This window comes from Jaculus jaculus, chromosome 9, assembly GCF_020740685.1.
Source record: "Jaculus jaculus isolate mJacJac1 chromosome 9, mJacJac1.mat.Y.cur, whole genome shotgun sequence".
Lineage (NCBI taxonomy): Eukaryota > Metazoa > Chordata > Mammalia > Rodentia > Dipodidae > Jaculus > Jaculus jaculus.
The window spans coordinates 7,553,885-7,681,928 of NC_059110.1; the positions used below are offsets into that span (position 1 = coordinate 7,553,885).

General features: G+C 46.0%; 5 protein-coding genes, 2 long non-coding RNA genes, 2 other non-coding genes and 1 pseudogene across 14 annotated transcripts; 6 read left to right on the plus strand and 4 right to left on the minus strand.

Moving 5' to 3' along the window:
- Positions 1-8,753: 8,753 nt before the first annotated feature.
- Pnldc1 (PARN like ribonuclease domain containing exonuclease 1) lies at positions 8,754-30,841 on the minus strand. Of its 2 annotated transcripts, none has more exons than XM_045159090.1 (19): positions 30,745-30,841; positions 30,322-30,376; positions 29,906-29,979; positions 26,782-26,821; positions 26,101-26,224; positions 25,594-25,682; positions 23,847-23,917; positions 20,926-21,002; positions 20,581-20,724; positions 18,486-18,555; positions 16,948-17,033; positions 15,571-15,626; positions 13,011-13,075; positions 12,548-12,601; positions 12,333-12,375; positions 10,958-11,054; positions 10,205-10,380; positions 10,015-10,113; positions 8,754-9,170 (listed from the first exon to the last, which is right to left on the minus strand). In XM_045159090.1, exons 1-19 carry the CDS (start codon positions 30,818-30,820, stop codon positions 9,107-9,109), a joined length of 1,560 nt encoding a protein of 519 aa, XP_045015025.1. In that variant the 5' UTR covers positions 30,821-30,841; the 3' UTR covers positions 8,754-9,106. The 2 variants fall into 2 exon arrangements, with proteins under 2 accessions (XP_045015025.1, XP_045015024.1); XM_045159089.1 differs by having other exon boundaries at positions 23,817-23,917.
- Positions 30,842-34,168: 3,327 nt separating this feature from the next.
- On the minus strand, positions 34,169-38,844 carry Mrpl18 (mitochondrial ribosomal protein L18). Its single transcript, XM_045158995.1, has 4 exons — positions 38,647-38,844; positions 37,889-38,075; positions 35,008-35,239; positions 34,169-34,523 (listed from the first exon to the last, which is right to left on the minus strand). The coding sequence occupies exons 1-4, from the start codon at positions 38,696-38,698 to the stop codon at positions 34,452-34,454; spliced, it is 543 nt and encodes a 180-aa protein (XP_045014930.1). The 5' UTR covers positions 38,699-38,844; the 3' UTR covers positions 34,169-34,451.
- Positions 38,845-39,501: 657 nt separating this feature from the next.
- Tcp1 (t-complex 1) lies at positions 39,502-51,481 on the plus strand. The gene is made up of 12 exons (XM_045158612.1): positions 39,502-39,689; positions 41,765-41,850; positions 42,148-42,276; positions 44,843-44,940; positions 45,284-45,394; positions 46,128-46,309; positions 46,562-46,688; positions 49,203-49,378; positions 49,533-49,656; positions 49,957-50,149; positions 50,237-50,400; positions 51,180-51,481. Exons 1-12 carry the CDS (start codon positions 39,626-39,628, stop codon positions 51,394-51,396), a joined length of 1,671 nt encoding a protein of 556 aa, XP_045014547.1. The 5' UTR covers positions 39,502-39,625; the 3' UTR covers positions 51,397-51,481.
- LOC123463865 lies at positions 45,056-45,195 on the plus strand. The gene has a single exon (XR_006639236.1). It is a non-coding gene; the product is annotated as a small nucleolar RNA SNORA29 (small nucleolar RNA).
- On the plus strand, positions 49,707-49,832 carry LOC123463857. The gene has a single exon (XR_006639228.1). It is a non-coding gene; the product is annotated as a small nucleolar RNA SNORA20 (small nucleolar RNA).
- Acat2 (acetyl-CoA acetyltransferase 2) lies at positions 51,390-66,161 on the minus strand. The gene is made up of 9 exons (XM_004651274.2): positions 66,028-66,161; positions 65,351-65,485; positions 61,261-61,442; positions 59,700-59,817; positions 55,870-56,013; positions 54,706-54,828; positions 53,055-53,209; positions 52,255-52,365; positions 51,390-51,753 (listed from the first exon to the last, which is right to left on the minus strand). The coding sequence occupies exons 1-9, from the start codon at positions 66,080-66,082 to the stop codon at positions 51,583-51,585; spliced, it is 1,194 nt and encodes a 397-aa protein (XP_004651331.2). The 5' UTR covers positions 66,083-66,161; the 3' UTR covers positions 51,390-51,582.
- Positions 65,906-78,210, plus strand: LOC123463416. 3 transcript variants are annotated; one of them, XR_006638922.1, is made up of 4 exons: positions 65,906-66,136; positions 70,836-70,999; positions 71,934-72,029; positions 77,597-78,210. It is a non-coding gene; the product is annotated as an uncharacterized LOC123463416 (long non-coding RNA). The 3 variants fall into 3 exon arrangements; XR_006638923.1 differs by lacking the exon at positions 65,906-66,136 and adding an exon at positions 66,232-66,309; XR_006638921.1 differs by lacking the exons at positions 70,836-70,999; positions 71,934-72,029.
- LOC101595003 (WT1 associated protein) lies at positions 74,262-109,186 on the minus strand. 3 transcript variants are annotated; one of them, XM_045158614.1, is made up of 8 exons: positions 109,080-109,186; positions 100,732-100,769; positions 99,084-99,139; positions 94,703-94,761; positions 93,439-93,566; positions 86,279-86,457; positions 77,655-77,809; positions 74,262-75,501 (listed from the first exon to the last, which is right to left on the minus strand). In XM_045158614.1, the coding sequence occupies exons 2-8, from the start codon at positions 100,759-100,761 to the stop codon at positions 74,918-74,920; spliced, it is 1,191 nt and encodes a 396-aa protein (XP_045014549.1). In that variant the 5' UTR covers positions 100,762-100,769; positions 109,080-109,186; the 3' UTR covers positions 74,262-74,917. The 3 variants fall into 3 exon arrangements, with proteins under 3 accessions (XP_045014549.1, XP_045014548.1, XP_045014550.1); XM_045158613.1 differs by lacking the exon at positions 109,080-109,186 and adding an exon at positions 108,842-108,926; XM_045158615.1 differs by lacking the exons at positions 74,262-75,501; positions 77,655-77,809; positions 109,080-109,186 and adding an exon at positions 108,842-108,926 and having other exon boundaries at positions 85,257-86,457.
- Positions 80,827-80,926, plus strand: LOC123463796 (annotated as a pseudogene).
- Positions 109,187-109,462: 276 nt separating the features above from the next.
- Positions 109,463-111,319, plus strand: LOC123463475. The gene is made up of 2 exons (XR_006638957.1): positions 109,463-109,948; positions 110,721-111,319. It is a non-coding gene; the product is annotated as an uncharacterized LOC123463475 (long non-coding RNA).
- Positions 111,320-128,044: the final 16,725 nt, after the last annotated feature.

Consider the following 128,044-nt stretch of genomic DNA (forward strand, 5'->3'; position numbering starts at 1 on the left):
ATCACAAATGGCTTAGCGGTTAAGCGCTTGCCTGTGAAGCCTGAGGACCCCGGTTCGAGGCTCGATTCCCCAGGACCCACGTTAGCCAGATGCACAAGGGGGCACATGCATCTGGAGTTCGTTTGCAGTGGCTGGAGGCCCTGGCGCGCCCATTCTCTCTCTGCCTCTCTCTCTCTCTCTCTCTCTGTCACTCTCAAATAAAATAAATAAATAAATGAACAAAAAAAATTAACAAAAAAGAAAAATCTATCACAAATAAACTTGTTAAACTTTATGAATTAATAATATTTTTCAGGATTAGGGTTTGTGTGTGTGTGTGTGTGTGTGTGTATGTGTGTGTGGTGGGTGATTGTGTAGTGTACACACATGTATGTGCACTTGTTGGCATGTAGGCATACATGCAGAGGCCAGAGCAAAGCACTGGTTGTCCTCTATCGCTCTTCCATGTTGTTTTCTTGAAGACAGTTTCTCACTGGACCCGGAGCTGCCATTTTTACCCATGGAGCACCTCCCAAGCCCTCAAGGACTGGTTTTCATTGGTAGTAATCAATCCAGGGCTCTGCTCTGCTCGCAGATAATGATCCAGAAGTGATGGCTAATGCCTTACTCTCTGGAAGTCTCTCGTAATCACCAGTCTCATATAGTAACTATAGAGGGTGAAGGCCATTTAACTCTTCTGTTCCATTTTCAATTTTATTTTTTTCAAAGTAGAGTCTTACTCTAGCCCAGGCTGACCTGGAATTCACTATGGAGTCTCAGGATGGCCTTGAACTCACTGTGATCCTCCTGCCTCTGCCTCCCGAGTGCTGGGATTACAGACCTGTGCCACAACACCTGGCCTTAATATTTTTATTTATTTATTTGCGAGCAGAGAGAGAGAAAGAGAGTCCAGAGTAAATAGGTAGGCCAGAGCCTTCTGCCGCTGCAAAGGAACTCTATGCATGCACCCATTTGTGCATCTGGCCTTACGTGGGTACTGGGGAATTGAACCAGGGTTGTCATGTTTTGCAGTCAAGTGCCTGAATTGCTGAGCCATCTCTCCAGCACCTTTATTTATTTATTTATTGGGGTAGGGTCTCACTCTAGCCCAGGCTGACCTGGAATTCTCAATGTAGTCTCAGGGTGGCCTTGAACTCACAGTGATCCTCTTACCTCTGCCTCCCGAGTGCTGGGATTAAAGGTGTGTGCCACCACGCCCTTCTCTCTCTCTCTCTCTCTCTCTCTCTCTCTCTCTCTCTCTCTCTCCCCCTCTCTCCCTCTCCCTCTCTCTCTCTCGACTTAATTAATGTCATAGGGATCGGATTGAAGATCACAAAAGGGAAAATGTTTTCAATGAGCCTTGCTTCAGGTGTTTGAGAATCTAGTCCATTAAAGCACCTGTTGTAACTACCTTCATGTTGCTGGCACAAAGAACCCAACCAAAGGCAGCTAATGGAGAGTGTTCATTTTGGCTTTAGGGACCTGAGGGGAAGCTCCATGATAGCAGGGGAAAGATGACGTGAGCAGAGGCTGGATTTCACCCTTGGCTGTCCTCCATGGCATGGTTCCTCTTCATCCTGTCCCCTGCCCTTGGTCTAGATGAGCTGCTATGGAAAGGGGGCGCCTGCCCAGACAGATGCACAGAGATCACTTGGGAGGTGAGAGGTGAGGACTAGATCCAGGTGGGCTTCTGAAGACAGGAAGAAGCCTCCAAAACCAGCTGTTCCACTGTGCGTCCACACTGTCCACTGTGGGCTCCTCCTGAGCCCCATCTGGATATGTTCAATAAAATTGACTAGAAGGAAGAGGTCAGTTTGGTAGAGAGAAATATTGAGATGGATTTATTTCGGGGGGGGGTGACAGGAATTTATTAGAGAAGGGTTAGTACCCCAAAAATGAGCATGGCAGGGTCACCAAGCCTGAGAGAGGCTTCTGCTTCCAGTGTTTTGGGGGAGAAGGGGATGTTTTACTCCACGTGACTCAGATCCCATACTAGGAGCCACGGAGGCACTGGTTAGAACTTAAGGCCATAACCCAAGACCAACGAGGGTTTCCCTGGTCACAGGGGTAGCGGTTGGGGTGAGCAGAAAAGCATTATTCTTTTAACTTTTTATTGGCAACCTCCATACATACAGACAATACCATAATCCCCTCCACCATCCTCTCTTTCCGCCCTTCCCATACACCTCCTCCACTGAATTCCTTCTTTACAAGTAGTCCTTTTTGAAGAATTGCTGCGAGTTCAAGTCCAGCCTGGGACTACAGAGCGAGTGCCAGGTCAGCCTAGGCTAGAATGAGACCCTGCCTCGGAGAAAAAGAAAACAATGCAGCCAGGCGGGTGAGGTGGCACACGCCTTTAATCCCAGCACTCAGGAGGCAGACGTAGGAGGATCGCTGTGAGTTCGAGGCCACCCTGAGACTACATAGTGAATTCCAGGTCAGCCTGGGTTAGAGTGAGACCCTACCTCAAAAAACCAAAAGAAGCCGGGCGTGGCGGCGCACACCTTGACTCCCAGCACTCGGGAGGCAGAGGTAGGAGGATCGCTGAGAGTTTGAGGCCACCCTGAGACTACATAGTGAATTCCAGGTCAGCCTGAGCCAGAGACCCTACCTCGAAAAACCAAAAAAAAAAAAAAAAAAAAAAAAAAAAAAAAAAAAACCCAAAAGAAAACAACACAATCAATTCAATAATAGTGAAAAGAAAACAATGAATGTCCAAGATGGACTAGCCCTCCTGTGCTTTGGTGCCATGCTGAGAGAGTAACTTACAATTCAAGGTGGTCTCAGCTCGGCTCGGCTCCTCTGCTTGGTCTGCCCGCGCCTCTCCTCACTAGGGCACAGGGTACACCAGAGTTCCACTCCCCCTCACCCAGCCTGGCTGGGGTGGGAGGTGGGGAGAGGGTAACGCCGTTTCTTGGTTTGGGAGGCTTTTCTCTGTTTATCTCTGCTTTATAGTTTGGGGTAACTTCTCGCTCTGATGACTTGCATGGTTTTCCTCTGGTTTCTGAATCTGCCATGTATGGTTTCTTCCCAAGTTTCCCTACACAAGCTCCCAGGTTTTACCTCCCACATGTCTGCAGCTTCTCTTTATAAGCCTCCGTTTTTCTTAAGTCCACGTGGTTGTAGCTTTACTCCAGCTTTTTCCCAAAAATACTCAATTTCTCTTAAATGAACCTTACAAACTGTGCAGTGTTTCCACATGAAAGCCTTTTACCTAAACCCCACAATCTGTGAGTTCTCCCTTAAATTTACCACACAATTTGTGATTTTACCCTCAATAAACTTAATAATTCATAATTTTAAAAAACAGAATGGGGCTGGAGAGATGGCTTAGCGGTTAAGGCATTGCCTACAAAGCCTAAGGACCCCAGTTTGATTTCCCAGGACCCACATAACCCAGATGCACATGTGTCTGGAGTTTGCAGTGGCTGGAGGCTCTGTTGTGCCCATTCTCTCTCTTTTTTTGTCTCTCAAATAAATAAATAAATAAAAATTTTAAAAATAGACTGGAGAGTAGTTGGAAAGAAGGGATTGGGGGGGACAAGGGAGGGAGGCAAAAGAGGGCTGCGGGAGGCGTTATGATCATGATATAATGCGTATATGTATGGAGCTTGTCAATAACAAAAAATTTAAATGCTGTCTGAATTGCTGACAAGTCATTTGAAAAAAAAAAAAGAGAGACTTGAAATGAATCTTGGCTTGGGATTAGGACAGAATTTCCAACAATTTCTGAAACGGCCCTAAACATACTTCTGCCATTTCGCACTGTGTGTTTATGCAAAGCAGCGCTCTCAGCACTGATGATAAAATCAAAATACCAATCAACTTGGAAAAACACTGAAGCTGCATTCTGCAGCCTCTAGTATTCAGCCAAGATTTAATACTTTCTGCAAAAATAAGCACATCCATTTCATTAGTATGCAAATTTGCTTTTGTCTTTAATAAATGTTAAAATTATATGTCTACCAAAGAATTGTTTTAAAATAAATTTCTGAGGTGGCTCAGTGGTCAAAGGCATTCCTTGTGAATCCCAATAGCCCAGGTTCAATTTCCCAGGACCCACATAAAGGCAAATGGACCAATTGGCGCATACGCCTGGAGTTCATTGGTAGTGGCAGGTCAATAAGAGACTGTCTCAAAAAAAAAAAGTGTATAGTGCACTTGAGAAACACTCCGCATGCATGTGTACCCCCCCAAAACATGCACACACGCAAAAATATTTTAATATTTTATTTATTTGAGAGAGAAACAGGCAGAGAGAGAGTAGGTGCTCTCTGGCCTCTAGCCACTGCAAACGAACTCCAGATGCATGTGCCACCTTGTGCATCTGGCTTACATGGGTACTGGGTCCTTAGGTTTCACAGGGAAACACCTTAACCTCTAAGCCATCTCTCCAGCCCTGTTTATTTAGTTTTTACTTGAGAGAGATAAGGAAGCTGACAGAGAGAAAGAGATGGAGGTAGAGGGGAAGAGGGAAAGGGAGAGAGAGAGGGAGAATGGGTGTACCAGGGCCTCCTGCCACTTTCTGGTGCCAAGAGTGGAGGACAGACAGCTCCTCCCTGTCCAGTGACCACATCCTGGGACTGGGGCATACTCTGTTGGTGTCCTGGCCAGGAGGTGGTTTTATTTGCTGTTGCTATTTGGTTGCTTGGTTTGGTTTGCCGAAGTAGCATCTCACTCTAGCCCAGGCTGACCTGGAATTCACTATGTAGTCTCAAGCTGGCCTCAAATTCATGGCAATTCTCCTACCTCAGCCTCCCAAGTGCTGAGATTAAAGGTGTACATCTCCATGACCAGCTTTTTTTTTTTTTCTTTTTTTAAAGCAGGGTCTCACTCTATACTGGCTTGGGACTCTCTCTATAACCCTGGCTGGCCTTGAACTCATGGTGACCCTCCTACCTCAGCCTCCCAAGGGTGAGGATTAAGGATGTATGCCACCATGCCTGGTTCATGAGTTTTATTGACTCATTAAAAAGTCAATATGGTGGTTTAATGTAAAATGTCCCTCACAGCATGTGTCTGGGTATTTAATCCCCAGCTGGTGACGCTGTACGGGAAGGTTATGGAACCTTTAGGAAGTAGAGCTTGCTGGAGGAAGTGGGTCACCACGGGTGGGCCTTGAAGTGTGACGACCCAGTCCTGCTTGCTGTCTGCGTCCTACGGGCTGCTGTGAAGGTGTATTGCTGTCTGCTCCTGCCATGATGGAAACTCCCCCTGGAAACTGTAATCCAGAGTAAACCTTTCTTTTCCTTCAGCCCTTCGTGGTCAGGCATTTTGTCCCGCAGTGTGAAAGTAACAAATACAGTCCCTAGAGGCCCTGCAGGCGTCAGGAGGACTGGTGTGAGACAGAGTGCGGAGTTAAAGGTGTTAGATGGTTTTATTGGTCATGGGAGGGAGGGGGGCTGAGGAAGTGTCATTTTGAGCAAAGATCTGGCATAAACGGACAAGTCATGTGACTTTGAATCTAGCGATTTAGAAATCATGTTGCAGCTGCAGCGGCCCCAGCCAGTCTCAGAAGGGACGACACGAGCGCCTGTGACGAAGACGCCGCCCATGGCTGCCACGGGGTGGGGCGTGTCAGGTGCAGGTTCAGTCAGAAGGGTCGCTGAAATAAAAGCGGGCACGCTGCTCCCCTTCAGACAGTGACTGATGGCCGGGCATCCCTCAAGGGTCTACGGGCACTGAAGGCTTGGTCTGCCAGGTGGTGCCATTGCGTGGTGGATCTTTTGGGAGCTGAGTTCTAGGGGGAAGGATGCCTGGGTCTAAGGTCAAGGTGTGATTAAAGGCGGTTGTGAGATCCCAGTAGCAATCGCTCTCTGCTGTGGCTCAAGATACAACTGTTGGGAGCTGGGCGTGGTGGCGCATGCCTTGAATCCCAGCACTCCGGAGGCAGAGGTAGGAGGAGCCCCATGAGTTCGAGGCCACCCTGAAGCTACATAGTGAATTCCAGGTTAGCCTGGGCTAGAGTGAGACCTTACCTTGAAAAAAAAAATACAACTGGTGGGAAAAAAATAATAAAAAAGAAAAATACAACTGTTGGACTGGACAGGCAGATGGCTTAATGGTTAAGACACTTGCCTATGAAGCCTAAGGACCCTTTTAAGCCAGACGCACAAGGTGGAGCATGTGTCTGGAGTTCATTTGCAGTGGTTGGAGGCCCCAATGCACCCATTCTCTATCTGCCTCTTCTCTCAAATAAATTAATTAATTAAACCAGTGGTGCTTGTCTGATCTTGGACTTTGGACATCCAAAACTGTGGGCTAAATAACCTTTTGTTGTTGTTTTTGGTGTTTCAAGGTAGGGTCTCACTCTAGCTCAGGCTGACCTGAAATTCACTATGTAGTTTCAGGCTGGCCTTGAACTCAAGTGATCCTCTCGAGAGCAGGAATTAAAAGTGTGTGCCACCAACCCAGCACCGCCCCCCCTCTTTTTTATATTTTTGAAGGTAGGGTCTCGCTCTAGCCCAGGCTGACCTGGAATTCACTATGGAGTCTCAGGCTGGCCTCAAACTCATAGTGATCCTCTTCCTCTGCTTCCCGAGTGCTGGGATTAAAGGTGTGAGCCACCATGCCTGGCCCCCCTTTTAGTAAGCTGACAACCTTGGATATTCTGTAGCTAACTAGTTTGTCCATTTCGTTCCTCTTAGGTTTACCAAAAGGAAGTCAACTGGTCAGAGAAAGTCATTAAGCACAGCAATCTGTCTTTGTCAAACCAAGAACTGGAATACAATTTGCTGAAATGTTAAACAAATAAATGACGTAGATTTGTCAGTTGATTGGCAGGAAACGAAGAGAAAAATTGTCCTCAGTTTCCATGTTTATAAAAGTTAACTGTAAGAGCACAGAAACTGTGGCCCTTCGATCCATCAAGCCAGAGATGTTAATTGTCCCAGGGGAGAAGGAGGCCCTTGGCATCCCAGCTGACTTAGGCTTTTGGAAAGACAGAACAGAGGTACTGTCCAAGAGCCACAGGACCTCCACTCACGGGGGCTGGCTCCTGGCAGGCTTTTTTTGGTTTAGTTTTTTCACAGTTCTGAAAACTTGGCAGGGCCTATCCATGGCAGAGCTTCCTACATTCTGCAGCATTTACAAGTTACAAAGTGATGAGGAGGGAAAAAAAAAATGCACATTGATAAAGGAGCGACTTTCCATCCAAACAGTGATAAGGGCTCAAGCAGCCAGGCTGGTGGGAAGCCAGGGCTGGCAGGCCAGAGGCCCTGGATGGAAGGAGAGCTATGGGACAGGAGCCTCGGATGGGTTGCGGGCCGCCGGGGGTGCCCTGCAGAGGTGGGAGAGCAGTGCCGGGCCACAGCAAACCCCCACACCTACCACTCGCCGGGCAGCCGCGGGGGACGGGCTGACGCTGAGGCTGGCCGAGCGCGCTACCCCTGCCCAGGCGGCTGTCAGGAAAACAGGAGCCACCCGTGGCCGATTTGGTTCTAGAGATGGGGGCACAAAAGGCCAAATGAAATGCAAGGAGCCCCTCGAGCCCGGTAACAAAACGGCCTTCAGCCCCTCAGAGGAGCACTGGGGGTTACTGGGGTCAGGAGGTTCTGCGGGCACTGCCTCAGACCAAAGGTCAGGAGAAAGGGGGTGACAGCAGCCATTCCTCCATTCCTCCTGTGCCCTCCTCCACAGGACTCCAGTGACCAAACACGGCTGACACCGGTGGGCCCCAAGCCCCAGCCAGGACCTGGGACGAGCAAAGGGTGCCAGCACACACCAGTGAGGACCGGGTGAGATGCAGCCGGTCTTAGCAGAGGCCAGTGTGGAAGCAGGGAGGGAACACAAGCCAGCCTCTCATGCCAGAGAGCCAAGGCTGCTTCCAGGGAGAAGGGAAAAATAGATGGAGGAGACTCAGAGATTGGGAACCTCAAGCCTCTGAGTCAAGTTGGAGCGTGCTCCACTCCACAGCCAGAGGAAAGGGGGCTCAACAGGTCTTTTCAACTCTAGGGAAATGTCAAGTACATTTCTTCACATTTGAAACTGTAGTTTTATTTTATTTTTTTAATTTTACTTATTTGCAAGCAGAGAAAGAGAGAGAGAGAGAGAGAGAGAGAGATACAAGAAAAGGAAGAAAGAAAGGGTGCACTAGGACCTCTAGCCACTGCGGACAAACTCCAGATGCATCCATGCACCACACTTTGTGCATCCAGCTCTATGTGGGCACTGGGGAATCGAACCTGGGTAGTTAGGCTTTGCAGGAAGGCTGAACCTGTGGTTTTAAATGCACTGTGGTAACAGTGGTGTGTCCAGTCTCAGTGCAACCACATGACAGCAGAGTCATCCCTGCTGTGATCCTCTAACTCTGCAATTTCACACTCCGCCCATGAAACTGAGCAGCAAGGGCAGAGTCGGGGAGCCCTCCCGCCACCCCCACATGGACATCACTCCCCAGAAAGGTTGTCTAGCCCATTGCTCCATTCTGTGTCAGCACCTTCCCCTGAGAGCTCTGGGAGCCGGGACCCTGGAGGTGCGGCTGGTCCTTGCACCCAGTGCTGGCCGGATGCTCACTCAGCACCCGCTGAAGGGAAGTACGGAAATGGAGCACGTGTGAGCCCTACCCACAGGAGCCAACTCTGCCAGGGCCTGGTCCACATACCCCCTTCACTCACACCCCACCAAAGCTCTGCAAGTGAGGCGACACTGGCTCAAGTCCCAGAGGCCGGGACTTGGCTTGCTCATGTATAGTTGGGACTTGGCTTGCTCATGTATAGTTGGGACTTGGCTTGATCATGTATAGGCAGGAACACTTTGGCCACAGAGAAAGATCCTATATGCAAGGATTTCTTTATCATCAGTAGTATTTACAGAATTTCACATTCAAAGCAGAACAAGCTGAGAGTGGTGGTGCGCACGCCTTTAATCCCAGCACTCGGGAGGCAGAGGTAGGCGGATTGCTGTGAGTTCGAAGCCACCCTGAGACTACATAGTGAATTCCAGGTCAGCCTGAGCTACAGTATGAGACTCTACCTTGAAAAACCAAAACAAAACACAAAACAAGCCAACAAAGAGAAAGAACAAAGTCTCTGGTGAGGACCACGCAGGTTTGTCTGCAAACAGGACAGGATTTACACAGCAAGCTGGGAGGGCTGTCCCAGAATGGGGGCTGAGGAGCTCGCGGCGCTCAGGAGCAGGGTCCTCCCAGGAGAAAGGCGAGCGTGGCCCAGGTGGTGACTATGCTGCAGACTCTGCAAGACAAGGACCCAGGTCAGAGGCCTGCACGAGGCAGGGTCTTCGCGGGGACCCGGCAGGCTGGAGGGCAGCAGGCACAGGCTTGCCCCTCCTGCTCTTCCCAGCTTGTTCACCTGCCTGTTCCTCTCGATCGTTCTCCAGGTGCCAATGCTGCATTCTGCCTCTCAGAGTCAATACTGGCTCTGGGACAAAGACAACCCACCTTCACGAGAGGTTTACATCAGAGGTTGGCAGAAGAGGCGGTTGTTCCTCCAGCGTGCTGAGCATGGGAGACGCACCCTAACCAATGTGCCAGAGCCCTCACAGAGCTCCAGGAATTGCCAGTCCAGTTTTCTTTCTTTCCTTTTCTTTTTCTTTTTTTGGTTTTTCAAGGTAGGGTCTCACTCTAGCCCAGGCCAACCTGAACTCATTCTGTTGGCCCAGGCTGGCCTTGAACTCATGATGTTCCTCCTACCTCTGCCTCTCAAGTGCTAGAATGAAAGGCGTGTGCCATCCCGCACCGCTCTCTCACTTTTTTTTATATATTTTATTTTATTTTTTATTAGCATTTACCATGACTATAAAAAAATCTGCTCTCTCACTTTTGACAAGCATCTGTCACAGAGATGGCACAGACCTCACTTGCTTACCATGTCCCTTGGTTACCCCCCACTGGCACTTGAGCTCCAGGATCTACCTCCGGGCCCAGCGCCTCAGCGGGACGCACTGAAAACCCTGCGGTCCTCCACGTCCTCCACGCCCGCCAGGTTCCTGACCACCCGTGGCAGCGAGTGGGCAGTCGCTGGACCAGACCAAAGGGGGGACACGCAGGCAGATGACCCCCCGGCCCAGGTTACTCACTGCAGCAGGCAGGTGACGTTGGGGGAGTGTCTCCAGTACCGGTACAGGGACACCTGCAGCGTGGGGTGGCTCCGGTACTCCTTCAGCACATTGCGGACACTGCCAAAGAAGCGCGCCCAGGTCAGCGGGCTCGGAGCCGGGGAAGACAGGGAGCCGAGGTGGGGGGGGGGCTCCGAGCCGAGGTACCTACTCCTTAAACTTGTTGGTCAGGAGCAGGAACTGGTTCCCGGTGAACCGCCTGACGTCAAACTTGCAGAGATTCTGGAACTCACGGTAGACTTGCTGCTCACTGATCCCAGGCCACTTCTTGACAGTGAGGATGAGGATGGGGGGCCGGATGCTGGGGTAATCCGGGCCAGAAAAATTCTGGGAAACATGAGTGACAAGAGAAACGTTCCACAGTTCTTACTGACACCTCGAAAGTGCTACAGTGGTCTAGAAAAGGCTCTGTTTCGGGCTGGAGGCGTGGAGGATAGAAGGAAGGAAAGACTCTCTATTACATATTTAAATGAGGAAGAGGAACATGATTGGTGCACCAGGGTCTCTAGCCATTGCAATCGAACTCCAGACACATGCGCCGCCCTGTGCACATGTGTGACCTTGTGTGTCTCACTCACATGGGTTTTGGGGAGTTGAGCCTGGGTCCTTAGGCTTCGCAGGCAAGTGCCCAAACTGTGAAACCATCTCTCCAGCCCTCCATATAGGTTTTGACAGAAAAATGCAAGAAAGAAAGAAATGCCTCAGAACCTCTTGCTCATCTTGAGGGACACCATACCTGAGCCTTCACCACAGCCTCAGCAGGCACCCCAGGCCTCAGCGAACACCCTGGGCTTCAGCAGGCACCCCAGGAGTCAGCAGGCACCCCAGGCCTCAGCGAACACCACACATGGGCTTCCCACCACAGACCTGAGTGAGCTGAGCAAACAGAACCAAACCTACTCACAATTTTGGGGACCCCGGCTCGGATGAGATTCACTTGGTTCACGTAAGGCGTCAGCATGTCCAGGTACTGAGGGAAGGAGGGCTCGGGCATGGGGTCGCTGTGCACGGACAGAGCAAACCACAAGCAGTCAGGCCCGTGCGGACTGATGCGCTTGCTCTCGGGCACTGTCTAACGACACTGCCTCGGGCCCTTCGCCCTGCCCCCCTCACAGGTCTTGGGTTCGCGTCTGGAGGCTTCCCTCACATACACAGAGAGCACAGATGTCCCGAGGGCCACCGCTGGTGGCGGTTCGGTGAAGATCCCTCTGCTGAGTGGCACTGGTGACAGGCGCTGAGCGTGAGTAAGAGACCTTTGCTGGGCGAAGCTCGCCCTGATCCCCTGATGTTGCAACGCCCTTCACTCCAGATGGACTTCCCTTGCCACACAGCCTTTTGCCACCACCAGCCACCAGCCCCAAGTGCTGACCCTGGAGGCAGCAGCCTGGGCCCAGGGAGCCAGGCAGGACTGAATAACCAAGGACTTCTCTAAGCCGAGGCGGGCAAGGGTGGACAGCATGGGCCCAGGCCCCCAGGTACGCTCCTGTACGCAGCCCCTTCCCTGCCAGTGCACAGCATGTGTGTCCGTGGAGGTTAAAGGTGTCAATGGAGGAGAGCAGCTGTCACACTCCTGTGCTTACGCTTTACATCAGTGCCACGCAACACTTGTGCTTACCGTATCTACTGCCAAAATGATAAACATAGGCAGTTCTCAAATTAAGATTATAGTCCAAACACCTGGTTCTATTCAGTCCTGAAGAACGGGTTGCAACTGTGAGCGGCTCCCTCTGGGGCCAGCTAAACCCCAAGGAATAAACGCGGCCCCAGGACAGTGTGGCAGAGCCACGTCAAAGGTGTACTTGGTGCCCAAGCCAATGCAGGCAACGGCAGGGATGCTGCCACCAGGGTAACTGCTTTTGCGATTCCGATCTGAGGTTCCATGTACCTCTGCTCGTGTGTCTTAATGCAAACCCCCGTCCTGCCCCCAGCCTATGTGAACCCCAATGTGTTCTTCAGCAGCCGGAGCACCTTATCCTTCTCCCTCACTGTTATTCCATGGCCCCAAGAACACATGAACCAAACAAAGCCCACACACCGAGCCAGGAAGCCCTCTAGCAGGGATGAGGACCCTGTCACATATGAATGCTCCCAGGGCCAAGGTGGGCGGGGCAGGACCAGGGCAGGAGATGGGCAACAGGGTAGGAAAAGGCTCCTGGCCGACTACTTGTGCGCAGCACTGTACTGGGTAAGGGACAAGTTATCCGCAAGGGGCCCTGCACATGTCCTTTCTGGTGGCCCCGGGACCCTGGGGGTGCTGGCTGAGAGGGAAGGATACTTACCCGTGCACCCTCTGCAGGAGCAAGTGCGCCACTTTCAAAAGAACTGGAAGGAAAAGCTGGAGATGTAACCCACATCGAGGCTTTCTGGAAGACGGCAAACTCAGGTTCTCTATGTGCCGCCAACACAAAACAAACAAGAACCCAGGGGGACAGGGGAGGGGGGGATGTCGACACCCACAAAGGTGCGTGACCTTCCAGCCGACAGCAGCTGTTACCTGACCCGCAGAGGAAGGCGTCGTATGCTGCTTCGTGGGGACACTTAGTCTTCGCTGCGGTGGTTTTCCGTAAGTGGGAGAGAGATCAGGCGGTCAGAGAAACACCACCTGGGAAAAGCCGTCTCCCTTCCCACCCTCGCTCGCCGCCCAGGCCGGCCCTTCTCCCCGCTCCAGACACGCTCCACCTTGCTCGGCCTCGCAGAGATGGCCCGGAGCCCAGAGCGTCCGGACGGACTACATGCCACCCAGACAGAAACCAGCTCCCTGGGCCCTGGCCATGAGTAGGCACGGCCTAGTTGCAGGACAGAGCTGTGTGCCGCACAGCGAGGAAGGCTGTGTGGGGGGGAACTTCACCTGAACCCCCTGGCCGGCTACCTGGGCAACCAGGGTGGAAGAAAACCCTCAGCTCGGGCCCCGGGTGCTCTGCCAACTGTGCCAGGAGCCAGGGCTCCTGGGAACGTACCGTATTTTTCACACTGGCTTGCGTGAACAATCACCGGTCCGGAATCCTTGGTGGGATTCAAGTCACTATTAGGCAAGAACAACAGAAGAGCGGCTGGGGAGATAGCTGGCTCGGCATGTAAGTAACAGCGCTTGCGGCGCAAGCATGAGGGCTTGACAGGGCCTGATTCACTCTGAGCTCAGTTCCCCAGGACCCAGGCCAACAGCCGGGCGTGACCAGGCACGCCCGCGGAGGCAGAGTTGCTGGGGCGCGCTGGTCAGCCGCACTGAACACGGCGGCTCCAGGTTCGGTGACAGACTCCGAATCAAGGAAGTCAAGTGGAAGACTTTACAGATAGAGGACAGATGCTCTCCTCTAGCCTCTGCATGCATAAACACAGGGTACATGCGCATGTGCGCACGTACACACACACACACACACACACCAAATACACATGCAAAGGAACAGAATACAGACCAGCTGGCTGAATACTTCTTTGTTCTCCCACAAGCTCCTTAAGTCATAAAAAGATGTACTTAAGCCGAGCGTGGCGGTGATCGTCCTTAACCTCAATGTTTGGGAGGTAGGATTGCTGTCAGTTTGAGGCCAGCCTGGGACTACAGAGTGAGTTCCAGGTTGGCCTAAGCTAGAGTGAGACCCTACTTCAAAAAAAGTGGAGTGAGCCGGGCGTGGTGGCGCACACCTTTAATCTCAGCACTTGGGAGGCAGAGGTAGGAGGATTGCCATGAGTTCAAGGCCACCCTGAGACTACATAGTGAATTCCAGGTCAGCCTGGGCTACAGTGAGACCCTACCTCAAAAAAAAAAACAACAAAAATAAAGTGGGATGGCTGGAGAGATGGCTTAGTGGTTAAGAAGCCTAATTACCCAGATTCATTTCCCCAAGACCCACATAAGCCAGATGTACAAGGTGGCACATGCATCTGGAGTTCATCTGCAGTGGCTGGAGACCTTGGAGTGCCCATTTTCTCTGTCTTTCCCTCTCTCCCCAATAAATAAATAAATAAATATGTCTCTTTTTTTTAAAGCCAGGCACAGTGGTACATGCCTTTAATGCCAGGGCTCAGGAGGCAGAGGTGGGCAGATCACCATGAGTTCAAGGCCATCCTGAGAGCACACATTGAATTCCAGGTCAGCCTGGACTAGAGTGAGACCTTATCTTAAAAAGCCAAAAATCAAAGAAACAAAAAAAGATATGCTCAGCATACATTTTTAAAGACACAGATAGGAGGTGGAGAGATGGCTTAGCAATTAAGGTGCTTGCCTGCCAAGCCTAACAATCTGAGTTCAATTCCCCAGTATCCATGAAAAGCCAGATGCACAAGTAAATATTTAAAAAATTAAATGAAGCCCAGATACCCTGTGCCAGAGGGTGTGCATGGCAGGTGCGGAAAATCTGTTCTTTTTCAGAAGGTAGCAAGACTGGAGGAGGTAAACCACCCCTCGCACTTTGGCCAAGCCCTAGCTGAATCCACAGGGGGATGGATGACGCACAAGAGCGCTGCTTCCATGCGGAACCTCATAGTCAGCACCAGGGTGAAGGAGACAGACCCTGAGGAGACTCAACACCTACCAAGCAGAGATCCAGAGGCTCCTGAGAGCTCATCACTGAAGCAGACTTAAAACTCACCCACCATGGCTCAGGGAACTTTGTGGAAGAGGGGGTGGAAAGACTGTAAGAGCCACAGATTGAGACCTCATGCCCCAAGGCATTCCCTCCCCCCAGAAGTAACTGACTGCTGCTCCCACAACACATAACCTACAACCCTATGGGGAATACCTGTAACCCCACTGAGGAGCAGCTCCAATGGAATGGGGGCAGGGACAAGGGAAAAGAGGATACCAACACATGATGTATCTATATGAAATATCTTGTCAGTAATAACAATCATAAAAAAATAGCATAGATAAATAAATAGGGGCTGGAGAGATGGCTCAGTGGTTAGGAACTCTTCCCACACAAGCATGAGGGCCTAACAAGGCCTGAGACCACCTGAGTTTGAGTCCTTAGCACCCACATAAACAGTTGGGTGTGGCTCTGCACTCCTATCGCCCCAGTCCTGTGAGGAGTGGAGACCGCAGTAAACAAGAAAGTTCTGGAATCAGTAAGAGACAATCATCTCAAGGAAACAAGCCGATGGGTGACACAGGAAGGGTGAATGACGTCCTATGGCCTCTGGGCAGCACACATGCCCACGCCACACACATACTCCACCCGTGTACCAAGTGAATAATGAATGAGTAAGAAGGGGCCTGTGACGCTGGGGGCGGGAGGAGCCATGGCACAGGTGACAGTGGCTGCAGGAGCCTGCGGGAGGGCAGGCCGCAGGCCGAAAGATCGGTCTCTGGCCTCGGATTTTCTCCGGGAAATGGGGCCAAGACAGCCGTCCCGTCTGAACCGGGGCCATGAGGCACAGGGGACCGGGGAGCGTCGTCAGGGCCAAGAAGTGGTGCCATGGGGAGTGAAAGGACCCCTGTGAGGTGCCAGGGACCCACAGTGGCCTCGGCAGCTGAGGCCACAGCCCGTGCCTCCCGAAGTAGCTCTGGAAACCCTTCCTTACCCGCTCAGCACGTCGTACACGTCCGAGAGGTTGGTGACCCGCGGGAAATGCAGCTCCTGCGAGGACAGAGCGGAGCTGGGCTGGGCGCGCCACCCGCAGGCCCACCTTTCCAAAGGGCCAGGCCAGGGCCTGGGAAACGCTGGCCTCGGTACCCCCGCCTTCTACTGCAACGCTCTAACTGACCGTATGCCCTCGCTCTGGTGTCGGGGACACCAGGATCCTGGGGATTCCCAGGAGAGCAGCACAATAACCTTGGCTAGTAACAAATGCCAACCACACAACTAGGACCCACGTAAGCCAGGTGAACAAGGTGGCACACGCGTCCGGAGTTCCTTTGCAATGGCTGGATGCCCTGGTGTGCCCATTCTCTCTCTCCTTCTCTCTCTCACTCTGCTTCTTCCCCTTGCTCTCAAATAAATAATAAAATGTTTTTAAAAATTAAATAAATAAAAGTATTTTAAGAAATTCAAACCAAAAACAGGGCTGTGGAGATGGCTCAGTGGTTAAAGGCACTTGCTTTCTCAGGTTCGATTTCCTGGTACCCACGTAAAGCCAGGTGTGCAAAGTGGAAGAGTCTGGAACTTACCTGCAATGGAAAGTGATTCTGGCACTTTCTCTTTTTCCCTCATTCTCTCTTTCCCCAAATAAACAAATAAAAGTTTTTTTTTTAAATAATAAAACTGCTGGGTGTAATGGTGCATGCCTTTAATCCCAGCACTGAGGAGGCAGAGGTAGGAGGATTGCTATGAGTTCAAGGTCACCCTGAGACTACATAGTAAATTCCAGATCAGCCTGGGTTAGAATGAGACCCTACCTTGAAAAAACAAAACAAAATAATAATAGTAATAATAAAACTGCCAGGCATGGTGGCTCATGCCTTTAATCCCAGCACTCAGGAGGCTGAAGCAGGAGGACTGCCGTGAGTTTGAGGCTAGCCTGGAATTACAGAATGAATTCCAGGTCAGCCTGGCCTAGAGACCCTACTTCAAGAAACAAAACAGGAGCTGGGCATGGTGGCACACGCTTTTAATCCTAGCACTCGGGAGGCAGAGGTAGAAGGATCACCGTGAATTCAAGGTCACCCTGAGACTACATAGAGAATTCCAGGTCAGTGTGGACTAGAGACCCTACCTTGAGAAACAAAACAAAACAAAACAAAACAAAAAAACCCACAAAACAATGCAAGACAAAAACCTCACAACATAAGTTGTTCTGTTGTTCAACAGAAAGCATACCAATTACATATAAATAAATAAAACCCTGAGAACTTGGAACAAGGGAGGAGGAGAAAATTACATATAAGCTAAAATCACAAAACTATGTCTGTCATGGGTAGGAATGCAGCAGTCCTCACCCCAAGTCATTCCAATCCATTACCTTCCAGATGTCCTTGGTCACGTTCTTGGTATCAATGAGGATGGGAAACAGGTTGTGAATATTCTCCTTAAACTCTTCGTAGCTTTCTGAGGGGAAGATGCAGACGTGAAGAGTGACGTTGCGAGTGGGTGAGTACGGGGCAAACCTCGCTCTCAGTTAGCTTGCCTCCAGCACTGATGGGGATTGGACAGCATTCTTTTCTTTTTTTAAAGATATTTTACTTATTTATTTCAGTGGAGGAGACAGATAGAGAATGGGCATGCCAAGGTCTTCAGCCACTGCAAACAAACTCTAGACACATGTGCCACCTGTCCATCTGTCTTATGTGGGTCCTGGGGAATTGAATCTAGACACATGTGCCACCTGTCCATCTGTCTTATGTGGGTCCTGGGGAATTGAACCTGGGTCCTTTGGCTTTGTAGGCAACCACCTTAACTGCTACCTCTCCAGCCCTGAACATCTTTCTTAATCCTCCTCAAGAAGGATTTTGAATCTCAAACCATGTCATCATTTATTGTGGCTTTTTTTGTTTTGTAGGTTGGGTGTCACTCTAGCCCAGGCTGACCTGTAATTCACTATGTAGTTTTAGGGTGGCCTTGATCTCACGGCGATCCCCCGACCTCTGCCTCCTGAGTGCTGAGATTAAAGGCATACGCCACCACACCCAGCTCATTGTGGCTCTATTAGTGTGCGGGCCGGAGCTCTGATCACCAGAACCCACGTGGAGCTAGGTATGGTAGAGTGCATCTGTAATGTCAGTGTTCCCAGGGAGCTGGGAGGTGGATCAGGATAATGCCTGGAAGTTCACAGGCAGCTAGCCTGGTGTACACAGTGGTAAACAAGAACAGCCCCTGTTTTAAACAAGGTGGAGGGTGAGGGGCAACACCTGAGGTTGTTCCACTGACCCCCACATGCACCACAGCATACGTGTGTACACACAGTCATGCACATACACACACACACACACACAGAGATTTAAGAAAAAGAATAGAAATGACATTTATTGGGCTTTTATGATAGAAAACAATGCTTTGGCTAAATGGAGGGGAAAAGCCAAACATGGCCTGGAGAGATAGCTTAGCAGTTAAGACCCTTGCCTGTGAAGCCTTAAGGACCCAGGTTCGATTCCCCAGTACTCACGTAAGCCACTTGCACAAGGTGGAGTTCACTTGCAGTGGCTGGATGCCCTAGTGCGCCCATTCTCTCTCCCTCTCTCTCTATCTGCCTCTTCCTCCCTCCCTCTCTCCCTCTCTTTCAAACAAATAAATAAATGTTTTCCAAAAAGCCAAACATAAAATCAAATATACAGTGTACTCAGATATGTAAAAATTCAGAACAAAGGGGAAAAGCCACAACGTTAGGTGACACTTCTGATTGGCCAGAGCACCGGGTGGCTTCAGTACTAGAAGGAGGTACTGAGTCACCTTGTTCCCTCTACCCAGGAGAATGGCACCGAGATGCCTGAGGCTGGGGCTCTGCCCGAACCTGAGGACGCTGGGGAGCGACGGAGCAGATGGCCCAGACAGGCGCGTGCGTACCTGGGAGGGGTCTGAAGAACTTGTCGTGGAGATGCAGCAGGTCCACCATCATGTTGTGGCCCACCAGCGGCTACTTGGAGCACATCAACCAGCGAGAGGAAGGACATTTTAGAAATAAGGACAGACCATGCACTAAGAGCTACCTCTTTCTTTTTATTTTTGTATTTATTTTGTATTTATTTATTTGAGAGACAGAAAGAGGTAGACGGAGAGATGCAGAATGAGCACACCAGGGTCTCTAGCCACTGCAAACAAACTCCAGATGCACGCATCACCTTGGGCATCTGGTTTATATAGGTACTGGGGAATCAAACATGGGTCCTTGGGCTTCACAGGTAAAGACCTTAACCACTAAGCCATCTCTCTAGCCCTAAGAACCATTTCTTACAGAGGATGCAGCTTAGATCCTGCTGTAATTCTGGTCCCCTGAGAATCCATCCTTACTCCCGTTCTGCCCCCATGGAAGGTAGTAGGATTGCTGGGAGAGGAAGGACAGAGGGAGGAAGGTGAGGAGGAGGGAAGTGACCAGTAGAGACTTAAGGCAGGGCCCTCCCTGGGAATCAAAACTGCCGAACAGGGGCTGGAGAGATGGCTTAGCGGTTAAGCGCTCGCCTGTGAAGCCTAAGGACCCTGGTTTGAGGCTCGGTTTCCCAGGTCCCACATTAGCCAGATGCACAAGGGGGCGCACGCGTCTGGAGTTTGTTTGCAGAGGCTGGAAGCCCTGGCGCGCCCATTCTCTCTCTCTCCCTCTATCTGTCTTTCTCTCTGTCTCTGTCGCTCTCAAATAAAATAAATAAAATATTAAAAAAAAAAAAACTGCCCAACAGTTTCTCTAAGCAGTTTTAGGTAACTATCTTCAAATTCCCATGTTAATGTATTTCACATGCATAGCCGTTCCTCAAATTAGCACGTCATGGGCTGGAGAGATGGCTTAGTGGTTAAGCGCTTGCCTGAGAAGCCTAAGGACCCCGGTTTGAGACTCAATTCCCCAGGACCCACGTTAGCCAGATGCACAAGGGGGCGCATGCATCTGGAGTTCATTTACAGAGGCTGGAAGCTCTGGCGCGCCCATTCTCTCCCTCTCTCTCTCTCTCTCTCTCTCTCTCTCTCTCTCTCTCTCTCTCTCTGTCTCCTTCTTTCTGTTGCTCTCAAATAAATAAACAGGGCTGGAGAGATGGCTTAGCGGTTAAGCGCTTGCCTGTGAAGCCTAAGGACCCTGGTTCGAGGCTCGGTTCCCCAGGTCCCACGTTAGCCAGATGCACAAGGGGGCGCACGCGTCTGGAGTTCGTTTGCAGAGGCTGGAAGCCCTGGCGCACCCATTCTCTCTCTCTCTCCCTCTATCTGTCTTTCTCTCTGTGTCTGTCTCTCTCAAATAAATAAATAAATAAATAAATAAATAAATAAATAAAATTAAAAAAAAACATCAAATAAATAAACAAAAAAGAATTTAAAGAAAAAAAAAGAAATTAGCACGTCATGATTTGGTAAAAAAGTAAAGCTGGATTGAGGAATACAGTTATCAAAGAGAACAATCACTTTTTGTAAAAAAAAAAAAAAATATATATATATATATATATATATATATATATATATATATTTTTAAAAACCGCTTCTCAGCATTTTGGCTGAAGTAAAATACTTCCAAATCCTTTTTTTTTTTTTGGTTTTTCGAGGTAGGGTTTCACTCTAGCTCAGGCTGACCCGGAATTCTCTATATAGTCTCAGGATGACCTTGAACTCACGGTGATCTTCCTACCTCTGCCTCCCAAGTGCTGGGATTAAAGGCATGCCCCACCATGCCTGGCTCCAAATTCTTTTTTTTTTTTTTTTACAAGTGACAAAAAGATAACTATGTTTTAAAAAGACCCTGCACAGCTGGGCACAGTGGCTCACCCCTTTAACCCCAGCTCTGGGAAGGTTGAGGTATTCAGGCCAGCAGGGGCTACAGAGCAAGTTCCAGGTCAGGATGGGTTACAGTGAGACCTGACAAATTTTTTTTTTTAAAGAAAGGAGAAGAAAAGAAAGAGGATCCTTTAACTACCCATGGCCAGAAACAGAATACTATTCAAGGCCAAGAAAACAGACACACTCCTACCTTCTGAGCTTTCACCAGCATCTGGAAAAAGATGGAAAAGCCCCTGGCGGACAGAAGGAGCTGCTCCTTCCAGCGGCTGACTTGGTCGCAGGAGGCGTGCTCCAGGTACCAGCGGTGCTGCCGGCTCACCTTCCTCACCACCACCTGGAGCCACAGACACAAGGGGCCCGCTGGGCATGACGCCCGCAGCCATCAAGGTTCCTCTCAAAGGGGAGGAGGGAAAGGGGAAGAACGAACAAACAAGCGAGTATGTCAGAGACGCCTTCCAAAGAGGTGATGCGGCAGATGAGAGGCGATGCCAGGAACTGGCGTACGTGCCGTGCCAATCCCTGGGTGAGAACTCACCCCCTCATCATGCAGCGTGGTCCAGATGTTGGAGAGGGCCTGCCTCAGCACCAGCTGGATCTCAAAGGCCCGGAAGCCTGCAGCAAGGGAGCACAAGGGACACAGAGAACGCGGAACAGCATTGCACCTTCCCCACAAGAGAAGCAGAGAGAAGAAATGGTGGAAAGGCTGCTCCCCGGGGCGTCTAAGCCTCTGTGTTGGAGGACAGCATTCTCAAAAGGGCTGTTTGCTTGTTCCGCTGGTTTTTCGAGGGAGGGTCTCACTCTAGTCCAGTCTGACCTGGAATTCATTATGTAGTCTCAGGGTGCCTTGAACTCATGGTGGTGATCCTCCTACCTCTGCCTTCCAAGTGCTGGGATTTAAGGCTTGTGCCACTGTGCCTGGCTCTCAAAAGGTTTTGACCTCAGGGATGCTCTTAAATTTAGGACACTAAAGAATGTTTCTGTGGACTGGGATTTTAGCTCAGTGGAAGAGTGCTTGCCTAGCATCTGCAAGGCACTAGGTTCAATCCTAAGTACCATAAAACAAAACAAAAAAAGAATGTTTCTATGGCTTACAGTCACTAATACTGACTCCATGAGAGACAAACACTCTTTAAGTTTTAAAAAGAAATTCAAGCTGGGCATGGGGGCACACACCTTTAATCCCAGCAAACTAACCACATGAAGATGAAAAAGAGATGGCCTTTTTAGTACTGTATAACAGCCCACATGTGGTAATTTCTTAAAAATGTGGAGCCTGAAACCATCATTAGAGAATTTTCTAGTACGTCATGTTAGAGCCTACTATCCTTGAGTGGGTTCTTCAGCCATGCTTTTGTAAATACATGCATTGGTTTTTGGAAAAGACTGGTCTTCAGAATGATGCAGATCTTCAGCTGTCCACACATTTCACTACAAGATACCAACAAAAGCATGCATACATACGACCACTGACCTCATCAGAAAGGTCTCCATGTTAAGCTTTTAGAGTCAGATAAAAGTTGTTCAAAACTCCTGAGTTTGGGGGTGGGATCTTTTTTTTTTTTTTTTTTTAAGGTAGGGTCTTGCTCTAGCCCAGGCTGATCTGGAAGTCACTATGCAGTCTCTGTCTGGCCTCGAACTCACAGCAATCTTCCTACCTCTGCCTCCTGAGTGCTGAGGTTAAAGGCATGCACCACCATACCCAGCCAAAACTGTTTTTTTGTTTTGTTTTGTTTTCAGATTTTTGAGGTAGGGTCTCACTCTAGCCCAGGCTGACCTGGAATTCACTATGTAGTCTCAGGATGGCCCCAAACTTATGGCGATTCTCCTATTTCTGCCTCCCAAGTGCTGGGATCAATGGTGTGCACCACCATGCCTGGCCAATCAGTTCTTTTAGGGCTGCAGAAATGGCTTAGTGGCTAAGGCATTTGTCTGCAAAGCCTAAGGTCCCAGGTTCGACTCTTCAGATCCCATGTGAAGCAGATGCACAAGGTGACACAAATTCACAAGGCTGCACATGCGCACAAGATGGCGCATGCATCTGGAGTAATTGCAATGGCTGGAGGCCCTGGAGTGCCAATTCTCTCTGGCATTAAAAAAAAAAAAAAAAAAAAAGCAAGTAAGTAGCTGGGGCTGGAGATGTAGCTCAGTGTTCGAGCACTTACCCAGAATGCACAAGGCCCTGGGATGGATCTCCAAACGCTACACACACACACACACACACACACACACACACACACACACACACACAGAAGCGACTGACCTGACTCTCACAGAAGCCAGCTCGGCACGGCCACCCTGTCGTGGTGTGCAGCAGCGGTGGTATCAGTGCATTGGCTTTTTAATGTTTATACTGACATGTGAATTTAAATAAAAGATGAGCAAAGACTGAAACAAGATAAAATCAAGACTATTAACTTCTGCCAGGAGTGGCGGTGCATGCCTTTAATCCTAGCACTCAGGAGGCAGAGGCAGGAGGATCCGTGACAGTTAGGCCAGCCTGGGACTGCAGAGTGAGTTCCAGGTCAGCCTGGACTAGAGTGAGACCCCACGTTGAAATAAAGAAGAATATTACTTCCTCCCCAAAGAGGTTCTTAAGTAAAACCAGCTTGTTTTAAAGTGAGATTAGGGCTGGAGAGATGATTTCGCGGTTAAGCGCTTGCCTGTGAAGCCTAAGGACCCCGGTTTGAGGCTTGATTCCCCAGGACCCACGTTAGCCAGATGCACAAGGGGGTGCATGCATCTAGAGTTCGTTTGCAGTGGCTGGAGGTCCTGGCGCGCCCATTCTCTCTCTCTGTCACTCTCAAATAATAAACAAAAAAAAATTTTAATTAAAAAAAAATGAAGTGAGATTAAATGGCAGAGAAGAACGCGTGGCTATCAGCTTAAACAGATCCTCCCACCAGGTGAGGTGTGGGTGGGTTTTCACCCCACTGTCATACCACCAGGGCAAAGGTCGCATGGACATTAACAAGTCATGGCTGAAGGACTCTCTGAAGCCGGCTTTGACCTCACGGACTCCATGCAAAGGTCTCAGAGACCCCGAGGCTCTACAGAGCAGGCTCTGAGAGCTGCCATGCGGGAGCGCGCACCGTGAGCCTGTGCTGCATTGTGGGGGACTAACGAAAGTCACTAAAACCAGGCATTCACGTAGGATGCAAGGGATGGCGTGTGAATGAACAAAGGATGCTCACATCCTTGGCCTTGACATTCAGTGGAGGTTGAAAAGCCTTTGACCTCTGAGTTCAGGCCAGGGCTTTACCTGAGGACCTAGACACCCACTGAGCAGTTGTAAAGAATTTGGCACAAAGACCTGCAGTGAAGAGAACATGTCCCCCCGGCCTCCGGTGCATTACCATGACCTGTGCCCACGCTCCCAGGTGTGTGTGCTGAGGTGGGGTGGGGGCAGGGGTGTGGCCACCTGCCTACCAGCAATGCCAGGCAGAGTCATCTGATCACCTTCCTTGGCCGGGTCCAGCCACCGTGTCACTTTATCAATCACTACTTTGATTTGATCTTTATCCAGAGAGCTGAAAATGGCACAGAAAAGTAGAAATGTTGATCAAAACCATGCCACAGTCCTGACAGACAAAATTTGAGGACTTAATTAAGGGTCAGTTTCTCTTTTGGTGGTCTTTTTTGTGTAACGTGTGGGTTATGTATGCATGCGGGTGTGCAGATGGGTTCACATGTGTGTGCAGGTGTGCAGAGGCCAGAGGTCAACGTTGGGTGTCTTCCTCGGTTGTTATCTACCTTATTTTCTGAACCAGGGTCTCACACTGCGTTCAGAGCTCCCCATATGGCTTCAGCTTTACTGGGATTTGACATACCCGGCGTTTACATGGGTGCTGGGGTTAGAACTTGGGTCTTCACGTTTGCACAGCAAGTGCTTCACTCACACTCACACTCACTAAGCCACCTCCCCTGCACTCTGCTTTTTTTTTTTTTTTTTTTTTTTTTTTTGAGGTAGGGTCTCACTCTAGCCCGGGCTGACCTGGATTTTACTATACAGTCTCAGGGTAGCCTCGAACTGATGGTGATCCTACTGCCTCTGCCTCCTGAGTGCTGGGATTAAAGGTGTGCACTACCACGCCCGGCTCACTCTGCTTTTTTGTTGGTTTGTTTGTTTCTCTTTAGATACAGGCTTTTGCTATGTAGCTCAGGCTGGCCCAGATCTCATGATCATCCTACTTCAGCCTCCTAAGTGTTGGGGCTACTGGTGCATGCTTTTCTCATTTTGCACCCTAAAATAACGTTCACATGGGACCTGAAAGGACAAGACAGAAAAGGCCTTTCTCCTCTCAGGAGAGTAAGGGCGGCCAAAGACATCCTACAGGTATGTATAGTCTGGTGCTAAAACACTTGTGGAAAAAAAAATTAAAATTAAATTAAATTAAATTTTAAAAGGCTGGAGAGGTTGCTCAGTGGTGAAGGCACTTGCCTGCAAAGCCAGAGGACCCAGGTTCAACTCCCCAGGATCCACGTAAGCCAAATGCACAGGGTGGTGCATGTGTGTGGAGCTCACTTGCAGTGCCTGAAAGCCCTGGGGTGCCTGTTCTCTGTCTCTACCTGCCTTTTACATTCTCTCTCTCTCTCTCTCTCTCTGTCAAGTAAATTAAATTAAAAATAACTAAATAAGGGCTGGAGAGATGGCTTAGCAGTTAAGCGCTTGCCTGTGAAGCCTAAGGACTCGGGTTCGAGGCTCAGTTCCCCAGATCCCACGTTAGCCAGATGCACAAGGGGGCGCACGCCTCTGGAGTTCATTTGCAGAGGCTGGAAGCCCTGGCGCGCCCATTCCCTCTCTCTCCCTCTATCTGTCTTTCTCTCTGGGTCTGTCGCTCTCAAATAAATAAATAAAAATTTTTTAAAAAAATTTAAAAAAAATAACTAAATGAATAACCCTTGTGGAGGGCTGGGGAAATGGCTCATCAGTTAAAGGTGATTGCTTGCAAAGCCTGCAAGCCTGGGTTCAGTTCCCTAGGACACACATAAAGCCGGATGCACAATGTGACACGGGACCTGAAGTTCATTCACAGTGGCAGAAGAGGCCGTGGTGTGCTCATTCTGTCTGTCTGTCTCTCTCTCATGCAAATAAATGGCACTTAAAGAAAGCCAACACTCGTGGAACCAGCCCTCGCCCCTCGTCCAGAGGAGACGGAGAAGGCGGCGACTATGCAGCAAAGACATGTGGGAAAACAGACACTACCTGCGGATTCTCCAGTTCCCTCTCAGGATATCGTGCTTAATTTTCTTCTCCTGCTCTTCATTCATATATGGAATTCCATTTTTGAGAAACTAAAGCCAGGAACAGAACCAGGAGACAAGGAAGAGGTGTCCTGTGAGTCAGGCAGCAGAGAGAAGGGAGACCCTTCGGCCTCAAGTGGACAGGTGACGGTGGAAGGGAAATGGCCACTGAGAGGAGACTTGAGGGGGCTGGAGAGATGGGTCAGCAATTAAAGTGCTTGCCTATGAAGCCTAAGGACCCAGGTTCCATTCACCAGTACCCATGTAAGCCAGATGCCTAAAGTAGCATACGCATCTGGAGTTGGTTTGCAGTGGCCAGAGGCCCTGGCACACCCATTTATCCTCTCTCACTCTCTCTGCCTCTTTCACTCTCTCAAATGAATAAATAAATAAATAAATAAATATTTTTACAGAAGGAATAGACTTTTGACTTTATAACACATTCCCAACCCCTCCTCCAGCGTCATACCTTGTTATAGTCAAAGCCATACTGATTCAAAAACTGAACACTAGAGGCCTGGAAAGAGAATTCTGAATCCAAAATCCCAAACGTCGTAGGGAAGAGGAAGAAGTTAAATGAATGGGCTACATATCTATTTAAAAAAAAAAAAAAAAAGAGAGAAAGTTACAGATAGAAAAACCCCCAAACCTCTCCAAAACAGGCAAACAAAACCGAACCACTCTGGCTCATCCAGACCCAGAACAGACTCCTTGTTTCACTCAGTAAGTGGGTGTGAATGTCTGTCATGTGTCGGGTGCTCCGTCCGGGGCCAACGGGAAAGGAAGGTGCTGGTGCCCCCGGCAGATGGGAGCAGGGCGTGCGGCAGAGACAGACGCTCAGCGAGCCCACCTCCACTCTTACAACCCGCAGACGGAGCCCCCCACCTGTGAGCTAGCAGGCCCCGTAACTCCCCCGTCGTAACACGCTGGATTCACTATTTGCAGGACGGTGCATCAGTGGACACAAGGGCTGGGGTGCTTTTGTTACAGGGCGGGGGTGGCAAGAAAGGCCCCCACAGAAAAGATGCTGCTTTCAGGGAGACAGATCTGCAGAATGGTTCAGATGTCTGAAGGTGAATCTGAAGCAAGGAAGTCGAGGACACGGAGTGACAAGAGCTGTGTGTTGTGCACAAGCTCTCTGCATACGTACTTGTTCGACTCTCCTTCAATACTGGAAAACACAGACAGCCCTAGAAGAACGATGGTGGGGGAACTGAGTGCGTCGGAGGTCAACCAAAGACCAGACGTCCCCAGCCACGCTTCGCGCCCACCCGTACTGGAGAACAAGGTTACACCCTGACTGAAAAGCAAACTTGAAGCCTGAGAACTGTCAGGTTATCATCTGCACTGGAATTATTACAAAGTAACGGCAGCCAGTCTTTCAAACACATAAATATTAAATCAACATTTTCATAGTTTTAAAACGAACCAACCATTGGAGCTAAGGAGATGGCTCAGTGGTTAAAGGCACTGCTTGCAAAGCCTGTTGGCCTGGGTTCAACTTCCTAGTACCCATGAAAAGCCAGATGCGTAAAGTGGTGCATGCGTCTGAACTTGGTTTGCAGTGGCAAGAAGTCCTGGCATGTCCATAATCTCTTTTTCTCTCAAATAAATTTTTTAAAAAAAATTTAAAACCCTAACCAGCCAAGAGCTCAGCGTGGTCATACATGACTATAATCCCAGCACATGGGAGACAGGATAACAGAGGAGAAGACATGAAGCCTGGGCTACATGACAGCTTGTCTCAGCCATTAAGGCTCTTAGCTACAAAGCCTAAGGACCCAGGTTCAATTCCTCAGCACCCATATAAGCCAGATGCACAAAGTGGCACATGTGTCTGGAGTTTGTTTGCAGTGGCTGGAGGCTCTGGTAAGCCCATTTTCTCTTTTCTCTCCCTCCCTCTCTCTCTCAAATAAATGAAATATTTTTTTAAAAAACCAGCCAGAGAAGACATCAAAAATCATAAAGACTTGTAAATTTAAGGTAGGTGTGGTAGCACATGCCTATAATTCCAATGCTTAAGGGGCTGAGACAGGAGTTCCATGAGTTTGAGACCAGCCTGGGCTATGGAGCCAGATCCTGTCTCAGAAAAACACACACAGCTGGGTGAATGGCTAATGCCATTAATCCCAGCACTGGGGAGGTTGAGGCCAAAGGGTCACTATCACTATGAGTTTGAGGCTAGCCTGGGTTACAGAGTAAGTTCCAGGTCAGCCGGGGCTAGGAGACCCTTCCTTGAAAAACCAAAAAACAAACAAAACAAAAAAAGTTAGTCAGAGCCAGGCTTGGTGATGCACGCCTTTAATCCCAGCACTTGGGAGGCAGAGGTAGGAAGATCACCGTGAGTTCAAGGTCACCCTGAGACTATACAGAGAATTCCAGGTCAGCATGAGTTGAAGTGAGACCCTACCTCGAAAAAAAAAAAAAAAAAAAAGCTAGTCAGGATAACAAGTTGCACATTTTTTTCTATCACCAGATTGAAAAAACTTGCAAGTGTTTTGTGAGGGAAACAGACACATTCACTGTTGTTGACGTAAATCACAGAAAACTTTGTGGATGGTTTGTGGGAGATGAATACTTATGCTACATACATCAATACTTCTATATAATGTTTTATTGGCATACAAAGGATTAGGTTTCATTATGGTGTTTTCAAGCAAATTTTTATTCCCTCATTTTCAAGCAGAGGGAGACACACAGAGAGTGGGGGTAACAGGGCCTCTTGCAGCTGGAAACCACTCCAAATGCATGGGCCACTTTGTTCATGTGGCTCTATGTGGGTGCTGGGTAACTGAACCCAGATCATTAGGCTTTGCAGACAAACACCTTAACTATTGAGCCATCTTTCTAGTCCCCAAATATTTTGTTTCCCTTCCTCCCTTGTGCTCCCCCAACTTGGTCTCCTTTCTGCTTTGATATGTTTCCTTTTGTCCTGCCCTCCTTCTCATCACTCTTGTTCCCCTCTCAGAATCTCCCATCTCAACTGATAGCCCACACTTAGACTCACATCACCATATTAACATAGAAAAGTTAATATCCACATGGGAGAGAACATGTGATTTTTGTCCTTCTGGCCTTGAGTATTCTTTACTTAATATAAATTTTTTCCAGGGCTGGAGAAATGGCTTGGCAGTTAAGGCATTTGCCTGCAAAGCCAAAGGACCTTGGTTCGATTCCCCAGGACCCATGTAAGACAGATGCACAAGGTGGTGCATGTGTCTGGAGTTCATCTGTAGTGGCTGGAGGCTCTGGTGCACCCATATTCTCTCTCTCTCTGACTCTTTCTCTCTCAAATAAATAAATAAATAATTTTTAAAAAATTAATTTTTTTCAATTCCATCCATTTTTTTTTGCAAAACTCATAACTTAAATTTTTCTTTACAACTGAGTAAAACGCCACTATGATCCACACCAAACTTTAAGGCATACACTCTAACTCTGCAATTCCACTGCAGAAGTATCCCCAATGCACAAAAGTGCAGCAACATATAAACATAGTGCAAAGTTACATTTTTGCAAACTGATCGAATTGTAAACAAATGCTGCCAAAGCGCCTTACACTCAGCCAGCAACTGTCTTTGGGGCTGGGGAGATGACTCAGGGGTTAATACTTTGTAATACCATACAACTGTGAAGACAAGTAGCTATGTATGTACTGACACAGAAAAAGAGCCAGCCCCCATCAAATGAAAATAAAAAATCAAAATAAAACACCAAATGCAAAATATTTACAGAATTTTGTTCTTATAGATTTTGAAAAAATGACACATACAAGTCGGGTGTGGTGTGCACGCCTTTAATCCCAGCACTTGGAAGGCAGAGGTAGGAGGATTGCCCTGAGTTTGAGGCCACCCTGAGACTACATAGTGAATTCCAGGTCAGCCTGGGCTGGAGCAAGACCTTACTTCAAAAAACAAAAACAAGCTGGGTGTGGTGGCGCACACCTTTAATCCCAGCACTTGGGAGGCAGAGGTAGGAGGATCTCCATGAGTTCGAGGTTGCCCTGAGACTACATAGTGAATTCCAAGTCAGCCTGAGCTAGAGTGAGACCTTAACTCGAAAAAACAAAACAAAACAAAAAAAAGGACACATACAAAACATGGGCGGCGCTTTGTTCATAAGTTTCCAGTGTCAATCCCATAATTACAGCAAGGCCCAAAACATAACAAAGTACAGAATGACCTCCAATGTCTTTGAACAGACACAAGCCACTTTTGCCAATGGGAAGATATAAAATACCTCCTTGAAGGTTTCATTACAAACAGCAGACTCACCGATCTGACAGATGGTAAATTGCTGGACACTCTGACGGGTCTTCAGATACCACTCCGAGGGCAAATCAAACAGACTGTGAAGAAACGGGCATCTCACTCCAGAAGCAAGATGATGAGCTCCCTGCACCAGGCTTCCAGGGCCAGTACCAGGTGCCCTTGTTATAACGCTGAGAAACTGCTACCAGAATTCGGTGGACAAAAGCCAGGTCGTCCTCCCCCTCCCCCCCCCAAAGTGGAAGCAATCCACAAAACACGTTACCTCCACCTCACTCCCAAAGCCTGCAGGTATCTGCTGGGAGACAGTGCAGGTCTGTTCATACGCTTAAGGGGACACAGGTGTCATGCGGATTGTGCAAGCAAGAATCTTTTAACCCTTGAGCCATCTCCCCAGCCCCCAAAGACGGCTTCCGTTTTACCTGATCTGCTGTTGAGACAGGTTCGAACGAAGCCCTGTGAATTCTATGTCCAGTCCTGCAGAGGAGCAAAAGAGACAGGAGTCCCCAAGCGGGGCGCTTTACACCGCTGCAGGGGAACCTGTTGTTTTCCGGGAAGCCAGGTCGCAGAGGGGTCCCCCCACCCCCTCTCCGACTGCAGCCGGCCTCAGGCAGTGGGGAGTGGACGAGAAGGGCAAGGGGCGGGGGGGGGGGGGTCTCTCGGCTTGACGGCTGAAGGCACCCCGTCCCGGCTGGAGAGGGCATCTTTGTGCCCTGCCCTGGGGCCCTGTGTGAGCTCCTGCAGCTTGGAGACCCATCCAGCCCTGACCCACACGCACCACGCGCTCCCAGGCTCTCGCTGGCAAGGGCACCCCGCAGTGGTGCCCGCAGTTCTGGGGCCCTTACCCACAAACTCCGCTCCCAGGACAAGCTCCTGTAGGTGTGGGAGGCTCTTCTCAAACTCATCCGCGTCCACGTCCATGGCCGGTAGGCCGAGGGCGCGCCGGACGCAGCCACGTGCTGCACATGCGCTCGGCCGCTCCGCACGACCTTAAAGGGCTCGTGCGCTCGAAACCCCACCCGCCCCGAGCCCTGGCCGGTAGGAGCTGGGCCACAGGCAGGGCTGCCCGCAGCCTTGGTCTTAGCAACTTGCTAGGAGGGTTTGAAGTCAGCTTCCAGTTAGAGTGAAGCGACCCAAAGGGATTATCTAGTGTGTCTCTACAGCGCCATGTATTTTTTAAAAATTCTTTTTGTTTATTTTTATTTATTTATTTGAGAGCAGAGAGAGAGAGAGAGACAGAGAGAGAGAGAGAATGGGCAAACGAACTCTAGATGCGTGCTCCCCCCTGGTGCATCTGGCTAACGTGGGTCCTGGGGAATCGAGCCTCAAAACTGGGGTCCTTAGGCTTCACAGGCAAGCGCTTAGCCACTAAGCCATCTCTCTAGCCCGGCTTACTTTATTATTATTAGCCCACGACCTTTCTTTTGACTATTTATTTATTTATTTATTTATTTTTACTTTTACTTATTTATTTATTTTTGCTTTTTTGAGCTAGGTCTCACACTAGCTCAGGCTGACCTGGAATTCACTATGTAGTCTCAGGGTGGCCTCGAACTCATGGCGATCCTCCTATGTTGCCTCCAAAACGCTGGGATTAAAGGCGTGCGCCACCACACCAGGCTGCATTTTTCTATTGTAGACTTTTTTTTTTTTTTTCAAGGTAGGGTGTCACTCTAGCCCAGGCTGACCTGGAATTCACTACAGTCTCAGGGTGGCCTCGAACTCACGGCGATCCTCCTACCTCTGCCTCCCGAGTGCTGGGATTAAAGCCATGCGTCACCACACCCAGCTTGTTTTTGTCACCACGCTTGGGTATTGTAGACTTCTAAGTGATCGTAGAAGTCTGATTTTTTTTTGATGTTGTTTTGAGGTATGGTCTTACTTTAGCCCAGGCTGACCTGGAACTCACTCTGTAGCTCCAAGCTAGCCTCGAACACATTACAATCCTACTTCTGAGGCTTCCGGAGTGCTGGGATTAAAAGTGTGCGCCACCATGCCCAGCTAGAAGTTTGATTTATTTTCATTTATTTATTTGAAAGAGAGAAAGAGGCAAAGAGAAAGACCTGGAATGGGCATGCCAGGACTTCCAGCCACTGCAATTTCCAGAGGCATGTGCCACCTTGTGCATCTGGTTTATGTAGGTCCTGGGGAATCAAACCTAGGTTCTTTGGCTTTGCAGGCCAGCGTCTCAACCACTAAGCTGTCTCTCCAGCCCTAGAAGGGGTTTTCTGTTTGCTTGTTTGTTTGTTGTTTTAACATTTTTATTTGCAAGCAGTGGGGGAGGGGAGAAGTGCACAACAGGGCCTCTTGCCACTGCAAATGAAGCCCAGATGTATGTACCACTTTGTGTATCTGATTTCTATGGGCACTGGGGAATCAAAGCTGGGCCAGTAGAGTTTGAAATCAAATGCCTTAAACTGCTGAGCCATCTCTCCAGCCTGTCTGGTCTTCAGAGTGATATGCACCAGTCATTTAAGGTGAGACAAGAAAAATTGTACAATTTTTTCTCCATTTGTATCCATTTGTATGTTTATTGATCAAAGGGAAACTACTAAGCTATTGGATGTTGAAAGCCTGGTACATACAGATTGATCATTTTTCTAAACTAACACAAGGCCAGGAGTGGTGGCATACTCACTCCTTTAATCCCAGCACTTGGGAGGCAGAGGTAGGAGGATCACCGTGAGTTCAAGGCCACCCTGAGACTACATTGTAAATTCCAGGTCAGCCTGGGCTAGAGTGAAACCCTACCTCGAAAAACCAAAATAAACTAACACTGAATATTCAGAGTAATGTGTTTCATTTCAAAATAAATGTATACTTGAGGTACTTATTAAAATATTTTTAGCCAGGTGTGGTGGTGCATGTCTTGAATCCTATCTCTTAGAAGGCTGAGGTAGGACGATTGCTGAGTTTGAGACCAGCCTGAGCTACAAAAGACCAAAAACTAAAAATAAACTTTGGAAGACAATGTTGTAAGTCACCCTAAGTGCTTACAGGTTTTTCTTCCTAACTCTTATCAAGTAGGCAGAAGCAATGAATCCTTTATCAGCTTTCAGAGAATGGCCACAGCTCCCATCTTTGCCAAGCTCCAATTCAGAGTAACTTCTGCTACTCTTGAGCTTTATCCTGCCAGACTAGGCAAAGAGCACTCACTGCCCAACTTTCTGCCAGCATTTGCAATTCCTCGAGCTTTCCTCTTTAAAATTTGCTTCTAGGAGCTGGAGAGATGGCTCAGAGATTAAAGTGCTAGTCTGTGAAGCCTAATAGTTGGAGTTTGAATCCCCAGGACCTATGAATGCCAGATGCACAAGGTGGCACATGCTCTGGAGTTCATTTGCAGTGGCTGGAGGCCCTGGTGTGCCCATTCTATCTGCCTCTTTCTCATAGAATATATATATGTACATATATACATACATACATATATATACACATACATACATATACACACATACATACATACACATACATACATATACACACATACATACATACATACACACACACACACACACATATGGCTGGAGGGATGGCTTAGCAGTTAAGGCGTTTGTCTGCAAATCTAAAGGACCCAGGTTCAAATCCCCAGGACCCATGTAAGCCAGATGCCCAAGGGGGCACACACATCTGGAGTTTATATGTGTGAATATATGTGTGTGCGTTAATTTATAGGGCTGGAAAGATTGCTCAGTGGTTAAAGCACTTACTTGCAAAGCCCAAGAATCCGGGTTCAGTTCTCTAGTACCCATGTAAAGCCAGATGCACAAGGTGGTGCATGTGTCTGGAGTGTTAATAGTCCCTGGTGCACCCATTGTATCTCTCTGCCTCTTGCTCTCTCAAATAAATATATATATATTTTAAAACGCTTCTAAACTGGGCATGGTGGCACACACCTTTAATCCTAGCACTTGGGAGGCAAAGGTAGGAGGATGGCCATGAGTTTGAGGCTACCCTGGGACTACATTGTGAGTTCCAGGTTGGCCTGGGCTAGAGGAAGACCCTACCTTGAAACCCCCTCCCCATAAAAAAAAAAAAAAAAAACACCTTCTAACCACTAGGAATTCAGGGCCCAATAAACTTATCTTATGTACTAAGTTTAAACTGATACTGACATCTACTTAAGTCAATGGCAGGCACACACCAGAGCAGTGATTGATTCTCATTCTCTGAGCTGACTGGCCTTAAGCCAGCCAAGGAGAGGGCTTTACATACACTTCACATCCACTCTTGCCCCCAAGACCTCTCTGGCAACAAATTTCACAGAAAATAAAGAGTTCATAATATGTCTTTATTTTATAACTTATAAACCGCCTGTGAGTGGTGACTGCTTTCCTTGGGTATTTTCCAATGGGAAATGGGAAGAACTTCATCCTTGATTAAAATAACAAAACCACACACTAGAGGTGGAAGAGGATGACTTGACAACAATCTTCCACTGGAGGTTACTGCTACAAGATTTCCAATCTGGTTGCTAGCAGGTGCGTTCAGTTGAAGGCTGTAGTAGCTATTAGTTTTATACGTTTCCACGCACACTTCCACAGCAATACTTGATTCATTCGTAGATTCTCCGAGGCTCCCGCAGCACCACACCGCCTTCTGTCATGGCACGTTCTAGGCGCTTCAGCTGGTTTTGAAGATCAGAAAAGATAAGTCAGCTCTCATGAAAGCTCAAAATAAAAGAATTCACTTTGCAGGAGACAAAGAACTGACTCACTCTCGCTGACCCCAGACAGTTTGTTCTGAGCGTGACTCTAACGATGACATGAACAACGAAGAGGGAATGGAAGCTAGGGGTCAATGTATGCACAGGAAGTGCTGGCACCATGGGCTCTGTGGTATTAGAGACGACACCCAGACCCTCCCAGCGTACTAGACAAGCTCTCCACCACTGAGTTACAGTACCACACCTTTCTTCTTTCCCTCTTTCCTGGTTTTCGTTTGTCCAAATTTTGCTAAGATACTCAGGCCAGCCTTGAACTCACTCATAGCCTATATGAGTTTTGAACTTGAAATCCTCCCGCCTCTGCCTTCTGAGCAGCTGGACTTAACAGGCCTATGCCACCAGGCTCAACTTACAATACGTTTTAAGTATATGAAAACAAAAGTACCGAGTCTGAGGCTGCCTCCCACGGGGTTGGTTGGTAGACCATGAAATTGATTCCTGCTTTCAAGCACCGCTCTGCCAGCACCCGTCCTATGCTCTCGCAGGCCACCTTGTCTCTGGTACTGTATAGCTGCTTTTTAATCGCCCACTCACGAGTGGATGCCGAAACGACAGTCTGGCCACTTCGATGCTCAACAATTGCTTCTACATGATGCTGAGTCCTTAGAACACGCAACCTAAATGGGACGAGAAGAGAAATTGTAAAACAATTTTACCTACCCAAAAGTGAAGTCCCATCAGTGAATAAATGTCCATATATTTACCATTTACCAAGAATTCAATGTTTAAGCTAGGGAGATGGCTCAGTTACAAGGCTCTTACCTACTCCCGTCTTGGGATTCAATTCCCTGGTATTCACGTAAAAGCCAGATGCAAAAAAGTGACACATACATGTGGCAGCAAGAGACCCTAGCACACCATATACATAAGCACAAGCAAATAATTGAGAACGTTTAAAAAGAAATATCCTGGGCTGGAGAGATTGTTCAGTGGTTAAAGAAGCTTTCTTGCAAAACCTGATGGCCTCGGTTCAATTCCTCATTACCCATGAAAGGACTGACACACAAAGTAGTGTGTGTGTCTGGAATTCGTTGCATTGGCATGAGGCCCTGGCACACCCATTCTCTCTGCCTCTTTCTCAAATAAATAAAAATATTTTAAAAGTAAAATAAATATTCTAGGGCTGGAGAGATGATGTAGCAACTAAAGGTGCTTATTTACAAAGCTTGATAGTCCTGGCTCAATCCCCGAGTGCCCACGTAAAACCAGATGCAGGGGCTGTGTGTGGCGGCGCACGTCTTTAACCCCAGGACTCGGGAGGCAGATGTAGGACTGCTGTGAATTTGAGGCCACACTGAGACTACCTAGTGAATTCCAGGTCAGCCTGGGCTAGAAAGCAAGACCCGCCGGGCGTGGTGGCGCACGCCTTTAATCCCAGCACTTGGGAGGCAGAGGTGGGAGGATTGTGAGTTCGAGGCCACCCTGAGACTCCATAGTGAATTCCAGGTCAGCCTGAGCTACAGTGAGACCCTACCTCAAAAAAAAAAAAAAAAGAAAGCAAGACCCTACCACGAAAAACCAAACCAACCCAAAACAAAATAAAACAAAACAAAAAAACCTAGACGCAAAGTGGCGCATGCGCTGGAGACCATTAGTGGCTATAGAAGCCCTGGTGCACCTATTCTCTCTCTCTCTTCTTGCAAGTATGTTTAAAAAAGAAATATTCCACTATAACACATCTTCGCAAGGAAATAAGCAGCAAATATCTACTTCAGTACAGTAGTCATAATTTAGTGTGCTGCTTGTAATGTTATAAAAAATGTTTAAGTTGTAGCATTTATTATTTTATTGTCTTCCTAAATTTCAACTCCTATTCTATAAAATACAGAACTGTGCCTGCCTCATAATGCAGTTTAAAGATTAAATGAGAAAACACATGCACGTAGGACAACTAACATAGTTTCTGGCACATTGGAAGCTTTCTCTTCTTCTTTTTTCCCCCCTTTGGTTTTTTGAGGTAGGGTCTCACTAGCCCAGGATGACTTGGAATTCACTGTGTAGTCTCAGGGTGACCTCAAACTCAAGGCGATCCTCCTAACTCTGCCTCCCAGCTTCACTTCTTTTTAATTTTATTTATTTATTTGAGAGAAAGAGGCAGAAAGAGAGAGAATACAGGTGCATCAGGGCCTCCAGCTACCTCAAGCGAACTCCAGACGCATGCGCCCCCTTGTGCATCTGGCTTATGTGGGTCCTGTAGAATCGAACCGGGTTCCTTTGGATTTGCAGGCCAACACGTTCAACACTAAGCCATCTCTTAGGCCCTCTTCTTCTTAATAACTATTTATTTATTTAAAATAAAGAGAGGAGCGATTGGGTGCACCAGAGTCTTCTGCCATTGTAAATAAGCTCAATTCAGTATGCACTTTAATTTGCAAAGCTAATGACCCATCTCCTGCTCATTTCCCATTTATTTATTTATTTATTTTTTGAGGTTGGGTCTCACTCTAGCCCAGGCTGACCTGGAGTTCACGATGTAGTTTGAAGCTGGCTTCAAACTCAGTGATACTCCTACCTTTGCCTCCCAAGTGCTGGGATTAAATGTGTATGTGTCACCATGCCCAGCTCCTATTTTCTTTTTTAAAAAAAATACTTTATAGCCAGGTGTGGTGGCGCATGCCTTTAATCCCAGCACTCAGGAGCCAGAGGTAGGAGGATTGCTGAGTTCAAGGCACCCCTGAGAATACAGGGTGAACTGAATTCCAGGTCAGCCTGGGCTAGAGTGAGACCATACCTGGAAAAACCAAAACCAAAAAAAAAAAAAATCTTTCTTGCTGGGCATGGTGGCGCATACCTTTAATCCCAGCACTCGGGAGGCACAGGTAGGAGAATCGCCATGAGTTTGAGGCTACCCTGAGACTACATAGTGAATTCTAGGTCAGCCTGAGCTAGACTGAGACTCTACCTCAAAAAAAAAAAAAAAAATTTAGTTAGGACTGAAGAGATGACTTAAGTCATTAAGGTGCTTGCCTGTGAAGCCTAAAGACCCAGGTTTGATTCTCCAGGTCCCAACTTAAGCGGGATACACACGATGCGCATGCCCCTGGAGTTCATTTGAAGTGGCTAGAGGCCCTGGCATACCCATTCTCTCTCTCTTCCTCTCTCTGTCGCTAATAAATAGAACAACTATAAGTTGTTTGTTTTAGCCCCGTGCGTGCCTCCCTAAGAGTGATCCTGGGCATATCCAGTACTGTCAGTCAATGAACCCTTAAGGATGTGTAAGGAGGTGCTGTGCATGACGTCGGTCGGCCACAAGCCGACTTCATTACCTGTGCCAGAACTCACGGGAGGGCCACACTGTCCCCCAGCCCCGTTCTTTCCGCGCTACAGCTAAGAGCTCCAGATTGCGGGGGTTCCGGTTGGTGAACTCTGGGGCGACAGCTTCATTTCCTGGAGCCTCCACGTGGGGCTTCACTGCTGGCTTGGAGCTGGTTGAGAGGGCTGCCAACCCACACTCTAGGAAATGGAAATAACCACAGGCATGGCTCTTTAATGGGCAGAAGAGGGGCAAGCTGGAACTAACCCCCCCACCACCCAAAAGATCAAGAGAGAAACATGTCCCTTGGCCACAAGTTACCATCACAGACGGTTAACTTCCTACTGGCTTTCCACCGCAGTTAGCGAGTTTACTTTTTTTTGTTTGTTTGTTATGTTTTGAGGTAGGTGATCCAGCCCAGGCTGACCTGGAACTCACTATGTAGTCTCAGGGTGACCTCAAACTCAGTGAACCTCCTACCTCTGCCTCCTGAGTGCTGGGATTAAAGGTGTGCACCACCACACCTGGTCTTTTTCTGTTTGTGTGAAGGTAGGGTCTCACTCTAGCCCAGGCTGACCTGGAATTCACTATGGAGTCTCAGGGTGGCCTCGAACTCGCGGCGATCCTCTGACTCCCGAATGCTGCGATTCAAGGCGTGAGTTTACTAGTTCATGGGGTAGGTCAAACAAAAAACCGAGCTTGCAAGCTCTGCCCCACGGTGCAGCCCTGGGGAGCAGGCTGAGAAGGGGGTGGGGGGGCGAGATCGATTACCCAGGCTCCTGCAAGCCGGAAAGCATTTCCAGAACGGCGCCCGCAGCGCCATCGCTGACCGGGCGTCGGACGAAGCCTCCGAGTGGCCCGGCCTCCGTTTCCTCACGGTCGTCTCCGCCACTAACCCGCTACCGCCCCATTAGTATTAGCTCGGTGGAAACTACAGGTTCCAGAAGGTCACGGACAACGCGCCGAAACCCCCGGAACTAATAAGCTCGCCGCTGGAGAGGCGAGAGCGCGCCTGTGTGCTCCGCCAATCACCGCGTACGTTGCGACGCACGGAGCCGACCAATCAGCTCACAGCAAAGCCCGGCTGGGGCGGGGTCACGCGAGGCATCGACGGTTGCGGGGCAAGCATGGCTGCGGGTCTTTGTGTGTGTTGGGGGGGGGTGAACACATGGTTTTCGGCACTGGAAGGAAAGGCTTTGATAAAGGAAGATGAGCGGTTTCCTGCGCAAAGCGTGGTCTGTGTTTCGAGGAGTGTTTCCGGTGTGGTCCAGGGTCGCATTCCTGCGCGGGCCCTCCTCTGATAAGACCCAGCCCACTTGCACCGACTCTCCCACACTTCTACTCCAATCTACCCGCGACGGGTCAACTTCTATCTAGAAGGTGCGAGAAGATCCGAACGCGCATGCGCAGTGACACATTCCTTGCTATCGGCGACCCCTCCCCCCAGAAAAAAAAAAATCACACTTTTCGCGCCCTTCTAATCCTGGCTCTCATTGGACAAAAGTACTGGGCCCGCCCACCTCGGATTTCCCCGCTTCCGGCGAGTTGGTGTTTCCCTTCCGTTCTCTCGCCCTCTAATTCCCGCCGTGCCTTGCGCTGGGGCGGGGCCGGGGAGGCGGGGTGTGTTACCCAGCAGCCCCCGCGGCGTCGCTCGGGCCTGCCCACGCCGTCGCGGCCGCCGTTCAGCCTTGGAGCGGAGATCCCTAGCGGCTGTTTGCGCTGTGAGCGGAGTCAGACGCGATCCCGGAAGATGGAGGGGCCTTTGTCGGTGTTCGGGGACCGCAGCACTGGGGAGGCGATCCGCTCCCAGAACGGTAAGGGCCGGCGAGGCCTGGCTGGGCGCGGCGGGGACGAGTGCTCGCGCACGCGGCGCAGGGGCGGGCGTCACCAGGCCGGGCGGTCAGGGCCGCGTAGGACACGGCCCACCCCACGGACCCGCGCCCGCCTCGTCCCGCGCTCTTTTGCCCCGCTCCGGGCTTGGAGCGTCCATCTGTCCTCCCGTCCTAGGACCTTTAACCGGAAGACAGCCGCTGCGCCCGCAGAGCTCACGTCACCTGCGTTGTCGTCGTTCCCCCCTTCTCTCCGTTAGCTACTCGCCGGGCCTCACGGTGCAGCTAAGAGCGGGTTAACTGAGCGCTTCAGTGAGATGTCAGGGGCCACTAGACGTTTATACGAATTCACACATCACTCGCTGTAATTGAGCTTGTTTTAAGAGTGTGTTGACTTTGAACTCTTGGTTGCCTGTCTCGCTAACCTTTTTGGAAGATGACTAATTTTTTTTTAGTCTTGAATTTAAAGCCAACACCTTTATTGGGCTTCCAACCCTTTCTTGTTTTATTTTACAGAGAGAGAGAGATGGCTTAGTGGCTAAAGCGCTTGCTAACTTTTACATGTACATACATACATACACATGTGTATGTATATGTTTTATTTGAGAAAGAGGCAAAGAGAGAGAGATGGGGAGGGTGGGAGAGAATGGGCGCGCCAAGGCCTCCAGCCACTGCAAACGACCCAGTGTATTAAATGACCCAGATGCATGCGCCCCCTTGTGCATGTGGGTTACAGGTATCTTGGAGAATCGAACCATGATTTGCCTGTTTTGTAGGTAGACGCCTAAACCGCTAAGCCAACACTGTAGCCCAAGTTTTTTTTTCTTTTTTAATTAATTTATTTTTTTAATTTTCTTATTAACTTCCATGATTATAAAAAATACCCCATGGTGGTATCCTCCCTCCCCCCACTTACCCCTTTGAGACTCCACTCTCCCTCATATCCCCTCACTCTCGCAATCAGTCTCTCTTTTACTTTTGATGTTATGATCTTTTCCTCCTCTTAGTGTCTTGCGTAGGTAGTGTCAGGCACTATGAGGTCATGGATATCCAGGCCATTTTACGTCTGGAGGGAGCATATTGTAAGGAGTCCTACCCTTCCTTTGGCTCTTACATTCTTTCCGCCACCTCTTCCGCATTAGACCCTGAGCCTTGGAAGGTGTGATTGAGATGTTACACAGTACTCCACATCTTTCCAGCACTATGATACCTTCTGAGTCATCCCAAGGTCACTGCCATCTGAAAAGAGAAAAATCTCTACCCAAAGTGAGAGTAGCATTAATATTAGAGTATAAATATTAAGAGAAGTGCTTACTGGGCAGTTTGATAAGCATAGTCTATACATTTTTCCAGACATCACAAATGTTACACCCCTAGTAGCCCAACTTTTTTAAGGGCAGACACACGAAGTGGCTCACGTGTCTAGAGTTCATCTGCAGTAGCTGGAAGCCCTGGCACGCCCATTCTCTATCTCTGCTTCCAAATAAAATTTTAAAAATTATTTTAAAAATCTTTTAGGGTTTGAAAGAAAAAGCTGATGTGTTCCTTAAAAACATTTGTTCCTGTGCAAAGTGGCAGAGCATGAAGTTATGACTGTTGACTACTTTTTTTGGGGGGGGGGGAATAAGGTCTTTACAATACTGACATCCCTTTATTAAGTGTATCCAAGCATGTGCCTTTAACTTCTGAGACATCTCCCCAGCCTATTCTGTATATTCAAAAAGAGACTTAGCTTTTCTCATTAGACCTTTATTGGGTAAATTTAAACATACTAATGACAGGGCTGGGAAAGGTTAAAGGGGATTATTTGCATAACCTACAGGCCTGAGTCATGATTCCTAAGCTACCTGGGTAAGCTGGAAGCCAAAAGTGGCACAGGTGCTTGGCATAAGTTTGCAGTGGCAAGAGGCCGTGGTGCACACACGCACACACAAACATGTGCAAGTAAATAAAATTTTATGATATAGTTGTAGATTTGGTAAATTCAGAGGTGGTTGGGTGTCTCTTTGAGCAGTGGTTTCCAAATTTTCTTTTATTTTTTTCCCATTGATCATCTATAGTTATGGCTGCAGCTTCTATTGCCAATATTGTCAAAAGTTCCCTTGGACCAGTTGGCTTGGATAAAATGCTGGTGGATGATATTGGTGTAAGTACATCTGTTGTGGGTTGCCTTAAAATTTTGACTAAAATGTTTTGATCTGTTAAGTCTGTTTTTATTTGGATGCTAGTATTGGACAGTGTATTAAAACAATATCAGCTGGGCATGATGTCACATGCCTTTAATCCTAGCACTTGGGAGGCAGAGGTAGGAGGGCCACCAGGAGTTCGAGGCCACCCTGAGGCTACATAGTGAGTTCCAGGTCAGCCTGAGCTAGAGCGAGACCCTACCTCAAAAAACAAAACAAAAAAAAAAATCATCCACTTTTCCCTTCAAATTTCTTAGGATGTGACGATCACTAATGATGGTGCGACCATCCTGAAGTTACTGGAGGTTGAACATCCTGCAGCTAAAGTTCTTTGTGAGCTGGCTGACCTGCAAGACAAGGAAGTTGGAGACGGAACTACCTCGGTGGTAGGTAGTTCACTGTGAGAGGGACTTTGTTCTAGCAGCTAAAAATCTTTGCTTGTATAATTATCTAAAGGAGCATATGTTACCAGGTTTTGGACTTATGTTATAAAGGTTTTTTGTTTCGTTTTGGTTTTTTTGAGGTAGGGTTTCACTCTAGCCCAGGCTGAAATTCTTGGCGATTCTCCTACGTCTGCCTCCCAAGTGCTGGGATTAGAGAAAGGCGTGCACAACGACCACCACCACCCCTGGCTTTAGAAGGTTTACTTATGTGCTGGGCATTGGTGGCGCACGCCTTTAATCCCAGCAGTCGGGAGGCAGAGGTAGGAGGATCGCTGTGAATTCAAGGCCACCTTGAGAGCCCATAGTGAATTTCAGGTCAGCTGGCTAGAGTGAGTCTGTAGCAGACAGTTTGAGGTTTACTGAGATGAACTTCCAGACCAGACACAATTAGGGAGGAAGGGATATTTATTGAAGCTTATAGATCCAGGGGAAGTTCCATAATGGCGGAAGAAGCTGGCCTGCCTTCACAGGCCCAAGCAGAGAGAGAGAAGTACTAGCCAAAAAGCCACACAACACAGCACACTTCAGGAACTCCAGCTAGGCACACTTTGCATATCTTTAGATTGAAATCTGAAACCCACCACCACACCTAAGGTTCCACCCAGTGACACTGCCTCCAGCCAGGTGGCTGCAGAATGCAAACTACAAACAAACAACTGAATATATTGGGGGCCATCTATTCTATTCAAACTACCACAGAGACCCTACCTCAAAAAACAAAACAACAAAAAGGCTTACTTGTATATTTAATGGTGACTGGGATCAAGAGAAGGTAATTCAGCCTATGTGACACAGATCTAGTCTGTTAACATGGTTAGTGACAAGCTTTATACAGCACAGTAGAAGATTACTGTGTGGTAAGGAAGAGGTTAATTTTTTTGAAATAATTAATTTGTTTATTTGAAAAGGGGAAGAGGCAGATAGAGAATGGGCACAGCAGGGCCTCCTGACACTGCAAATGAACTACAGACCCATGTGCCACCTTGTGTGTCTAGCTTATGTGGGTACTGGGGAAGTGAACCTGGATCCATAGGCTTCACAGGCAGTGCCTTCACCACTGAGCCATCTATCCAGCCCAAAGATGTTAATTCTATCAACAAAACTGTGGGTGAAATGTATTTATAGACTAACAATGAAAGAATAAAATCTACCTTTTTTAATGTTTAAGAAAATTGTGCTGGAGGGATGGCTTAGCGGTTAAGGCGTTTGCTTGCAAAGCCAAAGGACCTAGGTTCGATTCCCCAGGACCCACATTAGCCAGATGCACAAGGGGGCGCACGCTTTTGGAGTTCGTCTGCAGTGGCTGGAGGCCGTGACACGCCCATTTTCATTCTCTCTCAAATAAATAAATTTTTTTTTTTTTTAAGTTTAGGAAAATTGTTGGTGACACCTGAAGTTATTTTGTTGGTTGGTTTGTAGTTTGGTTTTTCGAGGTAGGGTCTCTAGCCCAGGCTGACCTGGAATTCACTATGTAGTTTCAAGGTGGCCTCAGACTCATTGCAATCCTCTTACCTCTCTGCCTCACAAGTGCTGAGATTAAAGGCGTATGCTGCTACATGAGCTAAGATTTTAACATTTAATGGAAATACTAAAACAGTACAAAATCATTTCAGTAGGAATGTAGCTTCTGTTGAGCACCTCATCTCTTAAAGACAATGGATATCTTTTATTGTACTGTTGAACTGATTTCTTAGCCATAACATTTTTCTGTCTTCTGTCAGTTTGAGCCATTTGCATACAGAATATTTTGGAGTGTACTTTTATCTTAATATTTTAATTTTTTTTGAGGCAGGGTCTCATGTTTCCCATGATGCCCTTGAACTTGTGATCTCCTGTCTCCACCTTTCAGGTGCTACCATAACTGGGTTTATGTGGTGATGGAATTGAACTCCTGGTTTAGTGCATGCTAGACAGGTACTCTACTAAGGGAGCCACATCTCTAGCTCCATTTTATCATTTTTCTTTTTTAAAGATTGTTTATTTTTATTTGAGAGAGCAGAGAAAGAGTTAGACAGAGAATGGGTGCACCAGGGCCTCTGGCCACTGCAAGTGAACTCCATATGCATGCGCCACCTTGTGCATCTGGTTTACATGGGTACTGGGGAATCAAGCTACGAACTGGGATCCTTAGGCTCCACAAGCAAGTGCTTAATCACTAAGCCATCTCTCTGACTCATTTAATCTATTTTCAAGGAGAGAATGAATGGGTATGCCAGGGCTTCTAGCCACTGCAAAGGAGCTCCAGATGCATGTACTACTTTGTGCATCTGGCTTTATGTGGGTACTGGGGAATCAAACCTGGGTGGTTAGGCATTACAGCCAAGCTCCTTACCAGCTGAGCCATCTCTCCACCTGAGTTTTACCATATTTTCAGCAAACTTAATTTTCTTAGTATGACCATTCTGCTTAATAATAGTTGATCATTTTAGTATTTCTTTTATGTCATCACTGTACATACTGAGTACATGAAGTACACACAGATTTAAAGCAATGAATCTTTTGTCAACAGGTTATTATTGCAGCAGAACTTCTAAAAAATGCAGATGAATTAGTGAAACAGAAAATTCATCCCACGTCAGTTATTAGTGGCTATCGACTTGCTTGCAAGTAAGCTTGTTTGTATTCTTAGAAAATATTACTGTTATGATTACTGAATTGTATTTAAAGATTGTTTTATTTAGCATTCAGTTTAGGCTTGAAATTCTAAGGTGAGTGTCATGTTTGTCCCATTTGACTACCACATTTTCTCCTGATAGTAGATTTTAGTGGCTATGCTTGTGGGATAGACTAAAGTTGCCATGATCTGAAGGGGGAGGGCTTTTCAGTGTCTTCCTTCTATATGAAATGGCTGAACACAAAATTGCATATGACATTTGACAATATTAAATGTGGTAAAGCCAAAGTTTTGAGTATTAGCTTTATATATTTTTTTTCCTCCCACTTTAAACAGGGAAGCAGTGCGCTATATCAGTGAAAATCTAATTATTAACACAGATGAACTTGGAAGAGATTGCCTGATTAATGCTGCTAAGACATCCATGTCTTCCAAAATTATTGGAGTGTATCCTTGAATGTTCCAACAAAGTCTCCTAACTCCAGGCTCTTAAAAATAAGACAAGCTTTTATGGACTGTCAGGTCTGTGCAGTAAGATTTAAAATATCAATTTTATAGTTTCTCAGCCTTTTGGGTAATATCAAGTGTAGTACAATGCCAATTTGGTGTAAGTTGATAATCTTGCTAGAGAAAAATGACTGAAATTGCTGGTACTTTTTCCTGCATTATTTTTAGGATTAAAAGGTAACCTTATAAAAGTGGCTTAGCTGGGTGTGGTGGCACATGCCTTTAATCCCAGTACTCAGGATGCAGAGGTAGGATCACCATGAGCTCGAAGCCACCGTGAGACTACATAGTGAATTACAGGTCACCCTGAGTTAGAGTGAGACCCTACCTTGGGAAAACAACAACAAAAGTGGCTTAGGTGTGTGGTGGATGCATTTAATGCCAACACTGGTCAGTGGGTTAGGGAGCAAAGGTAGGAGGATCGCTGTTGAGTTTGTGGCCAGCCTGGAACTACAGAGTGAATTCCAGGTCAGCCTGGACTAGAATGAGACCCTACCTCAAAAATAAATAAATAAATAAAATAAAATAAAATAAAATAAAATAAAATAAAATAAAATTGTGGCTTGAATTGCAGATAGATAGTGCTGTATAATCATGTTCTTCTCTTGGGATTGTCCTTTCCAACATGTGTGCCCTTTGCTTATTCAGTCTGTTATTCTTAACATTGGTTCAGAAATGGTGATTTCTTCTCCAACATGGTAGTGGATGCTGTACTTGCTGTTAAATACACAGACACAAGAGGCCAGCCTCGATATCCAGTCAACTCGGTTAATGTTCTGAAAGCCCATGGGAGAAGTCAGATGGAAAGCATGCTGATCAATGGCTATGCACTCAACTGTGTGGTGGGATCTCAGGGTGAGATTCAGGATCCAGTTACATGGAATTGCTACAGTTCGGACTAGCTTTTCGTAGTTTATATACTATATATCTTGTAATTTAAGCATATATAAAGTGTTGGGATGGATATGAATTAAGTTTTGGACACTTAGTGCCATTAAACTTCTAGGGCTTAATATATTTTATTCCACTTTTGTGGTTTTAAGGGTAGATGTTATGTTGTGAACTCTAGCATTGTTATATTTTATACAATACCATGTTTGCTTACAGGTATGCCCAAGAGAATAGTTAATGCAAAAATTGCTTGTCTTGACTTCAGTCTGCAGAAAACAAAGATGAAGCTTGGTGTACAGGTTATTATTACAGATCCTGAGAAATTGGACCAAATTAGACAGAGGTATGTTGAGTGTTTTTTATTTGAGAGAGAATTGGTGCATTGGGTCCTGTAGCCACTCCAAACAAACTCCAGATGCATGTGTCACCTTGTGTATCTGGCTTTATATGGGTACTTGGGAAATTGAACCTGGATCCTTAGGGCTTTTCAGGCAAGCACCCTAGCTGCTCAGCCATTTCTCCAGCCCTTTAAAAAAATACTTTTATTTGTTCAATTAATTTATTTATTTGAGAGGGGGAGACAAGATTTTTGACCTTTGAAAGATGTTTGTAAGTCACCCTTGTTTTTGACAAGGTGACAGTTAACTAAAGAGACGTCTCATTGGGTAACAGAACAAGTGACCCAGAGCCATTTAGTAGATAGCACTATATGGTGTTGATAGGTTTGGGGTTTTAACTGAATGTTTTGGAGGATTGTAAAGTTTTTTTAAATCCTAATCAAACTTTTATGTAAACTTGCAGTAATTTAGAAAGGCATTTGGGGTGATGTTTGAAACATTCCAAGACTTCTGTACTAAATACTGTGAAATACTCAGTCTACTATAGTTCTTCTAACTGTGCTATAGAACATTGGAGGGTTAGCTCCCATCTCACTGATCCATGTTCCGTTAACTGTCCTCCGCCCCTTCCCAGACCCTGACAACTGTCCTCTACTTACTCATATTCTTCTCACGCTTAGTTGCTTTGAGCAGTTAAATGTACAAGGAATCATTTCTTCCCCCAGAATTGAGAATGCTCTTACCTTGTTACATGGACACATACCTTTTCACCAAAGGCAGCCTCCCATTCCAGTGTCTGTTTTCTTTTTAGAGCCTTGCTTCATTGGTTGTTTATCAACTGTGTATTGAGCTATTGTGACTATATTGGTTCCACTGGTAACTATCCTGCTGTTAAGTGGCTCTTTGTCATTCTACATCTCAATAGCTGCCTGTTATATGACTTGGATGAGCTGGGTGTGGTGGCTCACACCTTTAATCCCAGCACTTGGGAGGCAGAGGTAGGAGGAATGCCATGAGTTCGAGGCCACCCTGAGACTCCATAGTGAATTCCAGGTCAGCCTGGACTAGAGTGAGACCCTACCTCGAAAAAAAAAAAAGAATGACTTGGATGGATGGTCTTAAGTGTTTTAATAGTGCTGATTATCTCCTTGCTAGCCCCATGCTTGAGAGAAGAATTCTTGTTAAAGTCTTGGTACAAGATTCAGAAGGCATTTTCAGCCTTGCTTTAAGCAAGCCTTTGGCTGCTGTGTCTTTAAATGCTTGGGGGGGGGGAGGCTTTGCATGCTGAGTTGTCTGTTCCTCTGATGAGCCACAGATTTCACTATCTCCAGATAGGTCTATGCTAATAATGACCAACTCTCAGAGGTCACGTGCATACATATGTTGAATTGAGCATTGCTTGGGGGATCTCAGTTAATATGTTTTCAACTAAAATGGAGATATTTTCAGCTAAGGTGTCCAAGTCTGCACTTGGCCATTTTAGTGACTGGGACCACTGTACACATAAAAGGGATACTAGGAAATAATCCTAGCTTTTTTTTTCTTCACCTAATTCCCACCTAGTTTGTTACCAAGACCACTTAATTTGTACCTCCAAATGAAAATGGATTTATTTCATTTCTCTTGCCAACCCTTTTGCAGAGGTGCCCAAACAAGTCAGACTCTCAGAGCAGCCTTTTAATTTGTCCTCCCAATGTAAATTATATTCTCAGCTAGGTATGGTGGCACAAATCCCAGCACTTAGAAAGCTGAGGTAAGAGAATCACAAGTTCAGGAACAGCTGTGAACTCCTGGGCTATCTCAAACTGAAAACTTTTCATTTTCCTGGCCTTACACAATTTCTGCTATGTGTCTTTCCAACTGTATTGTAAGGTTGGGAGGAGGAGACAGAGTTCATTTCTTGGGCTTTGTAACTCTGGCCCTGTCGTATCTGATACGTATTGTTCAGTTGACAGCAGTCAGTTGGAGGAGTACATTCTGAAATAATGACTGGTCAGCCAGGCTTGGAGGTGCGCACTTGTCCTAGCTGCTTGGGTGTCTGAAACGGGAGTTCATGACTAGCATGGGCATCATTGTGTCAGACAAAAGCAGTAGGTACACTGAGTACACAGGCCAGCATGCAGCTGTTTGTTTGCAGGACCTCTTCAACCCTCTCACCCTTCTTTATCCCTCTTCATGGACTAGTGTAGGCCTCATGCTTGTCATCACAAGGGCTTTTTCTTAATTGCAATTAAACTTTATTTTTTTGAAGTAGGGTCTCACTCTAGGCGAGGCTGACCTGGAATTCACTGGGTAATCTCAGGGTGGCCTTGAACTCACAGGGATCCTCCTACCTCTGCCTCCCGAGTGCTGGAACTAAAGGTGTGTACCACCACTCCCTGCTTAATTGCAACTCTTAATTAGGAATGCAAACTGAAGACCTGAATGTTTTTAGGGCCTTGAACTTAGTGGAGATTATATAGTCATTCTATCAAAAACACTCTAGGAAATTTTGAGTTACTAAAATACTTTCTTTGTAGAGAATCAGATATCACCAAGGAGCGAATTCAGAAGATCCTGGCAACTGGTGCCAACGTAATTCTTACCACTGGTGGGATTGACGATATGTGTCTGAAGTATTTTGTGGAGGCTGGTGCTATGGCAGTTAGAAGAGTCTTGAAGAAGGACCTTAAGCGCATTGCCAAGGCTTCTGGAGGTATGTCTCACAGACGACTCCATGCCGGTGTGGGACTGTGTCACATCTCTTCTCGTACTGCGTTTTGACACTGAGCAGCTTCCAAAACACCTTTACTTTAAGTGTTGTAACAAATATATGGAGACCACATAACTGGAAAAGTTCTCTCTTACAGCAACTATACTGTCAACCCTGGCCAACTTGGAAGGTGAGGAAACTTTTGAAGTTACAATGTTGGGACAAGCAGAAGAGGTGGTACAGGAGAGAATCTGTGATGATGAACTGATCTTAATCAAAAAGTAAGCTCCTCTCTAGGTTATAAACTTGCGTGGATGGTGTTGTTGCACTTCTTCCCATTTATTTGCTGCTGTAGTCTCTCAGTGATATGAGCAGTTATACGCATGGGATAAAACAATATTGGGCCACTGCAGGTTGAGGTGAAGCATTTCATCTCCTCTGCCTGGTCTAGACATTGTTCTTCGTGCAGTGTGCATAATCATCTTGTGTAGGCAGAACTGAATCAAGGGTGTTTGTGACAGATGAACATACAGCTTCCTTTTATAGAAATCTCAAACCTTTTCACCTTTTGTTTTTAATAGTACAAAGGCCCGTACATCGGCATCAATTATCTTACGTGGGGCAAACGACTTCATGTGTGATGAGATGGAGCGCTCTTTACACGACGCTCTTTGTGTGGTGAAGAGAGTTCTGGAGTCAAAATCTGTGGTCCCAGGTGGGGGTGCTGTAGAAGCAGCCCTTTCCATATACCTGGAAAACTACGCGACCAGCATGGTAAGAGGAGCTTGCTTTCGAGTGGACGGGAGGTGAGCTTGGCTTGTGTTCGTGTTCCTTGTCTGAGACCTTGCTGTTTCTCCCCAGGGGTCTCGAGAGCAGCTTGCTATTGCAGAGTTTGCAAGGTCTCTTCTTGTTATTCCTAACACGCTGGCAGTGAATGCTGCCCAAGATGCCACGGACCTTGTTGCTAAATTACGAGCTTTTCATAATGAGGCTCAAGTTAACCCAGAACGTAAAAATCTGAAATGGTGAGTAGTGTCCTTGTGATTTTCATTGTCAGCTATCACATATAGATCTTGGGTTGTTTTAAATTTATGTAATTTTTTATCCTTCCTGTACCTTTGGAAAGCACTATTTGAAAAGATAGATTTCTCAGATTTACATTACAAAGCAGTCATTGTTATTTGCTTATAACTTATCTAGAGCATACTGGCTGATGTTTACACCGGGAGTGTCAACTCTGGATTTGCTCTGTGCTGATGTTTTTACAGGAAGCTTTCATTTCCAAATAGCCACCTCAGCTTAATTAATGGGCCACATACTCTGAATGACATCTCATTAGGCAGTTTGGTCCTTGTTGAGGACATAACACAGTATATTCACATAGATCAAAGCAACTATGATGTCACTAGGCAGTATCTGGCCACTATCCTCTATGCACAGCTCCTTGACCATCATGTGGCATACACATCATTATATACTAGCTTGCCTATTATGGTAAACTGGTTGAACACAGCTCTAGTTTTAAAGGGACTTGGAAGGCCTTAACTTGTCTAAGGACCTAAGAGATCATTTAATCGTTTTTTTTTTTTTTTTTTTAAATTGAGAGGGCAGGCAGGTTAAGGGAGGGAATATGGGTGTGCCAGACCAGCTACTGCAAACAACTCCAGACACATGTGCATCCTTGTGTATCTGGCTTACAGGGTCCCGGGGAAACAAACATGGGTCCTTTCCAGGCAGGTGCCTTAACCACTAAGCCATCTCTTCAGCCCTAATCTGTGTGTGTGTATTTTTTTTTAAATTACAGGATTGGTCTTGATTTGGTCAATGGGAAGCCACGGGACAACAAGCAAGCTGGGGTGTTTGAACCCACCATAGTCAAAGTGAAGAGTTTGAAATTTGCAACAGAAGCTGCCATTACCATTCTTCGGATTGATGATCTTATAAAGTTACACCCAGAAAGTAAAGACGATAAACATGGAAGTTATGAAAATGCTGTTCACTCTGGAGCCCTTGATGACTGATTTCCCTTTTTATTTATGACAGTATTAGATTCGGTGTCTTACTCCTTGAATGTAACACATTAAAGTACAGCAAGTTCTCAACCTGGGTTCTTGTGAAGTAGAAAATGATTTCTATCCTCACTGTTGGTCCCTGTTTCATAATTTTTACTAATTTCAAAAGAAAAACATGATTACTGTTAGGCCTTTTTATACCCTTTGAACACACATTGCTATTCCCATCCCACCCCCAACACACAGGGCTGCCACTCCACGTGTTCCGCCTATTCTTTCCAGTGTGTGTAACAGGGTAACAAGAATTCGACAGCCAGAAGCTCCAAGAGGGTGGCCCAAGGCGATAGCTCCTCCTTGAATGTTGAGCTGAGGGAGAACAAAAGGTTCTTTTAAGTCTGGACATCAAATCTCAATTTGCTTTAATAGTGTTACACTATCAAACAGTTGCTCTTTTTTTTTTTTTAGCTAAACAATATAAGGTGGCCTCAGTTTTCATTATTAATGCTTAGGAATAATTTTTTTTTTTACATCTATTGCCATGTTCAGTTTTTCTAAAATATTCAGAAGTAAAATGCTTTTTGGCTGTGGAAAGAAAACAGGTGAACTGAACATCTCAGTTGACTTATTTACAACCTTAAATTTACACTGAAAAGTTCATTAGGTGGGCTGGAGAGATGGCCCAGTGGTTAAGTGCTTGCTTGCAAAGCCCAATTCCCTACTACCCAGGTACAGTGAGATGAGCAAAGTGGCCTATGTCTGAAGTTCACTGGCAGTAGCAAGAAGCCCAGAGGCACCCATACTCACTTTCTCTCCCTCTCAAATTATACGTATATATGTAGCTCATTAGCAAATGATCAGTGTATATACCTTTTCTGGATTTAATCCAAGTTCTTTAGCTATTGCTCCAGAGAGGGCTGCAAAAGCTTCATTGATTTCAAATGCATCAACACTGTCCAGGGACCAACCTGCTTTTGCAACCTAAAGGAAAGTTGAATAGAGGTTTCAGTGGGAAGGCTGACGTTAAACCACTCATTGCTGACAAACATGCAAGCTGTTAAGGGGACACTTGAGACACTGCCATGCTGAAGCTAGGTTTGCCCAGAGCTCAGGAGGCTAAGGCAGGAGGACTGCGTTCCAGTTGTTCCTGGATGGGCCTCTGATAAACACTCCCTAGTGACACCCTGATGGTTAAAGAGCAAGGTGCTACCTGAGTATCGGAGCAGGGCAGTCTCAAAAATGAGAAGGCTCAGCAGTTAAAGGTGCTTGCTTGCAAAGCTTGCTGGCCTGAATTCAATTCTCCAGAGCTCATGTAAAGTCTGACATGCAAAGGCATGTGGTTCTGGATTCATTTATAGAGGCTCTGGTACACCCATCTTTAAAAAAATGGTGCTTGATTTCAAAAATAAAAGTACCCCTTAAGGTAGAAATTCCAAACTTAGCATTGGTATGTTATGTACAGGTAATGTAACAAATAGGGAAAACAACTAAACTTACTGAATGCTAAGAGGAAGACCAAATTATATTTTTACAAAAGGCGAAAAGAGCTGAGGCTGGCAGTCCAGAGTGGAAAGGGAAGAGCTCCTGCAGACTGTGGTCTCTGCCAGCAAAGCAGAAGCTGGAGCAGCCCAGGCCTTTAATCCTAGCAACTTAGGCCAAGTTAGACTCACAGCTTGCTTTATGGCTGGAATTGGTCCTATTCCCATAATGGAAGGCTCCACACCAGCTTGTGCCCAGGAAACTATTTGTGCTAAAGGCTTAAGCGCACGGCTGTGAGCTTCTGCCATCTTCATGAGGACCACCGCCGCAGCACCGTCATTCAATCCTGTAAGACAAGTCTCACTGGAAGAAAGCACTAGCCTGGCAAAGCAGTTTGCCAGGATTCAGCAGAATACAGAGTGTACGTATAAATAGTTAAAATTTTAGGATATGGTGAAATTTATCAGATTATAACCAGAGAAAATGGGAAGGTCTCTCTACAGCAGTGGGAAGGGGAGACAGGAAATGGAAATTTTTCTGGTGGTGGTAAAATATTAAGGCAGTCAGGCATGGTGATGCACGCCTTGAATCCCTGCACTTGGGAGACCAGCTGAGGTAGGAGGATCACTGAATTCAAGGCCTGCCTGAGACTAGTGAATTCCAGGTCAGCCTGGGCCACAGTGAGACCCTACCTAACTGCTCCCCCCCAACAACAAAAAAAAAATGATAAAAGTAGATCAACTTGGAATTCTAAATTTTACCTTTTCATTTGTATGTCTACTTAAGGTGTCAAAAAACCAAATTGATTATTTTAAGTATAGATTAATAACCAAATATAGAGGAACCGTAAGATTATAGTTCCCGTTAAAGTGGGTTTTAAGAATTTTGCAAAGAGGGCTGGAGAGATGGCCTAGCGGTGAAGCGCTTGCCTGTGAAGCCTAAGGACCCTGGTTCGAGGCTTGATTCCCCAGGACCCATGTTAGCCAGATGCACAAGGGGGCGCACACATCTGGAGTTCGTTTGCAGTGGCTGGAGGCCCTGCTGTACCCATTCTCTCTCCCTCTCTCTCTCTCTCTGTCACTCTCAAATAAATAACAAAAATAATTTAAATAAAAATAAAAAATTTTGCAAAGAAAATAAAAAGAGCCAGGCATGGTGGCATATGCCTTTAACCCCAGCACTTGAGAGGCAGAGGAAGAAGGATCACCATGAGTTTCTGAGGCCAGCCTAAGACTACATAGTGAATTCTAGGTCAGCCTGGGCTAGAGTGACACCCTACCTCAAAAAAATAAAAAGAACAAAAGAAGCAAAATGTAAAAAATTTTGTGTAGAACAAGATGTCCTTTGGGTAGACCTTACAGAAAGTGGTATCCCTGAGGGTTAATAGCCTTCCCTGAAAACTAAAGGGAACTAAAGAGTTAATAACTATCCTTAAAGCTCGCAGGCAATGAAGAAGCAAGAGAGGCATTCGGCCTCTAATTTTGGCAACCTTCCCTGATTGCTGTCCTCCCCTTAGCCTATATGGCCTTGAAGGACCAGAGACGATCTGAGTGTCCTCCCTTTAGACATTCCTGGCTGAAGAAGCCTATTCTGAACAAGGACGCTAACAGCTACAATTTTCTTATCAACTGCATCTGGTTCAGCCTGTTTTTCTTAGGATCCTCCTCATGAGCTTGCACCCCAGCCTGGCCCAGTGCTTCAGCCTCCATCCTGTGGGAAGGCTGCTGACCCTCGCTGTTTCTCTAAATAAACAGTCTGTCTGTAGAAATCCAAGTCCGGTGTTCTCTTTTACTTTTCTCTTACTTTCCTTACAATCCCCCAAATGCTCTTTAGAAATCAAACCTGATGCGTTAGCTGAGGTGACTGTTCCTGTCCCATCTGTAAGAAAGTAAGGCTTCAGCTTGGCCATGGACTCGAGGTTACACCCATGGCGAGGAAACTCATCGGTCTTAACTTCAGTAATACCTTAAAGAGTAAAGCCAGTTACCTGAGATTAGTACAGAGATGGCTGTGAGCATGCTGCCACAGAGACTGCAGAGCTGGGGAGATGACTGTCCTCTGAGCATGGACAGGCCATGATGGCATGGATATACTTGCAACTCATAACAAATTATTCATTTCAACAGAAGGCAAAGTACAAGAATTACTATATGCTAAAATGCGAAACACTATGACTGTTTTCCAACTCCACAGCCCCATAGGGAATTTATGAACAGAAAGTAGTATGGTTTGGGTGACAGCACTTGGCTGCATACAAATGGGTGGATCTGGAGGTCTTAAAGCCAATCTTAGAGGGGCTGGGCAGGAAATGTCCTTATCAATAGGAGAACTGATTGCAGACTCTGTTTTAGATCCTGGCCACTCAGAAAGACCCACCCACTAGAAATGTGCGTGTGAGATACACACAAGGAAGTACAGAACAGAACTGATACTCTGGCTCAGACTGCTGCATGGGACAGCTGTCCCCAGCAACCACGAATCAATGTGCATATGGCAGCTGAGGACATGTTACCATGTCCTGCAATTACAGCATTCCTCAGTTGGGTGTGGTGGTTCATGTCTTTAACCCCAGCACACAAGAGGTAGAGATGGGGGGACCACCTATGAGTTTGAGGCTAACCTGGCCTACATAATGAGTTTCATACTACCTTGCAACCCTATTTATTTCAAATATGAAACAAAAGCTGGGCCTGGTGGTGCATGCCTTTAATCCTAAAATTGGGAGGGTGAGATAGGAGTATCACCAGCTACAAAGTACATTTCCTGGTTAGCCTGGAATAGAGTGAGACCCTGACTCAAACAACAAAAACCCACACAAAACAAAAGACCCACAGAAACCCTATACACATAACCAAAAGAATACTCTCTCTCCTTTCCATGCCCAGATATATTCCAGATATATCTTTCAATTTGAACAACCTAAAATTTACATTCCTACGTATTCTTCTTTTGGATGTTATCCTTACAAATAGGGTGATGTTAAGTGACCATGATTTTCGTACTTACCTTTTCTAGAAGACACCTGAACTGGCACGATCTCTTTGTCAAAATGGCCAGCTTTCTGTGCACACTCTGTTCTGCTCTGTGACAGAAGTGCAATCTTGTCCTGCTCCTCTCTGCTCACTTGCCATTTTTTGGCTACATTTTCAGCTGGGGGAAACAAAAGCAAAAGTCAAGATTGTCATGAACGGGATATGGTAGCTCAAGCTATGCACGCTTAAACCAGAGCTCCCCTCACTCTCTCACAGGCAGGCAGGAGGCAGTGCTCTGCAGGCTGGTCCTGCTGGCTCTGGCAGTGGACCTCAACACTGCAGCGACTCTAGGGGGCATTTTCTTTCTTTCCCTTTCTATGTTGTAAACTTTCAGAAATACGTATCCATATTTACCATTTATGCTTTTATCCCAATTTTATTTTAATTTTACTTATTTATTTGACAGAGAAAAACAGAAAGAGAGAATGGGCATGCCAGGGCCTCCAACCACTACAAATGTACTCCAGACATGTGTGCCCCCTTGTGCATCTGGCTAACATGGGTCCTGGGGAATGGAACCTGGGTCCCCTGGCTTTGCAGGCAAATGCCTTAACTACTAAGCCATCCCTCTAGTCCTTTTTTTTTTTTTTTTTTTTTTTAATTTGAGAGGGAAAGAGGCAGGCAAAGAGAGAAGCAAAGACAGAAGGAGATAGAATGGGCATGCCATGGCGTCCAGCCATTGCAAATGAACTCCAGATGTGTGTGCCACCTGGTGTATCTGGCTTATGAGGGTTCTGGGGAATTCAACCAAAGAAATCCTTTGGCTTTGCAGACAAGCACCTTAACCGCTAAGCCATCTCACCAGCCCCTGCCCTGGGCTTTCTCACAGCATCTTCATATAGTTTTGTCCTTGTGTATATGCTTTTGATGTCAATATCCAGTTTTTTCTTTAATTTTAAGCTTTTAAAATATTTTTATTTATTTATTTGCAAGCAGAGAGAAAGAGAGAGAGGGGGTAGTACATGGGTGAATAGGCATGCCACAGCCTCCAGCCACTGCAAACGAACTACAGATTCATGTGCCACTTTGTGCATCTGGCTTTACACTGGTACTGGGGAATCAAACTCAGGTCGTTAAGTTTTGCAGGCAAGCACCTTAACCGCTGAGCCGTCTCCCCAGTCCCCACATTTTAAGCTTTCTATTGACAAACTCCACACATGCACAATGTACACTCTGACCGTAATCTCCTCCCACCACTCTTTGCCCCATCTCCTGTATTCTCCCTCCACAGTGGGCACTGTGTGGGAACTCTGAGGATGGAATAAGCACAGTGGGCACTGTGTGGGAACTCTGAGGATGAATAAGCACAGTGGGCACTGTGTGGGAACTCTGAGGATGAATAAGCACAGTGGGCACTGTGTGGGAACTCTGAGGATGAATAAGCACAGTGGGCACTGTGTGGGAACTCTGAGGATGAATAAGCACAGTGGGCACTGTGTGGGAACTCTGAGGATGAATAAGCACAGTGGGCACTGTGTGGGAACTCTGAGGATGAATAAGCACAGTGGGCATTGTGTGGGAACTCTGAGGATGGAATAAGCACAGTGGGCATTGTGTGGGAACTCTGAGGATGAATAAGCACAGTGGGCACTGTGTGGGAACTCTGAGGATGAATAAGCACAGTGGGCACTGTGTGGGAACTCTGAGGATGAATAAGCACAGTGGGCATTGTGTGGGAACTCTGAGGATGAATAAGCACAGTGGGCACTGTGTGGGAACTCTGAGGATGAATAAGCACAGTGGGCACTGTGTGGGAACTCTGAGGATGAATAAGCACAGTGGGCATTGTGTGGGAACTCTGAGGATGAATAAGCACAGTGGGCACTGTGTGGGAACTCTGAGGATGAATAAGCACAGTGGGCATTGTGTGGGAACTCTGAGGATGGAATAAGCACAGTGGGCATTGTGTGGGAACTCTGAGGATGAATAAGCACAGTGGGCACTGTGTGGGAACTCTGAGGATGAATAAGCACAGTGGGCACTGTGTGGGAACTCTGAGGATGAATAAGCACAGTGGGCACTGTGTGGGAACTCTGAGGATGAATAAGCACAGTGGGCATTGTGTGGGAACTCTGAGGATGAATAAGCACAGTGGGCACTGTGTGGGAACTCTGAGGATGAATAAGCACAGTGGGCATTGTGTGGGAACTCTGAGGATGAATAAGCACAGTGGGCATTGTGTGGGAACTCTGAGGATGAATAAGCACAGTGGGCATTGTGTGGGAACTCTGAGGATGAATAAGCACAGTGGGCACTGTGTGGGAACTCTGAGGATGGAATAAGCACAGTGGGCACTGTGTGGGAACTCTGAGGATGAATAAGCACAGTGGGCACTGTGTGGGAACTCTGAGGATGGAATAAGCACAGTGGGCACTGTGTGGGAACTCTGAGGATGAATAAGCACAGTGGGCACTGTGTGGGAACTCTGAGGATGAATAAGCACAGTGGGCACTGTGTGGGAACTCTGAGGATGGAATAAGCACAGTGGGCACTGTGTGGGAACTCTGAGGATGGATAAGCACAGTGGGCACTGTGTGGGAACTCTGAGGATGGAATAAGCACAGTGGGCACTGTGTGGGAACTCTGAGGATGGAATAAGCACAGTGGGCACTGTGTGGGAACTCTGAGGATGGATAAGCACAGTGGGCACTGTGTGGGAACTCTGAGGATGAATAAGCACAGTGGGCACTGTGTGGGAACTCTGAGGATGAATAAGCACAGTGGGCACTGTGTGGGAACTCTGAGGATGAATAAGCACAGTGGGCACTGTGTGGGAACTCTGAGGATGAATAAGCACAGTGGGCACTGTGTGGGAACTCTGAGGATGAATAAGCACAGTGGGCACTGTGTGGGAACTCTGAGGATGAATAAGCACAGTGGGCACTGTGTGGGAACTCTGAGGATGAATAAGCACAGTGGGCACTGTGTGGGAACTCTGAGGATGAATAAGCACAGTGGGCACTGTGTGGGAACTCTGAGGATGGAATAAGTGAGCCTCATACATTTAGAAGACATGACCTGCCTCCTAGCAAGGTCCACTGTCTAAAGTCCTATTCTAATCTTTGGCATCCACAACTGTGACCAGCTTTCTGACGTCAGGCCCAAAGCAAACACAAGCCACCCTGAGACTCTCCACAAAGTGCCTGGATGTCATACATTCCTCAGGACCTTCTGGGTGCTACTCCATGCCTCACTGTCCTAACCAACGCAGACGGCATGCAGTATGGCTACCAGACCCAGAGAGGTACAATGACACGTTTTTATTCTTACTTTTGTGACAGACACAGAGAGAAAGACAGATAGAGGGAGAGAGAGAGAATGGGCGCGCCAGGGCTTCCAGCCTCTGCAAACGAACTCCAGACGCGTGCGCCCCCTTGTGCATCTGGCTAACGTGGGACCTGGGGAACCGAGCCTCGAACCGGGGTCCTTAGGCTTCACAGGCAAGCGCTTAACCGCTAAGCCATCTCTCCAGCCCATGACCTTGTACTTTGATCCTCTTACTTCCACCTGCCGATCGATACCTTCTTAGTACTAGGACCACAGGAATATGCCACCCTGTCTTGTTTATGTTGTCCAGGGGTTTGTATATGACAAACACATTCTGCCAAATGAGCTACCCTAGCCATCAAATGCTTCGTTGCTTTGAAAGATTTCTGTTTGTTTTTTCAAGGTAGTGTTTCACTCTAGTCCAGGCTGACCTAGAATTCTCTATGTAGTCTCAGGCTGTAGTCCCACTATGCCCACTCATTACATACTGTATTCAACCTTTTAAAATTAGTGTGTTTTTGGCTACATTTGCCTTACCCGTAATACCCATATGATAGTCGTGAAATGCATCTGTAAGCCCATCGCAGAGGATGCTGTCAGCGAGGGACAGCTCGCCCATCCTCACTCCTGTTCTCAGGTGAGCCACGTGAGGAGCCTGGAAACAAGAAAGAAGAGCGCGTTTAGGCTTGGTCAGAACCAGTCCTCTTCTCGTGAGCCCACTCAGAACTGTGACTCCAGTCCTGCCCCATCTTTACTAGTCTCTTCGCTGCCATTCTTGCTATGCAAGGGCCTGAAGGTCCCTGTGGATTAACAGACAACTCTACCTGGCCTACTCTCTGGAACCTATTCCTCTTCTACCTGCCTGTCTCCCTCAACCCCATCCACTCTGTGTCTTATTTCCATTTAGAATCTCATTTATAATGGGCAGGAGAGATGGCTTGATGGTTAAAGGAGCTGCTTGTACACCCTGACAGCCCAGGTTCAATTCCCCAGTCCCCAGGTAAAGCCAGACGCACAAAGTGGTGCATGCTTACAGAGACCATGTGCAGTGGCAGAAGGCACTGGTGTGGCCTTACTTTCATTCTCTCAAATATATGAATAAATAAAAACAAGAATCTCATTTATTCACACACAGAGGATGTTTAAGGGCTTAAGCCCTACTAGCAATGTGCTGCCTATCTTGATGACAGACATAGAATCTGCATAGAAAAGAGGCTGCCTAATGAACCGAGAGAATCCTGAGTAGAAAGTACTTTTTTTTGTTTTTCTTTTTCGAGGTAGGGTCTTGTTCTAGCTCAAGCTGACCTGGAATTCACTATGTAGTCTCAGAGTGGCCTCGAACTCACTGTGATCCTCCTACCTTGGCCTCCCAAGTGCTGGGATTAAAGGCTGCACCACCACAACCAGCTCTTTCTCACTCCTCTCTCTCTCTTGTTTTTGGTTTTTCGAGGTAGGCTCTCACTCTGGCCCAGGCTGACCTGGAATTAACTATGTAGTCTCAGGGTGGCCTCGAACTCATGGCAATCCTCCTACCTCTGCCTCCCAAGTGCTGGGATTAAAGGCATGCACCATGATGCCCAGCCTGGCTCTCTTTTTGCTCTAAGATGGGGCTTGCTATGTTGCCTGGTTTGGCCTTACACTTCTCAGCTCAAGTGGTTCTCTTGCCTCAGGATCAAGACCTGGGACAGGAAGTCTGATTCCTGGGGTCTTGTACAAGGGCCATGGAAAGGAAGGTAAGGGGCCGCATTTGACTTTGACTGAAATTTTAAAGAAAGGTCCTAAGCTATTTTGGGTGTACTGCAATACTGCCTTAAAAAAAAATAATGATTGCAGCCAACAAATACTATTTTGGATTGAATCCAGAAGATATGGCATGATTCGGTAACAAAAGTTTAAAAAAATATACTATCTTCCACCTGCCACAGTTGATTGGGAAATCTGGCTTTTCTTCAAAGAGGAGTTCCCGTCCACTGGAGAACAAAGAACACTCAGTAAGAGGCAAAGCTGAATCCACTTTTCATTTTCGACTCAGCATAACATGAACCCACACTGAGGGAGGAGGAGTCTGGGGAGCGGCCGCTCGAGAGCACTTACTTACCTTGCTCATGTTTTCCATGCCTCCTGCGACGACGACACGGGAGTCGCCTACCGCGATGGCCTGAGCCCCAAGGCACACAGCCTTCAGTCCCGACCCACAGATCATTTGGCAGCTCCATGCTGGAACAGAGTAGGGGATCCCTGCACCCACACTGGCTTGTCGAGTAGGATTTTGCCCACAGCCTAGAACAAGGAACATGGAGAGCCCGAGGCAATCAAGGAGAGGAGTGAAACACCAGAGTGCAAGTGCATGGCCAACAGCCAGCTGGGCCACCTGCCACTTCTGAATGCCCACGGGTCAGCTAAGTTCCCACTGCAGCACAAAGGCCTGTGTACATGCCCTACCTGTCACAGGCTAGCCCTTGGAGACACATCTGTCTGTCTATACTGCTTTGTGCTCATCTCCAGGTAGTTCAGATGGAAGACTTCATCTCCATCCTCCACAAAGAACTTCGTAATGCCTCAAGACAGAACCTTCAGGTATTTGTCTCTGGATAGGGCTTCTCTAGACAGTGTGAAAGAAACTTAAGACCAAGAAGAACATCCAACTAGTTGCACCTCATATGATGACAAGGCATAATTTATATACTATCAGTTTTTCAAACTAGACGCATTTACCTCCAGGATCGTGGCTTGAGTCATCTGGAAAGAAAGTTGTTTAAAAATGGAAATCTCTTGGGGGAGGAAAGGTAATTATCATGATTTACTGTCTGTTATTATGGAATTTGTCAGAAAAACCCCTTTTTAAAAAATTTTTTGTTCATTTATTTATTTGAGAGCTATAGACACAGAGAGAAAGAGGCAGGTAGAGAGAGAAAGAGAGAAAATAGGCACTACAGGGCCTCCAGCCACTGCAAACAAACTCCAGATATGTGTGCCCCCTTGTGCATCTGGTTAACGTGGGTCCTGGGGAATCAAGCCTCAAACTGGGGTCCTTAGGCTTCACAGGCAAGCACTTAACGACTAAGCCATCTCTCCAGCCCCCAAATTTTTTCTTTCTTTTCTTTTCTTTTAAAGAGGAAACCCTCTGATAGCTTATTGTTCTTCATACCACAAGTAAGGGTTTATTTAACAGGTTATGTACAAAATCAGGCTGAGGGTGGTAGCTCATACCTACAATCTCAGCACTCAAAAGGTTGAGGCAGGAGGATCACTTCAGTATGAGGCCAGCCTGGGCTATACTGTGAGACCCTGTCTCAAAAAATAAAAAAATGGTGGCTAGAGAGATGGCTTAGTGGTTAAGGCACTTGCCTATGAAGCCTAAGGACACAGGTTCAATTCTCCAGTACCCACATAAGCCAGACGCACAAGGGGCATATGTGTCTGTAGTTCATTTGTAGTGGCTAAAGGACCTGGCATGCCCTTTATCTGCCTCTCTCTCTCAAATAGGTAAATGAATAAATAGGGGTGGAGATGGCTCAGTGGTTAAGGCAATTGCCTGAAAAACCGAAGCACTCGTGTTTGAATCTCCAGGTCCCATGTAAGACAGATGCACAAGGAGACACAAGCACACGGAGTTGCACATACCCACAAGGTGGCACACAGGTCTGGAGTTCGATTACAGTGGCTGGAGGCCCTGGTGTATCAATTCTCTCTCTCTCTCTTGCTAATGCTCTCTCCCATGTAAAAAAAAAAGCAAAGGCCAGTCTGTTGGGCTTGCCTCAAAAAGAAAAAATAACTAACTGGGCGTAGTGGCACACACCTTTTATCCAAGCACTCAGGAGATAGAGGTAGGAGAATCGTTGAGGGTTCAAGGCCAGCCTGAGACTAGACAGTGAATTCCAGGTTGGTCTGGGCTAGAGTGAGACCCTACCTTGAAAAATCAAAATAAATAAATAAATAATAATAAAAAAAATGGGGCTGGAGAGATGGGTCAGTAATTAAGGCACTTGTCTCCAGAGCCAGGGACTAACAACCTGGGTTTGATGCCCCAGTATCCATGTAAAGCCAGATGCACAAAATAGTGCATGCATCTGGAGTTTGTTTGCAGTGGCTAGAGAACCTGGCACATCCATTCTTTCTCTTTCTCTTTCTCCTTGTAAATAAAAATAAAAAAGAGCCGGGCATGGTGGCGCACGCCTTTAATCCCAGCACTTGGGAGGCAGAGGTAGGAGGATCGCTGTTGAGTTCGAGGTCACCCTGAGACTACCTAGTGAATTCCAGGTCAGCCTGGGCTAGGGTGAGACCCTACCTCAAAAACCAAAATAAATAAATAAATAAATAAATAAATAAATAAAAATAAAAAAGAAATAGGCTGGAGAGATAGCTTAGCAGTTAAGGCACTTGCCTGTGAAGCCTAAGGACCCAGGTTTGACCCCCAGAACCCACGTAAGCCAGACAAACAAGGTGACACATGCACAGGAGGTCATGCATACATACAAGGTGGTGCACACTCCTGGAGTTTGACTGCTGTGGTTAGAGGCCTTGGTGTATCAATTCTGTCTCTCTCATTAAAAAAAAAAAAAAAAAGAAAATTTAAAGCTGGGCGTGGTGGCACATGCCTTTAACACCAGCACTTGGAAGGCAGAGGCAGGAAGATCACCATGAGTTCAAGGGCAACTTTGAGACTACATAGTGAATTCCAGGTCAGCCTGGTCTAGAGAATGAAACTGTACCTTGAAAGCCAACAAAAAGAAAAAGGAAAAGAAAAGCCACAAATAACTTAATTAAAAAATTTTTTTTAAATAAAACTAGCTCGGAATTTACAAATGCCTTTCTGTAATTCTACAAAGGTAGGAGGATCACTGTGGGTTTGAGGTCAGCTTGAAACTACATAGTGAATTCAAGGACTAGAGTAAGACTCTACCTCAAAAAAATAAAAAAAATAAGTTGTTTTTGCTCAGGACTAATTATCTCTACAATGTATTTGAATGTATGCTGAGTGACCATGAAAGGAGCACTTGTATTTGGAGGACAGGGAAGTTGATGAGGGAACCCATGGCCTCATTATGCTAACAGTACACTCTTATCACTGAACTATGCAGCCAGGTCCCAAGGTAGTTATTAGTAATTATTTAATAATTAATGGTCAGTGACAACTGGACTATAAACCCAGCAGGGATCAAAGGTGGAGGTATTTTCTGGCCTCTCCTAGGTTTTTTTTTTTTTTTTTCTTTCAAGGTAGGATCTCATCCTAGCTCAGGCTGACCTGGAATTCAGTACATATTCTCTGGGAGGCCTCGAACTCACAGGGATCCTACCTCTGCCTCCGGAGTGCTGGGATTAAAGGCATACACCACCACACCAGGCCTGGCCTCTCCTATGTTCCTTCAGGGAGTGATAAGACCCTCACCGGAGAAGGCCAGCGTATTTTCATAGCTCCAGTGTGAGCCCTAAGAGGGGAAGGTCCCTGCCTGGCCTGTTGGAGCCATCATCCCAACACAGCACATAGGAGTAATATTAAAATTTTTTAAATTTATCTATTTGCAAGCAGAGAGAGAAAGAAGAGAGGAGAGAGGCAGACAGAAAAGGCACGTCAGGGACTCTAGCCAGTGCAACAAAATCCAGATGCATGTCCTGCTTTGCGCATCTGGCTTTATGTGGGCACAGGGGAACAAACTGAACTCCAGTAGTCAGGCTTTGCAGGCAAGCCCTTTAACCATTAAGCCATCTGTCCAGCCACATGGGAGTGATTCAATACATTTTTTAATATTTTATTTTCATTTATTTATTAGACAGAGAAGGGGGGATGGAGGGAGGGACAGAATGGGTGTGCCAGGGCCTCCAGCCACTGCAAACTCCAGACGCAGGCGACACCTTGAGAAGCTGGCGTAAGTGGGTTGTGGGGAGTTGAAGCTGGGCCCTTGGGCTTCTCAGGCAAGCATCTTAACCGCTAAGCCATCTCTCCAGCCCTCAATACATGTTTGTTTGTTTTTCAATGTGCGACATTTTAGGGCTATAGGGAGACCTCAGCTTTCAGCAGGGTGGGTCTGTGGTCTAGGATGCAAGGGCGGAGCCAAGCATAAGGGTAATAAGGAGAGAGAATTCTGCAAATAAATGCCTGGTAGTGGTGGTGTGTGTGCACACGCGTGAGAGGGAAAGGGGATGTTTCTAATGAACCTGATCTTTCCCGAGGTCAACTGTGGAGTTACCTGCGGCCAAAACATGTCCAAAAATAACCTCGGACACCTCTTCTGGAGCCACCTTGGCCCTATTCAGGACTTCTTTGATGACCGTTGAGCCCAGCTCATGGACAGGCACAGTAGACAAGGCACCATTGAAGGAGCCTAGAACAAAGCGGAGGGAGGGGACGCGTGAACCATGAGGACACCGCAGAGCCCATCACTCGCAGCGGGCCCTGAGCAGTTTGGAGAGAGCCGGTGGGAGCGGCTCTCCGACGGGCCAGGGGCTTTGGAAACCGGCCGGGCCCGAAGAGGATGGAGACTTTCACCAGCCGTCGTGGGACCAGCTCGAGCCCGAGCTCACACCACTAGCGCCCAGCCCGTGACCACACGCTGACAGATGGTGCCTAGGGAGCGGGCCAATCAGAGATCTCGCGAGAGAGCCCCTTCCTCACGGCAGCCAATAGGTGAGCGCGGGTCCGCGGTGGCTCTACAGCGGGGAGCCAATGGGAGGGCGAGGGGCGGAGCGAGCCCACAAGCGGAGAAGGGGCGTGGCCGGCGGGCCGAGAGGCTCGAGGCGCGGGGCTGCGGGGGTCCCCGGCCTCCGCCGCGCGGCCCGGGTCCCCAGGTCTGAGCTGCGTCCCCACGGGGACAGCTTGCCGAGGGAGAGGAGGCCGGACCCCGCGCCGGCATCGCGTGACACTCACCTATGGCGGTCCGCGCCGCCGAGACGATGACCACGGGGTCCGAGGTTGCGTTCATCCTGCCGCCACCGCGTCCCGCTCCGCTCTCAGCTCGGCGCAGCCAGCCACTGAGGTAAAACTTCCCGCAGGCCGCGCCGGCCGGGGGTGGAGCCTGCTGACGCCCCGCCCCCGGCGCTCGGCGCGCCCTGCGCAGGCGCGGGGATGGGTCTCTTGTGCTATGGAGGCGGGGTTCGTGTTCCCTTCTCTACGTGGGTGCCGGGTCCGGAGGAAGGCTTGTTCCTGGAGGTGAGGCGGGGAGTCCGAGTGAGGACGGGACCCTGGCCCTTGAACGCATGCAGCACACCCCTCAGGTCCTTTTTTTTTTTTGGTTTTTCGAGGTAGGGTTTCACTCTAGCTAAGGCTGATGTGGAAGTCACTATGTAGTCTCAGGTTGGCCTCGAACTCACGGCGATCTTCCTACCTGTGTCTCCCGAGTGCTGGGATTAAAGGCGTGTCCCAGTACCCGACTAGGTCTTTTATTTTTATTTTTACTTATTTATTTGAGCGAGAAGGGAAGGCAGATACATAGAGAACCAGCGCACCAGGGCCTTTAGCCACTGCAAATAAAGTTCAGATTCACATGCCACCTTGTGCATCCGGCTTACGTGGGTCCTGGGGAATCGAACCTGGGTGTTTTGGCTTTGCACAGGCAAGCACCTTAACTGCTGAGCCATCTCTCCAGGCCCCCCGTCCCCGTTGTGTGTGTGTGTGCCTACCCCTTAGGTCTTGTGTCTGGTCCCCTAGCCTTGTAGTACACCTTCTCGTGTTTGGGGGTTTCTTTTTTTTCTGGACTTGGAAATTTTCAAAGCAATAAAGAGTGGAAATGACCAAAAAAAAAAAAAAAAAGTATCTGGTTTAGCCCTGGACTTGGAGTTCTGCCGGCGACTACCTGGAAATCCTGGCCTAGACTGATGTATCTTTTTGTTTGGTGGGGGAGGAGGCGTCATTTTTGCCTGGCCATCAGTAATCATTAACTCATATTAGGTAATACAGAGTTCTGGTCTGAACAGACCTCCGGAGAGATTAGCTTCACACCGGAGGCTTCTCTGCAGTGCCAGTGGTCTCTTGTACTAAATGATGTCCCTTTGACAGTTTGGAAAAGGAAAGGCAAGTGGCATGAGTTAATGGGGATCACTTCTGTTTCAAACTGTTATGCCCTATTAGCTCACCTTCTAAGGACATTTGCATCAGTTTTTTGTCTAGCTTAGACAGACGGTTTGGGCGTTTAAGCTAGGCTGCCAGGCTTTGCAGGCAAACACCTGTAACCTTGGAGCCATCTTCTCTGTCCCAGTTACTCTTGCAGCGTCAGTGCTTGTCCTGAAACATGCTCCCCAGGCCAGCGGCAGGGCTCCCAGTGTCCTGAAGGGACACCGTCCTCTTTGGCTTGGGCAGCTTGCTGGCCTGCAGAGAATCCCACTGAGGAAAGAAGCAGCGATCTTGTGACAGAAGGAAAGGCTTTCTAGGCAAGCATTGCAGTTGCTCGAGAACACTGGATGGTGAAGAATGCTCCCGAAATTCAAAGCAAACTGAATAAAGTCATTATGTGAACACAAGGAGCTGTCCACAATCCCATTCTCCTCTTAACCTCCCCCCACTCTGTAGTCCCCTTTGTGTGCTTGCTGTCACTGCCCTGTGTCCGACTTCACGCCTGCTCCCTGGGTAACACCATCAGTCCATGACTTCAGTTACCAACCATACGCTGACAATTCTGAAATCCTTCTGTCTAACCTACTTGCCTCCTGAGCAGAATGGACTTCTCCATTTAAACCTCCTATAAATCCATCAGATTTAATACATTTAACCCCAACTCATGAAATCCACCTTTGCTTCTCTGTTTAAAATCTCACTGTCTTCTGGTTGCCAGACTACAAATCCCTTGAACTTAGTACTTAAGACTGCACTTCCTGCGGAAAGCCTCGGCTCCAGTATCTTATCTTTTCACTTGCTATACTCTTAGTGCCATGTCTCCCGACACACTGTACAAGCTTTTCTTCGTCCCCTTCTTAAAACACCTTGCTATTTTTTTTTTTTCTCAAGATAGGGTCTTCTCCTAGTCCAGGCGGACATAGAACTCACTGTGTAGTCTCAGACTGACCTCAAACTCATGGTGACCCTACTTCTGCCTCCCAAGTGCTAGGATTAATTAAGTGTACACAATACCACACCCGACCAGCTTTCCTTTAAAATTTTTTCTTTATATTTTATTTTTATTTATTTGCGAGAGAGAGAGAGAGAAGCAGGTAGAGAATGGGTGCACCAGGGCCTCCAGCCACTGCAAATGAACTCCAAATGCTTGTGTCCCCTTGTGCATCTGCCTTACGTGGGTACTGGGGAATCGAACCAGGATCCTTAGGCTTAGCAAGCAAGCATATTAACCACTAAACCATCCATCTCTCTAGCACCCCCATTTTTTTCTTTTTTGTTTTTTTGAGGTAGGTTCTCACTCTCTAACCCAGGCTGACCTGGAAATCACTATGTAGTCTCAGGCTCGCCTTGTACTCACTTCAATCCTCCAAGTTCTGGGATTAAAGGTATATGCCACAATGCCCAGCTTTGTTTTGTTTTTCTGAGGTAGGGTTTCGCTCTAGTCCAGGCTGATCTGGAGTTCACTGTGTAGTCTCAGGGTGTTCTTGAACTCATGGTGATTCTCCTGCCTCTGCCTCCTGAGTGCGGGCATCATAGGTGTGTGCTACTATGCCTGGCAAAAAAAAATTATTTGAGAGACAGCGAGAGGAAGGGTGAGCCAGTGCCTCCTCAAGCTGCAAGCAAACTATGCACCACTTTGTGCATCTGGCTTTATGTGGGTACTGGGGGCTTATACCTGGGCTACCAGGCTTTGCAAGCAAGTGCCTTTAACCATTGAGTCATCTCTCCAGTCCTAAACAGCTTTTTTACTTTTTTTTTTTTTTAACTTTACTTTTCTTGTTAGGGTCTTGCTTTAGCACAGGCTGACTTGGAATTCACTGTGTTGTCTCAGGCTGGCCTCAAACTCACTGCGATCCTCCTACCTCTGCCTCCTGAGTTCTGCGATTAAAGGCGTCCACTACCACACCTGGCTAGCTTTCTTTGTAACATGAATAAATACTAATACATTCATTATGTCCTATGCATAAGAATGAATGGAGATGAGCCAGGTAGAGTAGTGCATGCCTATAAATCTCAGCACTTGGGAAATTGAGGCAGGAGGATCAAGAGGTCAAGGCCAGCCTCAGGTACAAAGTAAGTTTGAGGCCAGCCTAGGCTATATGAATCCTGTATCAAGACAGGCAGTACTGGAGAGATGGCTTAGCAGTTAAGGCACTTGCCTGCAAAGCCAAAGGACCCAGGTTCGATTTCCCAGGACCCACTTAAGCCAGATGGCACAAGGTGGCACATGTGTATGGAGTTTACAGTGACTAAAAGCTCTGGTGTGCCCATATTCTTTCTCTCTCTGCCTCTTACTCAAATAAAAAGGGAATATTAATATATTCTTGTGGATAAGAAATATATTAACTGGTCTCTTGCATGGTGGTTCTACCTGGAACCAGCTTAGCAGGGAGTCTTGAGAAGGTAAGGCTTGGCAACAGCAGTCAGGGAATCTTCATTAGAACGACCGGTAAATAGCTCTACCCAGAACTTATTATATAAGGGCCAGATGAGAACTAAGAATGATGCCTGGAGGGGAGGGGAGGAGAGGGGGGACTAGTTTCTTAGAGGATACCTAGATTTAGAATTCTGTGCTACGCAGCGCAGTGGTAGGTAGTCATCAGAATGAAGGCTTAAGATGGGCCACCACTGAGCGGTGTGTGGTCAGTTTATCCCCGAAGGGCCTTGCAAGCCATTCTTCGGTCATGTTATAAGCAGATGCAGAGTCCAGGCCAGGTCTTAGCTACCATGCAGCCAATTACTTCCTTGACCTCTGTGAAGGGCAGTGACTCTCCAGTGAGTCAGCAGTGTACTGCTCACCGCCAGAGGGCATCACAAATGCCCCGTAATGTCGGTGGTAATACCATCCATGAGTATTCATTTTAACCACAGGGTGCAGGGCACAGTGGAGTATGTCTGTACTCCCATCACGCAGGAGGCTGAGGCAGGAGGGTGGTGAGTTTGAAGCCAGCCTAGGCTACATGGTGAGACCTTGCCTCAGCCACATGACAACAACCCAAACCAGAAAACAACCTGGAGTTCACTGTGTAGTCTCAGGGCAATCCTTCCTCCTCAGTGCTGGGGTTAAAGGCATGCGCTACCTTATTGAGGTAGGGTCTTGCTTGCCCAGGCCAACCAGAACTGAGTATGTGGTCTCAGGGTGGCCTCGAACTCACAACCCTCCTACCTCTGCCTTCTGAGTGCTGGGATTAAAGGTGTGTGTCACCACGTCTGGCTTTGGCATTCATTTAAAAAAATATATGTTTTTAGCCGGGAGTAGTGGTGCAGTAGTAGCAGAGGTAGGAGGATCACCGAGTTCAAGGCCACCCTGAGATTACATAGTGAACTGCAGGCCAGCCTGGGCTAGAGTGAGACCCTACCTCAAAAAACATAACAAAAACAAATTATGCACACACACACACAATGTTTTTTAAGTTTACTTGCAAGCAGAGTGTGTGTATGGCTCTGCCAGGGTCTCTTATTACTTCCAACTCCAGACTCACCATTCCACCCTGTGCATCTGGTTTTAATTGGGCACTGGGGTTATCTTCCAATCACTGAGCCATCTCCCTTCACCCCTTGCTTAAGACAGTATTTGGTATGTAACTCATGCTGGCCTCAAACTCATTCCTGTTTCACATCCACAGGAGTACTAGGACTAGAGACGACATGCTCATCTGAGCATTCCCTGAAACTTCTGTGAGGATTTGGCAAACTGTCCATCCTCCAATGCTAGACTTTTTTTCTGCTAGAGGCATGAACATGAAAGCCAAGCACTCTACCACTGAGCTCCACTCAGATCACTTGCAAGGTCTGTATTTAACAAGGCTTGTTACCTTAGCTGCACCTTTAGCTCCATACTTAAAGCCTTTATAATTCGCATTGCCATGTCATGTGATTGCTGCCAGGTATTTAGCCAGTAACCAGAGACAGCTGTCATCCCAGCTCAGGTACTTTTCTTGTTCCAGAGGGTGTAGGCAGGCTAACAATAAGAGGCTGGGCTCTCAGACTCATGTTCAGCTTCCAGCTCTTCTCAGGAGGATGTTAGCAAGGGAACTGCAGTGATAGTGCCTTCAAGGACAGCTCTCACTTGTACCAACCCTCTGAAGCCATTGTCTCTTCTTTCAGCAGCAGGAACCAAACAACAATACAAAGTTGTGTTTGAGAAGTAATTTGACAAAGGGAGGTAGTCTGTCACCACAACTACATCGTCACTTTGGGATTATAGTGGTGGCTGACATTTCCCAGGCAGGCAGTGCACCTGACCCTGATTTGGGGCACAATGTTTGTGTCCCCATACTCTGCATTCATGTGTTGAGCCCTAATCCACAATAAGACATGAGGTCTTTAGAGTTAATCAGGTCATGGATAGGGTAAGAAAAACAATAGATGCTCTCTCTCTCCACCCTGTGAGGATACAACAGGAAAGCAGCCTCTGCAAGGCAAAAGTGACCCCACTAGGGCCAGTTTAGCCAACAAGTCAGAATGATCTGTATCTTCCAACTTCTAGAGAACTGTGAGCAATGACTGTCCATCTCTGACTACAGTATTTTGGTACAGCAGCCCAAACTAATGCAGTATTATTACAGACATTTTACATGTACATGCATTGATTTAATGCTCTTTACGGGGGTAAAGGAGACTGAGTCAGAGGTTAAGGAGTTGCCTTCATCATCATATACCAGGTTCAAATCCACCAAAACATTCTCAACCTGGATATGGCCTGTCACCTTTTGTCTTACCAGCAAATGAAGCATCCAGTTGTAAGAAATGAGGAATACAGACTCCATGTGTAAATCCTGTTATTCACCACAGCCAATTCAAAAGAAATGTGAAAACTGGTAATGTCACATTAACAAACCTATATTTAGTCATAAAATTATATTATTGGTCTCCTATGGCACACCAGTGATTGTATAATAAAGCCAAAACCCACTGTATTTCTTAAACACCAAGGGAATATCGTTTAAAAATTTATTTGAAAGCCGGGCGTGGTGGTGCATGCCTTTAATCCCAGCACTCGGGAGGCAGAGGTAGGAGGATTGCCATGAGTTCGAGGCCACCCTGAGACTCCATAGTGAATTCCAGGTCAGCCTGGGCTGGAGTGAGACCCTACCTCGAGAAACAAACAAACAAACAAAAAATTATTTGAGAGGGAAAGAGACAGAGAGGGAGAGAGGGAGAGAATGGGCATGCCAGGGCTTCTAGCCACTACAAATGAACTCCAGATGCATGCGTCCCATTGTTCATCTGGCTTACGTCAGTCCTGGGGAATCGAACCTGGGATCTTGACTTTGCAGGCAAGCACCTTAACCGCTAAGCCATCTCTCCATAGGAATATCTTAATGTTTAATTAGGGGTCAGGTGTGGTGGTGCACACCTTTAATCCCAGCATTTGGAAGGCAGAGGTAGTAAGATCACTGTGAGTTCGAGGCTACCCTGAGACTATATAATGAATTCCAGGTCAGCGTGAGCTAGAGTGAGATCCCACCTGGAAACAAAACAAAACAAAACACCATGTTACACACAAACTTGAAGTTGCATGGGATTTTTATTCACTTGGGAAAACTGCACAAAAGGTTATTCAGAACAGTGCTGTGAGCTGGGTGTGGTGGTATAAGCCTTTAATCTTAGCACTTGGGAGGCAGAGGTAGGAGGATCACCATGAGTTCAAGGCTACCCCTTGACCACACAGTGAATTTCAGGTCAGCATGAGCTACAGTGAGACCCTGTCTCGAAAATCCAAAAAGGGAAGAAAAAAAAAACTGCAGTATTTAAGACCATAGATATAGATCAGTGAAGCAAAAATAGAGCAGTTATTTTCAAATAAGTTGTGTGTCAGTTTCAAGTGTTATACTTTTAAGATTCCTTGAGGATAGTAAAAGTTATTCAAGAAAATTGTTTTGCTTCTCGTAGAAATAACATTTTCACCTCAAACATCTATGAAAAGCTAGATTTCAGACATTTGGTGCCACAGACCTTGATACTTATGTAGGGTCTCACTCTAGCCCAGGCTGACCTGGAATTCACTATGTAGTCTCAGGGTGGCCTTGAACTCATGGTGATCCTCCTACCTCTGCCTCCCAAGTGTTGGGATTAAAGGCATGTGCCACCATACCTGGCTTTGGGCAGTGTTTTATTTTTATTTTTTTAAAATATTTTATTTATTTTATTTGAGAGAGAGACAGAAATATGCAGGTAGAGAGAGAGAATGGACATGCGAGGGCCTCCAGCCACTGCAAACAAACTCCAGATACAGCACCACCTTGTGCATCTGGTCTAAGTGGGTTATGGAGAATCGAACCTGGGTCCTTAGGCTTGACAGGCAAGTACATTAACCACTAAGCCATCTCTGCAGCCCTGGCCACACTCCTGACTACAGATACACTAACTTCGTAAAATCCAACATGCAAAAAACTAATTTTCAATTAAAACCTAAAATTACTTGGATTTGTTTTTTCTGTACTTTAAAATATTTTATGTATGCTGGACAGGTGGTTCAGTGGTTAAGGCATTTGCTTCAAAGCCTAAGAACCTGGGTTCATCAGTTCCCCAGTATCCCCACATAAAGCCAGGTGCACAAAGTGGTGCATGCATCTGGAGTTTGTGTGCAGAGACTGGAGGAGCTGGCACACCCATTTTCTATCTGCCTCTTTGCTAAATAAAGTAAAATATTGTATATTATTTGTCAGGATAAAACCTTAAAAGTACAGCCCTAAACACCAACATCATTTTGCAAAAAGAAAGGGCAAATTTAAAACTATTTACACAGCTAGGTGTGGTGGTAGCATGCCTTTAACCTTTAATCCCAGCACTTGGGAAGTAGAGGTGAGTTCAAGGCCACCCTGACACTGCATAGTGAGTTCCAGGTCAGCTTGGGCTAAAGCGCCTCGAGACCCTACCTCGAAAAAAACCAACCAAACCAAAACAAAACAAAAAAGGTATTTACACAACCAAAGTTAATACATGAACTGATTTAAATTTCACCTTTGAGTATGTTACAGGATAAATGAAATTAGCAAATCAATAAAAATAAATGGCAAATGCTAAATGCAAAACAAAAAACTAATGAAGGAGTTATAATAAAAATTTTATTTAGGTTTGGTCAGTACAGGTAAGATATACTGGAGTCACAGAGCAATATGCATTAACAGGATACAACAGTTCATAAAAACTGAGTAACTATGCACACAAATTTCTTAAACATTCAGTCATCTAAAGATAAATGCACAGATGTATGGTGGGAAAGAACTGTATCTAACACTGAAACTACTACAGGACTCCATCAACAAGTCCAACTTTTTAGTAATAAAGCTACTGTACTGGGCAAACTCGGCAGTCATAAACCCACATCTACTCTAACAAGTCTGAATGGCGCAGAAGTATAGAACAGCGTGAGTAAGAGTGCTCAGCGCGGCACAGGCTCTAGATGGACACAGATTTATACAGACATCATTGTGTTATACTTTAAGAGTTCCATTTACAACTTCACATTAACTCATATAAAAATAACTTGACCCTACACAAAATGTCCTTTTAGCAACAAAGTAATTAACTGTTACAATTTTCAAATTTGCAGAGGTATTGAAGCAATAAAAAAGGAGAAAACCAAACAAAACAAAAACACACCCACAAAAAGGCAAATTGTGACAAAAGTATGCATCAATTATCTGGACAGTATCCTCTCCCAAATTAAATGACACTGTATAAAAATTTGCTGGAAAAAATATTACAAAACTGAACCCTGTACATTTACACTCGAGTCCAAGCCATTCTGAATGTGGCGGGAACCCACAGTTCGGTTACCTTTCCCACTCACTGCTTTCTCCTCTTGAGGGTCATGATTGGAGTCTGTGTCATTTGAGTGATGTGTGAGAGAGTTTTCACTGCCCGTGGGAGAGTCTACACTTTCATACCCCGCACTGAGTGGGTTTACGTAACTACTACCTCCTCTGCCAGTTCTCTCCTCCGAGCTGTTGGAGGCCTTCTTACCATTCCCTGGAGAAGAAGGAAAGTCATCCTCAGTTGTGTTCCCCTCCCTGTGAAATCCAGACCCAGACGTCCTCTGCCGGGAGTTGCTGCCGTTACTTGGTCCATTTGCCAGACGGCTGCAGTCTTTGCTTGTGGCTTCTGCCTGATCTACAGGTTCAGAAGACGTAGTCCTGCTGGTACTTGGGGCAGAGGCTTGAGACTGCTGCTGTTGGTACTGAGCCAGTTGCTGGCGCGTCTCCTTCAGTTGCTGCTGAAGAACTAGAATGGTGCTCTGCATACCCTCTACCTCTTCATCAAGTTGAATGATGAAGTCATTCAGTTCTGTACAAAGGAGAGTCAAGCCTCATTTAATACCTTAAAAATGTTTTAAATATTTCAGATTATTTTTGTATTTGCCAGCAACAAACTAGGCAGTCAATGCTTACAAACTGAATAAATACAACTCTCAAATTGCAACACTATATTTTTAAAAATTTGTTGAAATTTTTAATAGCAGTCAGGACTGAGTTTGTAGGTAAGTTGAATGCTTCAAAAAGTTAAACCTGAGGGCCGGAGAGATGGCTCAGTAGTTAAAGCACTTGCCTGCAAAGCCTAATGACCCAGGTTTGAACTCTCCAGTATCCACACAAAGCCAGATGCACAAAGTGGCACATGCATCTGAAGTTTGTAAGTAAATTAGCCCCTGGTGTGCCCATTCTCATTCATTCATATTCTTTCTCTGATTGCAAATATTTATATTTTTTTTAATTAAACTTGAGTCAAGCCATCCTGCCACATACAACTGGTAAAGACCTGGAAAATCTGATCTGTGTTTTCCCTTGGGTCCACCATGGCCAATCCCCTTACTCAACACCTCAACCAGTGTCTTAATTAAATCCATAGCAGGTTCAACCCTCAGTACAATTTAGACCCCTATTCTAACCTTCCAAAGAAGCTCATGCACTACTAACCAAGTTAGTCTATCCTACATACAAGAACATAATCACATAAAATTACTCAGAGACTATAATTCTTTACAGTCAACCACGAAGCGCACTAGTTCTCAGTTTACAATTCCATTGTGGCTATGTTCTTCACAAAACATGCAGACACAACTACGTGTTCTCAAAGAAGGACAGAGAGGAACTATGACACTCAGCTTGTTACAGCACATTTAAACATTAAATCTTGGGCTGGAGAGATGTCTCAGTAGTTAAAGGCACTTGCTTCCAGAAGCTGCCAGTCCATATTCAGTTCTCCAGTACCCATGTAAAGCCTGATGCACAAAATGGCACATGCATCTGGACTTAGTTCATAGTGGCAAGAAGCCCTGGTGTACCATAAGCACTAATTCTCTCAAAAAAAAAAAAAATTTTTTTTTCCTGGTTTTTTTTTTTGTTTGTTTGTTTGTTTTGGTTTTGTGAGGTAGGGTCTCACTCTGGTCCAGGCTGACCTGGAATTAACTCTGTAGTCTCAGGGTGGCCTTGAACTCACGGCGATCCTCCTACCTCTGCCTCCCGAGTGCTGGGATTAAAGGCGTGTGCCACCACGCCTGGCTTTTTTCCTGTTTTTTGAGGTAGGGTCTCACTATACCTCAGGCTGACCTGGAATTCACTGTAGTCTCAGGGTTGGCCTTAAACTCACGATGATTTTCCTACCTCTACCTCCCAAGTACTGGGATTAAAGGTGTGCACCACTATGCCCAGCTCAAATAAAAATTATTTATTTATTTATTTATTTATTGATTTATTTATTGTTTTTTTTTTTTTGAGGTAGGGTCTCTCTCTAGCTCAGGCTGACCTGGAATTCACTATAGAGTCTCAAGGTGGCCTCAAACTCACAGCGATCCTCCTCCTTCTGCCTCCCAAGTGCTGGGATTAAAGACGTGCACCACCACGCCTGGCTTAAAATACATTTTTTAAAAAAAAAATCAAATCCATGGGCTGGAGATGGCTTGGTGATTAAGGCACTTGCCTGCAAAGCCAAAGGACCTTGGTTTGATTCCCCAGGGCCCACGTAAGCCAGATGCACAAGGGTCCCATGCATCTGGAGTTCATTTGCAGTGACTGAAAGCCCACCCTTCCCTCTCTCAAATAAATAAAGTTCTACTTAAAAAATAAAAAATCGAATCCCTTTTTCAAACAACCTTCAAGAAATGCAATCAATTATATTATCTTCAGACCATTGGAAGTTGTCAAATGTTTCCAAGACTTACACTTAAAGAGAAATGGTTAATGACTCCTTTTCAAGCAATTAATATTAAGGTTTACATCTTAAAAACAAAAGCTTAGGAAGTTTGCACAATAAATCACTAGGATAGTGAGGAAAAACACCCTAAAATTAAGTGCTTTGTTACTCAACAAGAAATGTTTCATGCACAACTGTATATCCAAGAATTAACATGCAGAATTTAACCTACAATATTAATGCCCGGCAGGTTTGTTTTTGAAGCCAGAACAAAGCTAAGCTAACAAGAGAACACCAAAAGCCCTTACCATCCTGGCTGCTTTTGAGCTCCTCACTGTACTTCTTCTGCAAAGCCAGCTCTGCTTCAAGCTGTGCAATGCGGCCCTGTGACAGCTGCCTTCCAAGCTCTTGGTTCTCCTGGATAAGCATTCGACACTTCGCCATTAACTTCTTGCCTGTTTGGCTGCAAAGGAAAGAGCCAACCATCACAAAATGAAGATATCCTTGCTCACAATGATTACAACAACATGTGACGTGCAGTCACCGTCGTCTTTTCTGGAGCATAGCCATCTTTTGTATTTCAGTATTTTACCAGTACAGCAGCAAGAATGAACCAAAACAAAGTAGCCGAAGTTTCTATTTTATCAGTGAGCTATTTTCATGCCAAGCTAACATTTGTACTTCTAGAAGCAGGCCATGTCACACACACACCTTGGCTGCACCAATATTAATGTAACATGAAGGTACTAAGCTTTCTGAAACAGCAAGTTCTTAAAAAGGGACATGTAATACAAACCACAAGTGTATGCTTATTTAAAATGCTGTAAACAGATGTAAATAAAATTTTTCTTGCTGAGAAATATACAAGGATTTCTTTTAGCTCTCTGGTATATCCATCTTTCATACTTTCTCAAGAACATATCTATCCCAGTAAGTGAAATATTTTTCAGTTTTAAAAAAAATAGCTGGGGCTGGGCAAGGTGGTGCATGCCTTTAATCCCAGCACTTGGGAGGAGGCAGAGGTGGTAGGATCACCATGAGTCTGAAGTCATTCAGAGACTGAATTCCAGGTCAGCCTGGGCTAGAGCAAGACCCTACCTTGAAAACCAAAATAATAAAAAAGAATTGTGTAATGGCATGCACCAGGGCCTCTAGTTGCTGCAAAAGAACACCAGATGTTTGACTTACATAGGTAGCTTGGGAAATGAACCCCAGTCAACAGGCTTTGCAAGCAAATGCCTTTAACTACTATGCCATCTTCCTTCACAGTCTGTGCCCCCCCCCCCCAAAAGGCTCAAGATTCTGGACTTCCAGGTACTCTGAGGCTGTATTCTTGCCTAGTGTTTACAAGGCTCTGATAAATCCCCAGGACCACAAACAGAACACTCCACCCCCAGCAAAAAGAAACACTAATTACTTAACTTGAACTCACTGATCTCTACCTCCTAAGTGCTGGGACTACACGTGTGAGTCACTATGCCTGGCAGGAATTTTAATATTAACAGGTGACTAAAGGTTTCTTAATGTTACAAAAGCTTATCCTTAAGTCACAAAAATCAGGGATTACCTCTCACAAATAATGCAAACCTAGAAATAACCACCAAACCAGCAGTGCCATACTTTGAACACACTCATTTCCTTAGTACACACAAGCTACCAGCCCATACGAGCAGCTGAGTGTAATCAAAGTCCTGAGCATGTTTCTTTTTAAATATTTTAAAAATATATTTGAGAGTGAGAAAGAATGGGCACACCAGGGCCTCCAGACACTGTCAACGAACTCCAGATGCATGTGCCACCTTGTGCACCTGTCTTATGTGGGTCCTGGGGAAATGAACTGGGGTCCTTTGGCTTTGTAGGCAAGCGCCTTAACTGCTATGCCATCTTCTCTAGCCCCCAAGCAAGTTTCTTAGTGAAAGTGCTACTTTGCTTTAGCCTCAGCATTACAGTTGAAATGGTCTCTTTTAAATGGATGAGTAAAATGGGTAATTGTTTTATTAACTTTGAGACCTGGACAGAGAGAGTTTGACATTTATCTCAAGGGTGAAAAAAGCTTTTCTTTTGGTTGTGTGTTTGTTTTACAAGGTAGGGTCTCGCTCTAGCCCAGGCAGACTTAGAATTCACAATGTCGTCTCAAGGTGGTCTCAAACTCACAGAAATCCTCGTACCTCTGCCTCCCTAGTGCTGGGATTAAAGGTGTGTGCCACCACGCCCAGCAAAAACAGTTTTTTGACTGTATAGCATTGTTTCTTCTTAAGAGTAGGACTTGTACATGCCTGGCATTTCAGCATTTTACTTCAGATTCCAGCAGATCCCATCAAGCACCAGACCCTTAAAAGCAGAAGCACTTTATAGAGAATTTTGTTTCTTTCAAGTTAACATTTGTTGCAAATCTCCTTTAGTGATAACTGTGTTCTGATATAATTCGAAGTTTGTAATTAAGTTTCCTTACAACTATCTGTGGTTTACTCCCGCTTAAAGGAGCCCAAGGTACAAGCATGTAATAAGGGTATATTCCATCGCTGAGGTTCTGCTGTGCGCCATTGTAGCTCCAGATCTCTCTCAGCCGCAGGCTTCAGCTTCCCTGAACAGGTGCTTAGAAATCTAACAACCAGGCATGACGGTGCACACCTTTAATCCCAGCACTCAGGAAGCAGAGGCAGGATTGCCTTGAGTTGGAGGCCACCCTGGGACTATAGTGAATTCCAGGTCAGCCTGAGCTTAAGTGAGACCCCCACCTCGAGAAACCAAAAAAAAAAAAAGCAAGCAGTGAGGGAGGGAGGACATGATGTAGCTACCGCTCCCTATCACAAACCGAGTTCCATCTTCATGTTACATATACTTCCTGGGTGTGATGGTGCACGTCTTTAATCCCAGCACTCAGGAGGCAGAAGTAGGAGGAACGCTGTGAATTCTAGGCCATCGTGGAACAAGAGTAATTTACAGGTCAGTCTGGGCTAGAGACCATACTCGCCCCCAAAGAACAAAAAATTCATATAAGCAGTTGTTTTCTTAGCCAGTGTGTTGGTACATGTCTTTAATCCCAGAACTCAGGAGGACACTTGGGGTTAGAAGAGTAAGTTCCAAGTCAGCTTGGCTAGAATGAAACCCTGCTTCAAAGAAAAACAGAAAAGAAAAAATATTTTGGGCTAGGCACACTGGTGCATACCTTTAATCCCAGCATTTGGAAGACAACTAGAGATGGCCTAGTGGTTAAAGGCACTTGCTTACAAAGGCTGATGGCCTGGATTCGATTCTATGTAGATCTGTTGAATCTATGCTGTGGATGTATCACCAAAAAAAAAAAAAAAAAAAAAAAAGTTGCTCAACATGGTGGCTCGCACCTATCCCTGCACTTTGGAGACTGAGATAAGAGGATCTATGAATTCAAAGCCAGCCTGAGCTACAGAGTGAGTTCCAGGTCAGCCTGAGATAAAGAGACCCTGCCTCAAAAAAAAAAAAAAAAAAAAAAGTAAAACAGTGCTTGCTTTGGCAGCACATATACTAAAATTGGAATGATACAGAGATTAGTATGGCCACTGTGCAACAATGACAAATTCGTGAAGTGTTCCATATTTTAAAGAAGTTAAAGGGCTGGAGAGGTGGCTTAGTGGTTAAGGCGCTTGCTTGCAAAGTCAAAGGATCTCGGTTCAATTTTCCAGGACCCATGTAAGCCACATGCACAAGGGGCGCACACATCAGGAATTCATTTGCAGTGGCCAGAAGCCCTGGCACGTCCATTATCTTTCTCTCAAATTAAAAAAAAAATTTTTTTAAGTAAAACAAAAATTAAAAGAGGGCTGGCAATTTACTCAGTAATCGGTGTGCACCCACAGCAGCTGTGAAGCCCCGGCTAGGCTCACTCCCCTGCACCAAAAATTGGGCAGCTAATTACAGAACATGTGTCCTAACATGATCCTGGGTTCAACTCCTGACATTACAAAAAAAAAAGAGATGGCTTAGTGGTTAAGGTGCCGGCCTACAAAGCCTAAGGATCCAGGTTCCATTTCACAGAACCCACGTAAGCCAGATGCACATGGTGGTGCATGCATCTAGGGCCCTGGGCAATCTCTCTCTTATAAATACAAAAATATGTTTGAAAAATAAATGAAAAGTGAGGTTTAATCTCTTTATTCACTTTTTTTCTGTGTGTGTGGTTTGAGTATTTATTTATTTGAGAAACAGAGAGAGAGAAAGAGAGAGAATGGGCACACCAAGGCCTCCAACCACTGTAAGCTAACTCCAGATGCATGCACCACCTTGTGCAACTGGCTTATGTGGGTTCTAGGGAATCCACCTGGGTTCTTTGGCTTTGTAGGCAAGTGCCTTAACTACTAAGCCATCCCTCCAGCCATGAGTATTTTGTTTTTTTGAGGCAAGATCTCACTCTAGCATAAGCTCACCTTGAATTCATCACCTGAGCCTCCAGAGTGCTAGAATTAAAAGCGTGAACTGCCAGGCACAGTGGTGTAGCCCTTAATGCCAGCACTTGAGAGGCAGAGGTAGGAGGACTGCTGCGAGGTCAGCCTGAGCCTACAGAGCCAGTTACAGGTAAGCGTGTGCTACAGCAAGACCCTGCCTTTGGTGGGGAAGAGGGAGAGAAGATCCCGAGCCCCTTAGTGACCACTGTGGAACACATGATAGAACAAATGTGAAAGCCAAAACAGTGGCTGGTGTGCCCCCCCCCCCCAAGATCTGCATAATAGGAGGAAAGAAAAAAAAAGATGACATCAAAATATAAGACAGGGTGCTGGAGAGATGGCTTAGGGGTTAAGGCATTTGCCTGCAAAGCCAAAGGACCCTGGTTTTATTCTCCAGATCCCATGTAAGCCAGGTGCACAAGAGGACGCATGGGTCTGGAGTTCATTGCAGTGGCTAGAGGCACTGGCACACCCATTCTCTGTTTCTTTCTCATTCAAATAAATAAAAAAATAGAAGAGACACTAGCTGGAGATTCAGTGGAATGGGAAGGTAGTGTAGGGAGATTATGATCATGGTATATTATCAATATTAATAGAAGTTGTCAATGAAAGTTGGTTTTTTTTGGGGGGAGGTTTCCAGGTAGGGTCTCACTCTAGTCCAGGCTGATCTGGAATTTACTCTGTAGAGAGTCAGAGTGGCCTCAAACTCACAGTGATCCTCCTACCTCTGGCCTCCCGAGTGCTGGGATTAAAGTCACACGACACCATACCCGGCTCAATAAAAGTTCTGAAAAAAGCATGAGCAGCAACACTGGATTTATTTTAAGTGCTTACTTTTTATTATTTTTACTTATCTGAGATAGAGAGAGAGAAGAGTGAGGTAGAATGGGTGCACCAGGGCCTCTAGTCACTGAAAATGAACTCTAGACGCGTGTGCCACCATGTGCACCTGGCTTAGTGGGATTAGAGGATAGAACCAGAATCCTTAGGCTTTGTAGGAAAGCACCCTAATCGCTAAGCCATTTCTCCAGTCCAAGAAAAAAAAAAATTAATTATATTTTTACTTAATTAAGAGAAAGAGGCAAATAGAATGGTTATGCCAGGGCCTCTAGCCACTGCAAATGAACTCCAGATGCATGTGCTACCTTGTGCAACTTTATGTGGTCTTGAGGAATCAAACTTGGATCCTTTGGTTTTGCTGGCAAGTGCCTTAACTGCTAAGCCATCTCTCCAGTCCTTTTTTAATGTTTTATTTTGAGACAGGGTCTCAATGTAGCCCAGGATGACCTGGAACTCACGGAGTAGCCTCAGGCTGGCCTTGAATTTAGACCTGATCCTATCTTAGTCTCTCAATACTGGGATTAAAGGTGTGAACCACCACACATGGCTTGAATTTATTTTAATAGAAAAAAAAAATATAAACCATTCCTAAAACCAAGTGACCTATGAAAGTATTGCAAATACTTGGGAGGGAGGGAGAGAGAGAGATGGAGGGAGGGAGGGAGGGAGGGAGGGAGGGAGGGAAAGAAAAGAAAAAAGGAAGAAGGAAAGAAAGAGGGGAAGGAGGGAGGGAGGGAAGGAAGGAAGGAAGGAAGGAAGAACACCACAAATTGCTTTAACTATTAAGGGAAAGGAGCCAGGGTATTTTTTAGAGATGTATATACAATTACCTGAATGATTAAATGTAAGCTGAAAACTGTAAATATAACATGCCAAACACTAAAATATAAGCACTATCCAATGAAACAGTGTAAGAAAGCAGACAACTAAGGGAATCAGTGTCTCTGTATGCCCCTCTCTCTGCATGTAACCCAGGCTGGCTTTGAACTCTGCATCCTCCTACATGAATGACTCCACTTCTGGATTAAAGGTATGGCCCACATGCCCAGTTAGTGAATAATTAATTCTCCCTCAAAATTAAAACAGAAATATGGTAAAGGGTGGAAAAAATGCCACACACATGCACACTTAAAAACCAAAGCCCAGTCTATTACATACTGATTAAGCATCACCTACGGCCCAGGTTGAATTCCCCAGTACCAACATAAAGCCAAATACCCGAAGTGGCACACATATGAGTTTGTTTACAGTGTCAAGAGGCTCTGGTGCACTCACCCTTCCCTCCCTTCTCCTTTTGCAAATAAATAAATGGATTTCAAGAACAAGTAATGACTAATTGGTATAATGAAAATACTATGTATCCATTAAAGCTGCAGTAATCTAGATGTACTAAAAATGACCTAGAGATATGGCTGGCAGACATAAAATCTGCTGCTTGTACATACACATTATCCTTTTTTTGTTTTGTTTTGTTTTTGAGGCAGGGTCTTGCTCTAACCCAGGCCAACCTGCAATTAACTATGTAGTCTCAGGGTGGCCTTGATCTTAGGGCGGTCCTACCTCTGCCTCTCAAATGCTAGGATTAAAGGCATGCACCACCACACCCAGCTCACATTATCTTGATGATGCCCAATGTCTTAAACATGGGGCTGTCGATGTCATACTCGTGACATTTTCATCTCCACCTTTCTCCAGGGTTTCAATTGTATACATGAGCTTGTGGTAAAAGTTTAATAACAAGAAAAAAAGACCCAAAACCTCAGTCACTGCTACCTAGGTGGCAAAGAAAGATGCTGGCTAAGTTTGAGCACGTTAGTAATACATTTTATGAATTGCTTCTCAGCCTGCAAACATATACTTAAGGCCACTTCTAGTGTGATCTTAAAATGCATAAAATAAACACAAAATATTTATTTTGGGCACAATAAGCTACTTTTAAACATGTTTGGTTACTTACCCTCTAAAACCTGTAGTGAGAATTATAGCAAACATGTTCCTGGAGTCATAAAATCCCTTCTTCAACCCACCCTCTGCCCCACAATCAGTTCCCTAAAGCATAAACGTACAAGATACTTACAATTGATTTGAATGATTAAGAGAGAACTTAAGTCACCCTTGTTAAAACTGCCTTACACGTTGGGACAAGCTGGAACATTTATCTTCCACTCATCTCAGACTCCATAATCACCAAGCGAAAATTCAAATTGGTGACATAGAATGATCTGACGAAAAAAATTCACCTCCAGGATTGGATGGAAGCATGAAGAAATCAATGCCTCTTTTATCTAAATGATCAAATGAATTTGCTAGAAATGATCACTATATACCTTTTTTCAATTCATAAAATACCTCACTTGGGCAAGCCCACAGTTCCAACACATTATTTCCCCAATCTTCTGGCAGGCACCTTGTGAGACTGTCCCACATTAACTTCTACTGTCATATCCTGCGACCAAATGTCAAGTCTCCTTGTCTTTTAAACCAGCTGGAATAAAATCTTTTAAAATGAGGCAGCCTCTTCCTTCACTTTGAAGAGCACAGAACAAGTTTTCCAAAATGTATCTGCTCTCCACAGTCCCCCCAAATTAAAATGTCAAGAGTACAACAAAATCAGTCTTCCTTGAACTTAAAAAAAAAAAAAAACAACTATTTCAAGGCACATTTAATTTAATACCAGAGTGCAATACAAAACGCCCAAATACAATGAAGGAACACATTCCCCCATTAACACCAACAACAATGTTCTTTTTAACATGTGCCTGTTGAATAGGATGAGAGTTTACTGAGTCTCATCACAGCCAGTATCCTTATACAGTCTAGTTGTGAAATGAATGTTCATAATGCTTCAAAACAGTTTAAACCTCAAGTTTGAGACCAAACCTTCATGTTTGTACATTCCTCAAGTAAGATTGTCTACAGTTTCCGCGACCATTGAAAGAACAAACCATTGATTAGAACCACATTGCTTTAAGACTCTATTATGTAATATAGAGCCCAAAACTAATTGGTTAAGTATATGTACTAATTGTACTGGCATCTATTATTTGATTTTCTCTTGACTATTAAAAGTTGGTACTTAGCACGTAAACCCTTTAAAGGCAAATATCACCTTATTTGAGTTTTGACCCAGGTTGTTCAGCAATCATGAAGTCCACAGTCTTATTGGCAAAACTGATATACAGTGTCTCTAAGTCACTATGCTCAAGGTTAAGAGAGCGATGCATATTCCGTTTGTACATTTTACTGGAATTTTACATGTTCAATTCATGATTTAAAACCTCTAGGTTTTCAATCCTCCAAACTGTCTGAAGACACAGTGTGCCACAGACTTAAGACTTCTGCTTCTCCCTCTATTTTCTTCAAACAGAAACATTTCTCAAGTGTCTACATGTTCTAGAAGGGGGATTTTTCGGAGGTGGCCTCTTCTTCGGAATAGTCCGACGACATCAGGCCTCTGAAGCAAGGGGAAGGGGAAGATAAAAAAGCTGAAACACAAGGTTCATCTGGTAAGTTTTACATTAACCATTACAAGCTGGACAGTGTAAGAATGTGGCTTTTTGGCTCAAAAAGTCTGAGTCTTGGTGTGGAAACGAGTACTTGGCTGTCCCACCATAGCTTTCTCGAGGTGGGACTGTCAGGGAAGTCTTGACTGGGGAGTATGATTTGTTTACCTATCAGGCGTAAACTTCCAGGCACTCAGTTCATTTTGGGCTTGTTCCAGTTTGTCTTTAGTCTGTTCCAGTTCACCTTTCATTTTGAGGAAAAACAAGTTGATCGCTGGGTCTACCATTGTTGATCTCAGTTGGGCAACACTCGGCTGCTGGACTTGCTTGAGATACTGGATTTGAGTCTGTGCAAAGCAAAAAAAAATAAATCAATTACAAAGGATCATGTAAGTAAGAAAATAGGCAAATTCCCTCATTCACAGCTCACCAGAGCTTACTTAGTAAGCCCCCAAGCCATGTTCTCTTTGGTTTTAACATTCTTCCTAAGGGTATTGGAGAGTGGCTCAGTGGTAGGTAGCATTTGAAAGCAAAGCCCTTAACTGGGTTCTGTCCTCACTACCTGTATCTACACTAAAGGAGAAAAAACAAAAAAGCTGCTGGGCATGGCAGCACAAGTCTTTATTTACAGCACTTGAGGGGTGGTAACAGAAGTACAAGGCCAGGCAAGAAGATGGCCTTGAGGACGCCAGCCTGACACTACATACATAAAGAATTCCAGGTAAGCCTGGGCTAAAGCAAGACCCTACTTCAAGGAGGGGAAAAAAAATCATCCTGAGCTAGAGAGAGACCCTACCTTGGAAAACTAAAAAAGAGTATAAAAGCCACCTAGGGATTGAGACTCAATTCCCCAGTACCAACATAACCCAGATGCACAAGGTGGCACATGCATCTATACAGTTCACTTGCAGTGGTTGGAGGCCCTAGTGTGCCCATTCTCTCTGCCTCCCCCCCCCAATAAATAATAAATAATTAAAAAAAAAAAAGAAAAAAAGTATAAATTAAATCTGGGTAAAGGGGCACATGCCAGCACTGAAGAGGAAGAAACAGAAGATGCGGAGTCCAAGGCCAGCATGGACGACAAAGCATGATCCTGGGTAACACAAAACACAATACAACAAAAGTCCTCAGGGGCCGAGGATGCAGCAGTAGAGTATTTGCCTAGTAAGTGCAAAGCCCTATCTCGATATGATCCCTAGCACCACGAAAATTAATAATACTACTATTAACAAAGTAAGCTGGGCATGGTGGCACATGTCTTTGATCCCAGCACTAGGGAGGCTGCCATTTGTTCAAGGCCACCCTGAGACTACATCGTGAATTCCAGAACAGCCTGTACTAGAGAGAAACCCTACCTTGAAAAACAAAAACAAAAACAAACAAACAAACAAAAGATTTAAAAATAACTGCTTGGCAAGGTGTGGTGGCAGAACTAGGAGGACTGCTTTAAATTTAAGGCAAGCCTGGGACTACAGTGAGTTCCAGGTCAGCCTGAGCTAGGGCAACACCCTACCTTGAAAAAAAACAAGGTAACAAAAAACTGTTTGATAAGGTTATTAAATTTATCTTAGTATGCAACCAAAGCCGTATTTAAAAAAAAAAATCTTGTCATTATTAAACATGCTGACATCCCTTGGAAACAGGCCAAGTTTCAATAATTAAGAAGAGGTGGTAGAGCGTTAGCTTACTTCTAAAGAACTTATCTAAACATTTTTTGTCTATGGAAATTGTTCTACATAAAATTATCCTAAAAAATACTAGACTATGCAAAAGTATAATTTAAAACAGTACACATTCATCTTTTTCCTTCTGAGTAGATCTGAAGCACAGAACCATAAAGCTATGTGGAAACTGATCTTGTCAGTCCAAACTACTTGTTTTTGAGAGATAAAGCAAGGAAGCTGAATTTTAGCTCTCGGGATTCCAGACTAGGAGGCCAGAGCTTCTTTCACCACAGCAAAACCTTTACTTACATACGAAACATGCAGTTCCAACTTCAGTTGTACTACTTACTAGTATGTTAATTATACATTTCTAAAACATGGAAGTTATTAGCATAAAATTCACCACTGTTTTCATATTCAAGGTAGAAACTACAGCAAGGGTAGGGTCTATGCTATCCCAAGGATTAAATAGTAAGTTTTAATTTTCTACTATATGTTTTGTAGAAGGCAAAAATATACTATGTGGATTGGGAATATACTTATGATTTTAACCTGGGGAGATGCTTAGTGGTTAACTTGCTTACAAAAGCCTGCCAGTCCATTAATTCCCCAGAACCCATGTAAACCCAGACTCACAAAGTGGTGCATGTGTCTGGATTTCGAATGGAATGGCATGAGGCCTTAGCACACCCATTCACTACTCTCTCAAAAAACAAAACAAAACAAAACAACAAAAAAAAGCTAGGCATGGTGGTACATGCCTTTAATCCCAGCATCCAGGAGGCAGAGGTAGGATCTCTGTGAGTTCAAGGACCCCCTGAGTCTACACAGTGAATTCCAGGTCAGCCTGGGTTAGAATGAGACCCTACCTCAAAAAAACAAAAAACAAAAAAAAATTTAAAAATAAGGGGCTATAGAGATGGCTTAGCAGTTAAGGTGTTTGCCTGTAAAGCCAAAGGACCTCGATTCTATTCCACGGGACCCACAAGGTGGCACATGTGTCTGGAGTTCATCTGCAGTGGCTGAAGGCCCTGTTGCACCCATTCTCTGTGTGTGTCTGCCTCTTTCCCTCTCTTGTTCTTAAGTAAATAAATAATAAAATTTTAAAATAAAAATAAGGGGCCAGGTGTGTTCATGCATGCCATTGATCCCAGCACTGGGGAGGCAGAGAGGTAAGAGTATTGATCACTGTGAATTTGAGACCAGCCTGGGACTACAGAGTGAATTCCATGACATCCTGGGCTAGAGTGAGACCCTACTTCACAAAAATCAAAAAGCAAAACAACTGGGCTGGAGAGATGGCTTGGTGGTTAAGGCGCTTGCCTACAAAGCTAAAGGACCCAGGTTCGACTCCCCAGGACTCAAGTAAGCCAGATGCACAAGGAATTCATTTGCAATGGCTGGAGGCCCTGGCATACCCAGTAGCTCTCTCTCTACCTGCCTATTTCTGTATTTCTCTCTCAAATAAAGATAAAATATAGAACCTAAAATACAATAAAAGAATCTGTTTTACACACAACAGTATACTTGTTTATTCAAGACTAGCTAAGGCCATTTACACAAGAATAAAGCACAATTGGCTGCATGTATCGTGTCCCCATCACGAATTAAAAGTCTCCCTAACACTGACTCAGATTCAGTCCCCATAGTAAGTCCCTGGGATGAGGCAAATATGACTAGAATAAATTCGCTTTGCTAGGGAACAGAATACTGACAGAACTAGCTTAAAACTTAGATTTACCGTTAATTAAGGGGTTGTGCTGAGTGGGACTGCTTCCCTAGTATATATATGGCAAGTTCTGTTTCCATCCCAAATATGTATCTCTCATACAAATTCACACCCCCTAAACAATAATAACTAGACAAGAGAAGGCTGGAGAAATTTCTCGGTGGTTAAGGTGCTTTCCTGCAAAAGCCAGCAACCTGGGTTCAATTCCCCAGTACCCATGTCAAGCCAGATACACAAAGTGGTGCATGCATCTGGAGTTTGTCTGCAGTGGCTGGAGGTCCTGGCATGCCCATTCTCTCTCTCTCTGCTTGCAAATAAATAAATATATTTTTTAAAACCCATGGAAGAACAATAGTTATTTCTGTTGCTAATTTAAACTTAATTAAATTGACTATATAAATGTAATATAGGATATACTTGGCAAAGACTAAAAGTAGACAAAGAAATAAAAATATGTAATTTAAGCTCCAAGATCTGGGTGTGGCAGTGTGTGCCTTTAATCCCAGCACTTGGGAGGCCAAGGTAGGAGGACTGCTGTGAGTTTGAGGCCAGCCTGAGACTACATAGTGAATTCCAGGTCAGCCTGGGCAAGAGAGAGACCCTACCTCAAAAAACAAAACAAAAACAAAATCCTCAAAAAGACAAGGCACTATATAAGACAAACATAAGATCTACAAGGAACAGACTCAGGTTCTGGGAAGATGGCTCAGTGGCTAAAGGTGCTTGCTTGCAAAATCTGCCAAGCCCCCAGTTCAAAGCTAGATGTACAAAGTGGTGGATGCATGGGCATGGAGTTCATCTGCAGCAGCAAAAAGGCCATGGCACACCCATATTCTCTCTAAATAAATGGAGGGATGAATTAATGAATGCATATTTTGGAGACAGGACAGCAGTCAGTAGGAGGATGGTCAATCCAGGGCTATAGAGTGAGTTCCAGGTCCGCCTGGGGTACAATGAGGCCCTGCCTCAGGGAAAACAAACGAAAAATCCAGAAACACCCAGAATGGACACCTGAAGACAAGTTATTCTTCTACTTCCTTCAAAATGGCTCATTCTAAGCACCCTCAATCATTTTTCTTTTAAATATTTTATTTATTGACTTATTTGAGAGGGGAAACAGAAAACGGACACACCAGGACCTCCAGCCACTGCAAACAAACTCCAGACACATGAACCATGGTCCTGAGGCTTCCCAGGCAAGCACCTTAACCACTAAGCCATCTCTCCAGCCCAAAGTACCTTCAATCTTATATAACAGCTGTTACCAAGCCTTAACCATGCCCCCATTATTATCACCTCCTCAAATCATTTCAGTTTGTTTTTAACCAACCCTCAACAGAAGCAGGTGGTCTACTGACTCCTAACTGACAAATCCAACAATTTAAAATTCCCATTTCACTGAAATTTACATTTGCCTCTGACACTATTACTTTCTTTTCCTTGGTTAGAAGACTGTATTTCCTTGATTTACCTAACATTACACTGTGCTGTTCTTTTTATTTAAATTCTTCTCTTTTATAGCAGCTTCAGACATGAAAGACGAACCTGAAACCCACCTACGATTCCTCCTTAAATTCCTTCCCCAATAATAACCAACTGACAAAGTCATATCTTAAAAAAAAAAAAAAAAACTATGCTCTCCCTCCCAACCACCAATGTTTTTATTTTATTTATGTGTGCACACATGACCTCACCACTGCAAATGAACACCAGATGTTGAGCTGCTTTTTGCACCTGGCTTCTGAACCTGGGCCTTCAGGTTTTGTAAGCAAGCATTTTTAACCACTGAACAATCTTCCCAGCTCAAGGCTATTTTAAAAGCATCCCAATTTATTTTTATTTTATTTATTTGAGAGAGAAAGAGAAAGAGAGAATGGGCATGCACAGGGGTCTTCCAGCCACTGTAATGAAACTCCAGAGGCATGCACCACCTTGTGCATCTGACTTACATGGGTCCTGAGGAAATCAAACGGGGGTTCTTTGGCTACACAGGCAAATGACTGAACCACTTAGCCATTCTCTCCAGCCCACAATTTGTTTTCTTAATCCAGTCCTAGTCTCAAGTCTACCTTTGAGGCACAAGCCAAAGCCACCTGCCTAAGATGTCATCTTATCAATCACATTTTCTCTTAATCTTATCAATCACATACATCTGTCTCTTAAAAATTAGCCAGCTTAGCTGGGCGTTGTGGCGCACACCTTTAATCCCAGAACTTGGGAGGCAGAGGTAGGAGGATCGCGTGAGTTCGAGGCCACCCTGAGACTCCATAGTGAATCCCAGGTCAGCCTGGGCTAAGTGAGACCCTACCTTGAAAAAACAAAAACAAAACAAAACAAAAATCCAGCTCAGGCTGGAGGGATGGCTTAGCGGTTAAGGCATTTGCCTGCAAAGCCAAAGGACAAAGGTTCGATTCCCTAGGACACCCGTTAGCCAGATGCACAAGGGGGCACATACATCTGGAGTTTGTCTGCAGAGGCTGGAGGCCCTGGTGCGCCCATTCTCTTTCTCTCAAACCCTCCCTCCTTCCCCCGTCAATTAAATAAATAAATAAAAATAAATTTTAAAAAATCCAGTTGGACTGGAGAGATGGTCTAGTGCTTAAGGCACTTGCTTTTGTAGCCTAACAGCCCAGGTTTGATTCCCTAGATCCCACATGCACAGGCACATACATCTGGAGTTCACCTGCACTGGCTAAAGGCCCTGGTGTGCCCATTCTCTCTCCCCTCTCTAATAAAAATATTTTAAATACTTTTTATTTTTATTAATGTATTTGAGAAGCAGAAAGAGAGAGACAGAGAGAATTGGCATGCCAGGGCCTCCAGCCACTGCAAATGAATTCCAGATGCATGTGCCACCTGGTGCATCTGGCTTATGTGGGTCCTTTGGCTTTTTGCAGGCAAGGCCTTAATTGCTAAGCCATCTATCTCTTCAGCCCTAAAAATAAAATATATTTAAAAAAACTCTCAGCCAGGGGTGGTGGTGCACACCTTTAATCCCAGCACTTGGGAGGCAGAGGTGGAAGGATCACTGTGAGCTCGAGGTCAGCCTGAGACTATATAGTAAATTCCAGGTCAGCCTGAGCTAGAGTGAGACCCTACCTCAAAAAGACAAGACACTTCAGTGACACAACACAGTCAGAATCTATTTATACTATTCTAGTGTTAGCATATTTAGTATAAAAGAGAAATTTGGGGTCCAGGGAGAAGACTGAGAGGTTAAAGGCACTGCTTATAAAGCCTACCAGCCCTGGTTCAATTCCCCAGTACCCATGTAAAACCATACACAAAGTAGCACACGCATCTGGAATTCGTTTACAGTAGCAACAGGCCCTGGCATGCTCATTCATCCCTATTCTCTATCTAAAAAGGGAAATCTGCTAAGCAGTAGTAATCATGGAGGAGAAATGTGTTAGTAGCAGTCAGAATCCACACAAAACTGGTAGAACCTAAAGGAGAAAACCTGATGACAAGGTCAAGGAAATGACATAGGTAACTCTTTCATTTCCTTAATTTCATAACAAAGAGATAGCATCTTGGGAGAACCAGAGAGGGAACAGACTTTTAATTTCTGAACAGACCTAAAGAACTAGTGTGAGAAGAAATATGATTGTGCCTATATACATTTACGGTCTCTGGCAACCAAAATAATGTCTTCCACATCATAAGATTTTTACCAAACATGTAGCAAATGAATGGAGAGTAAACAGTTGAAGAAAGATTCAAATTCTCAAACTAGAAATGAGGACAGGACTGCCACTAATTTTTTGGTAATATTTATAATACACACACTAAGAAAATAAAGGACTGTCACAGCATACACACCTTAACCTTAATATGCATTTGCATTTGCCATTATACATGCATGCAATATTTAAAAATAACATATAGCAATATGGGCCTCTCAACTAAGAACTGTACAAATGTGAGATACTTACAGTACACTCTTGCATCTCTTGCTCCTTGGTTGCTAGCCGCATTACCAGGATGTTCTCCCTGCGTGCAGACTCTTGCTGTTGTTGCTTTAGTTTTTCTTCAGACTCCCTTAGACCAGTGACATCATTTGCTAATTAAAAAAGAAATCCAAAACATTAAGAATCTAATTTCAAAACCAAGTAACTCTTACACTTTAATATGCTCCACCATGGCACAGGCATATAGTATTTTATATTTACAAAAATCCCAATAGTGGCTGGGCATGGTGGCATGTACCTTTAAATCCCAGCACTTGGGAGGGAGGAGGATCACCTTGAGTTCAAGGCAACCCTGAGACTACATAGTGAATTCCAGGTCAGCCTGGGCTAGAGTGAGATCCTACCTCAAAAAATACACACACACACACACCCCACACACACACACACGCATGCACACAAAAGGCCAGGCATGTTGGTGCCTGTTAATACCACCACTCAGTAGGTAGAGGTAGGAGGATTACTGTGAATTCAAGTCCACCTTGAGATTACAGTCAATTCCAGTGCAGCCAGGGGTAGAGAGAGATCTTACCTCAACCCCCCACCCCAACCCTGGCCATACACCAAAAATATTCCAATAGTATTTTCTAATTTTCTAACCTATTCAATATTATAATGTCTGGTATGGTGGTGACTTAACTATAATCTTAAAAAATGCAGTTTGTTGGTATTTAGATTTTTAACAATTATTAATATATAAAATTTAGGTTCTCATAAATCTATTACTGCTTGTTTCTATGTATCTTCTATAATAACTTATGTTTCAACTTTAATTCCTATGTAAAAAGTGGGTAGGCACACACTAAGTAAAGTTTCAAGTTTTGGGGAGTTACCCTACCCTACTGTATCTCAAAACCTTGCATTTAACTTGCTTTTAATCCCAGCACTTGGGAGGCAGAGGTAGAAGGATTGTCATGAGTTCGAAGCTACCCTGAGAATACAGAGTGAATTCCAGGTCAGCCTAGGCTACAGTGAGACCCTACCTTGAAAAAACAAACAAACAAACGGTACTGTTCATGAATCATCCCATTTTCTAGCTCCCAATATGGTGCCTGGACATAGGCCTGCTTGCCCAGGTTGAAATCCCCAGCCCATCCACACAAAGCTGGATAGGCATTCATTTACAGCATCGAGAGACCCTGGCATACCCATACATACAAAACACACAAATATGTAAATAAATAATAAATAGATAATACAATTTTGGAAACTAAAGCTCAAATAAACTTACAGTTAAGATCTGTGTACTTGCCCTCCAAAGCTTGAACATATGCTTCATACTCTTTCCATCTAGTACAAAATTAAGTCCAGGTTAGTGGTTACATTGAAACTTTACTAATTTTACTAGAAAAATTATATCCATAACCTTACAAATTCATCAACTCTGAATTACTTTTCCCTGAGAAAATTATAAAATTAGTGGAACTAATAATAAATTAGTAACCCCAATATTTCTTCTCAGTTGACAAGAGACAAGACGGAAGACAGGCATTCAAGCAGGATGTGGTGGTAGCACGCCTTTATTCCTAGCTACTGGGAAGGCTAAGGCAGGAGGAATGTAAAGTGGAGTCCAGCTTGAGGAACCTAGCAAAACCTAATTTCAACACAAAAAAAAGAGATGGGGGAGGGGCTGGAGAGATGGCTTGGCAGGTTAAAGAGCTTGCCTGCAACGCCTAAGGACCTGGGTTTGAGTTCTCAGTACCTTCATAAAGCCAGATACACAAAAAGGTACATGCATCTGGAGTCCATCTGCAGCAACTAGAGGCCCTGGTGCATACATTCTCTCTCTCTCCCTTCTATCTTTCCCTGCTTGCAAATAAATAAGTAAATATTTTAGAAAAAAAAAAAATCGGGGCTGGAGAGACATCTTAGCAGTTAATGAACTTGCTTGCAAAGGCAAAGAACCCAGGCTGGATTCCACAGGACCCACATAAGCCAGATGCACAAGATGACGCACGCATCTGGAGTTCATTTGCAGAGGCTGGAAGCCCTGACAAGCCCATTCTTACTCTCTCTGCCTCTTTCTCTCCATTTCTGAAATAAATTAAATAAATAAATAAAGGAACTGGGAGATATAGTTAGATGGTAAAGCCCTTGTCCAGAACAAAGCCCTACAGCTTCACTCTCTAGCACTGACGAAGAAAAAAAGGGGGACCACATAGAAGGGTCTGGGACTAGGGATGAATCTTAATTGGTAGCGTGCTTGCCAACCTAGCAAGCATGAACTTTGGGCTAGATCCTCAACACAGAGAAATGATCAATTAAATTAAGTTTTTGAATTAAAATCGTCAAAGGAATGTTTAAAAAAGTCATACAAAATGCATTACATAAACCAGGCGTGGTGGTACACACTTTTAATCCCAGCACTAGGGAGCAGAGGTGAGAGAAATGCCCTAAGTCCAGGCCAGTCTGAGACTACATAGATCAGCCTGGGCTAGAGGGAGACCCTACCTGAAAAAAACAGAAACAAAGAAAGTCTTACATAAATTTCCTTAGAAAAAAAATAAAAGATTCAGGCTGGATGGGCGGCAGTTGAGGTGTTTGCCTGAAAAGCCAAAGGACCCAGGTTCTATTCCCCAGGACCCACATTAGTCAGATGCACAAGGGGGTGCCTGTGTCTGGAGTTTGCCTGCAGTGGCTGGAAGTCCTGGGGTGCCCACTCATGCTTTCTCCCTCTTTCTCTGTCAAATTAAGTAAATAAAGTAAATAACATAAAAATAAAGTTCTGTTTTTTTTTTTAACAAGATTCCTAGCCGGGTGTGGTGGCATATGCACAGAGGAAGGAGTTTCACTGTGAGTACGAGGCCACCTGAGACTACACAGTGAATTCCAGGGTAGCCTGAACTACAGCAATAACCTACACCTCAAAAAACAAAACAAAAATTCATTTAAGCTTTGTGGCCTGTGACAGCACAATCTGGACCCATCAAAGACGGTGGAAGCAGCTGGACATGGTGGTGCACGTCTTTAATCCCAGCACTTGGTGGCAGAGATGGGAGGAGGATCGCCATAAATTCAAGGCCACCCTGAACTACTTGTAAATTCCAGGTCACCCTGGGGCTGTAGTGAGACCCTACCTCAAAAAAACAAATAAATAGGGCTGGAGGGATGGCTTAGTAGTTAAGACATTTGCCTCCAAAGCCAAAGGATCCCAGTTCGATTCCCCAGAACCCATGTAAGCCAGATGCCCAAGGTGGGACATGTGTCTGGAGTTTGTTTGCAGTGGCTGGAGGTCCTGGTGCGCCCATTCTGTCTCTCATACATAAAATCTATTAAAAATTAGGGGAAAAAACCAAATAAATAAACCCTTAAAGAAAGAAGTTAAGCTGACCTCAAGGATATAAACTGCACATGACTAAGACACCTTGTAGGTTAGAAAGAATATCAGCCAAGTGTGGTGACGCATGCCTTTAATCCCAGCATTCGGGAGGCAGAGGTAGGTGGATCACTGAGTTCGAGGCCACCCTGAGACTCCATAGTGAATTCCAGGTCAGCCTGGGTCAGAGCGCAAGACCTTACCTCAAAAAAAAAAAGAAAAGAAAAGAAGAAGAAGAAGAAGAAGAAGAAGAAGAAAGAAAGAATGCATGTCTACTATGATCACTATGAAGACGACAATGAAAAAATCTCCAAAGCCAGGAGCAGTGTATGAATGAAGCCATAAACCTAGCAATTTGGGAGACCAAGGAAAGAACTGCTTGTGCACAGGAGTTAAGTCAGCCTGAAGCTGGGTGTGGTAGCACACACCTTTGATACAAGCACTTGGGAGGCCAGCCTAAGTTACAGAGAAATTTCCAGGTCAGCCGGGGTTAGAGTGAGTACACCTTGAAAGAAACCAAAAAGTAAGTAAAATGCAATTACAACCTTCTTCTTAAAGAATATTTATAAGATAACCACAGAAACAAAACTTCAGGGCTGGTGGGGTTGTTTGCAAATTCTGCAGTCTGGATTGGATTCCCCTGTACCCAAGTTAAACCAGATGCACACTGTTTCACTTGAGCCTAGAGTTCATTTGCAGAAGCAAGAGACCCTGGTGTAACGATTCTCATTTTCTCTTTCTCAAAATATAAATTAAGAGGGCTGGAGTGATGGCTTAGTGGTTAAGGCGCTTGCCTGCAAAGCCTAAGAACCCAGATTCAATCCCCGAGGACCCACATAAACCAGATGCACAAGGTGGTACATGCATTTGGAGATGGTTTGCAGTGGCCCCAGGCCCTTGGTGCACCCCATTCTCTCTAATAATTTTTTTTTAAAAGAACACTTTAATATAATTTAATCCAATTCTTGTGGTTGACAGAAAGTAAAGTAATAAAGGACACTAAGTTAATGTGTTGACCAAGGTTACACTTAGAAGAGTAACTTCATCATTTTTTGTCGGTTTGTTTGATATTCAAGGTAGGGTCTCACTTTAGCCCAGACTGACCTGGAATTCACCATAATGTCTCGGGCTGGCCTTAAGCACACAGTGATCCTCCTACCTCTGCCTCCCAAGTGCTAGAATTAAAGATGTGCACCACATTTTAATAATGTCTTTCTTCCAGAACTAGAAATTAACTTATTTCTTCAAATTTTATTATACAAAAGGAAAACTAAGCCAGTAGTGGCAGTGCAAGCCTATAATCACAGCACTCAGAAGGAAGATGAGGGAGGAGAGTCTCAAGTTTGCAGCCAGCCTGGGTACATAGTGAGACTCTATCCTCTCCAAATTATAAGCACCGGGCTGGAGAGAGGGCTTAGCAGTTAAGCACTTGCCTGTGAAGCCTAAGGACCCAGGTTCGGGGTTCAATTCCCCAAGACCCACGTTAGCCAGATGCACAAGAGGGCGCACGCAAATGGAGTTCATTTGCAGTGGCTGGAGGCCCTGGCGTGCCCATTCTCTATCTGCCTCTTTCTCTCTCTATCTGCTCTCAAATAAATAAAAATAAGCAAAAATACACAATTTAAGAAAAAAGCACCCATGCCTATTAATTCATTAACCCAAAAATGTCCTGTTAGCAAGATCCTTCCCTACAGCAAGTTATTCATTATGTACAAATGCTTCCCAAGTAACATGTTCAAACATTTTAGCTTGAAGAAAAATTCAGTTCCATGTTAGTATAGAAATTACCTAAGCTAATGCTGTATCTCTTTAAAGCATGTTTTCCTCCATGTTCAAACTCCAGATGCATTTGTCACTTTGTGCATCTGCCTTTACATGAGCACTGAAGAACTGAACCTGAGGCAAGCAAGTACTTTTAACCACTCAGCCATCTCTACAGCCCAGGAAGTAAGAGAGTGTGTGTGTGTATGAATAAACATATTAAGTGACTTTATGTATTGGCATGAAAACAGGCCAGACATGGAGGCTCATCCCTGTAATGTTGGCAGATGGAAGGCTGAAGCAGGAAGACAGTGAGTTGAAAGGTAGCCTGTGCTACATATTGAGTACCAGTTCAGCACTGTACACATTAAGACCTCGTCTCAAAATAAGAACAGCAGCAGCAACAACAAAACAAATAAAAGCACCCTTTACAAAAACCAAAATACTACATTGGACCAAGATAGGCCTTACAGTAGAGTCACAACAGAATGTGTAACAAAAACATTTTTCCATTTTTGATTAAAGAACATTTTACCTTAGAATTAACTCATCCCGGGCCATAACTTTGAAGTCTGTCTCACTCAGCCGAACCTATAGATTAAGAACATGTAAACAAGGTACTTAATACTCTTCCTGAAGACAAAGCTGCTCCCAAGAGGAGCTCCACACTAAACTCTGAAACTCCATAAAGCTGGACATGTAAATGGCTCAATACTTATCATGGCTTTGGAAGTATCATTTTATTGGAAATACAGTCTGCTGGGCTGGAGAGACAGCTTAGTGGTTAAGGCTCTTGCCTGCAAAGCCTAAGGAACAGGTTCAATTACCAGTACCCATGTAAGCCAGAGTAAGTAAGAGTGACGCATGTGTCTGGAATTCATTTGCAGTGGCTAGAGGTGCTAGAGTACCGATTCTCTCTCTGTCTGACCCTTTCTCTCAAATGAATAAAATGGTTTTTAAAGGGTTTTGTTTTGTTTTGTTTTTTTGAGGCAGGATCTCATTCCTAGGGTGGCATGGAAATCATTAAATAGTCTCAGGCTGGCCTCAAACTAACAGCGATCCTCCTACTTCTGCCTCCTCCTGAGTGCTGGAATTAAAGCCATACACCACCATGGTGAAAGTACCTCAAGAATGGATATCATCATCATCAGGGAATTGCTCATTAGAATCCCAGTGGGGTATTACTTCACCCTGATAATGGTCAATAAAGCCGTAGTACCACCGAATGCTAATGAGGGTGCAAATAAATGAATTCTCATTTGCTACTGGTGAGAAAGAAAAATGGCTCTGCCACTTAACATAGTAGTATTAAAAAATGAAGGGGATGACCATAACCCTAATCTAGAATTTAGTAACACTGCCAGAGAAGGAATACCATAAATTCAATAAGGGCTCATGACTTTAATCCCAGCACTTAGGAGGCAGAGGTGGGAGGTTCACCATGAGTTTTAAGGCCACCCTGAGACTACACAGTGAATTCCAGGTCAGCCTGAGCTAGAGTGAGACCCTACCTTTAATAAAAACCAAACAAGCAAAAACACAAACACCTTATACACCATACACCCTAATGCTTCTATAGAAAAGGAAAAGGGAGTGGCATGTATGCACGTAATAAAGAATAGTCCCTCAAAGCTCAATGCCACAAGGGTGGTGTTTAAAAGCCACTACAAGCTTGGCATGGTGGTACAGCCTTTGATCCCAGCACTCAAAAAAGGCTGAGGTGTTAAAAAAAAAAAAAAAAAGAAAGAAAAAAAGGGCTAGGAGTTTGAGGCCAGCCTGGGACTACAGAGTAAAACCCTACCTGGAAAAAAAAAAGAAAAAAGAAAAAAAAAAAGCCACAGGAGATCTTTAGCCCTAGCATTCGGGAGGCTACCTGTGAGTTTGAGGCCAACCTAGACTACAGAGAGTTCCAGACTAGTGTAAGGCCATACTTAAAAAAAAAAAAAAAAAACAAGGGCTGACTTAGCGGTTAAACTGCCTGCAAAGCCAAAGGATCCAGGTTCTATTCCCCAGGACCCATGTTAGCCAGATGCACAAGGTGGCACCATGTGTCTGAAGTTCGTTTGCTGTGGCTGGAGGCCCTGGCATGTCCAGTCTCTCTTTCCCTCTTTCTGTCAAGTAAATAAGTAAATAATAATAATAATAATAATAATAATACAAAAAAATCCACTGTAAACACATACCTTTTTGGGAAGAGGTTCTTCGTTGGTCATCTTGAATTCTAAAAGAAAAGGTTAATGGAAAGATTAGTCAGTTATTTTCTTATTAAAGTTAAAATAAAAAAAATAGTTCTTTCCAACCAATTTTTAGCAAAGTAAACTTTTAGGGGCTAGTGATGTGGCTCAGCTGATAAAATGCTTGCCCAGCATGCATTAAGCCCTGGGTTCAAACTCTAGCAATGCAAAACCAAGCAAAAGATAGGTAACTCAAGAAATCTACTGTATGTTCTGTTTTTATGAATAACAGCAATTATAAATTATTAAATCACAAATTCACAATATTAAAAAGCAACAGAGGGCTGGAGAGATGGCTTAGTGGTTAAGCGTTTGCCTGTGAAACCTAAGGACCCCCGATTTGAGGCTCGATTCCCCAGGACCCATATAAGCCAGATGTGCAAGGTGGCGCATGCATCTAGAGTTCATTTGCAGTGGCTGGAGGCCCTGGCACATCCATTCTCTCTCTCTCTCTGTGTCACTCTCAAATAAATGAATAAAAATAAACAACAATATGGGCTGGAGAGTTGCCTTAGTGGTTAAGTGCTTGCCTGTGAATCCTAAGGACCTAGCTTTGAGGCTCTATTCCCCAGGACCCACGTTAGCCAGATGCACAAGGGGGCGCACGCGCCTGGAGTTCATTTGCAGTGGCTGGAAGCCCGGGTGTGCCCATTCCCTCTCTCTGCCTCTCTCTCTCTCTCTGTGTGTGTCACTATCAAATAAATAAAAGTGAACAAAATTTAAAAAAAAAATAAAAAAAAAAAGCAACAGAGCTGGGCAATGGTGACTCACACCTTTAATCCCACTGCTCAGGAGGCAGAGGTAAGAGGATCACTGTGAGTTCAAGGCCAGCCTGGAACTACATAATGCATTCCAGCTCAGAGAAAAAAAAGCAAGAGAAGACAGGTGTGGTGGCACATGCCTTTAATCCCATCACTCAGGAGGTGGAGGTAGGAGAATCGCTGTGAGTTAGAGGTCACCCTGAGAATACAGACTGAATTCCAGGTGAGACCCTACATGGGGTGTGGGAGGAGCAACAGAGAAATATGTAACAAATATATCAGCAATACATTAAAATAAAATATGTGTAGGACTTCAAACTGATAAGTATAAAATCTTTATATGAAAAATTTTTTTTTTTATTTTTTTGAGGTAGGGTCTCATTCTATCTAGCCCAGGCTGACCTGGAATTCACCACATAGTCTCAGGGTGGCCTTGAACTCACGGCAACCCTCCTACCTCTGTCTCCTGCGTGTTGGGATTAAAGGTGTGTGCTACTGCACCCAGCTTTATATGAAGATTCTATGAGCAGAGGCTGAGGAGATGACTTGGAGATTAAAGGTGCTTGATTCAAAGCCTGCCACCTTGGTTCAATTCTCCAACAAGTACATAAAAGACAGACACAAAGCATCACACTCTTGTGGAGTTTGCTGCAGCAGGAGACTCTGGTGTAAACACACACACACACACGCAAGTTAATAAATACACTTAAAAAATCTATAAGCACTGGATTATTTGACTCATTATTAGGTATGCACTACTTTTTTTGTTTGTTTTTGCTTTTTGAGGTAGGATCTCACTCTCTGACCCAGGCTGACCTGGAATTCACTATGGAGTCTCAGGGTGGCCTCAAACTCATGCCGATCCTACCTCTGCCTCCCGAGTGCTGGGATTAAAGGTGTGCGACACCATGCCCACACCTGGCTTTAATTTTTCCTTTTTATTTTGAGAGAGGATGGGCATGCCAGGACCTTCACCCTGCTGTGAATAACTCCTGATACTTGCACCCCTTGTGTGCATGTCTGACATTACATGCTTGCATCACTGCGTCTGGCTAAGTAGGACCTGGAGATCTGAACATGAGTTCTTAGGCTTTGCAGACAAGCACCTTAACCATTCAGCCATCTCTCCAGCCTGGTATATACTACTTTAAAAAAATACCTAGAGCCAGGGATGATGGCACATGCCTTTAATCCCGGCATTTGGGAGGCAGAGGTAGGAGGATCACCATGAGTTCAAGGCCAGCTTCAGACTACACAGTGAATTCCAGGTCAGCCTGAGCTAGAGTGAGACCCTACCTTGGGGGGAAAAAAAATAGGCCTGGAAAGATGGCTCAGAGGTTAAGGCACCTGCTTGCAAAGTCTGATGGCTGAGTTCAATTCCCCAGTACCTACACAGAGCCAGAAGCAGGAAGTGGTGCATGCATCTCGAGTTCATTTGCAATGGCAGAAGGCCCTAGCATGCCCTTTCTCACTCATTCTCTCTCTCATTGCAAATAAATTTAAAAAGATATTTTTTGAGGCAAGTCTAAAAGACTGCCCCTCCCTTTTAAGTAAGGGAGGGGGGAGTTGGCATGCCAGGGTTCCAGCCTATGTAAGCAAACCAGACACTTGCACCACTTTGTGCAATTGGCTTACGTGGGACCTGGAGAGTCAAACATGGGTCCTCAGACTCTGCAGGCAAGCACCCAGGTTCAATTCCCCAGGAGCCATGTAAGCCAGATGCACAAAGGGGCATATGTGTCTGAAGTTCATATGCAGCAGCTGAAGGCCCTGGTGCATCCATTCTCTCTCTCTCAAATAAGTAAAAATAGAAAAAATATTTAAAAAATAAACTTGACAGTTTATACAAATTCAGAAATAAATTAGCTGGGCATGGTGGCACGTGACTTTAATCCCAGCACATGGGAGCCAGAGGTAGGAGGACTGCTGTAAATTCAAAGCCACCCTGAGGGTACATAGTAAATTCCAGATCAGCCTGAGGTAGAATGAGATACTACCTCATTCTGGGATTCGTTTGCAGTTACTGGAGGCCCTGGTGTGCCCATTTTCTCTCTCCTGTCTGCCTCTTTCCCTCATTAAATAAATAAATAAATAAATAAAATTTAAAAATTAAAAAAAAAAAGCTGGACATGGTTCCACACACACCTTTAATCCCAGCACTCAGGAGGCTGAAGTAGGAGAGATTGCTGTATGAGGCCAGCCTGTGGCTACAAAGTGAGTTCCAGGTCAACGTGGGTTAGAGTGAGATCCTACTTGGAGTGGGGAGAAGATGAGTGCTGGGGAAATAGCTCAACAGTTAAAGGCACTTGCTTGCAAAGCCTGATGGCCCAGGTTCAATTCCCCAGTACCCACATAAAATTAAAGGCACAAAGTGGTACATATAATCTGGACTTCATTTGCTGCAGGAGATCCTGACACTCCCATTATTTCTCTCAAATATTTTTTAAAAGGGGAAAAGCATACACTTCCAAGGCTTAATTTGCCCATCTCAAAAACCATTACCAGTGCCTTGGTCCAAAATGATTGGGCCATTTTTTAAAGACAGTCTTCAGTATGATGACGGGCACAAACAGGGTATTTCTTTTTTCTCTCTTTTTTATTTAGACATGGGATTTTCCTTTCTGTGTAACTTATTTAATTAAAATATTCACCTTGTAGTTACCACAAAAAAGTAACATAGAAAATTGTATTTACATTACCAAAAATACAAATGAAGAGCAGGATGCTGCGTGATCCTGCCCCTCCTGCCTCCAAGAAAGAGAGCGAAAGCCCCAGGGAACCTGCTCATCACACCATGGATCACAGAGGGTGAGCTGTCATTTGGTGATTCGTATGTAGTGTAGCACAGAAAACAACTGCACAACTTTTCACAAATGAGACCAAAAGTTGAACATCACTGTGTCTGCTCTGGAGCCATTCCAGTATGCTGGTGAGAAGGCTAGGTGGACATTCAATTGCCTCCACCTCTTTACTCTTCTTACCACATCACATCCCTGATGCAGACATTCTCAGAAGGGTGCAAAAGATCTGGCTCTATGTCAACAAGCTTCATCAGAAATCTTCATGTGACTAAACTGGATACTGATGCAGGGACAAACAAATGTGTGTCCTTTCTTCCTTCCCTAAGGATATTCCTTTACCTTTATATTTACTTTAGTTTCTTTTTTTTTTGGGGGGGGGGTTGGTTGTTCAAGGTAGGGTCTTGCGCTATCCCGGTTGGCCCAGAATTCACCATATAGTCTTAGGGTGGCCTCAAACTCATGGTGAGCCTCCTACCTCTGCCTCCCTGAGTGCCGGGATAAAAGGTGTATGCCACCATGCCCAGCTGATTTTCTTTTTTGAAGCAAGGTTTCACTGTAGAGCCTAGGCTAGCCTAAAACGATGTAGCCCAAGCTGGCTCTGAACTCATGGCAGCCCACGTGCCTGAGCCTCCTAAGTGCTGGAATTATAGGCATCAAAATAGGTATTTAATTATTTAATCCCCCCCACCCTTTTGGTTTCTTGTGGTAGGGTCGTACGTACTCTAGCTCAAACTGACCTGTAATTCACATATAGTCAGAGATCCTCCTACACCTACCTCTGCCTTGAGTACCGGGATTAAAGGTGTGTGCCACCACCCCCAACATCCATTTTTTTTTTTTAACACTTCCTGTTTCTTATAGAGGATAAAATTGTATTCCTGGGCTGGAGAGATGGCTCAGCAGTTAAAGGCACTTGTTTCCAAAGCTTACATCGGGGTTCAACTCCCCAGATGCACCAAGTGGCACATGTGTCTGGAGTTTGTCTGTAGTGGCAAGAGGCCCAGGTGGACCCATTCTCTTTCTCTCTCAAATAAATAAATTGTAAAAAATGTATACCTAGGGAGCTAGAGAGATGACTCAGTGGTTAAGGCTCTTGCCTGCAAAGCCTAACAAACTGGGTTTGATTGCCCAGTACCCACTAAAGCCAGGTACATAAGGTTGTGACTGCATCTGGAGCTCATTTGCAGTGGCTGGAGGCCCTGGTGCTCTCATTTTTTCTCTACCTACCCTTGCAAATAAATAAATAAAATAATATTTCTTAAAAAATGATGTATTCTTTCCCTCCAGACATAAAATAGCCTGGACATCCATGACCTCACAGTGCCTGACACTACCTGCACAAGACCATCATAAGAGGAGGAAAAGATCATGACACCAAAATAAAAGACAGACTAATTGAGATGGAGAGGGGATATGATGGAAAATGGAATTTCAAAGGGAAAAGGTGGGGGAAGGGAGGATATTACCATGGGATATTTCTTATAATCACGGAAAACGTTAATAAAAATTGAGAAAAAAAAAAGTATTCTTAGAGATGGCTCAGTGGTTAAAGGTGCTTGTTTGCAAGCCTACATGTCCACGTTAGTTTCCTCAGCACTCAAGTAAAGCCAGACATACACACACACACACACAATGGCACAAGCATCTGTTGTTCATTTGCAGTACCAAGAGATCCTGGCATATCCACACACATAAACACAAATTAAACAAACTTTAAAAAAAGTATTTTATTTGGGCTGGAGAGATGGCTTAGTGGTTAATTCCCTGGGACCCATGTAAACCAAATGCACAAGGTTGCACATGCACCTGGAGTTCGTTTGCAGGGGCTGGAAGCCATGGCGTACCCATTCTCTCTCTCTCTCTCTCTCTCTCTCAAATTAATAAAATATTTGAAGAAAATATATTTTATTCATTTACAAGCAGGGGGCAGGGGGAAGAGGAGATAGAGAGAAAGGAAGGATATGAATATGGGTGCACCTGAGCCTCCAGCCACTGCAAGCAAATACATAGGGCACACAACACACACACTTACGTACACCTGTTTCTCAGTCAACTCTGAGTCTCAGGTCACTACACGTGTATAAGGCTATCCATCTAGCACATCTGTTAATCTCAGCACTCAGGTGGTAGAGGCAGGAGGTCCCAAGTTCCAGGCCAGCCAGGGCTACATAATGAGGCCCTGTCTCAAAAAATCCAAGGGGCTGAGAGGACTGAAGTAAAAGCACTGGCATAAACTGACAACCTGAGTTCAGATCCCCAGAATCTATGGGAGACTGACACATCACTGAATGTCTGTAATCCCAGTACACCTCCGGTAAGCTAGGAGGCAGAGAGAAAATTCCTGGAAGTTCTTGGGCCAGCAAGCCTGGTAAATGCACAAGTAAACAATGTGGAAGATGCTGACCCTCAAGGTTGTCTCCAACTTCCACGTGCCCTGTGGCCCACTTGTGTCCTCTTCCTCCCTCCCCCCTCCCACTACTGGGAAAATCAAATGACCAATTTGGCTTTCATTTAGCACACTTAGGATAGGTTTTAAAGTTACGTAAACATTTCAGCTATTTCTGTAAACAGTTCAAAGATAATACACCTCAAATCTAGTCACCTACTCCTGATGCCTTGACAAAATCTTAGCTTACACTGTGGTATTCAGTGCCGGTTGACTGGGTACCCAGCATCCAGACTCTAGCACTTTGCCCTTAGCATTAGAATACTAAGATAGGCAACTCTTCTCTCTGCAAAGGGGCAAGCACCGGCAGGGCCACTTAAGCAGGAAAGCATATACTTGGCTGAAATAAATCACAAGTAGATGTAAAAACCAATCACCTGACACTGCAGCAGCCTGAGCACCTCAGTAGAAGGAGCTGATTAGAAATCACAAGCCAGCCTTTCTCTTACTCAGGTCAGCCAGTCACGTGTGTGACTTAATTAACTCTCTGGGCAGTGCAGGGAGGGAAGGTCCCAAATCACCAAAAGAGAATAAATCTCAAAGCTATCAAAATATGAGCATAATGCCAGGCATGGTGGCACACGCCTTTAATCCTAGGACTCGGGAGGCAGAGAAGTAGGAGGATCGCCATGAGTTCGAGGCCACCCTAAGACTCTATAGTGAATTCCAGGTCAGCCTGGGCTAGAGTGAGACCCTTCCTCAAAAAAAAAAAAAAAAAAAAAAATTGTTTATTTACAGTACATATAGAAAAGACAGCCAAGACCTGAAAAGCTGTTAACACACTGCTAAATAGAACCGTTAGGCTCTCGCTCATTTCCACAACAAAGGGCTATTACAAACCATCTTTTGAGGTGCAAGAAGAATGTGTGCGAAAACACCACACAGATCTGCTCAGCTATCTACTCTAGACCACAAGACCCAGAGGCCCAACAAACACCCCCACGGAGGCTCTTAAAACCCACCCTCAGCCACCTTGTGGACGAAATCTTTCCCCAACCTGCCTCCTCAGTTGCTACTGAATGAATGAAATAAAATGTAGCCAGCTTGAAGGTTTTCTCATAGTTTTAGCAGCACTTCAAACGCCTACCTACATGTTGACCCATCAGAAAACTTAATGGCTAAAATTTTCAATCAAAATACAAGTAGAATTTGTGATGACAGCCTGTGACTTCCACCCATGCTCTGAAACAAAACTAAACGAAAAGGTAGATTAGAAACAACGAAGTAGGCACAAAACTTATAACACGATCGCTGATATTTACAACCAGTTAATAAAGCTTTTCTTAGCCCTCTGGTCAAATTAACCGACTTTCTTCATTACCAAGCCAAGAACGACGGACTGAGTTGTAGCTCAGTGGCAGAATACTACCAGTCCTAGTCCTCCCATGCACCATACCTTGGGATTCCATCCCTCCCCCTGCAAACACCCACGAACCTTTAAAGCTAATGTATTAATATGCCATGAAAATCGGTTCCACAAACGGTTTAAAAAGAAAAAAACCTCGGAGATCCAAGACGACACTGAAAGTTCCCGGACAGTCTCCACGAACCTGTCAAAAACAACCGCGTGCATGCACTTTATTTGAGACATGGAAGTCTCCAGGAGAACGTGGCTACACTAGCAAGCCACTGCATGACGTGCGATTGTGTACGCGAGCCCTTCCATCCCCGCTTGCGGAACTCGCCGGGGCTGCTCGGTCTCCCCGGGTGCAGCCCAGCGAGGTGGGAGCGCGCGACGGAGGCGGGAGCCGGGCGGGGGGGAGGACCAGCGCGGCCCGTCGCCCCGGAAAGGGCAACCCTCTCGCGGTGTCCCCGGCCGCGGCAGCGTCCCGCCTGCTCCTCGGGCGCCGGGGTGCGGGGGAGGGGAGCAAAACGGCCTCGGAGCCGCGGAAAGAAGTGTCCCCGCGGGCTGCAGACAGCCCCGGTTCGCCGAGATGTGAGCGGAGGCGCCAGGCCCGAGTCGTCCTTCGGGACCGGGGCGGCCGCGCCTCCGCTCCCCGGGCCCGCCCCGCAGGCCGCCGCCTGCACCCCGGCCCGCCGCCCGCACCTACCTCGCTCTCCAGACGGAGGCCGCGCAGGCGCCGACGCTCACGTAGGCCGAGGCCGCCGGCCCCGCCGCGCTGCTCCCGCCGCAGCGCCGCCGCTCCCCTTTATCTGCGGCTCTCGCAGCCACAAAATGGCGCTGAGGGAGGGAACCAGGCCCCGGCGCCCGGCTCCGCCCCGCCGCGCCGCCCGCCCCGCCCCGCCCTCCCGCCCGGGCGCGCCGCCGCCACCCGGCGGCCCACTCACCTCTCTCTCCCACACGCCGCTCCGGCACGGCTTCCCTCGAGCGCCCCGCGGCCGGAAGAGCGACGGGGAAAGGCGGCCGCCGGCCTGGCCAGGACGGGGCCTCGGCCTCGAAGCGTCACGGAGCAGTTGCAGCCCTCCGGCACCCTTCCGTAAAGCGCGCCCCGCCGCCACCGGGGATCTACAAGCTCCGAGGGAAGCGACCGGGGAGTGAGGGAGGGGGCGGGGTCGGAGGTCAGCCGCCGCGAGGCATCTCGGGACGGCGGCCGCCGAGGGACACGCGCGCTCCTTCTCCGCGGACCACCGGCGGCTGCGGCGCAGGCCCTGGGCGGAGGGATCTGGGCCACAGCCGCGGCGGTGTGGACGGAGCGCTGGCTGGATGGAGGCCTTCCGTCCGTGACGCCTCCGCGCGCGGTCGCGAGCGTGGCGGAAGGAGACGAGGTCTGCACGTCCTCCCGGAAGCTGTGGAGACGTTGACTCCGCCGCGGCCCGGGCCGCTCGGCGCCTCCCGCTTCCACGGCCGCGGAGGCCAAGCCTGGAGCTCTTGTTCTGGTCCTGCGGACGGTTCAGCCCGGGCACCGGCACCCCTTGCGCACGACAGCCGGTCCCGGGGTTGCACTCTACTCCCTGGAGCACGGAGCGGCGGCGGGGCTTGGTGAGCGCCGTTCATCCCCCATCGCACGTGCCCGGGGTCAGCAGTCTGCAGAAAACACAGAAACTGGACAACTGAAGACAGTCAAGATCCGAAGTGGAAAGTGAAAAAAAAAAAAAAGAAAGAAAAAAAGACTTGAACAGGAAGGGAGAAAGCAGGGATCCTTGTCAGAGGATGCTTAACCGTAAAATGGAAATGCACAGTCAAAATATCTTTTCGGGTGAGAATGGAAAAATTATGCAGGCCCCGTGGAGAAGCAGAATTGTGTGTGCGTTTACGCCACTTCACCTCTCACACTAACTGTATTTTCTTTCTTTTTTTTTTTTTTTTTTTTTGGTTTTTCGAGGTAGGGTCTCACGCTGGTCCAGGCTGACCTGGAATTCACTATGGAGTCTCAGGCTGGCCTCGAACTCATGATGATCCTCCTACCTCTGCCTCCCGAGTGCTAGGATTAAAGGCGTGCGCCCCCATGCCCAGCGTTTTATTATTTTTTGAGGTAGGGTCTTGCCCTATAGCACAGGCTGACCTGGAATTCACTCTGTAGTCTCAGGCTGCCCTCGGACTCACGGCGATCCTTCTACCTATGCCTCCCAAGTGCTAGGATTACAGGAGTGCACTACCATATCTAGCTCCCGAAATGTATTTTACAAATATTTTTATTAGCACAGTGTGCTGGGATTTCAGAAGCCCTCCACAGTTCCTGGCTTTTTGGCTTTCGTGTGTGTTTGGTTTTGTTTTTTGTTTGTTTGTTTCGAGGTATAGGGTCTTGCTCTAACCCAGTCCGACCTGCTCCCACTCAGGGCTATCCTCCTACCTCTGCCTCCTGAGTGCTGGCTCATTTTCTGGCTTTTAAAATGAGGTTTAGGAATCAGACTTGGGTCCTCATGCTCCAGTGATGTGTGCTTTGTCCACTAAGTGATCAACCCAGGCCTTTTATTGATATTTTAATGAATACAGTTGTTCACCTACATGTTAAAAATTTTTATTTGCAGGTGGTGAGAAAAGAGAGACAAATGAGCTCTCCAGGGCTTCCGGGTGCTGCAATGAACTCCAGATGCATGTGCCACTTTGTGCATCTGGCTTTATGTGGGTCCTGGGGAATAAAACTGAGATCATTAGGCTTTGCAGGTAAGAGCCTTAAGTGCTGAGCCATCTCTTCAGCTCATCGCCTACATTTGCTTTTTGTTTTGTCACAGCAAGTTTTAGCAGCAAGCAAAATTTGCAGGAGACCACACTGAGTTTGTAGATGCCCACCCTTTTCTCATTGACACGAACTTTCTCTAACAACACAGTAAGAATATAAGTTCATTGGAAGAAGTTAAAAACTCATGGAGAGAGCCGAGCGTGGTGGTGCACGCCCTTAATTCCAGTGCTCGGGAGGCAGAGGTAGGAAGATCGTCATGAATTTGAGGCCACCCTGAGATACAGAGTTAATTCCAGGTCAGCCTGAGCTAGAGTGAGACTCTACCTTTAAAAACAAACAAACAACAAAAAAAAAAAAAAAACACAACAACATGGAGAATCACCAAAGATGTGATTACTATGAATATCTCACTGAAGAAAATAAAAATGACTGAACTTGGGCATTTCATTTATTTCCAACTTCTGACTTTTCTTCACATTCGTTTGAATAGATGAGCTTGACCAGTTTGTACAGTTTTTTTATTTCCAACATATATATATGTGTATGTGTGTGTGTGTGTGTGTATGTATGTATATATATACACATATATGTATGTATGTATGTATTTTGTTTGTTTTGTTTTTTGAGGGAAAATCTCACTCTAGCCCAGGCTGACCTGGAATTCACTATGTCCTCTCAGGGTGGCCTCAAATTCATGACGACCCTCCTACCTCTGCCTCCCGAGTGCTGGGATTAAAGGTGTGCACCACCACAACTGGCTTTTATTTTTTAATTTTTTTATTGACAATTTCTATACTTACAGACAATAAACCATGATTTTTCCCTCCCCTTCCCCATTTTCCCCTTCACAACCCCACTCCCCATCATATCCCCTCCCTCTTGTTAGTTTCTATTTTCTTTCTATGTCATCGTCTTTTTCTCCTATTATGAGGGTCTTGTAAAGGTATTGCTAGACACTGCAAGGTCATGGATGTCAAGGCCAATTTCTATCTAGGCAGTAACATTGTAAGGAGTGGTGCCCTTCCTTTGGCTCTTAACATTCTTTCCGCCACCTCTTCCACTATGGACCCTGAGCCTTGGGGAGTATGATAGAGAGGTGTCAGTGCTGAGCACTCCTCCATCACTTCTCAGCACTATGTTGCCTTTTGGGTCATCCCACCGGTACAGTTTCATGTTATTTATGAATGTCAGGTGCAGCTAAGCTGCCTTAAGCAAGAAAAGCGCTCACTCCTTCCATTCCATATTCCTGGTCTATTCTCTTGCTAACACAAGCCAGCATGGTTCTGCTGGGCAAGAACCTGGGTAAGAGAGGCTGCCAGGATGGTGGGTAGGGATGCCCACAGGTGTGCCTCAGTCCCCTAGGGGATTCTGAATCCAGTCAAGCTGACAAGGAAGATGAGCCAACACACCCCACCAACTTGTCGCTCAAATGCATCATTTTATTTTTTTTAATTTTTATTTTATTTATTATTATTTTTTGAGGTAGGGTCTCACTGTAGCCCAGGCTGACCTGGAATTCACTATGTAGTCTCAGGCTGGCCTCAAACTCACAGCGATTCTCCTACCTCTGACTCCTGAGTGCTGTGATTAAAGGTGTGCACCACCACAAACAGCAAATATATCTTTTTTTTTTTTTTTTTTTTCTCGAGGTAGGGTTTCACTCTAGCTCAGGCTGACCTGAAATTCACTATGGAGTCTCAAGGTGGCCTCAAACTCACAGCGATCCTCCTACCTCTGCCTCCCGAGTGCTGGGATTAAAGGCGTGCGCCACCACGCCTGGCTCAAATATATCATTTTAACCATGATACCCACCCCACCCTCTGTGAGGCTCTTGGGCATCTCTAATGTAGGATACATGCAGACCAACTTCAACTTGCTGTAGCCTTACCAGTTCTAACATCCAGAACTGCAAGTCCAGGGTGGGGTGATGGCTCAGCAGGTAAAGACACTTGCTTTCAAAGCCATCCAGCCCTGCCTGGTTCAGCTCCTCAGTGCCCACAAAAAGTCAGATGCACAAAGTGACACACATATATCTGGAGTTTCTTTGTAGTGAAACAGAGGCCCTGTCATGCCCATGTTCCTCTCTCTTTATCTCCTTCCACATAAATAAACTATTTTAAGTCTAAGTTCAAAGTCTCCTCTGAGACTCAAAGCAGCTCTTAGTTGTTAGCCCCTGTAAAAATGAAAAAGAAGTTACCTAATTCCGATATACAATGGTACAGAAGAAATATCCTCATTCCAAAACTGAGGAACAGGCCTGTAGGAAGGAAGGGCTGGACGAAAACAGGACTGAAATCCAGTAGGCAAATTTTACATCCTGTAGCTCCATGTCCAGCATCTGGGTTTCATAGTGTTGTGATGTGAGCTCCCGTGTGCTTAGGGATCCCACCACTATGGCCTGACCATTTTCACCACACATGGGCTGGCTCTGTTCATTTCCTGTACTCCCCTTGGTAGATGTTACACTCCTGGCATCTCAAACATGTTGGGCTCTTCATTATGGCTTATATTCACGTTCATAGCTTCATGCATTTCTCCCTCAGAACGTTCCCCAAGGAGACACAGTCCTACTACATCACTGCCTGGCCTCCCAGGTCTTCCTTAAAATTTTAGGAGGGCTGGAGAGATGGCTTAGTGGTTAAGGGCTTGCCTGTGAAGGCTAAGGAGCCCGGTTCATACCCATATGTTAATACTACTCTCACTTTTGGTTAGAGAACCTTCTCTTTTCAGATGGCAGTGACCTTGGGATGACTAGAAGGCACCATGGTGCACAGAAGTGACAGAGGAGTGCTCAGCACTGAAATATCTCTTATCACACCTTCTAAGGCTCAGGGCCCATTGTGGAAGAGGTGGCAGAAAGAATGTAAGAGCCAAAGGAAGGGTAGGACTCCTTACAACATGCTCCTCTAGACGCAAAATGGCATGAAAATCCATGACCTCACAGTGCCTGACACTACCTACACAAACCCATCATAATAGGAAGAAAAGATGATGACATCAAAATAAAAGACTGAGTGAGGGGGAGGGGATATGATGGAGAGTGGAGTTTCAAAGGGGAAAGTGAGGGGAGGGAGAGCATTACCATGGGATATTTACAATTATGGCTGTTGTCAATAAAAAATTTAAAAAAAAAATGAAAGAAACAAATACAAAAGGAAATGGAAAAAAAGAAAAATCTCAAAGTAAAGAGCAAAAACAACCCCCAAATTCCAAATTTAAAGCCAACTAGTTAAAAAAAAATGAAACACACACAGGAAATCAGGGCTGGAATGTAGGCTTAGTGGTTAAGGCAAAAGCCTAAGGACTCATGTTTGAATCTCCAGATTCCCCATTGCCAGATGCAGTGGCAGAAGTGTACAAAGTTACACGTGCCCACAAGGGGGTGCACCTGTCTGGAGTTGACTCCCAGCAGCTGAAGGCCCTGGGGCATCCCTCATTCTCTCTAAAATTAAAAAAAAAAAAAAGGGAAAGAAAAACGAAATAGGAAACCAAAATAAAATGAAAAAAGTCAAAAAAGAAAAAACTAAGAAAACATGCCATCACTATACCAGAAAACCCAAACAAGTCAAATGAAAACAAAATAAACAAAAGCCCTAGAAAAATAGCAAATCAAAAACTTGGCTTGCAAGCTAATGAGGGCAAATGAGGTGGAAGACATACCTGAGGAACAGATTTGTATGGTTTCCAAATGTATGTGTGTGCACCCACGTGCCCAAACAGCTCACACACACAGACCCAGTCGCTCACACAAAAACCATCCAGTCAATATCTAATTAGACAACACATGGGTCACCACCACCAACTCCTGCCTTTTACCCGCAGGGTCCTAGAGAGGGCCATGCTGCCTTCTATCAGCTGTCCAGCTGGACTGCCTCACAATGGCATCTTCTGCGGTCAGGGCAGGACGTGGACCAATCTCCGCTGACCATCAATCCCAGTAACAGACAGGCCTCAGGAAGTTCCAGGCTTTAGTGGGCTAGAGGTTGACATTCTTGCTTTTAGAAACAAAAGCCTGCAGGGTGTCACTGTGTCCTTTGGTTTCTGACTCAAATGTCTGCCAGACCTACTCCTTGAAAAACTGCTTGAAGTCTATTCTCATGTTACTGCTTTTCCATTTGGTTCTGACCCATTGCTATCAAATTGATGTGACAACTGATGTAACAAGCTACTGTTCTGTTTATAACATACATGATTAACATCTATGAGGGTGGAAGCAAGATACTGTTCTTATAATGCCCAAAAGGCTATCAGAATTTATATAAAATCTGGAAGGCCATAAGGAAATGGATTCAGTGTTGGTTATACACACACACCTCTAGTTGTATAGCCAGAAAAGCCATCCTTCAAAAATGAGGGAGGATGGGCTGGAGAGATGGCTTAGCGGTTGAGCGCTTGCCTGTGAAGCCTAAGGACCCCGGTTCGAGGCTCGGTTCCCCAGGTCCCACGTTAGCCAGATGCACAAGGGGGCGCACGCGTCTGGAGTTCGTTTGCAGAGGCTGGAAGCCCTGGCGCGCCCATTCTCTCTCTCTCTCCCTCTGTCTTTCTCTCTGTGTCTGTCGCTCTCAAATAAATAAATAATTTAAAAAAAATTAAAAATGAGGGAGGAATTAAGACACCACCAGACACTGACAGCGGGGGTTGTTTTCCCTGAGGTCAGGGTCTTTCGGGAGAGGAAAGGACAGCGGTGAATCAAAGGTGTGGGAAGAAGCAGAGAACTGCTGTGATGGTAAACGCATGGGCAGCGGTGAGAGGAGACTAACTTTGCTGCCTCCAAGATGTGAGAGGTGCTACATCCAAGGAAGTGAGCCAGCAGAAGGCTGAGGCAGGGGCCACAGAGGTGTCACTTTGTGGCACCAGTACCTGGAAAAAGGTCAGGCTGGGGCCCCATGGGGGCTGCTTTTATGCTGTTTAGCTCAGCTAGAACAGCTAACTATTCCAGAGTGTTAAAATTTTAGCATTTCCACTGTACTCTCCATGGCATCCTTAAAGAAAACGGGTACACACAAACGGAGAAGAGAGAGAACTTTAAACATTTCGCTGAAAACAAAAATGCTGGAAATGAGGGACAAAAAGAGCAAATGGAGAATGACAAAAAGCAAACTGAGAGAGCAGTGCGTGGTGCGCGCTGGGCGTCTGTGAGGCACGAGTGCGGGCACTGCGGCGCCCGTGGAGCAGGGAGCCCCGGGTCAGACGCGGGCGCGCACCTGCTCCCGCGCGCCCCCACATCCAGCCCTTGGGGAACGTTCTCTCCCACCCCATCCTCGAGTGGGTGGCGAGGGCACTGGAACTGCTCAGGATGAGCTTGTGGCATCCCAGACCATCACAAAGGGACATCTGGAACTACTGAGTGCTGGCGACAAGTTCTCATGGGGGGCTGGCTGTCACCGCGGGCATGCCGGGTCCCAGTCTGCAAAGGCAGTGAATGCTTTCGTGGCTACTGCTGCCTCCAGGAACGTAGGCGGCGCTTCATTCGCCTCCAGCAACGCCTCTCGTGGTTCCTTCCCCACAGAGAAGCTGCGTTACTGAAAGTCCTAGATCTTTCACTTGCCGGAGGTGCACTTGGAGTCACGTGGCAGAAGGTCACATAACAGAAAGTCCAGATGGCATCTCCTCCACGGTCTCCCACTCCACTCCAGCAGAACCCACCACAGCTCCCGTGGTGGACATGGAGGCCTGTTCTGCACATAGAGCGTGAGATGACGTCTGTGGATGAACGCACGGGGTCGAGAGACCGGAGATGAAGGCACCATCCGGCAGTCACGGTGGTGGCCTGGGCAGCCAGGATTCCTGCAATGACCCCAAAGGTGGACCGAGGGGATGAAGTGGTAGACGGCCTGGCTCAGGTGCCAGGCAATGACTCCCTAGCGACAGGTTGGAATGACCACTCAGGGCCACCCGGGGTCAGGCAGATCTACCACCAATGCAGTGACTGCATCCAGGGGAAGGGCGGGCTGGCCTTGGTCTGAGATCAGGTCCAGTCTCTGTGGCCCACATCCCAGCAGAGACAACACTGGCCCCACATGGTTCCCCCAACCTCAGAGCAGCCTGGGTGTGAAGCCACATGGATGTTAGCTGTGGGCCCTGACGCAGCGGGGCTGCGGGCAGACACCATTGTCAATCTGCAGGAGGCCCTGGGCTCCTGTGAGCAGCCCCCTCCCGCTCTCCTGGAGAGGAGATGTGACACAGTCTGATGGAGCCCAGATGCCTTGGGCTCATCTGCGACCCTGTGCGCCTCTGTGGCAGGGCAGATGGCTTCTGTCATCCTGCTAACAGTGCGGACATGTGGCTGCCCTGTCCTCTGACTTCCCTGGGAGGAGGGGAATTTGGTCCCCACTTAAGAATAAGGGCAGGAGCGAGCCCAGGGCTGGGTGGGCTGCAGCGGTGGGGGCGGTGGGAGCTTCCCTGACCTTCACCATTCTTCTTCCTTCTCCCCTCCTCCCTGTCTTCATCCTTTAAAATGTATTATTTTTTTTTATTTATTTTTTTTTTTGAGGTAGGGTCTCACTCTAGCCCAGGCTGATCTGGAATTCACTATGGAGTCTCAGGGTGGCCTCGAACCCACGACGATCCTCCTACCTTTGCCTCGGGAGTGCTGGGATTAAAGGTGTGCGCCACCATGCCCGGCTTCATCCTTTAAAATTTAACTTGGTACCTTCATAGGCTGGAGGGCTTCCTGTCGTCCAGTAAGGAAATCTTCCCAGCTGAGACCACTCTTGGGATGGCACAGGAATCAGGAGACCATGCCCACAAGTGTGCCTTTCCTCGGGAAAATTAAGTATGCGAAGTGATCATGTGTGACTCAGAAGGGATGCGGGGTCCTCTGAGTTTCCAGGAATCCCCCCTGGCTGCTCTATGCTTCAGAGAGGGTGGCATTTTAGCAATACCACTCAGTGTGTAGGCTAGCACCATTTATATCTGGTGGCACACACCTTTAATCCCAGCACTCGGAGGCAGAGGTAGGAGGATCGCCGTGAGCTTGAGGCCAGCCTGAGACTATAAAGTGAATTCCAGGTCAGCCTGGGCTAGAGTGACAACCTACCTTAAAAAAAAAGTTTGAAAATAACAGAACTGTCTGTTAATAGTGATGTGCTGTTTTGGAATTACTGCCTGGTTATATGAACTGTATAAAGCAAAGTGCATGCTCACACCTGTGCTCATGGAGGGGGTTGGAAAACTGCTGTAGAAACAACTGCATGTAAAAACGGTGGTGGGTGTGAGGGACAGACTTGTCTGACTATGCACTTTCATAGTTTTATGTAGCAAAAAAAGGAAAAGTGGTGATGCACACCATTAGTCTCAACACTGAGGAGGCTGAGGCAGGAGGATTGCCCTGAGTTCAACGCAAGCCTGGGGCTACATAGTGAATTCCGGGTCAGGCTAGGCTAGAGTAAGACTCTGTCCCGGGGTGGTGATGGGGAACAAGTTTGAAAGCAAATAGTAAGAAACCACTTTCACTCAGTAAAATTGATAACGTAACCAAGATACATAAAGGAAAGCCCTGCTGGGGCTGGAGAGGGGGCTCAGTGGTTAAAGTACTTGCTTGCAAAGCCTGATGACCAGGGTTCATTTCCCTAGCACCCATGTAAAGCCAGATGCACAGAGTTGCACATGTGTCTGGAGTTTGCTTGCAGTGACAGAAGGCCCTGGAGCACCCATACTCATGGCCTGTGTTTTGTTCTTTTCTTTTTCTCTCTGTCTCTCTCTCTCTCTCTCTCTTTTTTTTTTTTTTTTTTTTTTTTTTTTTGAGGTAGGGTCTCGGTCTAGCCCAGCCTGACCTGGAACTCTGTAGTCCTAGGCTGGCCTGAAGCTCAGCAATCCTCCTACTTCTGCCTCCTGAGTGCTGGAATTAAAGGGGTGCACCACCACGCCCAGCTTGTGTCTTTCTGACTCTCTCTCTCTCCCTCTCTTAAAGAAATAAAGTATTTTTTAAAAGGGCGTGGAGGAAGCAGGGGCTAGAGAGATGGCTCAGCGATCATGGCTCTTGCATTCAAAGCCTAGTGACCTACCCTTTCCTCCAGAGTGCTGGGACTAAAGGGGTGAGCACCACGCCCACCCCAATTTTTTTTTAAGACACTTGTTTGCAAAGCCTGCCAACCAGGGTTCAGCCACCCATGTAAAGCCAATGCAAAGAGTGGCCAAGAGTCTGATGTTTGTTTACAGGTAAGAACCCTGCCCACCTCCCAACACAACTCTTGCCCAAAATTTTTTTTTCTAAAATCTACATCAAACCAGCACTAAATGGGTGTGTTTGGTTGCATATGATTTACATTTCCATGAAGCTGAGAAATAAACACAACAAAGCCAGCAGGACAAGCAAAGGCCACCTTTGACATCTTGCTGTACACAGCAAGGAAGTCAGCCTAAATTGGGACTTCTTCTCTGGCAGACTTCAAGACAGGCATCTGGGAATATGGGGCACTTTCCAGTTGGAAAGGGGCAGCTCCTGCTTGCTGGCTCAGAGGCCCTGGGCAGTGAGGAGCAGCCACACACCCCGTGTGCTGCCTTAGGGGAACACAGCTGGCTTTCAAAGTTGAAAGTGCAGGGCTGGAGAGATGGCTTAGCAGTTAAGCGCTTGCCTGTGAAGCCTAAGGACCCTGGTTCCAGGCTCGATTCCCCAGGTCCCACGTTAGCCAGATGCACAAGGGGGCACACGCATCTGGAGTTCGTTTGCAGTGGCTGGAGGCCCTGGCGTGCCCATTCTCTCGCTCTGTCTGCCTCTTTCTCTCTCTGTCACTCTCAACTAACAAAAAAAAAAAAAAAAAAAGAACAAAGTTGAAAGTGCATTCAAATTAGGGAAGCTGTCAGTTCAAGTGCTGGCCCTGTGGAGCTGACCTTAGGCGATATTGTTTCTGCTTCCCGACTTTACTAGATAGCTGTTTGACTTCCTGCTAGCCTGAATATAGCAGCTTAGCCTTTTGGGCTGGCTATGGTTGATAAGGGATTGATTTCTTGGGTAACACATTACAAGTTAGGAGCTAGAATTTTACTTTATAATATGCTCAAGGTGGCACATGCATCTGGAGTACATTTGCAATGGCTAGAGGCCCTGGTGTGCCCATTCTCTCTCTCTCTCTCTCTCTCTCTCTCTCTCTCTCTCTCTCTCTCTGACTCTTTTTTGCTCATAGTCTCTCAAATAAATAGTAAATAAATTTTTTAAATTAAAAAAATAATGGGGAGCCGGGTGTGGTGGCACTTTAATCCCAGCACTTGGGAGGCAGAGGTAGGAGGATCGCCATGAGTTTGAGGCCACCCTGAGACTACAGAATGAATTCCATGTCAGCCTGAGCTAGAGTGAGACCCTACCTCAAAAAACAAAACAAACAAACAAAATTATGGGGCCAAGATGTGGTGGAGGCATGCCTTTAATCCCAGCACTCTGGAAGCTGAGGTAGGATCACTGTGAGTTCGAGACAAGCCAAAGACTACATAGTGAATTCCAGGTCAACCTGCTTTAGAGAGAGACCCTACCTTGAAAAACAAAAACAAAAAGGAATAATAACCATGGGGGTTGGAGAGATGGCTCTGCAGTTAAGGGGCTTGCCTGCAGTCTTAATGACCCAGGTCTGATTCCCCAGGACCCACGTAAGCCAGATCCACAAGGTGACACATACATCTGGAGCTTATTTACAGTGGCTAGAGACCCTGGTGTGCCCTTTCTCTCTCTCCTTGCAAATAAATTAAATTTAAAAATAACCATGATATAAATCCCAATGAAATACTTAACTCAGACAAAGATCATCAACACACAAAAAAACCTTTCCATGGCTGGGCATGGTGGCGCTTGCCTTTACTCCCAGCACCTGAGAGGCAGAGGGATGAGGATCGCTATGAATTTCAGGTCATCCTGAGATTACATAGTACATTCCAGGTCAGCCTGAGCCAGAGTGAGTTCCTACCTCAAAAAAGAAAAAGTGAAGTGTGAAGAGAGAGCTCATCTTACTCATGAAGCCCTCTTGTGGTCACCAACTGACCAGTTGCATCAAATTAAATTGGACAGAAAACACCCAAAAAGGTTGTACTGCAAACATAACAATACCACCAAGACTAATTATTCCTGGGTCTGGGGAGATGGCTCCGTGGTTAAATGCACTTGCTTGCAAAGTTGGCTGGCCTGAGGTTTGATTCCCCAATACCCACATAAAGGCAGATGTTCAAAATGGCACCATATATCTGGAATTTGTTTGCAGAGGCAGTAGACTCTGGCATACTCATTTTCTCTCTTTCACCAAAAATAAAAATATTTTAAAAATTAATTATTCCAGTAGGCTGGAGGGATTGCTCAGTGGTTAAGGCATTTGCTTGCAAAGCCTAATGATCTGGGTTCGATTCCCCAGTACCCACATAAGCCAGATGTACAAGATGGCACATACATCTGGAAGTTTGCAGTAGCTAGAGACCCTGGTGCACCCATTCTCTCTCTCTCTTTCTCTCTCTCTCTCTCTCCTTGAAAATAAATAAACTTTTTAAAAATTATTATTCCAAAAACATATATGAGAGTATAAGCAATAAATACTTATTGCTGGGCACAGTGGCTGAGAAAAACAAAAGCAGAAACCTAAAGACATGCCATAGAGGAAGAGACACCACAAGCAACACACTCGGAGGCGGGAGGAGCTCTTTCCCAGGCTAGTGTATTCTGAACTCATTCATTTCCTCTAGAACACATGGACAACCCTTCTAAAATTGTCTTTCTTCTCTCCTATAAAAAAAAGAGAATTTATGCTTAATTAGCTTAATGGCATGACAGCACATATCTATGATGCATGATGCATTCGGGGTGCAGAGGCAAGAAGGTTTTGAGAGGCCAGCCTGGCTACACACGCAGTTCTGAGGGCAGCTTGGGCTAGCTAGAAATAATTTGTCTGAACAATAAAAGAAGACTGTGCATGGTGGTTACACGCCTTTAATCCCAGCACGTGGCGGGCTGTGGGAGGAGGAGGACCACTGTAAGCTCAGGCCAGCCTGAGCTAGAGTGAGACACCACCTCAAAAAAAGAAAGAAAGAAGAAAAAAAGGATAGCTGGGCATGGTAGCACACACCTTTAACCTCAGCACTGAGGCAGAGGTAGGAAGATCACCATGAGTTCGAGGCCACCCTGAGATTACATAGTAAATTCCAGGTCAGCCTGGGCTAGAAATAAAAAAGAAGAAAAAATGACCTCAACGAGACAGCCCATCCTCTGAATCTCATATTTCACATGATGCTCATGTACATTAATAATGTGTTGTGAGGGCCACATTGCATGCTTAGCATGAGGCCAGGCCCTGGGTTTGATCTAGTACTGAAAATTAAAAACTGTATATTTTCACTATTTGCCCTTGTTATAGAGGTGTTCACTCTGATGCTGCAATGGGCAGGGAAGAGAGAACCCTTTTCTGTTACGAACTGTGCTTTTTCTGCCTTTGCTTTTCTGTGGCTCTGGTCATCTGCGTGCAGTGATACCAGCCAGGTCCAGGTCTCCATCTCTCAGGGATGCAGCCATCACCTCCTCCCAGGTGTTCCCTGTTACCTGTTCTTTCCCATCACAGCCCCCGTCAACCTGGGGTAGCAGTTACTTTCTTGTTGCTGGGACAGACAAAACACCTGACCAGAAACAGCTCATGGAAGGAAAGGGTTTATTTTTGGCTTGCAGTTTCCAGGAAACATTTTCTTTTCCTCCTCCTAATTTGAGAAAAAGAGAGAGAATAGGCGCACCAGGGCCTTCAGTCACAACAAACAAACTCCAGATATATGCGTCCCTTTGTGTGCATTGCGACATTGCATGCTTGCATCACTGTGCGCCTGGCCTACATGGGACTGGGAGATTCGAATGTGAGTTCTTAGCCTTCTCAGGCAAGCACCTTAACTGCTAAGCCATCTCTCCAGCCTGGAAACACTTTCATTTTGGTGGGGAAAGTATGGCAGGAGCAGACAGACAGGAGTCAGATCATCAGGCCAGCAGGGAGAAAGTAGAAAGAGCAAGCAGCGCAGCAAGAGGGTTTTGGGCTCTGTTGTAATCAGCTTCACATTGCTGGGATGAACATGCAAACCAGGCACAGGGAAGAAGGGATTTGTTGAAGTTTACATATTGGGGAGAGTTCCATAATGGTGAAAAGAAAACCCACCACAAAAAGCAACAACAAAAACCACAGCCAAAACAGCAGGGAACCCAGGTAGAACTGAAGCACTCTAGGCTGAAATTCAGATCCATCCACAGTGACATCTCCTCCAGCCAGGTGGCTGGAGATCCTATTAGGGGGCATTCATTTAAACTACCACAGGCTCTAGCACCCTATGGCACATCCCCAGTGACCTACTTCCTCCAGCAAGGCTTCACCTCCCAAAGGTGCCACAGCCTTCCCAAATAGTTCCACCAACTGGGAATTAAGTATTCAAATGCGTGAGGCTATGGGAGCCATATTCCATTCAAAACACCACACCTTGGGACTTTTTTTTTTTCCCCTGGGACAATGGTGGAGATATACTTTTCCATGTTTTTCTTGCCAAGTACAATTAAGAATCTTGAAAACGGGCTGGAGAGATGGCTTAGCGGTTAAGCGCTTGCCTGTGAAGCCTAAGGACCCCGGTTCGAGGCTCGGTTCCCCAGGTCCCACGTTAGCCAGATGCACAAGGGGGTGCACGCGTCTGGAGTCCGTTTGCAGAGGCTGGAAGTCCTGGCGTGCCCATTCTCTCTCTCTCTTCCTCTATCTGTCTTTCTCTCTGTGTCTGTCGCTCTCAAATAAATAAATTAAAAAAAAATTAAGAATCTTGAAAACTTGGGCCGGAGAGATGACTTAAGGTGCTTGCCTGCAAAGCCATAGGGCCCAGTTCAATTCACCAGGACACACATATGCCAGATGCATAGGGAGGTTCATTTTCAGTGGCAAAAGGCCCTGGTGTGCCCATTCTCTCTCTCTTTCCCTTTATATTTCTATCTCACTCTCTTTCTCTCCCATTTCTTTCTCTCTCTCTCTCTCTCTCTCTCAAAAAAAAAAAAAAAAAAAAAGAAATCCTGAAAAGCTAAGTGAAGTCAGGGCAAGAGATTGAGTAAGGACAGGTGAAGGGAGGGCTAATCAAAATCTAAGAGGATATAAATAAGTCATATGGAAACCTACTTTTTTGGACAATGGAACACTCAGAAGCCATAGATTGTTACTAGAAAATTTTCAGTGCCAGAGAAAGTATACTTTCCAGTGAGTTGTTGGCCAGGGAGGTCCCTGATACCCCCAAAACATTATAGGCCATTATTGAGGTTCTTGGTTTCCCACCAGGAATAGATGGTAAGACTCTATTGCCAAAGACTCCACATACTTGGGCTGCAAGGTCACTGAGAAATCCTGCTGGAACTGAGCTGAAACCTCCTTCATGTAGACCAGCTGATAGAAAGCTGGAAAAAGCTACATTGCATGAAGCTCCATGGGGAAGAGAGAAGTCATCAGTGGAGGTACTCAGCAGTGGACACTGCCAGCCTTAAATTTGGCCAGCCAGGCCAAATGAGCCAACAGGTGCAATGTGACATGTCTGTTATGGGAGAAACCAACCTCTCTCTAATTGTCCTGGAGACCCACTTCATGGGAGGAAATACATCCCTGATACTGAAAGCCTACAACAGGGATAATCATGAGACCTAGGGGTGTAACGTCTGCTGTCTGACTAAATGTATATACTATGCTCACCAAACTTCCTAGTAAGCACTTCTCTTAATGTTCATACCCATATATTAATGCTACTCTCACTTTTGGTTAGAGAACCTTCTCTTTTCAGATGGCAGTGACCTTGGGATGACTCAGAAGGCATCATGGTGCTGAGAAGAAGTGACAGAGGAGTGCTCAGCATTGAAATATCTCTATCGCACTTTCCAAGGCTCAGGGTCCATTGTGGAAGAGGTGGTGGAAAGAATGTTAAGAGCCAAAGGAAGGGTAGGACTCCTAACAGCATGCTCCTCCAGACACAAAATGGCCTGGGTATCCATGACTTCACAGTGCCTGGCACTACCTACACAAGACCATCATAATAGGAAGAAAAGATGATGGCTTGAAAATAAAACAGACTGATGGAGACGGGAAAGGGGTATGATGGAGAGTGGAGTTTCAGAGGAGAAAGTAGGGGGAGGGAGGGAATTACCGTGGGTTATTGTCTACAATTATGGAAGTTGTCAATAAAATAAATAAATAAAAATAAATCCTGAAAAGGCTGGTCATGGTTGTGCATGTCTTTAATCCCAGCACTTGGGAGGCAGATGTAGGAGGATCACCATGAGTTCAAGACCACCCTGAGACTACATAGTAAATTCCAAATAATTCTGGGCTAGAGTGAGACCCTACCTAGAAAAACCAAAACAAACAAACAAAAATCCTGAAAAGGGGGCCGGAGAGATGGTTCAGTGGTTAAAGCACTTGCCTGCAAAGACACAGGACCCAGGTTCAATTCCCCAGTACCCATGTAAAGCCAGATGCATGCACAAGGTGGTGCATGCATCTGCAGTTCATTTGCAGTGGCTAGAGGTCCTGGTGGGCCCATTTTCCCCCTCTATCACCTCTCTCTCTCTCTCTCAAATAAATAAAATATTGAAATAAAAATTTAAAACTCCTGAAAAGTAAAGAAGGCAAGCTCATGGCGATCCTCCTACCTCTGCCTCCTAAATGCTGGGATTAAAGGTGTGCTCCACCATGCCTCTGAGTTTCCTTTTGCTAGCAATCTGGAAACCCAAGCAAAGGCCCAAAACACAAGCCTAGGCACACACAACCCATCAGCAGAATCCTGCTCCTGTTAACCACAGGACCTGGAAAAGTCTGCCTCTCAAGAGAAAACACTTTCATTTAGACAGTAACCCTCGCCTGAGGGGGGGAAAAATTCCATGGCCTGCTCCATCCACTCAGGAAAACCCGAGTTGCGGTTATTCAGTGAGACACCAGGCAGGCCTATTTGACAGCAAGCCAAGGGTCTGTAGGGTACAGCACTCCCGCGCACAGCGCCGCCTGGCGTCAGGTGAAAGCAAAGCACCCGAGTGCTGAGCTTGAGAGTCAGCGGGCTTTGCCAAGTCTGTCTCTGTCCCCTTCAGGAGGGCACAGTCAGGGCGATGCACCCTCCCTTCTGCAGGCAGGGAGATCTGAGACCGGTGGGTTTCTGAGCAGGAAAAAGAATGGGCGGGAATGTAAAAGTAGAAATGATGGGGCTCCACCATGGCGACACAAGCCTATAAACCCAGAATTCAGGGAGTTGAGGCCGATTCAGGAGAGATGAGAGTTCAAGGCTAGCCTGCGCTACATAATTAATTCGAGGCCAGCCTGAGACTACATGGTGAATTTAAGGTCAGTCTGAGCTAGAGCGAGACCCTACCTCGAAAAACAAACCTACAAACAAACACACACACACACATGAGGGAAAATAAAGGCTTAGTTTAGCCAGAGGAGCCAGTAAGTTTGAGCAGTTTGAGCAATGTCACTGTCCCTGACAGGAGACTGGTCACATGGCAACGAGGACAAGTTTGGGTAGAAGACGAGCCAAGGGGCCCCAGGATCCTCAGTGAGAGAAACCAAGAAAAGATTAGGCGCGCTCCGGGCAGGGCAGGCAGAGCCCATACTCCACCGTTGGACTTGAGGTGGAGGAGATGGGCCCCACCCTCTGGAAGAAGGAAGGGGTGGCGCTCAGATTCTGTAAAAAGAGCATGAGGCCTTGCCACAATTAAAGAGGCTCACGTAGTTCATCGTAGCACTGTCGTAGGCTTTGAGAGCAGCATGGCCCTTCACAGCTCTGGGCAGGCTGAGTTAGAGGCCTTGACATTCAATTATCACTAAAATTACTCAATCCAGTGGCTCTCAAATTCATTGCCTTGGAACCCACATAAAAAAAAAATGTCATTCGCATAGTGGTTGAAGGTACTTGCTTACAAAGTCTGTTGACCCTGGTTCAATTTCCTAGCACCCACATAAAGAAGGGCATCAAGTGGGACAAATATCTGGTCTGGCATTCGTTCACAGGGACAAGAGAACCTAACATGCCACCCCCCAAACACACACACACACACACACACACACACACACACACACACACACATTTTTTGGTTTTTCAAGGTAGGATCTCCCTCTAGCCCAGGCTGAGCTGGAATTCACTATGGAGTCTCAGGCTGGCTTCGAACTCACAGTGATCCTCCTACCTTTGCCTCTCAAGTGCTGAGATTAAAGGCGTGCGACACCAAACCCGGCTATAAATAAAATTTAAAAAAAAAATGTTGAGTGCAGGCAAGGCAGAAGGGCAAGTTAATTAATTTTTATTAAAAAAGAAACCAAAGTAAATCAGAAAAGCTCCGGTCCTGGTTGGGGAGATGGCTCAACTTTCAAAGGCTCTTTCTTCCAAAGCCTTTTGGCCTGGGGTTCAGTTGCCAAGCTGCCCATGAAAGCCTGACACAAAAAGTTGCACAAATGTCTGGTGTTCATTTGCATTGATGTGCCCTGCCCCCCACATGCATGCAAATAAATAACTGCACTTAAAGTTTTTAAAAAATTTATTTATGAGAGAGAGAAACACACAGAGAGAATGGGTGTGCCATGGCCTCCAGCCACTGCAAATGAACTCTAGATGCATAAGCCACCTTGTGCATCTGGCTTACATGGGTACTGGGGAATGGAACCTGGGTCCTTAGGCTTCACAGACAGACACCTTAATGGCTAAGCCATCTCTCCAGCCCTAAATGCATTTTTAAAATATTATTATTTAGGCTGGGCGTGGTGGCGCACTCCTTAAATCCCAGCACTCGGGAGGCAGAGGTAGGAGGATCGCCATGAGTTCCAGGCCACCCTGAGACTACCTCGTTAATTCCAGGTCAGCCTGGACCAGAGTAAGATCCTACCTTGAAAAGAGGATATTATTATTTCTTTTGAGAGAGAAAGAGGTACAGAGAAAGAGAGAATGGGTGCACCAGGCCCTTCAGCTGCTCTGAATGAACTCCAGATGTATATGCCTCCTGGTGCATGTGTGCAACATTGCGTGCTTGCCTCACTGTTCATCTGGCTACATGGGACCTGGAGATATGAACATGAGTTCTTAGGCTTTGCAGGGAAGCCCCTTAACTGCTAAGCCATCTCTTCAGCCCCCTAAAGACATTTTTAAAAATAGGGGGCACTGGGGAGACAGCACTGAGGTTAAAGGCACTTGCTTGTTTAAAACAAAATAAGGGTTGGAGAGATGGTTCAG

Coding starts and splice junctions, on each gene's coding strand:
- Pnldc1 (XM_045159089.1), bottom strand. CDS start 30,820: ATGGACGTGGACGCGGATGAGTTTGAGAAGAGCCTCCCACACCTACAG. Junction 29,980..30,321: donor CTGTCTCAACAGCAGATCAG/GTAAAACGGAAG, acceptor GTTTCTTCACAG/TCTGTTTGATTTGCCCTCGG. Junction 21,003..23,816: donor GACTCTGCCTGGCATTGCTG/GTAGGCAGGTGG, acceptor CCCTTGCTGCAG/GCTTCCGGGCCTTTGAGATC.
- Mrpl18 (XM_045158995.1), bottom strand. CDS start 38,698: ATGGCGCTGCGGGCGCCGTTCTGGAAATGCTTTCCGGCTTGCAGGAGC. Junction 38,076..38,646: donor TCCGGCTTGCAGGAGCCTGG/GTAATCGATCTC, acceptor TCCATTTCCTAG/AGTGTGGGTTGGCAGCCCTC. Junction 34,524..35,007: donor GGGAGGCAGCCTCAGACTCG/GTACTTTTGTTT, acceptor CTTCAAAACCAG/CTGAAGCGCCTAGAACGTGC.
- Tcp1 (XM_045158612.1), top strand. CDS start 39,626: ATGGAGGGGCCTTTGTCGGTGTTCGGGGACCGCAGCACTGGGGAGGCG. Junction 42,277..44,842: donor GAGACGGAACTACCTCGGTG/GTAGGTAGTTCA, acceptor TTTTGTCAACAG/GTTATTATTGCAGCAGAACT. Junction 45,395..46,127: donor TCTTCCAAAATTATTGGAGT/GTATCCTTGAAT, acceptor ACATTGGTTCAG/AAATGGTGATTTCTTCTCCA.
- Acat2 (XM_004651274.2), bottom strand. CDS start 66,082: ATGAACGCAACCTCGGACCCCGTGGTCATCGTCTCGGCGGCGCGGACC. Junction 53,210..54,705: donor CACCTCAGCTAACGCATCAG/GTTTGATTTCTA, acceptor CTTGTCTTACAG/GATTGAATGACGGTGCTGCG. Junction 52,366..53,054: donor TTCCAGCCATAAAGCAAGCT/GTGAGTCTAACT, acceptor ACTTTCCTTTAG/GTTGCAAAAGCAGGTTGGTC.
- LOC101595003 (XM_045158614.1), bottom strand. CDS start 100,761: ATGACCAACGAAGAACCTCTTCCCAAAAAG. Junction 86,458..93,438: donor AAGAGATGCAAGAGTGTACT/GTAAGTATCTCA, acceptor TGCTTTGCACAG/ACTCAAATCCAGTATCTCAA. Junction 77,810..86,278: donor TGGAAGTTTACGCCTGATAG/GTAAACAAATCA, acceptor TTTCCTTTGCAG/CCAAACAGGCAAGAAGTTAA.